The sequence below is a fragment of the Pithys albifrons genome, chromosome 5 (genome assembly GCF_047495875.1).
Source record: "Pithys albifrons albifrons isolate INPA30051 chromosome 5, PitAlb_v1, whole genome shotgun sequence".
Taxonomy (NCBI): domain Eukaryota; kingdom Metazoa; phylum Chordata; class Aves; order Passeriformes; family Thamnophilidae; genus Pithys; species Pithys albifrons.
The window spans coordinates 61,346,133-61,490,311 of NC_092462.1; the positions used below are offsets into that span (position 1 = coordinate 61,346,133).

General features: G+C 39.7%; 2 protein-coding genes across 3 annotated transcripts; both read left to right on the top strand.

The window, feature by feature from the left end:
• Window positions 1-17,642: 17,642 nt before the first annotated feature.
• Window positions 17,643-19,253, top strand: NKX3-2 (NK3 homeobox 2). Its single transcript, XM_071555224.1, has 2 exons — window positions 17,643-18,251; window positions 18,685-19,253. Exons 1-2 carry the CDS (start codon window positions 17,858-17,860, stop codon window positions 19,158-19,160), a joined length of 870 nt encoding a protein of 289 aa, XP_071411325.1. The 5' UTR covers window positions 17,643-17,857; the 3' UTR covers window positions 19,161-19,253.
• A 24,533-nt stretch (window positions 19,254-43,786) lies between these two features.
• Window positions 43,787-105,993, top strand: RAB28 (RAB28, member RAS oncogene family). Of its 2 annotated transcripts, XM_071556788.1 has the most exons (8): window positions 43,787-44,122; window positions 51,186-51,282; window positions 56,440-56,528; window positions 64,072-64,201; window positions 95,431-95,534; window positions 98,319-98,396; window positions 104,630-104,730; window positions 105,645-105,724. In XM_071556788.1, exons 1-7 carry the CDS (start codon window positions 44,042-44,044, stop codon window positions 104,723-104,725), a joined length of 675 nt encoding a protein of 224 aa, XP_071412889.1. In that variant the 5' UTR covers window positions 43,787-44,041; the 3' UTR covers window positions 104,726-104,730; window positions 105,645-105,724. The 2 variants fall into 2 exon arrangements, with proteins under 2 accessions (XP_071412889.1, XP_071412890.1); XM_071556789.1 differs by lacking the exon at window positions 104,630-104,730 and having other exon boundaries at window positions 43,793-44,122; window positions 105,645-105,993.
• Window positions 105,994-144,179: the final 38,186 nt, after the last annotated feature.

Below are 144,179 nucleotides of genomic sequence, written 5' to 3' on the forward strand. Positions count from 1 at the left end.
TGGGGTCCTTCCCTGCATCTGTTCCATTTGTTTCCTTGTATCTGCATTCAGTAGTGAGATTGCTCAGGAGGTTCCTAAGGAAGCCCCCCATTGCACTGTAAGTTATCATCATTTATTCTTCTCTCTGCTGGTAATAACTATCCTGCCTTGGTGCAGTGTATGTTCGCCTGTTTCACAGACACAGCTCTTCTGATGGATTATAATGATTGACAAAGCTTCAGTTTGTCACAAGTTTTTTTGACTGGGTGTTGTCTAATGGTTTCAGTAGAGAAATACAGCTCTGAAGATCAGTATCAGTCTCTTGAAGCTAAGCTCCTAAAAGGTCCTCTACTCTCCTTCTCCTTAGTGATGGATAACATTTCGGACCATCTTGTCTAAGGAATGCATCTTTGATCATTCATTAAATTATTCCGCAATATGAAGGCATTAAGGGAATTATCTTTCAGCAGGACAGCCACTTTTCCTTAAAGGGAGGGTAAAAACTGCCAATTCCATAAAGTTTCAGCTTATGTACATTTCACTTACTGCCAGCTGTTTCTCCCTTCTTATGAGACCCCACTGTCTTTCCCCACAATCACACACATCCATCTTGTTCAGAAGTTGGGCTCCGACTCCACCTTGAATCTTGATACACGTATAAAGCAATGATACTTTCCTAGCCCACGCAAATTTAGAGAGGTGTGGGGAAAATAATACAATCCTGCACTGTGAAGAAACAGAATGTCCTGAAAGTGTTTCATGGAGAGAGATGAAGTTCCCCTGCTGTTTTACAGAACACAAACTTGAGTCTTGTTTAACTGTACGTCAGCCACCCATGTTACCAGCTGACTGTTGGCTGCCTCTCAGTATCTTCATATTCCTGGTGCATCTACTTAAAGGCTATTTACACATCCTAATTGTTGTCAACCTGAAATACTCTGGAATTATGTACTATATAGATTTTAAATCACACAAATGGATTTTGTTTGGTGTTCTTTTAAACCAGCTAAAGAGTCACTGGTAAAAGTTCATTTGCAGTTTTTATTTTTTGATGGAGTCTGGCAAGCTTGAAGCTCTTGCAACTGATGAAATTTCCCTCTAGAACCTGATCCAAAGTAAGTAGGTGCACTCAGGAGCTGGGGCAAGGTTTTTGCTGATGCTGGCAGATCTCCGAATGCCTCACTTTTCTATTCCAACAGCTTCTCTAGTAACACATCTAGTTCTCAGTTGGGGGAGACAGGAGTTAATCTGTGACATCGCACCCAAACACATCTACTGTTTCTTCTCTCTCAACCTGTGTTCCAAGACCATCCTGTACAGAACAACTTCTGGCTCTGATCCCTCAGAGTCTGCTCACTGTTGTGAGCTGCCTTCATCTGTCCAGAAGCTCAGTAAAAGTTTATACCATACCACTTGGCAACTAAGAACAGCAAGTGCTCCTGGTCATAGTGACAATCAGCAGATGTCCACTGTCATGCAAGTCCAACAGCATCTTACATGTCTACACTAAAAGTGGCCAAAGTCTGATGTTGGTATCAAATTCTGCATTAGTAAAAGATTATCTGCCACCACAGACTTGTGACTCTTTCGGTTTTGGAAGAGGTCATGGTACCTCTGTGATGCTGGGTGTCACTGGTCTGAAGAGATTTGCTGCCCTGAAGCTGCATCTGATTTCTTTGAAAAGTGAATGTAACTGGTATATTTTTGTTCTCTTTCCATTAAAATTTTCAGTTGTAAAATTTGATGTGAACATCTTACAAAAATGATTGCACATTCAGATAACATACACCTACTCCAAACTCTTCATAATTCTGGTATTGTCAACTTTGCTTACTCATTCATTTCATATACAGCTCAGAAGACTCACACCTTCACTTTTAACATCTGTTTCAGTTGCTTGTGGCTTCACTCAGAGGAAATTGCCCATGTCAGCCTTCTACAGGTTTTGGCAGCTTCTTAAAGATGCTGTGCTCACTTCTTCCAGGGTATTCCTTGTCCTAGCTATGTATGTCACACTCCATTACTTCCATCAGCTTCTCAAAATTCTGGGGCCTGTTTCAAACAGGGTGGGTTTTTTTCTACTAAAACATGAAAGGTTAAACACCATGGAAATTCTATCTGCATTCTAGTCTTTGTTTCAATATTATGATGTTCACCAAAATTCCTTGAAAGGGTATTTCTGATTTAAACCCCTTCTTCTTTCAAGTCTCAGCTTTTTAGTTCTTATCCTTACTGGCTTTGTGCATAAAGTCCAAAAGGAAAACATAATAAATGTCTCTCTGGGAGTCCCTAGATAGCTGTATTTAAAGCTAGGAACATAACACTCTTGCCAGACAACCAGGGAAGAAAAATACAATTTGAAATGGCCGTAATTTAGTAGGGCAGCAGTAGATTTTTGGCACTGACTGTGCAATTAATTAGCCCAGGGTGGGGTTTCATGGTCAAGATGTGACTGTAAGGCACTTTTCACCTTCCCTCTTCTGCCCCTGGGCCAGTGCCTTCCTCCATGCCAGTGCTGACTTGTACAGTCACAGACTGCTGCACCAGAAAGCTTGACATTTTCTCTACAAAACTGATTGGTTTTTAATGTGGTCAGTTTACTAAACCAGCTGCTGATAAGAGCTGTGCACATACTGCTGCCTGCACAATGAAGATGACCATGTGGCAGAGAGGGGCTGTGAAATCACCCTCCCACTCTACATGGATTTGAGTGCCCTTATGTAGATCATCCAGGTGCACCTTTAGCTCTTCTGTGCATTTATGATACCTCTGTATCAAGTAATTGGTGTATGAATGGACAGTGACATGATTTGTGGGGTTTATCTTTTCTAGTGACAGAACAGGGAGGGTTCTTGTGAGGATGGATTATCCAGCTGTTCAGGAATCCTTGCCATCTACCATGTACCAAGAAGAGATCATGTAGTTTTTGAAAGCTGAAGCCAGACAAATTTAAACTAATTATAATGTGCTGTGTCACTTCTCAGCAGTTCAGGTAGTTTAAGAGTACAGTGACTTGAAGGGATGTGACAGCTTCTCCTCTAGAGGGATGCTTTTGATTTCTGACATGGGACAAGATTTTTCAAGGTTCTTTGGGAAGCAGAGCCTCATTTCTCAAACTGATGTAAATGTTGACACTGTGCTTAAAGTTTAAACTGGATCTAATGTTGAAACATCTGAATTTAAGCCAGCTGGCATCCTGAAGAAGTTAGGAATCCAAATGAAGCATCAAAGCTTAGCTCCTCAGATGAAATCCACAAACCTGTCCTGGAAGCTGACCGGACTGGCCTGTAGGAAACATGTGGGATTTGCTCCTCAAGGACAAGCATGTGGGGCTGGAAGATGACGTCTACCCTCTGCTTAGGTTTCACCAAGTATGGAGCCTTGTTGGCTCTTTTTCCAAAGACAGAAAGAAAGAAGGCTTATTTTATGCTGTTGTTAAAGCATGAGGGGACTTAAAACCCACACATCTGGTGGTGAGGCTGTGGGATACCCAAAGGTGGGTACTACCTTCTCTTCTGTTACAATATTTCATATCCCATGGCATGCCCTCCTTGCTGAAGCAGGAGCAAAGGTCAGTGTCACTGTCCATGGTGCAGATGACTCTTCCACTCCATAGCATATTCAGGAAATGTATGTTAGGAGCATACATTTACCACCACTTCATTCAATATTTGTCAAAAAGAAATGTTTAGGCTTTTAATTTCAAGGTAAAACTTCATGTCTGTGGCTCCTGAACAGAAGAGGGCGTCCCCTTCCACCTCAAGCTAAGTGTTAAATAGACTTTGAAAGCTTGTTTGTCCAGCTCAGACATCTCACCAGTCACCTGGTTTGCCTGGCTGCTTCCCAGGCACCATGGATTCCTGCTGAGGTGGTGTGACACCCAATGCATATCTACCTCCAAGGAAGATACCACAACATTAATTAACATAAATCCTTTTATTATCACAGGTCTGTTGTTTCTCTGTGGCTTTGGTATCATGGAAATTCTTCCTTTGCTGCTTTCTAGAGATTCTATCTAGGCTAGGGAAGCTCAGTTTTCATAGAATTACAGAACCATAGAATTACAGTTTGGGTTGAAAGGGTTCTTTAAAGATCACCTAGTACAACTCCCTGCTGCAAGGAACAGGGACATCTTCCACTGGGTCAGGTGGGAAACAGCTTAAGTGAAGGTTACTAAAAAGAAAATGTTTATAGAAAAACAAAAGCATCACCAACAATGAGGTTTTATTTTTTATTTCATGTATCTGTTTAGCATTGGCAAGATATACTGCCACTTAAAAGGCAAAGGGAGAGCCACGGGAGGAGACATTTCTGGCTTTTGATGTAGTATTTTTTTCAACATCTCTCAGACATCGCTCATGAAATTTGCAATTTCAGTGTGGATGTGATGTAGAAATTACAGAAAAGGCAACCAATGTCCTAGACTGTGCAGGAGGACAGACTGGGCCACTTTACTAGTCTCTGCTAGCATTGAGATAGATCTTTATTAGTACAACATAAAAAACTTGTGTCTACAGGATGGTATGGGTATAGCAGACACAGACTAGAAAGCAGAGGTGAAAAGCAAGTACTGAAAAATTACTAGAAGTACTTTGCTGGGACTGGTGGCTGTAATGTCACCTCTGTGCTTTCTGTTAGCTTTGCTCAGCTTTTATTTATTGAGTGTTCACAGGCACTAGCATAACTGCTCAGAGTTAACAGTGAATGTAAGATGTAGGTGTACTGTGGGTGTGCATCTCTGCCCTCACCATCAACATCTCATATCAGCAACTAAGGCACCCTGTAGTTTAGAAAAGCTGTCTCAGAGCTCTGATTCCTCATGTCACCAAATACACTGAAAATAACTCTGATTTCCACAGGGAAATTATAAGCTTTTCTGTCAGTCAGGAGTTCAGTCTGGAGATCATGTACCTGCTGCAGTCCTGGTGAGCCCAGTTCAGGGATTTTCCTTATGACAGGACAATGTTTGTATGTGGCTCCAGCTAAGCCATACACAAAGGACAGCTCTTACCTGGCTTAGCAAGCTGGTGGGAATACAGCTAAAGTAGAAGAAGCTCTGCTATGTGTTTCAGAATAATTTGAACTCGCCCTCACTAGCGAACCACAGGAATAGACCAAAATGGAGCCATATTTTTAAACATCCTTTGCTGATCACACAGCCAGACAGCACAGGCACTGGCTATGCCTCTGTGCATGTGCTGAGGATGTAACTGAGAATAACAAAGGAGTGTCAATGCTGTCATTCCTACTGTTGGCTGGACAACTCATCCCTCTAATGATGTCCTTTCCTTTTCTAGATTTTATTGTTACATGTCACACATGCTATGCAATGATTTATATGAGCAAGCATCACATATCAAGATGAATGAATAAAGAGGATTGCATAAAAGAAGAATGCTCTGTGATCACATTCATGATACTCCAGCATCAGTTCCAGTATATAAACTAAAAAATGTTAAAATTAAATAGTCATTCCCTCTTTGGTGCCCAAAGCAAGCAGAGATCTGGAATGTGACTTTTCTTTCAGACAATGATAGGTTCACTCTGCTCGTTTTATATAAACAAGAGCTAAGAATTGCTCAGTAACATAGTGCTTATTTAACTCTATTTATCCAGGATTTTTCAGGCTAAGTAAATAGACAATATAAGGCCACTTTAAAAAATTAAACTGATGATAAAACTACTTTCAACTAAGTTTGAACTTAGAACTCTGTGCAGCCCTCAAGCACAAGAAATATCCTCTTGGGGAAGCTTTAATTAAAGTAAAATCGGACTTGTCCACTCCCAGTGAAATGCCAGCTCCTTTTCTGGATCAGAGGAGGGCTGAGGGACAAAGACTAGCATGAGAGCAGAAAAGAGGAACCCCCAGATGTACATATGAAGGTCTGCTGAGCCCAGGGAGGCACTGGAGGTTGAGATCCTCCCATACGCTGTTGCCTATGGCGATAGGTGGAACGGCACTGTTAGAGAAGGGGGTGGAGGCCGTAATAAGTTGGTTCTTTTCTTTATGAAGGTCTGACACCAGCACCTCTGATGCATGATATCCACTCTCATGGGAGGAGGTAAAGACTGACTGATCCACTGGGCAAGTTGCTCCAAGTTGTTCCAAATATGTGACATTTAACCAGATCCTACATATCTCCAGTGATGGCAACATGCACACAAAAACACACACCACTCCCATTTCACCTAACTTGCTGCTGATTAAACAATTTTTTCCTAACCTGAAATTTTCTGTTGCAGTTTCTGCCTTTTATTTCCTGTATCTCTTTACAGCAGTGTCCTACCTCCTTAAGACTTGCATTTTCCTTGATCTAGTTTTGTTACTTTTCTGTTTTCAAAAATCAAGTCCATTTTCATTCTTCAGCTTTCAGTGCCTCATATGTTTTCCTTTCCTTTTTCTCCACTGGAAAAAAAAAAAACAGCATGCCGCATGAAAGCCTCAACTTAAAAAAAAGGCATAAAGCAAAGTTCTGTTTTGAAATAAACGTATAAAACAAGAAGAGAATTCTGCATTAAAAAAAGAGGGGTTTTTTCCATTGTTAAAACATCTACGATTTTTTTTCGTAGAAGGGCTTCAGAATTTTGTCCCACAGTTAGGCTTTGCAGGTATACATTAGTTTGCCTTAGCCTGGAACTAAGCAGACACAAGGAGCCTCTTCAAGTGTATCCAAGAAAGGAGAAAGGCAGCTGTGCCATATAAAACATGCACAAAACTTTGCTGTAACAGACTTATAGAGACCTTCATTTTTCTTGCATGAACAAAACACTGTCCAGTTACCATTACAACCTCATAATAGATGGTCACACAATTTTGTTGTATTTTCAGAACCGGGCAAGCTTTTATTCTGAAAACAGCAATAGGCTCAGGGTGTAAGTGCTAAGTACTTAAAGTACAAATGGATAATATTTGCTACTACAATTATATACCACAGTGGCAATAGTCCAAAATGGAATAATCCATCATGAGTGAACAAAAAGACAAGTAAATGCTACCATAGTAATGTAGTGAGGATGTTCTGCATTGAAGCACTCCGAGTCAGAGAAGGAAAATTCTTCCATTCCTTCATAGTGGTCTCCCTTTAAAGAAAATAATGTAACAGGGGGACAGTATTTCAGTTTCACAAGTAAATTCACCTAATTCTTCTCTTAAAATTTGTCCATTTGATTTCTTGAGATTGTGGTATTCTTCAAAGACACCAGTGAATACAGGGCATGCTTGACAGACCCCATTCCTTTGCTCCTCTCCCTCTTTTCAAATCTTTCTCAAATCTTCTCATGTTTTATCATCTCTTTTCTTCCAGAAAAAAAGAATGGGAAAGTGACTGGAAGCTCTAAAAGGGGAAACAAGTCCAGTTACTTTTGGTTTCACTTAAAGACATCAGTCTTAAACTGTCCATCTGCACCATCTCTTCAATTCTCATGGACTAGGGGAGAAGGATGATCTGAAGCCAGTGCAACATATCCATTGGACTGATATTTGCTCTATGCTTGCATACTAAAATATGATGAGGGAAAAGCTTTCAGCATATTACAATAATCTGGACAGAATAATTAAAAGTGAGAGTTGAAGACCTTGGTGCTGCTCCTGTTTGCCAGTAAGGGAGCCAGCCTGGCAGAGCTGAGGTCTCACTAATTTTGAGACTTTTCCAGCCTTGTCCTTGTGTAAAATCTACACATAGAAGGCAGTTGAGTAACTTGCCTGATTGCAAAGCAAGGCCAAACTCTGCGCTACAGAAAGATACACCCACTCTCTGCTCCGAGCATCAAACCCTGCGCTTCTAGGTAAGTCACTTGGGAGGCCTTGGGGGCAAATCTGCGAATCTTCTTTAGAAAATCAGTTGTTGGGTTGGAATTTGGTTGGGTAAAAACTGTTTTCCAGGCACAGATAGTCCTACAATAGCCACTAGATGGCAACGGGTGTCTGCCAGGTAGCACAGCGGGCACGGTGCAACACGGGCAGGCACAGGCAGGATCCCTCTACTGCCGCTGGAGCGCCCAGAGCCTGGGGGAGGTTAGACAAGACGCCCAAAGGCGACAGAGAGGCGCAAGGTGTGGCTCGTGTGCGATGGTCTGCTTCTGGGCATCTGGAGCTACCCATCCACCAGCTACTCCTGAGCAGCAACACTGCACAGCAGAGGCAGGATTCACCGCTATCAGCAGGAACACTTTTTTCAGCTCTGTATTCATGAGTATGCTGTGTAGCATAACATTCATAGTCTAAATCCACCTAGTGTTATGTTTTCAGATGCAATATTAAATTTCATATAACATTAGTCTATGTTTATTGGCACTTCAAAGTTCTTGAGGAACAGTGCATTTAACTTCTTTTATCAAGTGTAACAAATTAGATTTTGTGGTTTAATAGAGGCCAACTATTCCATTCCATTCAGTTTCCTTGCTCAGACCCTTCTCATTTCTCTCACTTTCCAGCCCCCTGTTCCTAGCACTTTTCCGGTCTAATTCTCTCCATCCTCACTTCTCATCTCACCTATCCTTCTCTGCTCAGTGTCCATCCCATGCACTTCAGTTCTCTCACAAGGTCCCTCTCAGATCTCATTTCCTTCCCTCTCCCCTTTTCCTTTCCCTTTCCCTTTCCCTCCTCAGTTTGTTGCATATTCTAGGATCAAACACATATGACCACTTCTTCAGCCTTTTTTCGCCTTTTATTTCTTCAAAAGTCTTTCCTTCAGTTCCATTCTTCTCTCCTTTCATTCTTCTTGCCATAACCAAGAACTTTTTTGGATGGCAAAAGTACATGGATGTACTGACATCAAACCAGATTGGAATCTGCCTAGGGAGCCTTTACTGTATTTGTACGACCCTCTGAGCCAAAAGATGAAGATAGAAGTTGTGACAATACCAAGTAAAGCAATCATAATCTCCTTTCCATCAGCTATCCTTATTCCTCATTTCTTGCAGTTAACTCTGATGTGACTGGAATCACTTTCTAGGCTTCCAGGACCCAACAAATGAGAACTGGGATAGAGTCAACATCAAATACCTGTTTGATGGGGAAAATTTCCCAGCAGGTTGGAAAATAAAGTGTGTTCTTAAAGGAAATCATTGAACACTCTCTGCCTTTTGGAAGAAATGCACAGAGCATTTCTCCATGTTGGTTGGGGCCCAGATGCTAAGGCACATGATAAAGGATAGGTATTTAAGCAAGGTGCAGCCAAAAGCATCCCAATATATTCATAAGTTGGTCTTTTCATGAGTCTCAGAATCAACACTTTTTAAAAAGGCATTCATGAAATGCAAGAGTATGGGACTGTGATGTTCACAAGAAATACCACTACCACATACCACATCCAAAGGGCTAGGGCTACTGGAGCAAAACAATACAGAGATCCCTGTCATGACAGTGATTTGTAGATAAAAAAATACTTTTCCGTTCCACAGCTGCTAGTCTTGTTTTCTCCTCACTGAAAGGATCTCATTCTCTCATTATGCAGGTGTTCTGACATTTAATATACTCTCTGTAAAAGCAGCTGCTACCTTATACTAAAGCAGTTACATGAGCTGTCCAGGCCTGCTTCTGAAGTCACCATGTATTAGAAATTAGCCCTAAGAGCTGTAGTAGTGCACCTGGCCATATGCAGACCAAGGAGCAAGGCATCTGGGATTGAAGGTGAAAGTTCTTCCATAGCCTCCACAGACTGCAGGGTGTCAACTCTTCTCTCCCGTATGCTGCTGCTCTTCCAGAGCCTGCCAAGAGTTCACAGAGCTTCAGGGTCAACATAACTTAGGGCAGCAGAGATTTCTTACAGTTAGCTGTTGAGGACACATTAAAATAGCTAAATTAAACCCTGTGAATGCAATATTATTGCATGTGAAGGCCCTTTGCCTTTGGGAGGTTTTGGTCCTCTGCACAACAGCTGTGGGCAAAGTCAGAGATATGAGTATGAATGTGGGCACAACTGATCCAAAGGCATATACACCATCCGTATTTGGGACGTTCAGTCAACCAGACAATCACCACAACAGTGCAAGGATGTGTAACTACAAGAGCTTTGTTGCTTATTTGGCAGAAGAACATACTGCAGATATCTTTTTTTGAGCTATGAAATATGACACTTTATTTTGTTTTGTATTTCGCATGAGGGAGAGTATCTGATGCAAAACAGCCTTTGACAGAGAGGCGTTGCACAAAGTGTACATTGTGTGAAAGAAATATAGCCACACCAGAAGTGTGAAAGGACAGTCAATAACATATGAAAGGACAGTCAATAACAACACTTTCGACTGAAGACGATGTTTTGATGCTTCCTGAAGGCAGCAGTTTGCCATGGTCCTGTAGAGGGTTGGAAGGCTAGAAGTACATGGAGAAAAGCATGGGATTGTTAGTCAGCTCTCATAAAATACAGACAATACTGTAAAGCGCCGGAAGGCTACACCACACACTACCCACTTTCCAAAGCAAGGAGAGCAGAAAGTTTTCATTTGTCCTGCCAAAAATAACCTCATCCATAGTGCAGGACATCACAACTTGCCATCTTGGAACTATTGCCAAAATGTCCTTTCAGACAGCACTCCTCTATTTCCCCATTTCACTTGCAGGCAGATTTCTGAATTCTTTTGTTGCCAAAAGCCTGGAGAAATAAAAGTATTTTCTTCATTTTTCAAGGGATCCATAAGTGCATTTCTGGTATATCCCATATGACCAGAATTTTCAGCTAAGTCATAGGAATCCTTTCATACTGGAGACTCAACCATCTCATTTACATCCATTCATATAATGAGTAAGGCGCAAAATGCTTTCTTCTTGTTACACATTTTTGTTTGTCATTTGTCACCTGCCTTAGTAATTTTTTCTTCTGTTTAGTAAATCTCAAAATGTGTCTAGAAACAGATACTTCTGTGTTAGGAATACCTTGAGAATCTACTCAGGAAACAACCTCTAATTCAGAATATCTCAATTTAGGCAAACACAACACTAATGAACACAGGAATTCTGAGAGGAGAGAACTGAAGATCATAAGGACAAGACAGGGTGCTTATTTGCAGTCATCCACAACTGACATGCTCAAAGTCTCTTTTCTCTAAGAAATGCACAGAAAATATGAAAAATACCTGTATTGCCTGCAGACAACTTGCATCATATTTGCTTATTTTCAGGCAGTCAATTAAATCTGCAGGTGTACTGAACAAAACAGTATTTTGTGAAGTTTATGTAAGTATTTGTATTCTCACCGAGTAAGCCAAAAGAATTAGTGCTTTGTTGTAAAAGCTGTGTTCAGATGAAAAGTACAGTCACTGTACATACAAAATCACTGCCAGTGGAAACAACTCACACAGTGAACCTGCTAATTGCCTTAACTTTATAAACTCAATGCTGGATCCAAGGTCTTCATGCTCAAACTGCTTGGCTTGGCTGCTCCACCACAGGTTATCAGGCATGGATCATAGGAAGCCAACACAGTGAGCCTGCAAGGCAACTGCAGGCATGGACCCATCATCACATAGCACGTAGAGCTGGGGCCCTCATTGGCCAAAAGAGGTGTCCAAAAGCTCTCAGAGAGGCTGGGGTCCCTTCCAAGAACAGAGCATCCACAAAATGGGATGGTTGGTCTAAACTGCCTGACCTCTTTCTCTGCTCCCAGGGACCAGACCCACTGCCCTGTATAACTGCCTGGTGCCCTGACACCTCTGATGTCCCTTCAGTCACGTGCTCTCAATCACCTAGGCCTGGACCTAAAACAGGACGAATGCTCCACAGTTCTCATCTCTGCAACACACCATGTTTGAGACACCTGGGTCAGTAGTGGAGCTCCTGAGTCAGATCTGCTTCCCTGAGGAGCTCCTCAGCAGCCAGCACTGCATGCAGGAGACTGCCCAAGGCACGCACAGAAGTGCCACATCCTATCTCCACAGTTTAGGCTTCCTATTCAGTGTGAAGATGATGTGAAAGAAACGAGTTCATGATTTCAAATTCTTTTTGTTGAGTAATTGGTGATCTGTGTAAATTTATAACTGATAAGTCCCAAATGCTCCTATATTTTACCTTTGATGGATGTCTACTCCTTGATATGAATAACAAAAATATAGAAAAATTAATATAAAATTATATTGACTTACTGTCAATAAAGAGGTTACTCTTAGAAAAAGATGTGAAATCATTTTAGAAATGTAAACTGTTCCAGTATCCTGAGATGCTGTCAGGCTTTCCTGATTTATCTAAGCATCAGAAACAATAAAAATATTTAAATGTTAAGCCAGTGTACCCATTGATTTAATTACCTAGTCCATCATACATGAAAAGTGAGCTCAACTATTTAAAACAAAAAGTAGGAAAGGTCATTACTTATATATAGGCTGAGGAGCAACGGTAAAGCAAACCTGGACTTCATAGGATGTTGCACCAAATAAACATTAGATGATTGATCTGTGCTAGGAGTGTTCTTAAAAGCCTAGAGACTTGCACACAACAAATGCATCTACTGTAATCTTGTGAATAGTCATTAAAATGTTCTAGTAAATAATAAAATAAAAATCATATACTGCATCAGATACTGTATGGAAGATTCACACATGACTTTGACATAAGTAATTTGATCTGTTTCTACTTCAATTTTTCTGTCAGGGACTGCAAATAAATAGACTACCCATCTTTTTAAAATTGCATGAAACAGACAAAATCTAAATACAGGAGCTACAAAAAGCCTTAATCAACAACTAGAACAAGCACCTGGCCATTTGGATACACTGGTTTGCTTTTTGATAGTAAAACAAGCTAATCTTGTCCAGGTTGTATGGCTGTCCTATAGATAACTACATCAGAAAATGAGGATTATAAGCCATTTACTGAGGTAGTAGGAAACTTAGCATAAAATTAAGGAGAGAGTCAAAGAGAATTATTTCAAAAGTGCTCTCAGTGTGTGCAGAGTTTGTTTCCTCCTGGCACTAAGCATCAGGCACAACGGTACAGCTTCACTTCTTCCTGGGAGACAGTCTGTATGTCTTTTCCTTTTCAGGGTCTTGCAAGGAGGATTAATTCAAAAGAAACTGCCATGCAGTGAGATGAAATATTGGTAGATTTATTTTCATGTTTGGTACTCTGCATGCCAAGTCTTCACTTTTTGGTGTAAAGATGAAGTAACAAGATGGAGATTTGCATTGGTTTTCCCAGAAACAACATCTCTGAGCAATAAAATTGGAAGAGATTGTGTCACTGTGTATGTGCAACCAGAGAGATTCAAGTGTTCCTTTCAGTTTGGTTGTAAACTCCTATAGGAGTGCTTGTGTTTGAGCCTCCCAGCCTTAAAGGACATGAGCTTTTCCCCATATAAGGAATATAAGAAGAAAAGGGGATTGTAAAGCAGCTATTAAAAGCTACTGAGCTAATTTGCTAAAAGGCTGTCAAGCTAGTGAGATTAAATTTCTCATTGTCAGCATTATATTTGCACATATTCAATTGGAGTCTAAAAATCATTCCTAATTTTTTTTTTCTGATAGAAGGTATATTCTTGCCACACTGGAGTCCAGAAGCACCTTACAGCTGACATCTCAGCAACAACACAGAATCCTGATGTCAGCTGCAAAAAGTGGTTTGAAGACTGAGTGTTACATCAGTTACTTACATGAGGTACCTCATGAAATACACAGAGAAATCTTGGTAGGAATGTGGTTTAGAGATGTACAGCTGTCACCTATTGTGTAGGTATAGCTACACTTGGTTGGAAATAAATAGTTGTTATTTAAGAAACAGAGTAAAACCGGTTCAAAAGCAGATTACCTGATATTTTCCTGCAAAACCAGCAAGCTGTCCAGGACACATTAAGGTGCCTTTGCTGCACATCCAGAAAGCAGCACAGCCGAGGTAAAAGCCATGAATGAGATCTTCCCCATCACCAACAGAGTCATAGGGGATTAAAATGCCTTGTGGAAGGAAGTGCTGTTTGTTCCACTGCCATCTTCCACCTAAGACCCCAGAAGACCCAGCAGGACACAGCAAGAATTGGAATTGCCCTGAGTATATCAGTATGTAACCCCGGAACAACAAGTCTGGCGAGACAGCTTCTGTGTAGGAAAAAAAGATCACCTCTTAGGAGGAATGGCAAAAATATTACCTACCACTATGCAGGCTTTGGGAAGTGCTGCCAAGAGGGCTACAGTGTGTGCTAGCCCCTGGCCATGAAACTCCTTGGCTTGCCTCAGAGCTGAGAAGAGCTTAGAGGGCAGAGCTAGCCTAGCTCTGCCAGAGAGCTGGCACGTGGAGTATGCACCACTAATTAATTTCCCATACCAGGCAAATCCTACTCTGAAGAAAAGTTTAACATTTCCTTTTCCCAATGCAATCTATTCCCACCCAGGGGACCATCTGGAGCTTTTTAAACAATGCTACATATTGTGTAAAAAGTCTGCACTCTTCAGAATGGCTTTTTTTAGGGTTTTGCAGGCAGCTTCGTTTGTGCTTTTACGTGTGATAAACAGTCTTTCATAAGGTGCCCGGGACCAGCGCAGATCCTTCCCCATTTCATCACCCTATATGCCATATGCAGGGCTTCTGTGAGTGAGCTCTCGCATCCGGCAAGCAAAATGGCTCAGGTGGCTGCGAGAAGCCACCTCACACTGTAGCCAGGCGGGTTCTGCTCCCGCTGGCCAGCTCACACCGTTCTTCGTCGCTAGATACTGGGACAGTGCGCCGGGGGGCTGTGCCTCTGCACCTGTGTCCCTAGCAGGGGCAGCCACCCCAGCCCCGATGTCACCGCGGACCCGACGGACACCCCGGGCAGTGCGGGGCCGAGCGCCAGCCCCGAGGGCAGCCCCGGTCCGGGCAGTGCTGCGGGGCCGCCTCTAGGTGGGGTAGCCCGGCCGCCGGTGGGAAGCGGGAGGGCGAGGGGAGGCCAGCCGGAATCCTCGGATGACGGGCCGCGGGTGGCCGGTGGTCGCGGGGAGAGGCTGTTACGGGCCTCGGCGGGGTTTGGGCTTCCCCCGCTGCAATATAATACACTGTGATTGTGTAACCCGTCTGTGAAACGGCGGATCTCCCACAGTATATTATAGCTTTCGGCTGCTTCCAGATGGCGAGGAACGGGAGATGCAGAGCCCTTGTCAGGAATCGTGCCCCCGCAGACATTCTCGCTGCCCTGCCTCGTGACTGTCCACACCGGTGTCTCCTCGCGTCCACTCCGAGCCTTTCTCAGAGAGGGAGGTTTGCGCCCGGTTTCTCCCGCACAGGCTCGGAGGGGATTCTGTGCCCTCCGCAGGCCGTGTCCGGGCAGCCCCTGCCCTCTGGTTCCTGCCCCCTCGGAGGGCGGCCCGGAAACGACTGACAGCCCTTCTCCACCCGGGCGGTCAGCGCGGAGCAGCGCCGGGCCACCGCTGTCCCCCCACCTATCTCTCAATCCCTCCCTCCTGCTGCCCGTCTCCTCGGGGGCTGGGGGCCCGGCGAGGAGGGACCACCCAGCTGGGCCCCGGCCACCGCGGCCCCGGCCCGCCGGCCGTGCCCAGCCTCCCTCCGTCGCTCCCCTGCGCCTTACCCCCAACTGCCGCTCGCTCTCCTCTCGGCCTCTTCCGCAGGCATTTCCTCCCCCAAACAGAGGTTTTCTGATAGGAAAGAGGGCGCAGAGATCGCCCAGGAGTCGGGGGAGGGAAAAAAATTAAGAAAGAAAAAAAGAAAATGAGAGGGTGGGAGGAGAACTGAAAAAATTAGCAAAGAATTTCGGACATTGTAAACTAACTGCAGGTATTTTCAACAGCTTGGGCACGAAGCGTTGTAAATCAGGGTCTTCGTAGGCTGGAAAATGCCTGTGCCGGAGCTCGAAGCTCAGAGCTCGGCTGCACCGGGAGAGAGCCTGGTCCTGCTCCCCGCCGCTCCCCGCCCCAGCAGCCGCCCTCTCTGCCTCCGTCTCGGCGCTCCACCGCACCTGAGCACAGCCCGAAAAAAGAGACGCACGCCGGGACGCTGGCCGGGCCAGCCCTGTCAGGAGCATGGAGGCTCTGCCGTGCCCCAGATTCTCTCCAGCCGTCAATCCAAACCGCGGCTCCGGCGACCGCCACTTCCAGCCTCTCCCCTTTGAAGCCCTTCCTCTGTCCTGAAGCCTGCGGCCACGCAACTCTTCTGACACCCCAAATCTCATCTCTTGGCTGTTAAACACCCTTAAAATGTCCGTACAGGGCACCCTTGCCATCCCACTTCACATCCTCTAGTAACTCGATTTCTCGCAGCTTCCCTAGATGCCTCTTGTTTTTCTCCAAATCTTAAAAAAAATCCTCTTTGGATACTTTGTAATTGTATCGTGATGCCGAAGTCTTGGGTGGCAAAGCGATGGCTCTCCTGGGAAATACGTTGGTAAAAAGGGGTCGTGAGTCCAAGCAACGTTATTAAAACGGTCTGAATTTGTTCAGAAGGATAAAGCCTGTTCTCGCTCTGTCCCTCAAAGGGGCTCTCCGGCTTCGTGCTGTGTATGAAAGACGGATTATTTATTTTATTATTTTTTGGGGATGTAGGAATTATGATTAAAAACATTTAATTCGCGCCAGAGTCGTTGATAATCAATTACCGTCGCTTCGCAGTCTACTGCAAACAGACGCTCATCTTTGCTGCATTAAGTAGCGAGGTGTTGGCGGTGGCCGCGCACGCCTGTAAAGAAGCTTGGTGACTTCCTGGGAATTTGGCTTATGAAGCAGATCAGAATTTGCGGGTATCTTTTTTTTATGGTCTAGCTCTTTACCTTGCCACGTTCTCCCAGCACCAGAACCCCATGTTTGTGAAGCACAGGAGTTTAATTTCTCGTGTACCTGCTTGATACCTTTGCCGGTAATTTTCTGTTAGCTCCGAGAATGTCAATAATATCTGAAATAAAGAAAAGCGTGATGCTTGGGGGCACATTGTTGTTTTGGCAACGAGTCATATATGTCCAATTCACAATCTTGTCATAGTTACCAAAAGATCCTTGTCTAGGGCCGTTTTATGTCAGGGAAACCATCGTTTCAGGGAAAGGATTTTTTAATCTGCGAGAAATTGCCTTCCTAATATGGGCTTTAAAAGCCCCATGGACTGAAGACCGGTCCTAACATAACCCTGACCCTATTTTTAAACAAATGCAATGGTGAAAAGCCCGTTTTCCAAAACCGGCCGAGGCTGTATTGCGTTTACCCGGACAAGGCGAGCGGCCGCGAGCTTGGGCGCTGTGCCCGCAGCGCGCAGTGCCTCGCACCGCACCGGCCCGGCGCCGTGGTCCCTGATAGACCCCAAATAAGCGAGTTTCCCGGGACTCTTCCCCAGCAACACACAACAGCGCCCGCCAGCCCGCGGCGTTGCTCCCAGCCGTGACCGGACCCTTCCTCGCCGCCGGACTCGGCGGAGGCGCGGCTCGAAGGGAAGCACGCCGGAGCTCTGCTCCCACACTCTCCAGGTGGAAGCCGCCGCTTTCCGCCGGGCAGAGGGTCAGTCCCCGCCCGGGCCAGGGCGCCCCGCGGGCCGCAAGGGGTTAAGAGGCGGTGCGCCCCGGCGCGCGCCCCGCGGAGCCGCATCGGCCCGCGGCGGGGAGCCAATGGGCGGGCGGGCCGCGCGGGGGCTGCCCAATGGGAAGGCGCGGGGCCGGCGCTGTCAGGCGGCCGTGAGGGATGGCGGCGCCGCCGGCAGAAAAAGCGGAGGGCGGGCGGGGGCGGGACAGAGCGGGGCGGAGGCAGCGCCCGCGCCGTCAGGGATCCGCGGCGGCGCCCGGCGCAGCGCGGCGGCCCCGGCGGCCCCGGCCCTATGGGCGGGCGGGCCGGCAGTGGCGCAGAGAGGCTGCCCCCGCTGGCGCCCGCCCTCCCGGCGGCAGAACAGGGCCCGGCACCGGCGCGGCGGCGGCGGCCGGCGATGCACTCGCCCAGCTGAAGGCGCGGCGCGGTCCGCTGCTCGCCCGCGGGGCACGCCCGCCGCCGGGCCATGGCCGTTCGCGGCGGCAACGCCCTGACGCCTTTCTCCATCCAGGCCATCCTCAACAAGAAGGAGGAGCGCGCCCGCCACGCGGCGGGGCGGCCGCCACCCCCGGGGGCTGCCGGCGGCTGGCGGCTGTGCGGCGCCGCCGAGGATCCGCCGCTCCCCGCGCCCGCCGCCCGCGCCCCTGCTCCGCGGACGCCGGCGAGCTGGGACTCGGACTCTGCGCTCAGCGAGGACCCCGAGGGCGAGCGGCGCTCCGAGGAGGAGGGCGCCTGTGTCAGCGCCCGCCCCGCGGAAGGCACGGGCCGGGGGCGGCCGGCGGAGGAGGCGCAGCCCGCGGAGGCGGCGGAGCGGGACGCCGCCGGCCTCAGCGACAGCGAGATGTCGGCCGCCGTCTCAGGTAGGGGCGGCCCCGATGGCGGCCCCTCCGCACCGGCGCGGGGAGGGCCGGAGGGTCCCGAAGGGTTGGGAGCAGGAGGTAGTCGCGGCTTTCCCCCGGCCCCGAGGGGTTGTGCCGACGGGCTCGGGCTGTGCCAGCGGGGAATAAGCCCCGAAACGCGTCCCTCGGGGCGACGGAGGGCGGATCGGGGAGGGCCCTTGGCCAGGTTGAGCCCGCAGCCAGCCAGGGCGCCTGGCGCTTCAGGCAGAGCTACAAACCCCGGCTGTCGGCGGCGGCTGTCCGGGCGCCGGGGCGGGCAGGGCTTGGCGGGGTCCCCGCTCTCCTCGGCGCTGCGGACTGGCCGCCTGCGCGGGTGCGGGACCCGAGAGGAGCGGGGATGCGGCTCTGCCGGTGCCTGCTTGCTCTGACCGCCGTGCTCTCGCCCTGCCCGCAGATCGCAGCCCCCCGGAGGAGGAGGACGGAGCGGTCAAGTGCGGGAATCTGATGCCGGGGGAGGAGGAGGCGGCGGCGCCGAAACCGCGGAAGAAACGCTCCCGCGCAGCCTTTTCCCACGCGCAGGTCTTCGAGCTGGAGCGGCGCTTCAACCACCAGCGGTACTTGTCGGGGCCCGAGCGCGCCGACCTGGCCGCCTCGCTGAAGCTCACGGAGACGCAGGTGAAGATCTGGTTTCAGAACCGGCGCTACAAGACCAAGAGGCGGCAGATGGCCGCCGACCTCCTGGCCGCCGCCCCCGCTGCCAAGAAGGTGGCCGTCAAGGTGCTAGTGCGCGACGACCAGAGACAGTACCACCCCGGGGAGGTGCTGCGGCCGCCCTCGCTGCTCTCCCTCCAGCCATCCTACTACTACCCCTACTACTGCCTGCCCGGGTGGGCTCTGTCCACCTGCGCTGCAGCCGCCGGCACCCAGTGAGGGGCACACATACCTACCCTCCTGCCCCCGACCCCACCCTGTACACACTGGCAGCCAGGAACCCCAACTCCCGTTTGCCACCTCCCCATTCATCAATCCATCCATTCAGCTTCTCAAATCCAGAGCCCCACCTGCAGTTCTTAGTGCCTCGGACAATATTTATTATTATTTTATTGTTATTTTTATTATTAATATTTTTGGATGGTTCCTCACCCTCTCCTCTTTCAACGTAGAACTTCTTGGCCAACCCCACCCTGACCCTCACCCCATCCCCACCCCACCAGCTGAGGACTCTCTTGATTCGGCACAACATGTTCATGGTATCCATGTTGTCAGTGTATTTGGTGTAGACTTTTTGTTTGTTTTATTTTGCTTCGGATTCATAGAGACTCGATCTTGTGTGGAGAGAGAGAGAAAAAAAGAAGAGGAAAAAAAGTACAACCTGCAAAACCAATTGCAGCTCAAATGTGGAGATCAAGGACTCCCTCAGTGGATTGTAAGGAAGATTATTTTTGTCGTCTGAGTCCTTGGTCTTCCAGCTTGTTGCAAACTGAGTGTGCCTTGTATGGTGCTGAATGTAAGGAAGCCTCTTTCAGATCCCCCCTGCTCTTGTTGCCCATGTTATTCCCGTACTCCATGATCCCTGGCAAAGGATAAATATGTCACAAAAGGGTGAGACTTATATTGAAACTCCTAACTTCTTCTTTTCCTTTTTTTTCCTGAGATCTTTCCGTATTCGGGGAGGGAGGAGCTATGGATTTTTCGCACTTTCCGGATGTATTAAAGTTGTTATTTTTATATTCAATGTGAATATTTCTAGTCAGGCTTTTTAAGAAATCGATATAATGGGAAACTTTAATACCATCAGTGCCTTTTACAGTTCTTCTGCAGACCTCTCCTCCAGGGGCGGGGATTTCTGATCTGCTTAGCAATGTAATTACAGTCTCTTTTTTTCAAGGTAACTTGTTGCTTTTTTTCCTCCTTCTTTTTTTCCCCTTTCCAATTCTCTTTCGATGGCACTGTGCACTCAACTAGATTATTTACTTCAAATGAATTGTGAATGTTTGTAAGCTACCCGCTGTACTTGTTTTTTTTTAATTTATAAACTTTAGTTTAACACTTAGCTCTGCCGCTTGTGTCATTTCTGAGAGCAGACCCATATTTTCCCAGCGGTTTTTTTCCCCACAGCAGACTTCAGGCTGTAGCTCAGACCACATCGCTCCTTTTCGCACTCTGACGGAGGCAGGCAGTGGCTTTGGTGAGAACTTACAGCTCCGGCGGTCTGGGATCGTGGGGCCTGGCAGAGTTCTCTCCTGGCGCGCCCCTTGGCTATGCCTGGCTGCACCGTGTGGTGCTGGTGTCAATTCCCTTTGTGGCAGGCGGAGGTGGCGCAGGGGCTCTGGTTGGACGCCCTAAGCCCTTCTCTGGTGACGCCTGTCCTGAATGAAGAGATCACCCTTCTGCCGGAGAATTTATGGCTGCCGGTCGCGGTGAGGATGCAGTGAGGCCCGAGGAGCCACAGGATACCGAACCGGTTTTCGTGGTCGACGGTGGCCTCACTGTGCGGGCTGCGGCCCCGCTTCCATGGTTTAAAACCTTGGTGGCTCCCGAGAAAAGTGCGTGTGTCGTCGGATTGTTTTCTGTCTGTTGGAGCCTGGTGGGGAGGTCGGGACTGCGGGCGATCGGGCTGAGGTTCAGCCTGGGGCTGCAGGAGGGGACTTCGTAGTCCTTGACTAAACTGCCGAGGCCATCTCTACCCCGATACAACAGCGATAGCCGCTTGGGGCAGCCTCCAGCCTTGGACTGAATCCCCTCCAAGCCTCCGCTGGGAGCCCAGGCCTTCGGTGCGGTGCTAGCAGCCCATCCCCGCCACCGGCTGCCGTTCTCGGGCGTCCACCGGCAGGGCCAGCGCTGCCCGAAGGGGAGGGCAGCCTCCGGTGGGGTTGGGCAGCTCCACCCGGTGGGCAGGGGCTGGGCAGTGGTGGTCGGAGGGACCGACCCCGGTGGTGGCTGCAGTAATTTCTCAGCACCGACGGAGCCCTGTTCGGACTTCGCTCTCAGGCAGCCGCGCTGCCTGCGGGCCGCCGATTCTTCATCACTGCCGACTTCTTTCTTACCTTCCCCGCTGGGTCGCACGGGCTTCACTCCGGCTCCTGAGCTCGGAATGGCTCGCAGGAAGCCCCTGCTGCCCCACTGCTCCCCGGGCGCCGTCCTTGCAAGTCGCCCCAACAGACCCGACGGTTGCAAGTCGCCTCCACCCTTCGCTGTTGTCATTTCGCCCAGGCTCAGACACCCCGGAGGCAGTCGGGACGGCGGCGGCTCCCTGTGGGCTGCCCCACTTCAGCAGAGGCTTGGGGCGAGTTCTCTGCTCGCAAAGCCGACAGTCGTCGTAGCGCAGAGAGGAATGATTTGGGTTTGGTTTTGCTACACCGGGCGTGTCGGCAGTCCTGCTGGGGAAAGGAGCGCTCCAAATGTAGCGGTTCTGTGCTCTATAGCGAAGACCTTGGTGGATGTGGGAGGACTGACATTTATTTGGCCTGATTCTTTTTTGTTTGTTTATTTGTTTGTTTGGGACTTTTTTGTTTTGTTTTTTTGTAATCATTTCCTTCTGTCGGTCCCACCACTTTCCTTCCTGGGAAAATAAAACTTTTGGATAGCAGAATCAGGGCCCCCGTGCACTTTGGTAGGTGAAGAGGAGCCCCTGCTGCTCCCTAATTTGCTTTTTCTCCTGCCCCCTGAGGACGTTTCTCTGCCTTCAGCCCCGTACAAGACATCGAACTGCCTCCCATTCCAGGTTCGATGGGACAGCAGCGGAGGTTTTAACTCAGGGCGGGAGTGGCTTTTGGAGAAGCTGATTACGGTTCCTATCGTGCTCCCTGTTCGAATGAGAGGACTATTTCTAGGTCTTTTATTTTTTTACCCCCCGTAGATCACCGTGTTGTATTATTTTGATTCGTGCTTGCTGACGGGTGTAGCTCTGTAGGGAACCGCCTGACGTGAAAGGGAAGCGTTGCTTATTTGAGCTTCCTGGGGTTGTAACAATGGGTGACAGAACAAAGCATCAAACTATTTTTCTTTAAATCGCGTAAAACTAAGATGCATTTTCCTCAAGACAGTAGTTGGTGGCAAAGATGATCCTTGAATTTTAGGATTGTGTTTAATATCAGATATTTACACATCGACAGTGTCTTAATTTGACATTGACAAAATCCATTATTTGAGAAACGTCAGTTTTTTACACTGGAAAAATTTAATCAATAATTTAATGGAATTTCACTGGTATTTGAAGGCATTTCTATTCCTGGTTTTCTTTATAATTTTGAGTTTTGAAATATAAAGCAAATGCTCTGCGTCCTTTTATCTCTTCTTAATGACAAAATCCCCCCATAACATCTGTAACTGTACCAAGGCCAAAGGAATTACTCTGGATTTTCGGCTTTTAAGTTATCTGCAAAACCTTTCTCGCTTTCTCCACATACCCCTTAAACACACATTCATCTCATCAGCACATCCACTGCTGCAAGGTGAAATAATCTCCCTGACGATATGTCCCAGTTTCGGCCTCTCTCCCAGATCCTGAATCTGTACAGCAGCCGTGGGAATAATTTTCCATTCGACCATGAACAAGCTCTAGTCTTAAAGAAAACACTCACAATGGCAAGAGGGAGAGAGGGAAAATACCGCAGCTACAAGAAATTCGATTGTTGAAATGTAATGTAAATTGTGTATGTCTTTGCATATGTCTCCATTGGAGCTTGTGTTTGTGTATTAAACACTCTCACAGGCGCAGAGTCCAGCTCTGCAACCGGGAGGCTGCCTGTATTTAGATACCTCCCGCTCGCTCTCAAGGGTAATAAAACAGGAAACCATGTAAATTTGCCCCCTATTCCCCCAGCACACACACACACACACACACACACACACACACACACACACACACGTACGTAGAAATCACCGACACTTCACTGGGAGGAGGAGAAGCGGCAGAAGATGCCGGGGCACAGGCAGCCCCCCCTGGCAGCGCAGCACCTGCCCAGCCTCCCAGGGACTCCCGGGAGCAGGGGCCAAAGGTGGCCCGAGGTTAAGGGCCTCTCCCCGGCAGTGTTTGGCAGGCTTTTTTTCCGCTCTCTTTCTCCTGTCAGAGGGACGGCGACTCGCCCTGAGCGCAGCCCCGGGCCGGGGGCAGGGGGAATCCCCGCCGCCCTCGGGGCGGCTCTCCCGGGTCTGCAGCACCAAACCGCCGGCGCAAGCCGCTCCGCTGGATGGACTTCGGCGCCCAAGGACAGGGATGCTCCTGTCCGCAGACGGTCGGGAGCGCTAAGAGCCCTGCTGGAGCGGGGCTAACCCAGAAGGCCGGAAAGCCGGACTCCCGTGGCCTGGGGAGATCCAGAGCGCTGCCAGTGGTGGCTCCATCGAACAGCCGGTTTTTTCCCGCGGTGATGGGAAAAATAAAGGGCAGGTCTTTCTGCCCCGGCCACATAATTGGGGACGTTACCGCTCACAACCTGTCGCAAAGCCGCACGAAAGTGGACTCCTCCTTCACGTTGTCCGCTGATGCGGGGAACAACATGATTAACCGGGAAGCAAAGGTGAACCGGGGAGCAAATGAAATTTTCCCCAGCCGAGTCATCGCCGGGCCGGTTCCTCTCCGGGTGCTAACAGAGGCGCCGGTGGGCTAAGCAGGCTCTGCCTGGAGGCCTTCGGCCCCCCTGCGAGACCCCCGCACCACTCTGCGCCCGGGCAGCTGCACTAAACCCGCACCCGGGCGGCTCCGCCCGGCGGCTGGCCGGTGCCTTACCGACGGACCGCCGGAGCGGGTGGACTCTCACCCGCAGGTGGGGCTGGTCGTTTTCCTAAAACATGTTTAATATTTGCGGTGTGGGTTTTTTGTTTTGTTTGGGACTTTTGTTGGGGTTTCTTGGTGCTTTGTGGGGTTTTTTTGTGGTTGTGAGGGTTTTTGTATGGTTGCGGGTTTTTTGTTTTTTGAGTTCTTTTTAAGGGAGGGAGAGCATTTCGATAATCCGCACGCAGTCAGGCGGGAAGGAGAGGAGCGAGTGGGCGAGTTCACGCCGTGACGACCCGGGAGGAGGGAGGGTGTCGCGGTACCAGGGACAGGCCAGAACCGTAGGCTGCCTTCCTGCCTCCGTGGCAACTAGCACCTTCCCGCTCCTGGACAGGCTCGACAGCTCCCAGAGGAAAGCCCCGGCAGTGGAAAACCCTGGTTTGACTCCTCTGCTCGAGGCCCTTGGAGTGGCTGAAGACTCAACTTCAGCTCTTTTCCCGCTGTTTCCCAAGCCCCAAACCGGAGCTCGGAGTGGTGTTAACCACTGGGCTGGTCCGAAGTGATGCTGGAGATAGTCGGGGTGATACTTGAAAAAAACTATATCAGAGAGTGGTGGTTGTGGAGCCGCAGATTAAGCCGTTTGGGGGCTCTCAGGTGGCCCAGTGGCTTCTTGCCTAAAATCTGACTCGGCAGTAAAGAGGCCAGCACTTCAGCTCCCGACGGACACTGCTGGCACCCAGCAACACGTCCGACGGTGAAACAGAAACATGTATGAATAAGGAAAGCCTCTCGTCTCCCACGGCAGTGGGTCGGCGCTGGGAGAGGAGCCCAGAGGGATTCCCCCGCTACTGCCCACGGGCAAAAGGCGACCCGCAGAGACTACTTGCTGCTTCTAAAGAGGTGCAAGTTGCCACCAGGACTGGTGACCGATGTCCTTTCCACCAGAGCAGGGATACAGCTAATAAAAAAAATAATAATTAAAAGTGCTCCCAAGTATTTCAAACATTTTTTTCTTGAAACAAAAAAAAAGAAGGGAGAAAAAAACCCCATGGAAGTTGGAAAGGCCACACACAGTCTTCATGCACGGCCGATTGACAACCAAAACAGTGCTTCTACAGCGAGAAAAATGGCCAGAAAACCATAAAAAGACGGGATAGGGAAAGAAGGGTCTGATTTTCAGCTTTCCTGGTCTACAGGGTATCAGCGTGCCAGCAGGGGCGTCGGCGACCGGGCAGAGGGGCGGCCGAGGGGCTTGGGGGTGGCCGCCGGGCCGGGGCCGGCGCTGGGGAAGCACCCAAGGGGCAGGAGCCGCTGCTCGGGGAGGCGCGCCTTACGGCGTTTTCCTAAATTGCTCTGTGGGGAAAGCAAATACTGCAGGCGGTGATGGCTCTGAAAAACATCGTCTCCTCTGCTCTCTGCTTCAGAGCCTCACCCTGCCTGTTGTCTCCGGTGGTCCGAGGACTCCGCTCGGCACCGGTGATCTGCTCCCGGTTCGAGACGTCCGACGGCGAGACCCCCACTGCTTGTCTCCCGGGCAGGGATAAAGCACTCTGTCCACGGATCTGCGCTGTGCTTAAAACTGGCCGGGCAAAGTCTTTGTGTCGCAAAGGACTCGAGTGATAATTAGGGATGAAATGCGCGTGGAGAGGACTAATATTATTTTTGGCTTGTGAGGGAATAATACAGACTTGCAAACTGCACGAATAAATCTGGATAGGCTGGGAGAGGAGAGAGGGGAGGCGGTTCTGCCGACTGTCAGCAGTGGTTGTACTCCGTGGCGAGGTTTGCGCCAGGCTTTCCTGCTCGTGTCGGCGAAAATGAGGAACGGGTCGTGTCCGGAACTTGCCTTTTGGCATTCGCCTGCGGTACCGGGCGGCGGGAGGGAGGGTGTCGGGGTACGCATCCCCAAAGCCACTCCCGAGAAGCCGCGGGGACGTGTCAGAGCGGATTTACCGAGCTGGCGGCGTCGCCACTCTGTTCTGCATGGTGACCCAGTACTTTAAAATGAACACATAAGACAAATAGTCTTTACTTGGCTAATAACAATAATAAGAATAATAATTATAATAGTCCATTCGCCGTTCTCCTTATTTAGTTAAGAATAAAAAGTGGTCACAAACGAGGAACTTCTACGGGCATGCTACATTTTCCCAGCGATCACAAGAGAAAAAGCACATGCGATCATTATAAACTCCACTCTGCAGGGGTGCAGACTGTGATTTTTTCAAGTGACTGTGAAGGTTCCTTCAATTTGTCTGAAATTTTACTAATTTTTCGTATTGAAAAAAAATATGTAGAAGAAACGGACGGGTTTTCTCTCTCTAGGGGCAAAGCTTTTGGGGTTTTTTTTTCTGTGCTGTGGATTCACAGCCACTGGGAAGTTGTGCTTAGATGTCCGTGTCAGGCCACGGCCCGTGGGATCACAATGATGCAGTTTTATCCAAAATACCCCCAGAACATACTGAAATAACCACTTCGTTTTTGCGAACGAAGAAAAAACAGAAGCCAAGGTGCAAGAAAAAAAATCTGTCACAAGCCCTCGCCGTACGGGGCGAACTTTAAAATGCAAAAGCCCAACATTTTTATCTTAGAAAAAAATTTGCAAGATTTGCAACGTGGAAATTACTTGTAAAGTGATCTCGCCTCGGGGAAATGTAGTTTTCAGAGGGGTGGCAAAGCCCTCGGTCAGGCAGGCGCGGTCGGGGCGAGCGGGGGGCGGGGGCTGCGGACTGAGGAGCGCAGCGGGGCTGGGCGCGCTGTACCTCCGCGGAAGCCGGGGAGCGGGTCCCTGGACATCCTGTCATGCCATGGACAGGAGCAGCTAGAGAGGATGCAGACGTGTTCCTTGCAGAGGACATCTTCCAGAAACTCTCCCCATCTTTTCTCTCCTGCCCTCTGTCCCCCGGGAGGTGCCTGCTGGCTGCTCGAGACAACAGCCCATCGCCGCCGCATCCCGCCCGGCTCCCTGCTTCGCTCCTACCACTCCCTGCAAAACGTTCTCTGGTCGACCGAGCGCCTGTCCCCTGCCCCCTCGCCGTGAGCAGGGCCACGTAAGCTCGGGGCAGAGCCTTCGTCCCCGGCTGCAGCGGGCAGTGGGGCGGGAGTGCCCGGCGACCCGGCACCGGCAGCGCGGCCGCCCCGGCGCCTCTCCCCGGCCCTGTCAGCGCCCCGTCGGGCTGCTCCCGGCCTCCCTTGGCCCGGTAGGGAGGGTCTTCTCAATGCCAGGCCTGTGTATTTGTAGTTTGATTTCGCACGTCAAGGATAATTTCTTCATACAATTTAATGGACGCGGCTTGACATCCATAATGATCGCTAATCATTCAAATTATTTTTGCTAGCGCCTAGACATGTTCCAGTTGTTGTGATAGATCGCATTTCACCCATAATGACGGACAATTACCATTTCTAATTCGCCGGCTTTTGACACCTAAATCCACCCACCATATGTGGCTGAAACGCGCCGGGCTCGGCGGCGAGGCCCTGATGACATTTGCAGCGAGCCCTTCTCCTCTGAGTAGGGCACCTGGGATGCCACCCATCCCCTGGGCAGCCCCGGCCCTTCCCCAGGCCGCCGGAGCTCGGCTGTTTGCCATCGCAAGCTCCCGGACGGCAGCTCCGCGGCCGTAGACGTGCGTGAGATCAGCCGGGGGGACAGAAGCGAGATCCAGGGACAGCGGCCGGTCCCGCCACTCCCTAACCCGCCGCCCTCCTAGGGCAGCCGGGCCGTGCTCATCCCTTCCAGGTCCTTATGACGCCTCACCTATATCGCGGATGGGAAAGCGGCTTGATCCGGTAGCCAGGGGCGTACCTGCGGGATGTTCCCTTCCCGCTGACCCTGTCATCACTGAGGCCAGGGAAATCCGTGTGTGTATTTGTGGTCTGATTCTCCTTCACGTGGGGACCCACGGCCTTGAACTGTCCTCTGTGGGAGAGACAGAAAGGCGTGGAGGTTCAGCTGCGAACAGGGCGCGTAGTGCCTTTTCATCGCATCCATCACGTTTCCTGGGGTATTTACCCCTGCAATTCTCTTTCAAAGCCGATGCGCCCCATATAAGGTCTCCCTGCGGGACCGATGCAATCAACGGAAGCAGAACCGACAGCTCTGAGCCTACGCCCCAACCACAACCTCCGTCGCCCGGCTTGGCCCGGCCGTCGGGACATCCACCCACTTCGCGGACAGATGAGCCGCGGCGCTGGGTCGCGTTTCGCAAAAAGCAAATGGTGAGGATTCACCTCGGGTGATTTCTTTAGGGGTTTGTTTATTTTTTTTTGTTTGTTTGTTTTTAGTTTTTTAATGAACGAATGAATGCATGAAGCGGCATCGTTTTACTTTAATCGCCGCACGACGGAAGCACCGCCGCAAGATCCACGGTACAGCATCCCTGCCAAGTGCTGCAAGGCGGAAACTCGGCGTTTCTATAGAGCAGCAGGCACCGCTTGCTTTTTGATCCCTAAGTATTTCTGCTGCATTAACGTCTAAAGAACAACGAGACATTTCCTTCGGCAGGAATAACTGTCTGTGGATACCCCAGTCACAGTTAGGGCAGAGAGGGATCAAACAAGGTCAGATCTGGAGGTCGTGCTTCTCTCCCCGCCATTGCAACGCTCACCGTCGCAGCCCAATGAGTATTCAGGGTGACAAAAAGCCAAGAAAGGGTCACGCGTGTTTCCAGTGGGACAGACAGATTTGTAAAAGAGAGCTGGTGAGATTGCCAAGGTGAGGGTCATACGTCTGGGCATGTAGGAGCATTACCCGGGCCTTCTCAGTGCCTTCAGTGAGATAAGTTCGTAAGTTGCTCCCCGTGAGTGCCTTCACAAAAACCGCTCGTGAACTCGTTTTTACGCTGGGCACTCGCATAGCGACTGCCGGTGGCGGTGGGGCGAGGGGACCTCCGCGTCAGGGAGACAGGGATGCGGGCATGGGGACCGCCGGGCCACTGCCACCGGATCCCGGCTCGGGGCGGCAAGAGGGAACTATCACTGGCAGGCAAGTGCTAAATCCACCCTGACCCCCGCACCGCCCCGGCCCCGCCGCGGCTTCTGCCGCAGCGGAACGGCCCCGCAAAGGGCAAACACACCGACCTCCGCTTTGGACAGCTGGGGCTCAGGAAATGAGTTCTCACAGACTTTTTAACGGAGCAAGTGGAAAGATTAAGCCATCAATGTGCTTTAAAATAAGGACTAGAGGGATTGCCTGTCTGAGGTTTCTCGGCTCCCGGCGAGGTATTTTGATGAGGAGGTTTATTTCTAGTTAAACTTCCAAGACATGTCTGAGGTGTTATTGCACTTTCTCCAAGAATTAAACAAAATACTTTCTCAGCCCTCGATTTCGAGGTGAAGATGATGGAAAAAAACACCCGCCCAATATATATTAAAAATGAGAGCATTGCGCGTCAGCAGGTACCGACTGACTGCGGGAGCGGGACAAGGCAGGCTGGGCTTAAACTGCCTGTCCTCAAGTGGGGCCTAACACACTGCAGAGGGAGGCGATAGTTCCAGATTTGAGGTGGTCCGAACTGCAACATGCAAAGGAACAGACCTACGTCCTTCAGTGGGAGTGGGACTGGGGTTCAGGCGCTCGCTAGCACTGGGAAAGTCACGGACTCCCCAGGAAGAATCTCCCAAATTCAGCAGGACAATAATTGCTAATGACTTTCACTCGGTTTGGACATACAGGTGTGAATAAAGGGTCCTTAAAGTTTATTTTTTCCACAGAGCTTCTGCCAGGTGTTTGAATTTAGCTCGATTTCAGACACATTCGGTCTAGGGCTTTTCCCACGTTTTAGGTCACGTTTGCACCTTCTCCACTCTGCCTTTCACATGCTCCATCCTCATTGATTATAGTGAGCTTCCTAAACCAGAAAAAAGCCTCATGGCATTCAAGAACTAATAAAGTTTCCTGCATGTCTTTAACAAAGATTAGTTTCTTACTATATGTGTCGATCTAGCCAGCTACAGAGACTGGTGATAAATTAATTCGTGCGGGGAAAAAGAGAGAAAAAAGGGATGTATATGTTCATTATCTGTTAGGCTAGAGAAAGAAAAGCAATGTTCCAGAGACAGAAGTTCTCTTGATTTCCTTGAAAACTTTATAAGATACGTTATTCTATGTCTTAATACACTACCTTAAACCTAGTGATCACAGAGAACTGAGTGGAGCAAGACCTGTTCCACAGAGCACCTGAAAGAAAAAAAAGACCTCTTTGCTTCTTAGCAAGTGTTCCACAGGGGTATCAAGGAGATCACGAAGACCTCAGTGCTGCTTGCTTCTGTCACCTCTGCCAAGAGATCCCGCTGGACCACCCCACAGTCCCCTGCTGGGACGTGGTGCCTGACACTGCCATCTTGTGTTCTACAGTTTCAGTTATTGTTTATGACACCAGTTTCAACAAAAAGGTGTAGCTGAGACAGTTTAACACATGATCTCAACGGGAGGTGCCAAGTACCCGATGTAATTAAAAGGTCAATTTCAACATTTAACTTCTAGCTAAAGAAAAATGTTGAAGCATATTTGAGCCTGTCGGATCTTCTTAAAGATGAGCAGGTTTTTCTGTGCCTCTCATGGTACAGCTCAGGGTTTGCTGATCTCTCAAGTGCCTCCAGTGGCACTTTTCTTCTAGTCATGTTTACCTTTCTTTAGGAAGAAACTAGCAGAGTTTATTTATTCCGTGTAGACACAAACATGAAGGTCATGTCAATAGTTTCCTGTGTATTTTGTGCCTTTGCTACCATCATTATGACCTCTTAAAAATCTCTGCAGACTCACCATCCAGTTTTGGCTTCAATAGCTAAAACGGCAAGAAAGAGAAAAGCTAAGGAAAATCATTCAAATGAGGCAAGACAAAGAAATTTCACCCTTCCTTAATCATTTGAACTGACAGCCACAGACACGTTGCTAGTGAGGACAGATGGAGGTGAACTGAGGGTAATATACCTGTTTTATATGCAATAATAAACATAAAACCATTTTGAGGATAGAGAAGAATACAGTGGTGACAAGAGGGGAATCTCTGTAAATACAGAAGGACCGTCAAACTGTGCCTTCACTTTTTTTTTCATCCCCTTACAGAGAAGGCCTAATGACATGTGAAAGAAAATGACTCAAAGTTTATTTTATGTTTCCTGGTTGTCCTTTTTTTTAATGTTATGACCTTGAAAACATTGTTTTCTTTCTTAATTAAAATAAGTATAGATTGAAAATCACTGTATCCGTTTCAAAGTATTAAAGTCATGTAAGAATGGTGTAATTAGAGTAAGTGCTGAAAACTTTCTGGTCAGGACTACAAAACATGTCAAATTAATAATGAACCACTTGAGTAAGGTGTTGCAAATAATGTTAATTAAAAATATCCCTGTGCGGTCCCTTTGAGGGCATGTGAATAAATACCTAACAGTTTCTACTGGGGTCTCAGTTTATACTGGAAATGAGGAAGTCTTTATAATTCATAACCATTACAGGGTCTTTATGAATGCTCTTTCTCATATTTCCCACTAGACACCATTAGATAATCTGTTTTTATTATACAGAGCCAAACATTTGGCTCAATATTTTTGTTTTAGAACAGACCATGGAATCATAGGGATATTAGCCATCCCATAATTTTTAGGGGTGCCTTAAACCCATGTACTTTATTCCTGTCTTGAGAGTTTCTTTAAGTTACAATCTTTGATCCTTGTCCTCCTCAAAGTGTTACCCAAGATACATATAAAAAAAGGAATTAAATGTTTCTCTCCCTGTTTCTCCGTTAACCATCTACCTTACCACCCACCAATGCTATGAATTTAAGAGTCCACATAACTGAGTCTGTAAATTAACAAAAAAATCCAGACAGCTGTAGCAACCAAGCCATACAGGATACATTGGCCTTAATGTTCCCATATTAGCACATCAAACAGGCAGAAAGGGAGCTCTGAATTATGCCTAGGTACTTTATGGCAACATGATACATTTCTTTCCCTGACCTTCATGCAAGGGCAATATATTTTGGGGGCCAAAGTTGAAATAAGGGAGATACCAAAAGTACATGACAGAAGGATTATTCTGGGTATCTCAGAAAGATTGTAAGGAGGAAGCAATGAACTGCAACCATAACTCAATTTGGTGTTCAATGTTCTAAACTATGAGCTATTTAGCATTTCAAACTGACAGCTTGTAAATGTAAATTTTATTAAATGCAGAGTAATAAAATTTTGTAAGTTTCTGTCATTTTGAATTTTAGTGACTCAGATTGAGGCCTTCAGCATTTTAAATCACAGCTTGTAGGAGCACAACTCCAAAGCATCCATCACTCTTAAATGTGTGCTTTTCGAAACCTCATTATTGCCTTTGCTTACCAAATATCCTTGTCAGGATCCAGCTATGCATGTCTTATGTCAACGATAGGCTGCCAGGCTCACACACTCTGTTATGTTTACCTTGTATATTGCATAAAGTTTTCTACTCTTCATTCTCACTAAGCAGAAAATAAAACAGGATTAGCAGTGATATCACTCCTCAGACCAGCCAGATTTTCTCCTTTGATCTCCAAACCCAAATTTTTACATGTGCAGGGCAAGAGTTTGGCTCAAGGATCCTTCTTTTGCTCTTGAGACAGACATTGGCTGATTCAGGCCAAATGAGAACATACTAATGCCTATTAGTTAAAGCTGAAATCTAGCAGGAAGTATTTGAAAAGTTTGTGCATGGTAAAGGAGATCAGTAGAGATCTTTGGTAACATTTTACTGGATAACAGCTTGACTAGAAGGCAGTTTTGTGTAGGCAAAGGATTCCAGGAACTTGGCCAAACAGCTCAGATTTTTATGAGCCCAATTATTTTCTTAGAAGATTATAGCTGCCACTGAAGAACTAAAGTGAAGTGACAGAATTACACAGCATCCAACAGGTTTGTTTTTGCCAACGGGGATCTAAAATCCAGCCACTTTACTTGATGTGCTCCATACTGCCTGACTCTGTGTCTGTGTCTGTGGGTGTGTATTTGTCCATTTAAAAGTAACACTAGCAACTCAAATACCATATTTTCTTCTAAAAACATGTACTCTAATTACAACTAACCATAGAAAATAATTCTGTACATTTCATATTGTGTTGACTGGTGAGAAAGATTAAAGAGACAGAACATCCAATTGTAAGTCTGAATCTCAGTTCTCATAATAGTCTAGATTTACTTTTTTAAAAATTATTTCATCAGGTCTATGCAGTAAGCTGTGCAAGCTCTCAATTAATTGAATACATTGTCAAATTGAATAAGAATTTTAGTGTTTTAGTAACCAGCAAGAATTTTTCCAGAGTAAAGTGAGGTAAAATCAACAGAAACTGATCCACTATTAGATGCTAAAAGGATACATGGTGGAATTCTCAGGAAACTGAAAATAATACCTAATCTCTCACTAGTAAAAACTGTATGTTCTCAAAATCTTAACTGCAAAGTTTCATCTTGGTCTGATTGAGTACAAAATACTGTCACTGTTGTTGCTTTCAATATTTCCTGGTGTGCTTCTCCAAACTCTCTCTTCCTTTCTATGTTTATCATGTTGCTAATACATTTCTATAGTTTGGCTCAACATAGATCTGAGAAAAGCATGCCATAAAGCTATTCCATCTCCATCAAGAACACCTACAGTTTTGGCAGCAATAAAAGAACTGCAGGAACTGCTGTCAAACAAGTAAAGTTTCCTGGGAAGAAATTAGTTTGGAAGTGCACAGGCTAGTTATTGAGCAAAAACATTTTGAATGAGTCATATCTTCTGATACCATGTCAGAATAAAATCAATACAAAGTAGAGTTTTGAAAATCAGTTATTCCAGAGATGTAATTCTGCTAGTCATACTCACGGATTATTGAGAGATAGTTCTGATTTTAGTTTGTCATGTGCAACAAGAAAGATGGACAGAAAAACTATCAGAAATATTAACTCTGTCATTCCAGCTGAGACATCTTGACACTGAGCTGTGAACTTTACTGTTCTAGGCAATATAAACAGTATCTAAGAGAGCATGTTTATTAGAGCTATGATAGGGTAGCTAATGAATCAGACTTCGGTGCCCAGATCCCAGCCAGGACATCGCCTCTCCAGCTTGATGGATGTCACAGAAGCTGGAGTGTCTGGAGGGACTTGTGTCCAGCCTCACTGCTCATGTCATGGCTTAAGTCACTCATGAAAACGAGCTCAGGCCAGGCCGAGGTGTGGATGAGGTGTGGGCACATGGTCACCGCTGCCAAATCTCTTGCTCTGGCAGCAGCCACAGGCAGATGGTGGCAGCAAATCACGGAGGAGGTGTGGATGGTGACATCCTGAACTCCTGCAGCTGTTGGCTCCCTGAATACGAGTCAAAGCCTCTGGCACACTGGGTAGTGACATGAGTGCCTGTTGGGCACAACAGACATTTCAAAGCTAATTCAGACTTTGTATTTAGCTATTCAAATGGGGATAATTTTCTGGCAAAGCACATCGGGGTAGTTAGTGCTTTGCCTTATTTTGCTGACATGTGGCACTGAAAAGGCACAGCTGATGAATGGTTGGATGGTTTTTGGAGGTAATGCTAGGCTCCATCCTCTCTAGTAGTGTATCTTACATAGACTAACAGCAGTACATAGCTGAGTTGGAGACTCCTAAATGACATTTTACAGGTATTTCAAATTAATTTTTGACTGGAATAGTTTTCTGCTCAAGAAAATCAGGCTTGGATGTCTGCAGCCTGTGCAAACCTACCTTTCCCATTAAGTTGCACAGGAAAGTGTGCATCCAATAACTCTAGACTAAGCTGTACACCTGACTGGACTGTTTGAATATTGACAGCAGTTAAAATCTGTAGTCAGACATGAGGATCTCAATTCATCACGTGACATATACAGGTATAGCTAATAGATCGTATTTGTTACTTAAAAATTACAAATTGCAGTCTAGGGAAAAAGACAGAAACAGAAATTTGCCACAGTCATGGTGGACAATCATAGAACAGAGACAATTTTATACAATATGACAGACAACTGTACTTATCATCACTACCTTCCAGCTGCCAAGGTACTTACAGATGTAGTTGAGCAGAGGAGGAGCAGAGGCGTAGGCTCTTGCCTCTTCCCATGTGAGTTCTTGCATAACCAGACTGATAATACTTTTCCCCATACAGTATGGGAACTTTTTCAAGAGCTATGCAGATCCACACCCAAGTCCAGGGAGATCACTTTCTGGGAAAAAACCTCCTGAAACAGGGATTCAAGTTTTGTGAAGTGGACCACAAAATATTTTTCTGTGCTATACAGAGACTAGTAAAATAAAGTCTAGGATGCTGGGGAACTAATTACATTTGAGCACACTGAAAGCATGGTTAGTATGTGCTGCAGTGAACACAGAATTGCAGCTCATGACTATAACCTCTGCCATTTAGTGTTGGAGAAAAATGCATATTTGGAGAGGTTGAAGTAGGAAACCCTGAGCTCTATTCTTGCCTTTGAGGCTGACAACGTACATGACTTTGAGCAGGTCAGTTAGACTTGTCAGAAAGGGGATTGCAGTGGATTTCCCATGTCAAAATTCATTCAACTCATGTGTGTGCAGTTCCTTGGACAAAAATCAATAGTGGAGGTTGATCATAAAATTACTGAAAGGGATATATTCACTGTCATGGGAATCTTAAGAAAACAATTGCAATTAATAATTTATTCAGAAAATTGAGTTTATCTTCTTGTGAATTGTTCATGAGTAGATAATTTCTTCACAGACTGGTAGACTATATAAAGACTTTAACTGATGTAGTTCCACGGGATTTCTCCTGACATATAGTTCAGTGTGAAAAAAAATGTCAATAAGGACCTCTACACAAGTGAAAAGTAGGATGTGTTGCAACACAAGTTTACTTCATGTACCAGATTAATGTGACAGTTGATTTGCTGAAAGATTTATTAGTCAAGGGTGATATGGTAGTGCGTTGGGTTTGCGTGTCCAGGTTTTGGTAGCAGGGGAACCTACTGGGGTGGCCTCTGTGAGGAGCTGCCAGAAGCTTCCCCATGCCCAACAGGAGGGACCTGCCACTATTCAAGGTCAAGCCCAACAACAACAGTGGTTAACCCTCTGGGAAAACAGAATTAAGAAGAGGGGGAGAAAAACCTGCACAGCTGCACCTGAAAAGCAGAATGAGAGGAAGAGCCCTGCAGACACCGAAGTTAGTGAGGAAAGAGGGAAGGAGGTGCTCCAGGCAGCAGAGCAGACATGCCCCTGCAGCCTGTGGTGAGGCATCTGTGCCCCTGCCATGGAGGACCCCATACTGGAGCAGGTGGACCCCTGAAGGAAGCTTTGATCCTGTGGGAAGCCCATGCTGAAGCTGGGGAAAAGTGTGAGGAGTCCTCCCTTGGAGAGGAAGGAGTGGCAGAGACAACACGGGATGAACCGACTGTAGCCCCTATTCCCCATCTCCTGCATCGTTGTGGGGAAGGAGGCAGCAAATTCAGGAGGGAAGATTAACCTGGGAAGAAGGGGGGGGGAGAAGGTGTTTTAAGTTTTGGGTTTATTTCTCATTTTCTTACTCTGATTTGATTGGCAATAATTAAAACTCATTTCCCCAAGTTGAGTCAGTTTTGTCTGTGACAATAACCAGTAAGTGATTTCTCCCTGCCCTTATCTCAACCCATGAGCCTCCCATTGTATTGTCTCTCCACTGTTCAGCTGAGGAAGGGAGTGATAAAGTGACTTGGGTGGGCAGCTGGTGCCAGTCAGAGTTAATCCACCTCAGGTGGATATCATCTATGTGGACTTTCACAGAGAGCAGCTACACATTAAGTCAGAAAGGTGGAAATCAGTAGGTGAGGTGAAGATGAGAGAAATGGCTAAAGAGAAAACGATGGTGGATGTTAATTACAGAAGTATCAGGTTGCAGGGGATGGGCTACTTTAGCAATAAACTTTAGATGCAATACTGTGTAATGCATTTCTTAATGAGCTGTCCACAGAAAGCAGGATGAGTCTGATTAACTGGTAAGAGGATTTTTGGAAGCTATAGCAGAGGCTCAAGATACTGGGTCAAAAGAACTATATATCTGTGGCCTGAAAATCATGATGTGGAGTAAGATTCAACCATATAAATTGCAAAGTCCTAAGCCTGAAAACTAGTAACTAAATCTTTAGAAGAAGATAAGATATTATAGCTAACAATTTAAGAGGAAAAAGATGGCTACTAGATCTATTGGAAATGTGATTTATTTGGGGGGAAAAAAAGCAAATACAGTTGTTTTGCTCAGTTATAAAAGCTGGGTGAAAGGAGGAGCAAGGGGGACATTTGAGGTTATTGCATTTGTCTTCCCAAGTAGGCATGTTGGGGCTCTTCCTACCAGGAAGTGTCTAAACATCTACCTGCTGATGGGAGGTAGCAAATGATTTCTTTTTTTTGTTTGCTTTGCTTGTGTGTGTAGCTTTGTTTCACTTATTAAACTGTCATTATCTCAACCCTTATTTCTTGCTTTTGCCCTTCTGATTCTTTCCCTGATCCTGCTGAGGAACAGTAAGCAAGTGACTGGGTGGGATGTTATCAGTCAGGTGGAGTGTCATAGTTGCACCCCAGCCAGCAACCAAGACCCACGCAGACACTCACTCACTCACTGCCTCACCAGCAGCACTGGGGAGAGAACTGGAAGAGTAAAAGCTGGAAAACTCATGCAGCGAGATACAGTTGAAGAGGGAAAGCAAAAGCCACACACCCAAGCAAAGCAAAATAAAGGAATTAATTTATTGCTTCCATGGGCAGGCAGGTGTTCAGCTCTCTCCTGGAAAGTAGGGCCCCATAACGTGTAATGGTTAATTACTTGAGAAGACAAACAACATCACTCCAAATGTCCCCTCTTTTTTTCCTTCTCCCCCCACTTTACACACTGAGCATGATGTTATATGGTATGGATTATCCCTTTGTTGGTTGGAGCCACCTGTCCTAGCTGTGTCTCCTCCCAGATTCCCATGCACCCCCAAATTCCCTGCTGGCATGGCAGTATGAAAAGCAGAAAAGGCCCTGGCTCAGTAACGGCAAAAATATCTCTATTATCATCACTGTGTTCAGCACAAATCCAAAACACAGCCACTGTGAAGAGAATTACCTCTACCTCAGAGAAACCAGCACATGGGTTCAACCCACCACAAGGATTTAAACAACTATCCTCTAGAATAATAGGGCTGCCCAGAGAGGTGGTGGATTCACCATCCCTAGAGATTTTTAAACGCACATTGGATGTGGCGCTGAGTGCCATGATCTAGTAAATGGACTAGAGTTGGACCAAGGGTTGGACTCGATGGTCTCTGAGGTCTTTTCCAACCCAATTGATTCTATGATTCTATTCTATGATTCTATAAGCTTCTAGGAGTTATGAGGGCAAATGACTTTCCTGCTTTTGTACAGGAACTTGGTGGTATTCTTCATGTTTCAACAACAGGACACCAGTTTCCAAACCTTCAGTACTACATGCTAAAAAATAATTTCAGAACTATTTTCCATGTTGTTATAAAAGGAAAAAAAATTGCTTTGTATTGAACTGATAACAGGTCAAGACTGGGAAAGACAGCTTTCTCCATTACCCTAACAAGCATTATGGTTTGGAGACAAGAAACAGTTGCCAGTGATCCTCTGTGTTCAGGTGGAAAATGTCAAATTTTCATGACCCTCTTGTTAGAATTTAGATGTATTTCTTTTATAAATTAGTTCTTGTTCTGAGGGTCTTTTTGACACCTTCTCTTTCTCTAACTCTTGTTGATGTTAGGCTGGCCATTGCTGGACTTTCTACTCTGAGATGGATAGTATGCTTTAGTGAGAAAAAGTGTTTACCACACTGAAAATGTGGTGTGGCTTTATTAGTAGATTTAGCTAGTGGAAAGACCAGAGAACTTGTTTGTCCATTCACATAACTATAGAGCAAGTTTCCAATGTGTTTTTTCATATTAGCTGTGGGCAGAATTACTGTTCATGTCTCAAATACTACTAGCCAGGTGTCAGTTAGCCATTTCCCTTTTCACAATAGAGGGAAAAAGGTAGCACCTTATGCAAATTAAAAAGCTACTACTTCTGTCACTCTTCTCTCCTCTCCCCAGCGCAGACAGTATAGGAGGAGCTAGTTTCTTTGGGACCACATAGGTTGGTCACTTTTTCTGGAGGGAGGATGTGGTTACCTTTCTCTTAAACACTTAGCTTGGCCTCCATACTCTTGTGCTTGGTGAGCCTCACTGGTCCTGTTTTACTGGGTAGTTTGTGGGGAACAGCTGGCTAGCGGTTCTTCCCTGTTTTATTAGGCAATGTAGTTCATAAAAGTTGTGGCCTTCAGCTTAACCATATTCCTGTGTGGAAAGTCTTGTTCACTGCAGTGTCTGGGCCAGAGACATTTGCATCACTGTAATCAAGAAGCATTTAAAACCGTTGCTCCTCAAGTGACCTTAGCTTAGCAGGAAGCAAGATGGAAGAACATCCTTCCAAAAGCAAGGATTTCCAACTTGAGTAGGAACTTTTTTTTACATGTATAAAAACAAGTGATTATTTACCATTTCCACTCACTTGTCTGTCTAGTCAGCCTCATTAATCACTGAGTTTCACTCAAGGCATAGTTATCAAGCAGTGCAGAAGAAAACACTGTCTGGTAAAGACATTAGAGATGATACTGCTGAAGAGGAAACAGTTTGGGTTTTATTTGAAAATCTGTAATGCAATTAAAAATAACAGCTGCTTTCTACTTTGCTCCAGAGCTGATGGCAAGATCAACATAATAATGCAAATAAGTATTTTTTTTGTAATGCATATTTCACTTTTCTCTTTTGCTTTTCTTTTCAAGCAAGACACTTCCCTCATTCAAGTGTGTAATAGCAATTTCCACCTTGAAGAGGAGGAGCGTCTATGGATCCCAGTGACAGAGACTTGAAATAGAAATAGAAAAATTGGTATGAAACACAAAAGGGAATGCATATTGTTATATAATCACAGGAAGAAAAAGCAGAATAAAAGTTAAAAGAATGGCTTGAGTTGGTAACAGAGGACACAGCTCCTGTCAATGGCTCCGAGAAATGTGTTGTTTCCATCAAGCACTGAAGGCGACAGCACAGATGACTTGGTACCTAATGACCCTGCATTCCTGACAAGGGTGGCAAAAAGGTTGAAGGCTCTCACACATGCTATTTCCTTTTTCTGTCAGTCCAGAATTCCACCTCATTCCATCTGATTTCCACCTTTTCTGAGCTTGGGAGAAGCACATGTCTATTTTTTATGTAGGCAGCGATTTTTGGTGCTTTTGTAGATACTTGGGTGTAGGGAATGCAACCTTAAACTATATACAAAAAGACCCCTCCCACACTCATAAAGGTCTAATTTGAATTTGTATAGTTTGCATTTGCAAACACAGTTGTCTGTGTATCCCACAATTACTTAGTGAGGGCAAAGGAACCAAAATTGGAACTGTGTTATATCTCCTTCAAACTGAAACTGATCACTGAAAATAGTTATCTAGTTAAACTGGAACAAAATGACATGAAAAAAAGAGACTATTTCTGACTGCCAGCTCAAAAAATGCCATATAGCTCTCCCCTCCCTTTTTCTCAAGTATAGACATAGAAAATTGTCTACACCATTTGGTTTCACATATTAAAAAGTTGATTTAATTCAGTAGAAAATAATCAAGTAAAGTAACAGGCCAAAACCTGACAGAGAATGAGGACGCAATTACTTTGTAGCCTAAATGAAATAAGGGAATTTTTTAATTGTTGTCATCTCAGTTACCAGTGGGTTAGCAGTGAATTTTCAATATAAAGAAATACTATAAAGTATATAGAAAGCATAACACCCCTCCCCCAAAAGCAAGTATCAAAATACAGACTGTCAAATAAACAATATGTATTTACTTAACAATATATATTTATTTTCTGTGTCATTGGGTGACTTAAGTATTTTTTAGTGAAAGCTCTGTTCAAAGTCACTGCTCAAGATTTTTTTCCCAGAATTCTAAAATTGCAGAAGGGTTTAAAATTATTTGTAAACTGCCACTGAATTTTTTTTACTGTGGAGTTCTCTTTGTTAATTCCAGTGCTTTTCCCCATGCTTCAGGGAAAAAGGAATACTTCACTTTACCTGTGAAGTATCAAGAAGTTCACAGCTAGCTTCCTTTCATCTGTAAAATGCTATTCATATTTAGCAAGCAACAACCACTGCAATGACAAAAACATTTTGATTTGAAAACCTCCTTAGAGGGGATGTGCTGGTAGCAACAATCTGTACCAGTCCACATAAAATTACCACATCACACTGTTAATGTGCTTGCTGAACATTGCAAGCAAGACATATAAAGATTTGTAGTCAGACTGCCCTGTTTTGCTAGTAAAGTGAAATAATGGTAAAGAGCAGTCTTTGATAGTTTTGCTGTTAATTGAAGCCTTAATTCCACCAGGCAGATTTAATTTTGTACATTGATTTTTTTATATAATGAAAAAGGATTTTAGTACATCCCTGTCATCCATAAACTCAAGAAGGGAGGTTTTTGGAGGCTGAGTTGTCTGATTACATGACTATGCTGTCTCCTGGAGTAGATTCCATTAATCTTTCCTGGTTTTAATAAGCTTGGGTGATTTGAGGAGGAAAAATTTAAATAATTTAAGAAGAAAATTAAATTGGGGAATTTGTGTTATAACACACATTTCTTTATTGTATTTCAAGTGACAATATATGTAGCCTGGACACATGGACCTTTCTGGTCATCCTGATTTTGCACACTCAGCTTCTCATCCTGAGGGTTAAATAGAACCCTATTTCTCCCTAAAAGCATCAGGAAACTTTGAATTAGTATTTTATGGTTTTTTTCTCTTGATATGACTGAGGCAAACGTCATAGGAATATGAGCAATTCCACCAACAGCGGTTTACCATGTGTCTGCCCTGGGGTGAGATGTGGAGCTTTTAAATGTCCAGTGATAATTGCCCATCTGTTCATTACATCACAAATCATAAAGAAAAATTTCATGTTTATCCCTGGTGCTCTTCCTTAAAAAAATGCAGTTCAGCTGAGCCCTGATTCTGATCTTGCTGAAGTTCCTAGTTGAGAGAACTTGCAGTACAATTAGGCTAAAAGATGATTTGAAGTGGAAAATAGTTGATGAGTAACATGTTTAATTTGATTTTAAGTATGAATTGACAAACATGCATGTCTGGTTTTCCATTAGAAATTTAAGTCTTTTCTGGGGGGAACATAAAAGACCCTTGCACCTCCCTCTCCCCCTCCCCCCCCAACGTCACTGGGAAAGCATTTGGACACTATTGTGCAAACACTTGAATATATGAGTAATAATGAACCTTCTTGATCCTGCTGAGAGTTGAGTAAAATAGTGTACTTGTAATACTGGAAATTTCAGACATACATAAGAAAATCTGAAAGAAATTGAAAGAAGTACAGGCATTACACAAAGTTGTTTTAAATATTCTTAGCTTGTTATTGAATTCATTAAAGTACATCTCTTCTTTAAAGAGTTCTAGCTCTCTCTATTATTCAAATTGTCATGTAAACACTGCCCAAAGAATTGTTGTTACTTGTGGCACTGGAAAAATATGTCAAATAATGGCTAGCAGAGATTTAGTGCTGTTGAATATCATTATTAATGACTTTGGGATAGAGAACATGGTTTTTGAAAGTTGCAGATATAACCAATTTGGAAGGGATGTCATGCATTTTGGAGGATGAGATTATAAATAAAATTATATCAACAAATGGTGCAGCTAACCTGAAACATAGAATGACATCAATGGGTAAAGGCAGAAAGCACTACAGTTAAACAGGAATAGAGCCTCAATGTGTATGAAATTCCAATAACAGGAGAGGATTCAGACCTATTTTAGTAAATCAGGATCAGTATGAGTCAGCAATGTCATACTGTCAAGAAAACAAACATCATACTGGGATACATAAACAGGAGTCTCATGTTGTAAGACACATGAAGTAATACTTCACTCTACTCAGTATTCCCAAGGCCTCAACAGGAGTCCTGTATCCAGTTTTTGGCACACCACTGCAAGAAAGCGGAGAGAGGCCAAAGGAAAGCGAAAGAAATAATCAGAAGTCTAGAAAAGCCAACCCAGGGAAAAACTGACCAAAGAGAAGTTGTTTATTCTGTGGGGAAGATGACAGGTCGAAGGCACTGGCAAGTTTCACATATGGGGCAGGCAGTGGAGCAGGTTCTCTGTGGACATAGTGCCTGATAAAGTAAATGGTCTAAAATTTGGCTAGGACTGTGTCAACAAGTTTTCTTACTGGTTGCCTGTTTGGATAGAAAAGTTCTTCAATTGTGTGAAAAAGAGGTGGCACCCCTAGAACTGGGATTGTTCCATCTGCAGAAAAGGCGGCTCCAGAGTGACCTTAGTGAGGCCTTTCAGTACCTAAAGGGGGCTACAAGAAGGCTGGAGATGGACTTTATACAAGGGGATGTAGTGACAGAACAAGCGGGAATGGCCATAAGCTAAGTAAGAATAGCTTGAAATTCGGTAATTAGAAGAAATCTGAGTGTGGCAAGGCCCGGGAACAGGTTGCCACTGACGCCGTGGCTGCCCCATCCCTGGAGGTGTTCAAGGCCAGGTTGGACGGGGCGACCCTGACCAAGGCAGTAGGGGCTGGAACTTGGTGATCTTTAAGAAAACCCAAATCCTTCAGTGGCTGAGCTGTCATGTCTATTTATTGAGTTTCCACAACAACCCGCAGCTGTGGCCGCGGCCCCGCCCCCGTTCCTTGGTTACCGCGCGGGGCGTCACTGCGGGGCCGACCCAGCGCGGCGGCCCGGACTGAGCCATTCGCCCCGCAGCCGGGGGGGGGGGGGGGGGGGGGTGTTGTACTGAGGGCGTCCCGCAGCGGCCGCCGCACTTGTTGCTGTAGCTGCCGCCCGGGATCTACGCCTCCCCCCTTTTCCTCGGCGCTCGCGTTGGTTTCGCCCCGCGCGGGCCATAGCGACGGCGGGCGCGCTGGGCGAAGATGGCGGCGCGGGGCCCTGAGCCGCTGCCGGCCCCGTGAGCGCCGCGCTCGCCCTCCCACCCCGTCCCCTCCGCGCTCCTGCGCTCGGCTCCTCCCGGCCGCCCTCCGCCTCTTCTCCTTCCCCGCCGGGGCCGTAAGGACCATGTCGGACTCGGACTCGGAGGAGAAGAGTCCGGACCGCCAGCTCAAGCTGGTGGTGCTGGGGGACGGCACCACTGGCAAGGTCAGTGCCGGCTCTGCCGGCAGCTCCTTTCCTTCGCCGCGGTGCCCCGAGCCCCTTCCTGGCCTTCCCCCTCAGCACTCTCCCCGGCTCTGCTGCCGAGGAGGGAGCAGGGCGCGCCGGATCCCCTTGTGTCGCGCTGTCGCGATACCGGGCTGGCTGCTCCCCCTCGGCTCCCGGCCCGTTGTGGGAGGCACCGACTCTCCCCTCCGGTGTCCGCGCCGCGCTCGGCAGCCGAACCCTCTGACGGGGCTCCCCAGCCGAAGAGGCATCGCCAGCGAATAGGCGTACGCGACTTAAATCCGATTTTCTTGAGTAAGGAATGGAGCGGCGAATCACGTAATTCCTGTGGTGCTGACGGAGTTTCCCGCTGATCCCCCTGCGCTGCTGGTCGCGCGCCGGCGGCAGGAATCGCTCGGCTGGAGTCGCTGGAATAGCCCAAAGTCGCGCTCTGTGGCCGCAGAGCACCGGGCGGGGGGGCCGGGATGGGGCCGAGCCCGTGAATTCGCGGTTCCCCTGGAAAGGACGAGCAGGGAAGGTTCCCTTCGTTTCGGCTGCAGAGCCACGAACCTCCTGAGGTGGACAGAACCCTCTGCAGCTATTGGAGTTACTGTTTCAGAGTTTGTAAAGACGCAGCTGGGTCCATTTAGTTTTTGTTGTCACTTTCATGTTTCTGTTTCTCCCTCCTGCCTATCTAATAATCAACACATGAAGTACTGTTTATGAACGTTTATTTATCAACAAGTATTACTTGTCTTTTTAGAAGAGAAATTTTGACAAGGAGAGACCAAAGAAGGCAAAAGAGGGGCTGCTTTCTTACCATTAAAGTAGTTCAGTGATCTTTACCATACTATTGAATGTATTTGTTGCCATATGTAGCTGGAATCATTTTGTGAGATACATCTGAAAATAGTAAATTTATTGTATACTTGAAGTATGTAGTTTTTTTCTCTGTCACTAACTTTTGAAACCATGGGGAGCAGAAAGTCTGCCTGCCTCACAGTTCATATGAAAAGAGAAAATATCCTTAGAGCTGATTTAAATGAACTGCTTGACATTTATTAGTGAAAATACATGTGTGGTTTTGCTCACTTACTTATTCAGAGCTCTATGAAGAAACAAAACATTTTTTTGTCTCCAGTGATTCTAAACCCAGACTGAAGTGGTATTGTGTTCATCTGAGTCAGTAGATGGGCAATTCCAAGTGACTGTGTGATGAGAGTGTAATAAATACACAGGACTGACAGCTGAAGTGCTGTTTCACTGGTAGCATTCCCCAGGAGTTTTCCATTCAAACTGAGGAATCCTTTCACTACTGCTGTTCAGCAGCTTGTGGCAAGACCTCTCACAAAACATGGATTTTCAAGCGTTCTTGAGTTTTGATGTATATTCCTGCTGGTTCCTACTTCTCTCACAGGAGCTGCCACTCACTGAATCTCCTGGTGGCTCTAGGAATTCCATGCTTCCAGTGTAGGTTACTGGGCATGAGCAGCAGCAGTGCTCTACTGTGCTGCTTTTCCTCCCGTCCCCCCTAGATGATGCTGTAATAGAGGCTCTTTCCCGCCATCCCGATGGACTGGCAGCACATGTGAAATAACAGATTTATTGTAAGGTCTTGTAAAAATAAAGAAGCGATTGGGTCATGGAATGGAAGGGTAAAATGTGCTATTTCAAGCACCTCAGAAGACTAAATTGTTGAGGTTCCTCTCCCTTGTTGGCTACTCGTTCTGCTTACTTGTTGAAATGTGTGTGTCTATGTGTTTTCAGCTCTAGATAGCCTGCCTCTCACATCTGGTTCACAGCTGCCTTTTACACACATGCATACTTAGTCTCTCTTTTACTGTGCAAGGTGTTGGTTTTTCTCTACCTCTGTTGCTGAGATCATCAGACAGGAGGAACGAAGACAATAATGGCATATATCTGAAATACTGTATCTTGTATTTAGTGTGAGATGTTCATATTTGACTTCTGTCCTTTTCTTCCTTTCCTGCAAAAAAATAAAAAAGGAGGGGGAGAGAGGAAGAAAAGATTTTATTTCCTTCTGCTTGGCCCTCTGCGGTTGTTTGGTCTTCTGTTCTCTAGGGGAAAAAAAAATCATTGTTGTGAGTCAGGTGTAAATTTGCTTTCTGCTTTCCTCACCCAATGTTTAGAAGCTGTGTGACTCACGTTCTGTGCAAGGATTTAAAGTAGCTTAAAAAAAAATCAGTGACAGTTCAAGCTAAGGGTGATGCACTTCCACTAGCTGGGAATTTCCCTATCCATGAGGCAAGGGAGGGATGTTGTGTTTCTATGTATTTGTTTGAGGTGGTTAAGTGAATAGTTGGATACTTAAAATTTTAAGGGTAGGAATAAGCACTACTGGAGCAAACTCTTAAGTAGAGAAGAGTAAAAATGGAAGAAGGAAGGGGAGTGAGACAGAGTAGAATCTGTAAGAGTATTAGTGTAAAATAGAGATGGTAAGGAAGTGGTGAATTGTTGCAAAGAAAAATTGAGGGATGCAAGACTGATTAGTAAGAAGATAATAGAGAATGATTTTGACAAACTGGACAAACTAGGAAAGCAATCTAAAAAGCAATCAAGAGTCAGGGATAATGTGAAATGAAAATAAACAGCAATTAATATCAGTTGGCTCTTTGATTTTGAGTACAGGAGGGAACATGTATACACACAGCAGCCTTATGTGTCTCAGTTTGAAATCAACCCATCTTCGTGAGCCAAAATGATTTTCCATTAAAGTAAACCTGCTTTACTAGTACAGGTTGAAAGAAATCATGTTATGAGCCAGATATTTCTATTCTTTTTGTGCGCAAATTGGCTTAGTATTGAATTATATATTGATACTGATTTAAGGTAGACTGCTGTGATTTGCTACTGTTGAAAAATGTTTTGGGCCTCTGGTAGCAAATCTTGGAGCTATTCATGGGAAGGGTGGTCCTGAAAAATAGGTGTGTATGGATTCTGTCTATTTGCTGTCTGTTGTAGCTGGAACTAAAGTGTGGTATCAGAAACATCCTACCTTTTCCTATTAACAATGGATGATGAGAAGCAAAGAAAGAATGCTCGAGGTGGTGGGGGAATTTGCAGGAGCTAAAACATAGACTGGCATAAAGACTGGTGTCCTGCTTACTTAAGGATTTTTTAGGATAACAGATTTTTAAGTATTGTGCCAGTTCTGGATTTTTTTACACTTAGGCTCAAAAACTTTGTCAGTGTTGACAAAAATATTGTTGTCACTGTTGAGTTTTGCAAGTGGAAAATTGAATGAAGTGTCCTGTGCAGATTGGCTCGACAACGTCATAGATCAATGTCAACTATCAAAAAGTCCTGATAATTTTTAAGTGAATAAAGTTGCATCAGTAGTTAGGAGTAGGATGGAGAGACATCAGCTTGGGCAGTTCTGTTTTCATGGTAGTTAAAACTTTTCATTATTTAGGCTAGTGTTTCTTTTCATTTTATCTGCCCTAACGTTTTCCCAGTAGGACAGGACATGACTGAGGGGTGAGTGTTGCTGTGCTTGGATAATGGCGTTGATGTTCTGGAAGGGAATGAGGGTGAATAGATACATGTTGCTTTTTGTAAAGTGGGTTGTCAATTAGCTGATAAAATTGGTATGTGAATGGAAATTTGTGACTTCAGAACTATGTGCTTCCATAACATTGAATTTTGAGTTCAGCTTTCTTTCTTACAACTGATATTACACTTTGGCATTGCTTTCTCAAAGGTTTCTTTCTGTAGGATTTTACTCAAAGACTTGTCATAGGTGGGGTTTTCTCTGCAAATTTCCGTGATGTCCTGATGAGTAGTGAGTGTCAGACCTGGCTATCATTATTTGTTCTGTTTGACTTTCAATTCACTTCAATTAATTTACTTTTCAATGTATTTAATAGACACTGTTTGCTTTTTTTCCTATTTGCTACTTATGTAAGTGCTTAAAAACAGCATGTCAGAAGTTTATACTGAGTTGTTGGCATTGAAAATTAGAAGCAAGAAACTGTCATGGCTTGCATATGAGGTTAGATTCCACCTTTGCTTTTTTCAAAAAAACCTTTCCAAATATCCCATTGTATTTTGCACTTAGAATACTGTAAATTTTATGTACTAATTTAAACTGCTGTCTTGACTGCTGTCTATTAGAGCTCAAAGACATTTTCCTGTCTGAAAGGAGGGAGTTTGTAAAGCCAGCCGTCAGTAGTGTATTGGTATTTAGAATAGCATGTCAACATTCACTTTGAAGTATCTAAGACAAATGTGTGAACCTGCCAAAGTGATGGAATTTCTGATGGAAATTTTGCTCTGCAGGTTTGTGGCCTGGGTGTCTTATTAGAGATGTGAATCATCTGTACCGTCATACTGGTCTCTGATTTTTTCACTAAGGGATGGAATTGTATGGAAGACAATCTTTCTAGAATGTGGTCACCGATCACTTATTTATTTTTACAACTGCAGTTCTGCTGAAGCATTATTTAACTGTAGTTAGTTTTCACATAGATTGTACTTAACATACCCCTCAGGCAAAACTGTTGTGCAAAATCTTTTATAGCAAGCATGGCAGAAAACACTTTTGGGATTTGAAGGAGGGAGTATTTGCATTGTAGAAGTACTTGAATATGCATTGACAAAACTTCTTTGTTTATTGTTGTAGAGAAGTTTGAACTGTAGCTCTTAGTATTTTGTGGATAAATGCTTGTTCTGTGAATAAATAGAGGACTCCAGTCTGGTAATCCAACACCTTCTTGAGCTCTAAATTTATTAGAAAAAAATTTAAAAAGGAGTTAGTCAGTGATTTTCTGCTATAAATTCCTTTGCATTCAAGACCACAGGATAGAAAAACAGTTTAAGAGAACTTCGCCATGCTGTTGATTACTTGCTGCTCATATAGGTTGGCTGTTACTTGAATGGATGTTGTTTATTTTCACTAACACCCCTAGAAGCTCTTGGGGAATATTGAGTGTCACAGAGTGATAAGCTAATATTTACTGAGCCTTTAAAACTAGAAGGGTTAATTATTTAATGAGGATATAAATTAGTGTTTTGGAGAATATGGAAGACTATGATATAGTCAGATGATGCCTTAATCTGTACTCCAGGCACTAATGACTTTTCCAAAAGAGTAAGATTTTAAGGAGAGGGCTGAATGGTGTATTTCTGCAATCTTCTATTCTCATCTGCATCCTTAAGGTCATGACAGATTAAACATAACATCTCTGTAATCTTGCCATACTAGCTATTGTGATTAAAGGAATCAGCTTTACTGACTTTTTCAATACTCAGACTGAACCTATATTGAATTTAGTTTTGTGTGTATTGTTAGTATTACTGTCACACAGCTGAAGGCAGAAGAATCTCACAATTCATTCTCTATGATCTTCCCCCTTTCCACAATGATATAAATATATGAGCATACTCTTGTTATTTCTAGTTTACTTGGTTATTTCCGTCCTTCCTTCTGTATTAATAATCAATAAATCAATTGATATTTATTATTTATTGATAGATAAATAATCCTCTCAGAGCTTGTTTGAATTACTTCCTAAACTTACCTTCTGATATAATATCATTCAGTGATAGGAATATAAATATGATATAGAAACACAAAACCAGTACATCTTGTTTTATTTACTTCATAGAAAATTTAATAGTTGAATAAATGTTTGTCTGTGGATACTAGAGCTTTAATACTGGAGCTCTGGTGATCATCTTTCAATGCAAAACCAGAAAGTTATCTTTTGTTTCTGTGTACATTTGACATCATTAGCCTAATTTACATCTTTGTTGTAACTATTCATAGACCTTGCCCATTCTCATTTTTCAGAATTATTGGCATTATTTTGCTGTTGAATTTTTTGACTAAATGTGCTCTAGCAGCAACTTCTAATAACGGTGTGACTCATCTCTTCAGGTCTCGATGAACAGAAAACTGGAAAAAAAGAAAAACCTTCTTGCCTGTTTTGAGTTTTCTCAGACAGTGTAAGAGTTTTGAGAGGCTCTTGGTGTTTTTCCCTCCTTATATATGTAAATGCATATTTAGATTGTTTTTCTGTAGTTAATTTATATTTAAAAATGTCAACAAGAGATGTGTGAGTGTACACCACTAATTTGATGTAGGATTTATTTTATTATTTTTAATACAGTATTTAATCTTTTTCACAATACAAATTTTGTATTCTTTATGGTTGTACCGCTCTTTTTGCCTTTACTTTTTGTGAGGCTTTCTTTTTTCTTTCTTTCCTTTTCTCTTCCCCTGCTCCCCTTTTGGTTTTTTTTTTGCCTTGCATGGATATCTTAAATTCCTCAAATTGCTATTAATTTACTACTGACACACTATAAATGCCTTGCTTTGTTAGGTAAGTTGTGTATTCTTCTACCAGTATGAAGTGAAAGCTGATTATCCGATCACCAGTGTATTGATGTGCTTTCATAAATGCACAGAATACCAGTTGAAGAATAAGTTTCTAAAGTTCTGCTGAAAGAAATGATCCTGCAAATGTGCATTCTTAACATGAGTTTAGTTTGGTTTTTTTTTCTGTATGCAAGAAAGTGCTCTGCCCATTTTAGACTTCCTGTAGTCCCTGATCCTAAATCTGATGTGCAGGAATCTTGCCACACTTGGGAGCCCCTGTGGGACTGTGCTGATCTCTGCTCCCTCCCAGAAGGTTGGTTTAGGATCATGGTGTTCTGTACCAGGGAAGGACCCTGGTTTTGGAAATGAACAGTTTTTAAAAGTATTAAGGTTTTCAGGTACAGATGGTGTCACAGGTTTGTGTCAGTTTGAGCATACTAATAATACCTTATCCCAATCTGTGTGTTATTTTGTAATATGGCTATTACAGTATTTTTGAAATCAAAGAGGAAACATGCACCTTGCTTCTTTTTGCATTAATTAGTAGCCTTTGCCACCTCCTGTTATTATGTTGAAGCTGACTGGAGTGCTTGTCAATCCAAATCTATGAACACTGTTTGCATTCATTGATTTAAAATGTACTTAACTGTATTTTATACTTCTGGTTTAATGTGAAGTTTTTTGCTGTTTAAAACAACAACTTAATTTGATGCTCTTCTGTTTTAGACATCCTTAGCTACACGTTTTGTCCAAGAAACATTTGGAAAACAGTACAAACAAACCATAGGACTGGACTTCTTCTTGAAAAGGATATTATTGCCAGGTAAGAGAATAAAAACTAACACTGAGAGGTTGGGTGGCAGCAAGACTTGCAGAAAGATTCTTCAAAGTGATGTGTACCTAATAAGCTTAGTACAGTCATTTTTATGGCAAAGTAAATTAAGTTGTTCAGAAAAAATTTTGTTAGTATGTTCTTGCCAGGTGACAGAGTTATGTGTTTGCAACTTAGATCTCTTCGTAAAACTGTGAAATCAAATAAAAGGAATGCTGTCTATATTGATGAATTTTATTATCCCTGCTTGAGTGCACTCGCTGTCCAAGTGGATGGTGTAACACACAACAATGAAATGGAACTTCGAATATATCAATTGAAAAAGTGGATGTGTTTTGAAAGAAATACATGTATTTTTTAATGAAATACACAACTTGTATTTGAGTTGTATGAGAGAAGCATAATGCAGCTATGGATTTGCCGTGCTCTAATATGTGAATGCTGTTTTATGCAAGGCAGCATGAAATTGCTGGCATTTAATAGACCACTAAAATTTAGAGTCCCTTGGCACTCGTAAAAATACAGTTTGAGCATTCAAGATGTTTCACTTCATGATGGCAAAGAAACTATTTAGATGCCAGTTGCAGCACAGCACGAAAAATGCAAAGAAATAAAGAAAAAAGAATAGTTGCTGGTAAAAGTTTGTCTCTGAACAACTGGGGATTTGAAATAAGTCTTTTCACTGATCTGTGTTTGCTCATATTCTAAGTATGCAAGTATTTAATTAAATACATTTTCTTCTGGATTCAGAAGTTGGAAGAAGTTAGAAAAAATATGTGTAATTATTAAAAGTTGTAGTGACATTTGATAAAGTTTATGCAAGTCCTGTAGTTATGTCTTTTGTGAAGGACGGAAGGGAAGCAAACACAGGAATTAAGCATTTTATCTATAACCTGAAGTTATAAGAAAACATATGCAGTTCTTGAACTTATCTTTTAAAAATTATATTGGCAATAATTTCTTGATTATGTTCATATATTTTCGTAAGTGAAACAGAATAATCTTTTCAGACTATTCCTGCATTTACTGTTTTGGTTTGGTCATTTTGCTGTAGTTTTTTAGTATCTGGTGAGTGATAAAGTACCAAATTCCGGTGCTTATTTCTTCATAAAATCAACAGAATAATTTTTTTATTGTCCTGCTCATGCCTCTAAAAATACCAGTGTGCATAATACTTAACAGCAGTACTTGCAAGTGGAACGTGTACACAAATCATGCAGTGTGCATGCTGAGAACTTTTATTTTGCAAGTTTTTTTCCTGCTGTTAAGCATACAGAAGCTATTAGTACATTACTGGGATTCCAAATATTCTTGTTGAGTAGAAAATTTGGAAAATTATCAACTATTGCTTCATTCATTTTTGTTCATGGCTTGTTTTGGATGTGAATTTCATTCATTCATAGTTTTATTTTATAATAAAATCAGAATGTAGGTGAAAATAGCACCAAAAAGTCTGTACATCTATTTTCCTCATTATTAACAAAACAGTAGTGTTAGTATTCATATTCAGGAAGATGTATTTTTCTGTAGATTTCCTTCTGGTTTTGCTTATCCTTATATATGTGTTTGGGTACATGTGGCTCTCTGTGTTTTATAGGTGAGCTGAACTGGTTGTGGGGAGTGAGAGGGAGGGTGGTAATATTTCTAAATACTGGAATGGGAAGCATTACTTTAGGAAGTGGATTTTTCTACTTTCTTGATTAGTTCTGGGTTTGCAGAGCTGCTGTGTTTACTTGAAAGGTTAGTTCATACCACCACACAGAAATGGTGTGTTTATCAGTGGGAAAAAACCCTCAATTTCTCTTATCTAGTAGGAGAATTGATGAATAACTGTGATTCAGTAGTTGCTTTTTTTCTTCTCCACTGTAAGCAAAGATTTCAGAAGTTAAAACTAGTGATTTCTGTAATTGTCCAGAAGTGTACTTTGGGCCACATTAGAAATGCATTTTAGCTAGTAAAATAAAATACTGTTTTTCTGAGGTTTTTTGTGCTTTTTTGAGATAAAAGTGGCATTTTTCTCCAGTTGTTTTGGCAACTAATGCAATTTTGCAGTGAAAATAGTAAATATTTTACATGGTAAAACAATATAGTTTTAGTTGATTTTGAACAATCACTTCCAGTGTTCAACTTGACAAATTCACTTCATGCAGTTTAATCAAAATATTTTTCTTCAAATGCAAATGAGGTTCATTATATTTATTGGTGCAGAATATTGTATAGTCTGGATGCAGCTGTGGTGTAGGTTTTGGAGCTTAAATAGTGTATCTGTTAGTCAGAGGGTCAGCTGATAGAGACTCTTAAGAGCCATAGTCGGATACTCTTAGGAAGGTTGTGAGTGCAGTTCAGTAAACAGGATTCTTCTGTTAAAAGGATTTTTTAAAAGTCGTTGGTGCAAAGAGTAGGCAGATTTGTGTTTGTAGTTCCATCCTGACTGTGCAGCACTGTAAGAAAGGGTGACCAGCACACCAGGTGTACTGCAGGATCACTGCTGCATCAGCCCAGTAGCTTCAGTGCATGCCAGAAACAGTCTAGATACCTACACTGTCTTGCCTCAGTCATTTTAATTTGCACTTGTGTGTATTTTCTAGAGTAAAGAAGTGTTGGGGTTTTCTTGTTCCTTATCAGGAGTGTTATTGTGTTGGCATTCTTCAGTTATTTTTATTGGTATGTTGAGACTGTTTCTAAGAACTGCCTTATGTTGCATGGTTTCTTTTTGGTTTGTAGTAAGTCTCCAGTTTGAATGTTCCTCTTAAGTCTATGAAAAATTAGATTTCAAACTTTTTGCAGAACACTTTGTGTGCTGCTGTCATAGTTGTTAATTAAATACTTGCTGGAGAAATTGCCTGGAGTTTTTCCTTGTGTGAGAATAATCTTAACATCTTTCTTTCTTCCCCAGAATCAATCTGAGCACAAAGCAAACAGTAAAGAATCTAATTGAAAAAAAGGGGAAAATGAGGCATTTTGCACAGGAGAGGGTCAGCATGAATTTCAGTAGTTAGTGAGATCCTAATTAAGAATCACTTCACCCTAAATGAACATACCAATCTTCTTTTTTTCCCCCTGCCCTATTTCTTTTTTCTGTTGCTAGTGAAGGTAAGTAAATAATTCATATTAGTAGATTTTTTTTGTTAAACAGTCGTTGTTAAGCCATTTAATTTCACTTCACTGCATTAAAATTTCTCAGGTCATTCCCTGCAGTTATCCAGGTACCAAGCCCAGTATGCTGTGCATAATTATTACTCACAGGAGGAAAGATAACGTGAGAAACTTTTTCAAGCACTTGAACACAAAATGAGGCATCTGAAAGTTGTTGAGTTTGACAGTGATAGTATTTATAAAACTGTTTTTTCTGAATAGCTCGCATGAATGTCATGGTGACTTTCCAGTAGAATACCCAGAGGTAGAATCCTACAGCATTGTGAGCCTTTGAGTGTGCGTAGTTTGTTTACCCACTGAGAATGTGTAGTCTTTTCAGACTGCACTTCCACCAGTTTATCTATGCCAGATGTTTTATGGAAGACTTTCCTGCATTGTTTCCAGTCATTTATGTTCTAAGCCTTAAAACAAATTAATACATAGTATCTACACTATCAAAACAAATAAGCTTTTTATTGATTATAAAAGTTTTCCTTTATTGAACTGGAGTGTTTATGATGTATTTTCTAAGTTCCATTTAGAAATTCTCTTAGTATTGGATAAAACTCAGTGTAGCTTAAAAGTGCTCTCATTCATCTCAATATTTTTGAAACCGAAGTAGTAGTTTTGAGAATAGGCTCTTTTACCAGATTAGAGCCAAGCACATTGTAAAAATACAATGCGATGTATTTAATATTCCAAGTAGCGTCTATTCAGCTCTATAGTTCTGATTCGCTGGTTATTTCACTTAGTTCTGTGATATATTTCCATGAAGCACATTCTGTTGTGTAACCAGTGTGAATGTGTTAGTTATAAATTAACATCTAAATAGATCATGTTGTGTCAATTAGTATTGTTAACTACGTTAAACAGTTGACTTAAGACTATGTCTTTCTTAACAGTCCAAAGTAATTTGTTCATTTTCACTCAGCTCTCAGTTTTTCTGATGTGGCGTTTGTTGCATTTTTTTTTAAATCTAGGAATAAAATTAATAAGCAGCTATGTTTATTTGTATGTAAGTAGAATTGGTATTAACATGTAATTCATATGAGTTTTATGTAGATTAGACAAGTTTTCATCAGTCCTTACTCCTGAGTAATCAATACAGTTTTTAAAACAGTTCTTATCATGCAAGATGAGACAAATTAATACGTTTGTATGTATAAGGTGACAGAGCTTTCTGTGTGTATTTTTGATCTGTGAGTTTGAGTTGTTAGAATATATATGACTTGTAGGATATTAAATATTGTGTGTTTACACTGATTTTTTGTTAGTTTGTTTTTAAAAACCTATTCACAGTTTAACATAGCTTAAAAACTGTTTATAGTAGAAAGGAAGGTCTATTCTTGGTATAGATTTTTCAAAGATGAAATTATGTAAATCATGTGCAATTTAGCTTCCTGCTTTAGGGTGGTGGGCGGAGGAGGTAATCATAGTTTTTATCCTTCACTTAGATGTGTGTTGGTATTTTCAGTTTTTTAATCTGTCAACTATATAACTGACTGTATACTACTATCAGCATCACTTCCAGAATGAAGTCATCATGTAGATTTTCCTCTCTTCTCAATTTGTAAAGATAATTTGAGGGGGGGTGGGAAAGGGACACACTGTATGAAATAATGTGGTTAAGTTGGCATTAATTATGTTACATTTCACGACCAAGTACTGTGCTAGAGAATGTGCTCTGTAAAGTTTTACATGTTTCTTCAGTGAAGTATGTTATATAATTTCTAGTCAGAAGTGTTTTACTTTATGCAATTCCAATTATTTTCTGTTAATATTAAATATGTTATTATCTAACTGTAGTTTATCTTAATGACTTAGCTGGACACAAATGGGGTTTTTCCAAATTATGCAGTCATATTTGTGTTGAAATTTAATTCCTACTTATTGTATGCTTGGAAAAAGCTATTGCTGTAGGTATGCTAGAGCTGTATTGCCTGCTGTGAGAATATATCTTTATTATCTAAATTTTCCGGGTTACACAATGTCTGTGTAATTTTTTTTTCCCAGGAAATTTGAATGTTACTCTGCAGGTGTGGGATGTAGGGGGACAAACGATAGGAGGCAGAATGCTGGATAAATACATTTATGGAGCTCAGGTACAGTATAAATACAGATAATTGCATTTATAGTAATGATATAAAATTAATTGAAACTTTGTTCTTAGAATTATACATGCATGCATACATACATTATGCATAATTTTCAGTTTGCTTTGTAGATCCCAAATTTTATGGTGTTCAGGTACAGTATAAATTCTGATAACTGAATCCATGATAATGATACAAAGTTATTTGAAACTTTGTTCTTAAAATTATACATACATACATACATTATACATTGCTTTTAGTTTGCTGTTTTGTAAGTCTCAAAAATGTTAAATCTCTGTTCAACCTAATTTAATTCATTAGTACACTAATTTAATTTTCATGTGTAGCTAATTTTTTAGAGCTGACATAAAGCAATTGTGTGCATTTGTAGGTCTGAATAACTCTCCAGAACAGATGTTTGTTTCCAGGCTTGAATTAAGAAAACCAATCATAGTAAATACTAAAGGCTGTTTGGATATCCACATGGTAGATAGGAGTGGCTGCTTTTAGAACAGCTGCCTCCTGGGGGGAAAAAGTAGAAGGAGGAAATTGAGGGCAATCCTACTCCATTAAACTCGAACATGCAACTGTGGTTGTAAGAAGGCAAACAAAAGGAGGCAACCAGGTAGTGAAATATTTTTGCCAGAACTCCTATCCAATAAAAAATAATTTTATCTTGAGATTAACTAAGAAACTTAAAGTGAATGATAGGATTAAGAAAGAGCTGAATATTATAACATTATAATGTTGAGATATATATATTACTAATATATACAATATTATATTGAGTCATGAGATGATTTAGAAGGATGTATTATATGCCAAACTTCTTAACATGAGCGATCCTAAAATATGCTCTGCTCCTTAATTTGGATTTTTTAATGAGAATAATAGATGTAACTTGTTTTATTAGATAATGTGATACCTATTTCTTTTGTCCAAATACTTTAGGCAGTAGGAATATGGAATCCTAAAACTTTTGTTGGACACAAACCTTGCATTAAGAAGTATCAACACAGGAATGGCTAAAAAAAAAGATTAAGATCTATTAGTTAATGGGATAAAGTCAAACTTGTAAATGTAACACTTTGTCACTTTCAAAAAAAGTCTGAATATTTTTAGCTGTTGCATCTATTTTAGAGCATTTTCTTTCTTTTGTTTTTAATAAAAAACAATTTGCCGCCCTGTTACAGATCTACCAAGCAATAGGAGAAAGTGGCTTCTATGACAGAGGGAATTTGATTGATCACAAATTGTTGCCATATGCCCAGCGTAAACTCAATGGAGGAAATAAAAGGCTATTAACTTTGTCAGTATTGAATTTGGTGATAAACTTAGGAGTTTCTTATCAGAAATAACAGGTCAAAAAGTTAATACCAGTGCCCAAAGGTAGGGAAAAAGTTGTTATCAGTCAGACTAAAGTTTGATTTTTCTAGTCATTTGGAACACATTAACCAAAAAAATCCTATGTCCAATCTCTTGGCTTTAATCCACCCCCAGCCCTCACTGTAACCCTAATTTTTTAATGGACCAGTGACTCCCAATGTTGGCATATATTGCCAATGTCTGTAACAGGCTTCTTACCAGCAAAGCTGACTTCTAACATATTTTTCTATTACCTTTATAGCAGTGCCTGTTAAAGATGCATAAGACTATCCCTATTTTTGTCTACTCATGAAATGCCATGAATATTTCAGAAAAGCACTGCTTTCAGCTTATTTCTAGGCAGAAGCTTATTTTGTGTTGAGCATCTGTAGCTTTTTATAAGAAAAAGAGGAAAGCTAAAGTAGAATAAGTAGGAGTATTTGTGAAGGAAAATCCTTTTAAATATGGATAAAAATTCCTGTGAATGGACAGCAAAACAGCAAGAAAGTAATGAGGAAGAGATATTATGAAATTAGGAAACGCAAACTGCCTAGGCAACATGATTACCTTCCATGGTTAAAAGGTTAGAGCTCTGTGGAGAGGAGAGCAGTGGATGTCATTTATCTTGCCTTCAGCAAGGCCTTTGACATGATCTCCCATAACATTATTACAATATGTAGAGATACAGGTGGGATGGTTTGGCTGAAAATCTGAACAGACAGCTGGACTTAAAGGGAGACACAACTCAGTGTCTTACTGGTGCCTGATTGTAAGTTGTATTCCTGAGGGCTTGATGTTGGAGTTCTGTCTTTTATGAATTCTTTGAACAATGGAACAATGGAACAAAACATTGTAAGTTTGTGAATAGCACCAAGTTGGAGAGGAGTGGTCATTGTGCCGTGGGTAGGGCTGCTGTTGAGAGAGACCGTACTGATGGAAAGAGTGGACCAACAGAAACCTTTTGAGGTTCAGCTGATGACAAATGTGAAGTCCTGCACCTGGTACAGAATAATCTTACTCAGGCTGAGAGTCAATGTCAAGGAATCAGCTGAAGAGTGTGCTGTGAAGAGCTGATCAATGGACTGGAGCAGCTCTCCTATGAGGAGAGGCTGAGAGAGCTGTGACACTTCAACCTGGGGTTCCTTCTGAACTTCAGGAAACACTATTTTCACCCTGAGGATAACTGAGCTCTGGCACAGGTTGATGAGAGAGGTTGTAGAGTCTCTATCCTCAGAGATATTCAGAAGTCGTGGACATTTCTGGAACAGGAGGATTGAACCAAATGACTTCTAGAGGTCCCTTCCTCAGTCATTCTGTGGAATGGCTTTGGAGAAAAAAATAGGTGTCCTGTTGGGAAAAAAAAAACCCCAGCTGGATCAGAGTTTGCAATGCGCCTTTGCAATAGTAGAAGCTAACTGAATACTGAGCTATGTTAGTCAGAATGAAGTAGTTAAATCAAGGAAAGTGATTATCATGCTGTCTGCCTTTTCTGAGGCTGTATTTGGAATACTGTGTTCGATCTGAGGTTCTCCAGTACAAGAAAGCCTTTAAAATACTGTGGATAAGTATATGTGGACTCTAAACTGTTTTCACTTGCAAAAATAGCTTTTCTGAAAATGTGCATGTTATCATAATAAAGTTGCTTTTTACGAAATGAATATTCTGTGACTAGAAAAAATACTTCAGAATTTTGGTCTGACTGATTTAATGAAACTTCAAAAGTTAATTTAGTACATTCATACTAAAGTCAGTCACAAGGATGAGGTTAGCTGAGGATGAATCTGAAGAAAACACATGGCTTTAATTACTGTTTGCTGTAGCTGCCTTTGATTGTGGCAAATCTTGACATAAACCTGATACCTTTTAAATAGTGATTGTCTAATGCAAATATATTGCTGGTTACACTTCCATAATAGCAATTCTGCTGTAAAATAACTGCTGCTGTTTGTGTGGTAAATCTTTCAGAACCACTCCCATCTCTTACCGGTAATTGCTGCCCCTACCCACATTTCTAGTTTAAATTATCTTTAAGATCTGGCATATGCTCCCTCATAAACTGGCTTGTTAATAGAATGAGAGTACTGCGGACTCTACCTTCTCCAGGGACTAGCAAATAATTTCTGCAGTATTCTCAGTTTCCAGTGACCTATTTTTGAAAATGCTGTATAATTCCAAAACAAAAAGCACTCACATATGCACTAATGTAGGCAAAATGTCTCTCTTACTGGAGTGCAATTATGCAAGCAGGGAGTGTTTGCCATGTTGCTGGAGACTAGAGAATTAACGTGCTGTTCTTGGCATGTTGTCCACCATGTGTTTCAAACCTTTTTCACTGCAGGGAAATACACAACTTTTGTGTAAAAAAGGCCAGAGTTAATTTTCCACCTTAATGCCTCATACATAATAGGGAAACAACTGCTTTTATACTGTCTACTTGTTCTATACTCCATATACTGTAAGTTTGTGGAAAATGTAACTTATTTTTGAAAGCAATGATGGGATTTCTCTGTTAAATAACTAGTTATGACTAGTCCTTCATTAATTATCTGTGTCATACTAAATTTCTTGTAGAGTGCTGTTGTGGTAAAAATCTAAGCAGAAAGTATTCTCTATGACCTGGATGCAATGCTGCCCTTTTTATCTGTCTCTAAGATGTCATACCTGTCATCTTTGTTTCTTAAGTATAACAAATACTGACAAGATTAAAAAAAATTAAGAAAATAATGTGCTTCATAGGCAGTATTTTAGATCACAGAGAAAGGGACCAGAAGGAACTTATGTGAGCTGTCATTGCAAACTCTGTTAAATGATCTCTTTTGTGATGAATCCACTGTTAATACCTTTTCTTCCAGAGGGGTGGGTAGGCTGCAGTTGTCTAGAGGACATGTAGCAGAGTAGAATTTTGTTGAAGTGTTGGTTAGAAAGAGTTGGCTCAGACTCCCTTAACTTTTTCTTTCATCTAACTCTGATGGTTTAAATTGTCTGCTCTTATGCAAGCTGGTGAGAGAACTTGACTGCTAGTGAAAGAAGCATTGCTGTGTGCTCATTCTCATTTACAGTCTTCATCCTTATGGCTGGTATTTTTTTTTTTAGCTTTACCATACCTGTCCTTTAGCTTGAGTTTTTTCCACTGAACACTTAATAACACAACTATGTCCTTCCTAGAGCAAGACTTAGATTGTGAAAGACAATTATGTATGTGCACAGGTGTTTGGATAAAGGCAGTCAGGAGAAGTTAACTCAGGTGCAAGATTTCAAGGAATAAATTGTACCAGAGTTGGAAGGGGGAAGTGAATGTTTAAAATTAGATTTTATTGGTAAAGTAGGAAAGATAGCAAGGGTAAAGTTTGGTGTCATAATTCTTAATTTCCTTGAAGGAACTCCTGAAAGCTATTCCTCAGAAAATAGCAGGTATAGAAATGTAATGAATAAGAACTTATTTTGCCAAGGAATTGATGACATAGGAGGAAAATAGATAGATTGGTATTGCTGTCATGAGAAAGTAGGAGTGGAAGGGATCTCAAAAGGGTCTGTTGCTTTCCTTTAAAGTTGTACATGTATAATGTCTATTTAATTTTTAGCAACCTTCATAAATTTTCCTGTGTTGAAGACTGTGTTATAGGTGCTGTATTTCAGAGTTCTCCGTATAAGATGTTTTTTGTTGTTTGTTTTTTTATGTTTGTTTTTAGTATGTACCCTTGCTATAATCCTGTTGGTGTGAGTTGAACCTATTGCTATGTGTTGTATTGGTCACAGATTGTCAAGAAAGTTCAGAGTGAAAGGGATCTCGAGAGCTCTGTGGTCAAACCTCTTGCTCTAAGTATTGTCAACTCTGCAATGGAACCAGGCTGCTCATGGGTTTATCCTGTTCCTTTCTATAAACCTCAAAGGAGTAGCCTTTGGGTCAACACACTTATCATCATAGTAAAAAAGCTTTTTATATATGTACCTTGAATTCTCTTATTTCAGCTTATTTCCATTGTGTTTCATCCCCATCGTGCCCTGTTGTGAAGAGCCTGGCTCCATTTTCTTCATGGCTTCCCCGTGGGTATAGGAAGGCTGTTTTTGGGTGCTCCCAGGGCCACCTCCTCTCCATGCTGATGAATTCGGGTTCACTCATCTTTTTTCTCATAGGACAAGTGCTCCAGCCTCTGATGATCTTGATGGCCTTCTGCTGAACTTACTCCACTTTAACAATGCCTTGAGGGGCCTAAGGATGTATTCTGACTAGATGCATTCTTTTCTGCATTCTAACAAGTACTGAGCAGAGCAGTTCCTTGATCTAGTGGCTGTGCTTCTGCTAATACATCCCAGGATCACATTGACCATCCTTGCTGCCAAGGAACGTTGCTGGCTCATATTTAACTTGCTGTCTAACAAGACCTGCAGGTCATTTTCAGTTGCTCCCCAGCCAGTCAGTCTCCCCAGCCTGTATTGTTTATTCCTCTGCAGCTGCAGGGCTTTGCATTTGTTCTTGTTGAATGTTGAAAGATTTCTGTTCGTTCCTTGAGCATGTCTGCGTACCCTGTATGGTAGCCCTGCTCTCAGACATACTGGCTGGTCCTCACAATTGTCATCTGCAAACTCTGTGTGAGATCATATACAGAGAGAACAGTTACCTTGTCTTGAAACTTGTACCAGCATCATCATGCCTGCCATCAGTCTTATATTTGTTGAAATTGTCCATTTTTTTTCCTCATTTTTCCCTCATCAGTCATGATTTCTAAACCTCTGATATTGTTACTGGTCTCTAGGAATTCTAGTCTACCCTTTTTTTGCTACTGAGTGTCCAAAGCTGGATGCATTATTTCACCTGGAATGTTTCATGCCAGTGTTATATTTGCAAAATAAGCCTGACATATTCAACTGTGATCTATAACTCCTTGATCCCATTGTATGGAACCTGCTACAAAGCCAGGTGCTTCCTATTGTGCACTTGCTTATAGGTTCCTTTGAACTTGTGGTGGTATTTATTGAATTGCATCCTATTATTTTTGAATTGGTTCTAAATCTAATCTAAACTGTACTCAAATAATCTTACAGTCTATACCAGTTTGTTGTCGTATGTGAAATTAATTAAATGTGTGCGCTCTTTTTGTGATCTAAGACACTGCTTGTGAAACTATCAATTAAAGCTGGGCCCAGACAAATGCCTGAAAAAACCTGACTTGAAAAATCTTTTCTATTGGTAGTGAGCCATTGAACCAGCTAATTTTGTGTGCATTATCTTATTTACTCTGAGTATTTGTGAAAATTTCGTGTAAGAAGCTGTGCAGCTGCAGGTTGCTTTCGTTTTGCAGGTGTGAACTCCATGAGAACAACTGCAACTGAAATTCTGACTTTATTCCTCATTTACAAGATACTGACTTTATTAGGCTGTAGTGGAAAGCAGGGGCAGAAGACTCAATAATTGAGAGCTGATCTTTAGAATTGTGGAGGGGACAAGGATGACATTGGGACTGTTAATAGGCTGTGCTTTGTAATATTGGCTATTAGTGCTGAGTAATCATCAGTAATGTCTGCTTTGAGTATTTTGTTACCTGTACCTTGTCCCAAAGCCTCTGAAATATATGGGACTCCTTTTTTTTTTTGAGTTCTGACCGTATCTTTAGTTTCTCTTTTGAAGGTTTAAATCTCGCCAGTATTTCTTGCTTGTCCTCTGTAGCACTGAAAGAAGGGAATCTGACCTTTTCTCCTGACAGACAGCAGAAACATGACAGTCAGAGAATGCACAAATTGTAACACTGAACTGCTTTTTTTAATTTTTTTTTCTCATAAAGGGAACAGTGAAACTACAACTGGTATTGGCTAAAATGAAAGTCCTTCTCCAGTGCTATTTTTATCTTCCTATTAGGTTGAAATACTTTTTCTGATTTCTCTTAAAGCATATGGGGTTTGTAATATTTCTGTTATAACTAATTATGCTCTGTACTCTGTTGTCATTTTTTTATTTGCCATTGTAGTTCAGTTAATGTGAATTTGGAACGCATGGAATGCAGGAGAAATGCTCTAATAACATGTGTATATTACAGAAGTTTATGATTCCTTTAACTAATCCTGGAAAGATATGTCATTGTTTCTTAATACTCTACCTTATGATAATAATAATAGTTTAGACTGATGCAAATTTTACCATGTTAAAATATTTTTACAACCTGTAACATTTTAAATGTATCTTTTTATTTAGGGTATTCTCTTGGTTTACGATATTACCAATGGCCAGAGTTTTGAAAATTTAGAAGACTGGTATAATGTGGTTAAAAAAGTGAATGAAGAATCAGAAACACAGCCACTTGTGGCCTTGGTTGGAAATAAAAGTAAGTTACTTATTTTCATATGAATTGAAATACTCTGCATGTGGTTTGCTATTAAAGAAATGACATGGAGGATATGGAATTAGTAAAACTAAATACTGGCTTGTGTGTTGTTGCTGTGCACAGATAATACACTTGTCTACACCTCAGGATTGTGGCTCTGGGCAGGCAGGTTACAGGACTGGCTGCATCGTCTTGTGCCCAGCCTTCAGCCTCTCTGCCTGTGTTCTCTTTGCTTGGAGAGCAGCACACAGGAGTAGAGAGATCACTTGCTCCTGTTGGAATGTGATAGGGCCCCAGGATATAACCATGGCATATGGCTGGAGTGGAGTTCTGGAAGTCATTCCTTTTTGTTGATACAGGTATATTTCATGATTCTGTATGCCAAGAGACTGCTAAATTAAGTACTGGTATATGTTTAGAATATATACTATCTACTAGGCATAATATTTGAAAGTTGTTTATTTGAATTTTTTTTGTGCTATCTGTAGTTTTGCATGATGTGACTTTGTGTTGTTTTGGGATTTTTTTAACCTGTCCTCTTTTTGATCAAATTAGGTATCATATAATGGTTTTCTTCTAACCATCAAAATACGCCACTTTAAATAATTATCACGTAGTTAGTTTCCTAATTAGATTGGTTTTAAATTCCCCCATTTCCAACTAAGAAATCTTACAGAAGCATCCTTACTAACATGTCTGAGGTCTTGGTTCTGGTTCGCCTCCCCTTTTTCTATGGGCGATAATATAAATGCAACATACAGCAATTTTAGAAACAAAATGGTAGAAGCAGATACATAAATTTAAACATTATAAATTTATTTATTGGAACAGCAGAAAAATATTTGATTTTTTTCACTTTCCAAGTAATTTGTTTCAATGTTACAGTGGCCATGCCATGAACAAACCTGAAAAAAAGACCTTATCCAGCAAGTTAGAATTGTTTAAAAGCATTTCAAAACAACGTAGAGACAAAAAACTTTTATTCAGAACCATTAACTGTAGTGTTGCTATAGTGATGCCATAACATTTTATGATATTAATTATGAAAGACTAATTTCCTGTGAAGAAAACAAAGAAGCTCTTAGAGTTGCAATATATAAATAGCACTTCTGAAAGTGTAACATAGACAGTGTTGTACTCTAACAGTCAATAATACAGATGCTGTGGAAATTCAAATTAAAAATATTTTTCACCAATTTATACTTTGCCCCTAAATTTGACTTCCTCGCTGGAGTTCTGCAAATCTTATGAAGTATTTACTGTAAGAGACACTGTAACATAGGTTTAAAAATGTTCTTTTGCTGAAGTGACACCATAGAGGTAGAAAATCAGACACCAGTTTCCATTTGGAGGAATTCTATTTCTGTTACTTTTCATATATGCATGCCTGCAGATACTTATAATATTCAAGCGTTTCCTTGGAAGCATCTGGAAATAGAATCTGGTTTCCTAGGTAGGTTTTCAGATAAACACTTACAGTGGCTTGTGAAAGGGCTTTCATTTTATGAAAATAGCAATTGGAAGAACAATGTACTTCTACCTTGTTTTCCTTCAGAAGCTGTGTATAAAGAAGGGAAACAGTGCTTTCATTTGATGCTGAGGATATTTGTTGCTGTTGCACATGTTGAGCATGCAGGGGATACTCTACAGGGGTATTTATTTTGCTTTAGTTTTATTTCAGTGTGATCGAAATTAGACTTCAGCAATATATTGCTTTTCTGAATTCTATAGTAAGAGAAGAGTATCTAGGAGGGCTTCCATCCCAAAACTAAAAAATTAATGGTGTGGGAGAGGAAACTGTAGCCAGGCTCCTCTTGTTACATAAAGAGTAAACAAGATGTTTATATGGAAGCGAAGCATGGTGTTGACTGTTGCATATTATGAAAAGATAAAACTACCAGTACTAACAAATTATTAAAGAGAAATCACTCTGTTCAACTTCTTTACTTAGTAGGTCGTGAGACACTCACATGCAATGCAAGAACAGTAATAGATTTAAAGCCAGGAAAAGCTATTTGATGAAGCGACGAACTCACTTGGCCTCATGCATCCTAGAGGAGAAGTACTTTCAGTCAGTAGTTTCTGTCTCAGGTTTGTACTTGGTTTTTGAGCTATACATTTCTTTTCGGAAAACATCCAGGTATGCTAACTTAGACTAGAAATGTCAATAGCCACAGGCAAGTTTTCTAACACAACTTGCTTTCTGATAAAAAAATTTAAAAATTGCCAAGAATGCAGGTATTTTCATTCACAGCCACTGGAAAAGTTTGGGCCAGTATTTAGATACCTAGATAAGAATTTGGGAGCTCAGCTGTAACCTTCTATTTTGAAGTCTTGGCCTAAAGTTAGTTACTTAATTTGGGCTTAGTCTGTCCTTTGTTTTCACTTACTAATACTTTCTGAAAGATATGTTTTTCCATTTTGTGGTAGGTACACCTGAAATCTTTGCTCTAGTGCTTCAGAAATAGCAATAAAGCTGTAGTTAATAAAAACAATCTTGGAAGAAAACAAAAATATTTTTCTTCACAATAATATAGAAAACTGTAAACTTGAATTCTATTAGAGAAAAATAATTTCCTTGAGTAATTTTTTAATTGAAAATAAGTTATTTGAATTGTAGGAGTATATGGTGCATAACATATGGTGTACTAGCTGTTAAATCAGGCAGTTTTACAGATAATTTATTAGTGGTTTCTAGTATTAATTTATAGTCATTCTGGTAAAGGTTAAGTTTGCAGTGATTTCTCTAGTATTCCACAAAACTTGAAGAAATTGTTCAGTGCTAGTTTTGTTTGTTGCTGTTTTATTGTACATTGCAGTAGATTGGAATTGTGAAAACAGTAAGCTTCTGTGTCTGTTTAAAGCATGATAATTAATTTCAGAGTGCTGTCAATGTATTGAAATCTCTTGTTGTGATTGTAAGAGATTAAGATTTACTCATGAAACACTGGAAAGGTAATTTCTACTTTAAAAGCTCCAATCAATCTCCAGTCTCTTCTCCATCAGAAATTTATTTGAAAATAGTTGAGCAGTATGAATTGACATATGAATTCTGGACCTTTCCACCTCTTTCACTTCTTTGTTTCTTCACACCCCCGCCCCCCCGCCTTGTTTTGTTTTGTTTGTTTTATTTTTGTTGTTTGTTTTGTTATTCAGTACTAGCTAAAATGAAGGACTATCAATGCCCATTAATTTATTAAAAGTAATTGGTAAAACAAGAACTTCAGAGATGCAGACCTTTGTTGTAAAAGCAGTCCTTCATTTAAGGTGACTGGCTTCTTCCCGGGTTCTTAATTTCAGTGGAGTTCTTTCTTCCTTCCTGTACATTTTTTCTTTTTTTTCTGTAGCTTGACCTCCACGTTTGGTCAGAGAGTGTAGAAAATGGATTTGAAGGAACATCTTTCCCTGACCATAACCTGCTATGTTATCAGTTAGTTCTGTCTTTCCATAGATTTCTGTCAGTATTTGGTGAATAACAGAAGAAATTGTAAAATTTAATTTTTTCCCCTATTAATTGTAAATCATAAGATTTTAATAATCCTGAACTTCATAACTGGTATTGAATCTTAAATTTGACTTCCCTAGTTTCTTTGTGTTATTTAAGTCTTATTTAATACAAAGTATATTCAAAGTGTTCTTATTTCAGTGTTGCTAATACCACTTCCTTTGCACTGGAAATTGGGGAGTAAACCTTACTGTTAATTTTAACAAATGCTTTTGATTTTCAATGCAGTAATTTAAAACTACTGTGGATATGTTGCTGTCAAATACTTTGACTTGTATAGTATAAATGAAACTATAGTTACTTTTATAGAAACTATAGAAACTTGATAGTGATTGAATTTTGTTTTTAGAATCTTTGCTTAAATTTGGTATTGATACAGTTCAGTAATCACAATGGATCTTCTAGTCATTAAATATGAATTAGAGAGGGTTTACTGTGTTTTGCATGACTCATGAGTTTCCTTCCTTTCTGCCTTGACTACTTTGTATGTTTTCTTTTGCACTAATATATAAGCAGTCTCCTCAAGTGGCGTACCAACATTTTCAGTTGTATATTGTAAACAAAAATTAACCCAGGTTGCTTGGGAGCTACACTTATTTTGATTTATAGCTGCCAAGATGGTCTAAGGGTGGTGGTTATCTGTAGCTTATATAAGGGGTAGGAATTATCAGGTACCAGTGTATAGTGGCTACATGAATGATTTCTATTCTTAGAGATATTAACCAGATCCACTCCTCAATAAAGACTAATAACTCAGATTTTTAAACAGTCCTCATGACAGATGAGGGCACAGAGGAGAATGCATCAACACTAATTAAGAATGTTGACCATTTGTTCGTCTTAGCCATGATTAATTGATCTTGGAGTGCTATCTCTGAACAGGAAGTGGTGTGCTGTTACATTGTGAAGTTTAAAGGTTACTTTTTAGTGTACCCTTTAACTTGTCTTTACATACAACACAAAATGTTTTTGCCTGTCTTATCTGAGTGCAGAAAGAAACATTTTCCAGCCCAGATAAGAATTAATATTTGGTGTAGCATGTACTAACGTGAATCTGGCTGGTAATGGGACATGCCCAGTCTGCTCTTGGACTCAGTTGCTACCTTATATACTTAGTCTCCAGAGTTGTACTCAGAAAATGTCTTCATTAATACTCATTTTGAGATTCTGGCTGATTAAAATTCAGAGCTATGTATTCATTCTCTTGTTCCTCCCAGTCTCCTCCAGCTGTTTTCTGTTCTTGCTTCCCATGGGCTTTCACTTTTTAGGTCCTTCACCTGTAATTAAGACAAGCATTGAGCAGGTAATGCAAAGACCCCTGTTCTTTTGAGTTTTATGCCTGATTAAAGTAAAGTTCCTGTATGCCTGACAGCAGGTCACCTGAGCCTCACACATGCTCTTGGGTTTGGAGGTAAACTACTTACATGTAGAGACTCCCTTAGAAAGAAAACCTTGTCCTATGCTACAGTCAATTTACCAACTCATTTGAATAAATGTAGAATGATACCCTGTTTTAAAATATGTATAGAATGTTTGTCTCAACAAATTGTAAGATTAATAGAAAGTTGCAGTCTTAGGGATTTGTTTGTTTCAATAGTCGAGTAACTTCATTAAAACATATTTTTAACAAGAAACTTGAATTAATGAAAGGGAAATTCACTGGTGAAAATGATCTTTTATTCACTCTAACAGTATATTTCCAACCCAGTGTCTGAATGTGCTCTGTATTACTTTAGCGGTGGGAGCAACCTAGAAACATACACATTTTTTGAGTGAGAAAATCACTTTTCTTGTCTCTTGCAAGATTTTGGTCCTAAATCATGCTTGGTTTAATATTAATGGTACTAGAGAAGAGATCTGTGCTGAAGAGATCTATTTTATTGTGTCTATTAAATTGTGATGTGGACAAATCTGCTAAACTGTGATTAGTAGGCAGAGCCGGAGCCTCAAGTGCTCTTCTTTAGAAAGGATCTGAGCTCACAGAAAATTATACAGAATAAAAGAAGGAAGGTTTATTGCTGTTGCATGGTATTCAGCTTTGCCATATTACATTGGCTGAGAAGGGGAAACACCTGGAAAGATCACAAGGATCTGTACATATGTGTTCCATTCTGGCTCCAGTCTTCATGTGATCTGCTGTGATAAATGTATCTGTTGCATCTGGCTGCAAATCAGCCCATGTTTTACTCAGACCTTTCTTTCAGAATCCTTCATAAAATGGTCTCTTAGATGGTAAGGCACAGTGGACACAGAAGCTGCAAAGTAACCTGGTTAAAGGCAAATTTTTAGACTTCTGGACTTTCTTCCAGTGCTGCAGCCATTACTGAAGCAGATGTACAGGTTAGGTTTGACAGTGGCTCTCCAAAAGCTAAGTGGCCTCTGTCATAGTACTGGGGAAAAAAAAAGGAATAGAAAGGGGAAATCTTTTCTCTCATGCTGCTCAAAAGAGAATTAATAATCTTTATTGTAATTTTTTGCCCTGCCTTTATTAAGCCTTGATAGCATTAGTTAGTAGTGATCTTGCTTTTTCATTTGCGTTCACCTGCAGCTTGGGGTTCAGTACAGGGTTGAAGCTGAACAATGCGCACAACTTGCACACAGAAGATATATTACCATCATACCTTTTGTCTGAGTTTGAGAGTTATACAGCTAGACAGAGCCCTGATATAAACAGGTGTATTTCTGTCAAAGTCATTTGTACCAGGACAGTTAGGTATGTGCTAACAGTGCGCTGAAATCAATATTTTCTCATTTGGATCAAATGGTGCTTTAAAAAGAAAGTGAGGATAGTCATGAGCTATTCCAACTGATAGACAGTTCTTATGTTCTTTTTTATTTTAGTGACTAAATAAACTGTTTTCTTCTTCCTACACTTAAAATCTTGGGGCTGCACTTCAGGTTTTTGTTTTGTGCGTGTAAAGTTTTGCCTGCTAAGACCAACCAAGAACGACAGCCAAGTTCAGAGACTTGGTAGACTGTTGTTAGTGTAACTGGAACTCAAATGCCAGTGTGACAGAAGTGCCAGTAAATAATATATTCTCATTCCCTAACAGTTGTGCTTAAATTCAGAAAAATCTTTAAAAATGTCATTTAAAAATGGAAACAGAAGTAAACTGTTTAAATACAAAGGTTAGAACAGTGTATGTATCATATTTTTATAATAATACGCAAATGAAATGCTGAGAGATCTCTTACTGTTTCCATGGATTTTGTCTGTAGTTTATTTAGCAATGTAGACATATGTCCAATAAAAAAGATGCTGCATAAACTATAGTCCAGGCTGAATGTGCTTCTGTTTTTGGTTTAGGTAGAAATGTTTTTTCTGGCTGCGTCCTTCATACTTAGGTCTTCTTACAACAAATGGAAAGCCCTTAATTGTACCTAAGGGAATAGTTAATCTATGGTGGACATATGGTGGACAAAAGCTGAGTCTAGTAAATGAAAAAAATTATAAACAGAAAACGTGTGAATGTCTGCACAGTCTGAGAGTCATGGGAGATATTGTGCTTTTGGATTGTAGCTGATTTTAGGTTAATTTGCTATTCTTTTCTGTTAGTATATTAATGGAAGTTAGTGCAGCATGAAATACATAATCTTAAGCCCCAGTCAGATTCATGTGTTTTTTTTATTGGATTAAAAAACCCCCTGTGTTTTAAACAGGACAGAATTTCTTTTCTTTGCAAGTTGTCCTACCATATGATATAAATGCAATTTGATTTCATTAGTGAAGGGAAGCTCTCTGAAATTTTTAAAAGTTATAACATTTGATTGGGGGCAGTTAATCAGTGTTAACCCTGAACAGCTCTTGGTCTTTATGGATTCAAGCATTATATGTGGTTGCACTGCTCCAGCAAAAGGTTAAGTATTAATGGAAAATGTTCACAGCTCTTTTACTCAAAGAAAACATGTTACTTGTGAGTTTTCTTTTGATTTTACTTTTACAGTTACATTGAATGTCTTCATTCATTTAGCCATCCATAAAGCAAATATTGTTGCACATGCAGTGGATAATAAGTCTTTTTAGGACTACTTGTGTGGTATGTCACAGATCATTAACTGCAAGTAACCACCTGACTTGAGGGAAGTCTGGAAGCATCATTACAGTGAAATAAGCTTTTATTTCTGTATCACTGCAGCACATTGATTTGTAGGAATGTCTCCATTAGCTACTGTGGAAATATATTCTCATATATTATTACTGAAGAACGTTGGTGAGAGAGGATAGCCAAATTTCGAGTGTGAATAGGGCATTAGTATTGGGATTTTGGACAAAGTGAGGAAAAAGACAAGTGCTATTGTAGCACTATTTCCCATTTAAAAGCTAGAGAAATCAGTAAACTAATTTTTTTGGTAAAGCTTCATGATTTCTCAGTCAGACTGATGAATATAGTAACAGTTGTGTAGTATTTATGTGTACTCTGCAACTTCAATTGAAATGCCTATAGTAATTGAATATATTTACTATGTATGGACAGAAAGTGTGGAAGAGAAATTTCTTCCTAATCAGTAGGAAAAACGTAAGATTTTTCTGTTTATTTCAATGAACCATAAAAATTTAAGACGTTTATTGGAAGTAAGCAGTAATTATTCCAACTCAATTTGGAGGATGAAGGGTAGTCTATGCTAGCATGAGGAATAATCATGGATAACTTTCACTCTCTAAGTGGTGTAGCATGAATTTATGTGCATGTAGATTTAAGAACAAAGAAGAAAAGTTATGGGCAATGAATTATATGTTTATTTTAAAACACTGTAATTTTCAGGACATCATCATGTTTATTGGGGGTTTGCAAGAGAAGGGGAATAGTACTATTTAAAGTTTAGTCTACAGTTACAGCTCCATACATGAGACATTCTGAGTTTGTGATGCACATTTCAGTATAGGAACATGTATACCCTGCTAAATATGTGACTTTTTTGATAGAGCTTTGAGCATATTAAAGTGTTCAAGACATGGCACTTATGGCTATGAGTTCTTCATTGTTCCAGTAATCGAGATGGTACATCTTGGCAAGGTACTAATTGTGCTGCCATTTCTTTCTGCTCTCTACTTTGGTGTATTTTAGAGGTCATGTTTTTTTGAGGGGGTAAAATGGTATTTGGAATAAAAGAAATGATATTTCATTACTTGTGTGTGTGTTATGAGACTGTGAAGGTGTTACCATGGAAGTAATTACTAAGTTAGTATCAAACTTTGATCTTAAGAGATCACTGAGATAATGCAGGTAGTTAAATGCAGACAACATTGTTGTTGTTATTTACACTCTGCTTCCAATCCTCATGATTTAGAGGGTAACCTCAAAATATCTTTGTTTTTGAAGGACAGATCTAAGATTCCGTAGCATTAAATTCAGTTAAAATCAGTTAAAAACCAAGTAAGATTTATTGAAATGTGATATTTAAGGAGGTGGAGGACAGTGATGATGAATGTTAAATTAGTAATCTAATTTATTTATTTATTTAAGGAAAGGTCTTAAAAGGGGAGGGCCTTATATATGTTGCACATAGTTTCTATTTAAAAAATACTGAGTCCCCATGAAATTTTCATGATATATTTTTGATTTTTTTAACTGTCTTCTTTTTTTTTTCCAGAATTAGTGCTTAGAAATTTTTATTACTTACATGAGTGTAAATTTAGAGCATGTTTAGTGAGCTCCTCCAAGTTTACTCTGATGTTTTCATGACTAGCCTCTAGATCATAATATTCTTTAGGATTACATTTTTTAATCTGTATACTATTAATACTAGTACGTGATGGTAGAATACATTAAATTTTTGAAATATATATACAGAAAGAGAAATAACATTACCTTTTCCTGCCTTTGACTAGAGAACTCAATCATTCCTATGTAATAGCATTTGAAAACTGGCATCAGGACCATTGCACTTTTGTTTCAAATGGTAAAGAAACACCAGTTCAAAAAGGAGTTGAACTAAAGAGTTGAATGGAACACACAGAATAATAAAATGTCTTGCTTTGGAAAAATACAGGGATATAGTCTTATGTATGTTGAGGGCAACATTAAATTGCTGGATTTTGCAAGCGAGCATTTTTTAGTAGATAATGTAAAATGAAGGCTGGAAAAACCAAGATTTGTACAGATAGATTTGTACACCTTTGATACTGTGGGCAGAGAGACCCTCAGCTGCTAAAAACTTACTTTATACGTTTACTGGAGACTTTGAAAAGTAATTTGCTGTAGGCACGCAATTAGAAAGCAGTGTCTGGGAGTTGTTGATCAGGCTGTTAAGTTGAACTGTTTCAAAAGTATTTTTATGTTCTACTCATGACATAGAAAATGGTGGAATTTTGGAGCCAACTTCTCAGTACCCGTTTGAAAGCAGTATAGAAAAACTTGAAGTATTTTGGTTTGGAGGTGCCACTGCTATGTCTCATGGGATGTGCAGTGCTGATGCTTCTCTTCATTCATTCTCCTGCAGGCAGTGCTCCTGATGCTGTGGGTAGAAAGCCTGGTACTGCTTTTGTTTTATTTTTCCCATTATATCTTCCATGATGTAGGTCTGTCTTCCCCCTAGGTATGATAGGACTTCATGAGAGTAATGCATCATGGATATTGTCCAACTGGCAAATCCAAACTTAGGAAAAAATAATAGTGTAAGACAAACAAAAACCGTCTCATCCGCCACCATACTCATCTTTCTGAATCAAACTGTTTTTTTCTCTTGGTTGGAATTTTTTTAGACAGTTTTATGTGGAAAAAGAAATCTTTTTGTCAGAAAAAGTAATTTTCAGCATAATAAAACCTAGTCAGAACTACTATGTCCACATGATTCTGGACTGTTTCAGCTGTGGAGAGTATGCAGAGTTTTTGAGTTTGATTCATTGTTTAAGAGTACTGTTATGGTAGTTTATTTTAATAACATTACCCTGTACTTGCAGATAGTGTAGGAAAAGAGCCTAGTCTGGTTGTATTGGAGTTCTGTGACTTTAAAAATGGTTGTCTATGAACAGTTCTTTCACAGAAATATGCAGTAACCAACGCTTTAAAGAAAATTTCTAGAAAACACTGTATAAAGCAGTTCTTAAATTATTTACTTGTTGTTCCAAGCTCTACAGTAGAAGTATGGGAAACAATGTAATGAAAGAATGAAGAACAGTCATTGCAGAGATCTCTGTTGCCAGTTAATACACTGCCTAATTAATAATTTAGCAATTTTCTTGATCTGGCTTTTTAAAATACATGTGGTAAGATGACCTCTTACACTGTAAGTTTTGCAATTTTATTTTAGAAATGGTGTGTACAAAACTTTATTGGAGAATAGTTACCTGTGTAGTTGCATGTTTCAGTGGTTGATCACTAGGGCAATAATGCTGGTTCTGAGCACAGCCAGTACTTTTTCCAGCTGCTTTATAGTGATATCTTGAAGCTTAAAATGTAATCTATATGGGTAAGTCACAAAAGCCACTATATATTAAAGCAGACTCTGACAGTAAATCAAAATTGAACAGCTGGCAACACTACTAAAGTCATAAACTTATTTATTAAAAAAACTAAACAGAAGAATTATATTAAAAAGGGAGGAATATGTTCTACAGACCAGTGGATACAGCTTAAAACCTGGAAAGTGCTGCAGATTAAGGGCCCAATTTATGAACATCTGTTCTGGCAGTTGCTGTGAGATTCTCATGTTCTTTACAATAAAAGTGTGAAACATGGTTTTCTCCCCATACTAATCATGCTTTTCTGCAGTTCATAAAACCTGCATTGAGCCTTATGCAACTGGGCCTGTGCTTTACACACTTGCAGAGTAATTACTATTCATGAAAGAGCACTATAGCCATGTCGCAATCCCACCATACACACTTGTCCTCACTTGTTCCAAGTGGTCTCACTGGCTTCAAAAGCAGTGAAAGAACACTGAAGTTTCCTTCATATTTTTAAGCTTAGAGCATGGAGTAATAATAATGGAAGCAGGACACTAGAGAGCAAAATGGACAAAAAAATATCTTGGGCATGATTTCTCTAAATTTGAAGCATACTTACAAAATCCACCAAAGCAACTGTTAACTCCCTTTATCTCTTAATTTTGAAATAAGTGATCATTGAAAGATTATTTTAATTGCAGTGCTTACGCTGAGTAGTACCCTACACTTGACATATTGACAGGTATGTGAGGATAAGCTTTAGGATTTCATCACTTTGGGGGGGAACTGAAAAATCATAAATTTAAAACTGAGTTTCTAGTTCTATTGTCAGCAGTACTGTTTTACCTTTGACATCAGTGTGACCAAGATTTCTTTTGGAGATTTTAGCCACAAGCTTCATTTTATAGTCATCTGCCTGGCACAGGTTGTAATATTTTGTTCTTGAACTCTTGCTTCATGTAGAGTAATTGAGACTGAACTAGAACAGAACATTTTGAAATCCCATCAGGTTTTCTCTTAAGTGGTACAGACTCTACTAACATTCTGAGTCCTGCTGCTGTTAGGAAACAAAGTCCTTTTGTAAGCAAAGTCATGTTCTAAACAAAATTAGTGATTAGGAAACTCAGGTGCAAAGGGAACACTGAGCAAACATGCCACTTTCCTTGTCCTGAGCAGATTATATTGCTTTATTGGTGAAAATGGTTATACTTTCTTTCCATTCAAATTTGATTACTTTCATGGTGTTATGCCTTATTTATTAGTTTGCAGAAACACATGCTTTTGTAATTGTTTAACCTGTGGAGAACGCTTCCAGCTAAGAATTCTCAGTACAGGGAAATCTTTGTGTGCTTTTTGGGAGCTAACTTCTCATATGTTTAGGCTCAGACTGACTGACAGCTGGGAAAAGAAAGGATTTTTGGTATCCTCTAGGCAAAGAAATCCCTCATAGTAGCAAGGCATTTTCTGTTTCCATGCTATCCATTTTTGAACGTTTTATAGTGTGAGTGCATCTCTATCCTCTTTGTAGTGTGTAGCCATTTCTCAAGTTGCTTGGCCATTTTTTTTCCCAGCTCACTTGTGATACTTCTGTAATTGATTTGTGTATATTTGTAGTGCTGAGAATAGTACTATTAGGAACTAAACAAAAGGTGACTTATAACCACTTTGCAGTTATGGAAATTGAGTTTCCTTCTGCTCTGTCTAATGTGAAACATGTGAATTGGTGCACTTTGAATCATTTTGCCAGTGTTGTACAGTGTACCCATCTCGGTTCGCAAAGAATGGTAGGGGTTTTTTGTAGAAGATTCAGAAACATTAATGCTGTATTTGCTGGATCAGTGTGTTTACCTGTGGTGAACTTTTGTTTGCTACCTTTGATGTGTTAAAGTGCAACAATGGAATTTATATGCACCTGCATAAAATGTTTTATTTGTGACTTGTGTTTCATTTGTTTGATTATACCTTGGATCAAGCAAGGAACTGATGCAACAGAAACCAAGGCTTCATATCATCAAAGATAGTATCAAGTTATGTCCCAGAGGAACCCTAGGGCAGGGATCCAGGTGGTATTGTTTTCTATTGGACCTAATTAGAATATTTTGGATTCCTGGTTTTAATTAGCTAGATTTTCATATTTATTCTGGGAAGTTTATTTCTCAGCCTTGAGTCTCTTGTATGTGGGTGGACAAGGAAGGCAAACAAATGATTGCATCACTATAATTTTCCACCTGCCTGCTGGGTAGGCTGGATTACATGTCTCTCTTCTTCCACTTTTTCATCTTCTCTATTCTCTTTACACCTAGTTCTTTGTGCTTGCTGCAAAGGGAATGCTCTTGATGTATTGGTTTTCTTTTTCGTATGTGATCTGGGAGTGTCGCTTCATCAGCATGATAGAGACACCAGGTTTTTGTTGATTTTTTTTTAATAGTTACGTTTTGAGAAGTGTGCCTTACTTTGCATACTTTTGTACTCTCTTAGACATAGAAGTTCTAGCAGCTTCTTTGAGTAAGCTTGATGGATGAACTACTAAAGTCTTTTGGCTTAAATAGTAGCTCTACTAATGCCCTGGAAAAGATTTCTTTTGGAGCTGTTACAGTCTACAAGGTACATAATCCACATGAGTTAATGTGGCATTTCCTTCATAATCCTATGAATTTTCTTAGAAATGCTTTTATGTTTTTCATAATAGTTTTAGCAGAAAATACCCTTTAAATATGCAATATCTAGAATTGTTATAGTCATCTTGTGCTTTGGTACTTAATGTGTACCAGTAAAAAGAAACCATGACATTTTTATTCTTTCTGTGGGTTTGTTTGAATTTATTATCTAGTGCTATGTATTAAGTAATTAGGCCAAGAGGAAAGAATTTTTGTGAGTATGCTGGAACTTAAAAATGTAGGCTGCTGTCTGGTGGGGCTTTCAAATGTGCTAAAACCATTGCCTGGTTGCCCAGTATTTACTTTGGTTCTTTTAAAAAGTGCCCCTAGGAATGCCTGCTTGCATCTTTCAGTCTCTCAGTACCATGGCAAATCTGACTAAACATTCAGTTATTCCAAGAAGATGTTTAAATGGAGGAGAAGTTAAATTCTATTCAGAGCCAAACCAGTAAATATATGGCAATATTAGTGATTAGTTCTGAGTTTGTGTGTCTGAGTTTTCTGAGTTTCTAAAGGAATTTGGAAATAATTGGAACCTGTGAAGCCACTTCATTCTGGAATTAATTTAGGACTGCTCTGGGGGAAAAGCATGGTGGATATCCAAATTCTATTATATTTGCAAAATACAATTTAGTTTAATTTTGGAAAACATTTCTGAAGAAACATGGAGTTAACTTCCCATTAGCTAAAAAATCGCTTAATGTAGTGTGTACTTAGTGTTGTGAAACTTACTTTGTGTTTACTCTACCTCACTTCTTGTTCTGGAATTCTTTTCCCTAGCATCAGCACAGCTGCATCATCCATTTCCATGGTCCTTTTAACCTCCACTTTTAATTAAAAAAAAATTAAATCAGATGCTGTTTAAAGCTTCCCGTTTAGTTTTGGGAAAATAAAAATTCACATCTAGCTTAGGCGTGTGTGAACAGCTGTTAAAAGCCACAAGCAAAACGATACTTATAAAAGTGGTGGGGGGAATTTTAAGAGCAAGCTGCCAGTTTGACTGTACTTTTCAATAGCTCTTCACTTTCAGCCAAATGGTTTTAACAATAATTTTCTTTGAAAAAACCCTGTTTTATAGAACCAGCAGCCCAAGCAGTTAGGCTATTGGTAATAGGCGGCAACTTGCCATTTCTCTTTAACTTTTAATGAAATTTTTCTTTAAATCTGAGGAAATTGCTCATTATAGGAGTTGGAGGGGCTAATGTCCACCCATGCCCACCCACCATGTGAGTACATCTGTCCCCATTTGATTCTAATGCGGGATCTTGTTCATTGAAATTCGCAAGTTCCAAGACTAAGCATAGGAGGATAAAACTTCCCTTGTGCCATATTTTGCAGGCATTATAGTTCTGCTCATGATTTAAGCTTTTTGAGGTAATCATAGGATTTCTTTTTTTTCAGTCCAGGTTACCAAATCTGACAAATCAGTTGGAAGAAACAGGCAGAGAATTTATCAGATGTTGAATATTTAAAAGAAAGAGGAAAGATTTAGACTGTTCCTTGTTCAATCCACCTTCTATGTGGAGCTTTCAGAGAAAAACAAATAGTTCCTTCAAGAATATTTTGTCTTTTACCAGTGGTGGGGGGGGATTGGGCTAGAGTATAAAATGCTCTGTGACTTAATAACCATGTATGTGTATCTCTGGCAATTGTTTGGGATGTTTTCTTTGAGCCTGTCCTAGCTGGTCTGTTCCATAAGTGAGACATCATCGCTGCAAGGCCTTCCCAGATGTATGGTGGCCATCTGAGCAGGTGTGGCCATCCCAGCAGGTTACGCTGTGGTAGGGGGACACTGAGTTCACTTAGCTCAAGCTTACTGTGTCAATGTGCACTAATGCTTCTTCCAAGCCCACGTCTGGATGGGGAATTGTCTTTGGGCAGTTTGGTAGCCTGGCAGATACAGGGCTGTAGTCTTTGACTGCTTTGTGTGGCAGCATAATAATAATACTAATAATATTAATAATAATATTATTATTGTTATTATTATTAACAACAACAACAACAATAATAATAACAATGACAATAATAATAATAGATGCTTTTGAAATTTCTTCAGAGCTGCAATTTTTTTTGTTGCTTGTTTTTAACTGAGTTGTTGAGGTGTTTGTTAGCTTTTAATCTTAGCCAATTACAGTCTGTCCTAACTGGTGCTGTCACTATCTTGGTCTTGGTATTTCTTGCTTTGTTACACTTCCACCTGCTGCATTGCAGTTTTCACACTTGTGGAAACACCTTTGGTATCATTTTTGCCCCCAACTGTTGCCTGTGGTGTGTAGGTTTGAAGGTTTGATACGGTTTCCATTTGATACATCTGTCTTTGCAATATGCCCATGTTTTCTTTGCGTGGGCAGCTGGTGCAGATGAGCTGAGTTGCAATGTAAATTCTTTTAAAGTTGTTTTGTCATTGTTTTCTGCTTTTATGTGTATGTTATGATTTTATATTATTAGCAAGCAAGAACCCAAAAAATTGGTTTATTGCTTGATTTCCCACTATTATTTCTGAAATGAAAAGAGGAAACAAGTAGGACAAACAAAATGCCAAGTGAGTAGTTTCCTTGTGGCACAGTGTGTATCCCTGGTGCCAAACTGTAAAGTGCTCAAGCAACTGGGATTAGAATTTTGGGTTTGAATCACAGAACTATCCCCAAGAACTGGGAGAAGTTTAGGTGATCCCAGTCTACACAGTGTATAAAGGGCAATAATGACTAGAGGAGTGAAAAAGCTTTTTTATGAGGAGGGACAAATAGACTGAGTTCCTTAGCAGCAGGAAAAAGACAATCCGGTGTCTAAAACCATGGGAAGAGGGTCAAGAAATATTGTATAGCATCTTTTCAGTACAAACCCAAAGAAATCTTATGCCTTTTTATTAAGCAGCAATCTTAAAATAAACAGATAAAATTACTTTTTCCACATTGTGGATTTGTGGAAGTCCTATTCATTGTAGAAGCCAAAAATATACACGAGTTCAGAACGGAACAGCAGATACTTGTGAAGGGCTGGTGCACCACTGGCAATAAAACATTTCAGTTGTATTCCTGACAATCTGGAAATGTGGTGTCAGGCTGAGGAATGCAGGCTGCCCCAAAGTTGGGTGTGTATCAAGGAATGATCACTGTAATTGTAATGTTTCTTATTTTCCTGCCTCAATACCTGCTGTTGAATGAATTCTCCTTTAGGCAGGTTACTGGCGTGGGTTGTACCAGGTCTTCAAGTACCAGATTTAAAAAAAAAATCAAATTCCTGATCTCGAGCTGTTACAACTCCTTCTCCCCCACTCCAGCCTCCAAAAAACCCTTTAGAACAGTGAATAAAACACTCCCCCAACACACACCTTGCCAGTTTGACTTCAGAGCCTAAGATTGTGTTGCTGTATTTATGTGTATTACTTTGGTAGTTGGCAACAGTGCAGGTGAGAGAATGTGAAGCTGAATTCTGGTGATTGCTCCACAGTCTCATTAATTTTTAAATACAAGTCTTTGGATTAAGTAATTTAGAAGAAAAAGTTGGTGGAACATAGGGAAGTACTGAGTATCTGAGTAATCCCTGGTGATTAATTTTAGATCCTCAAGGTCTTTCTTTACAGTATCTGCTCTTAACAATTTCATCTGTGTGAATCTCACAGACTCCTCTTGGCCTATGTTAAATAAATTTGTGTGAATGAAAAGTTCTAAAAATCTAACGTTGTTGAATATAATTTTAGAAATGTTTTAAATGGAATTATGATGTTAACATAAATTTGTAAGAGTGCTCAATGATGGCCTAAACAAGTGTTTGACCATCACCTAAAGTCTCCTTACTATCCTAATTCAGAAAACTTCACCCAGAGAAATTGTGCCTACAGGAACTCCATACTGCCCTCTTAATATGTATTAGAAGAGGAGGAGTGTACTAAGTCACAAAGAAAATAGATCATCATCAGGGCTGTGCTAAAATTTTAATAGATAATATCTTGGGGCTATTTACAAGGGCCTTGTTAACTTCTTGACACATATTCTCCCTTTCTTTTTCAAACATAGCAGAAAGTGCTGCTGATCCTTGAGGACTCTGAACTATAAAAAGTAGAGTGGGTTTATTTAACTGTTTGAGATCATGACCAACCAAATGATCTGGGAAAATACACTTTCACCATCTAAGTTCTGCTTTAAATCAGATATAGCTGATTTCTCTTTAACTTCAACAAAAATGGGATGAAGCAGAAACTCTTAAAATTGCCTCTGTTTTTAGGAAGTTTTAGAAAAAAAGTGTTAAAAAGTTTACAAAAAAGCAGTTCCAGCTGAACTATAATGTACTTGTTTAATATTTTCAAATATAAGTGCATCTTAACAAAAAATGTATGAGAATTCCCTGTCTAAGATGGTGTTTTCATAATTGACTTAGCCCAGTTTCACTTTTGTCATCTGGAGTCATGACAGCACTGCTCAGAGTTGGTTCAGTTCACTGATGGTGTCTGAATGAACTCGTGGATGGCTTTGTTCTGTAGTGGTACTAACACATGGGAAGGTTTGGAAGTGCTCAGCCAGCAGCACAGGGAAAGCCAGGACCATCCATTTGATTTCCAGTTACGGTGGCCTAAGCTGCTAAAGAAACAATCACTTTTTCTAGCCCTAATTTCAGGCCTGCCTCTTCCACTGAACCATCTCCTTTCTTGATGAAAGTCTTTGTGGTGTGAGGTTGGTTTGGTCCATTTTTCCTGTCTGTGTGTGAGAGAGATGAGGGAGCTGGATTGCTCTGCACAGCCAGACTTACAGGTTAGCTCCTGGTTTGTAACAAATTGTGTACAAAGTACTCTTCTTATTCCCTTAGTTCCTTTATGCATTAAATTGCTTTTTAAGCTTTGTCAAGGCTGTTAATGTTTGTTCAGCCCCTTGTAGCTGGCCGCATGATTTGGTTCCTTTTGCTCCTCTGAGACTGGTTAATATGTAAAGTTGCAATATTAATATATTCTGTCTTAGAGTGTCCACTATTTGATGTTTTTAGTTTCTTTGGGAAAAAGCTTTTGTAGCATTTCCTCAGTATCTGAGTGAATGAGCCTTCTATTAAGCTAGTGAAGTTTGGACCACATGTTCACATTGTGATAGAAATCCATGTCAAGAGAGAAATGAGCTATATGCTCATTCTACTTGGAAGCAAGAACAGTTCTTCAAGACAATGATGCACCAACTGGTTGGTATATTGATTAAAATTCAAGTGTTGTTTTTTTCTGGTTTTGCCTGGATGACTAGTTAGTGATAATGAAATATGTGAGCTGGCAAATATGGAAGAGGCTTGTACAGCTCCATTTCTACTGTCTGCTCTGAAATCATCATATTGGTGAAATATAAATAGTTTGAATTCAGTTCTTTGTAATCTTTGGAATGCTGTGGCTCAATTTAAGAATTAGCTGATAAATTTACTATCATTGATCTGAATATGCTTGAGTTTAATTTCTCCTTTTATACTTAATTGAAGTATGTTTTATTTCTTTACTATCAGTCTTAATTTTTTCATATAAAAAGTAATTTAATATAAAGTTGAGTTGTCCTATTAATTTTTAACTGCCAGTTGAAATCAGTTTGGCTTAGTAATAATTAGTCACAAAAGCTTCCAAATGGAAGAAAAATCGGGCTTCTGTTAGACAGGATTTGATACACATGGAACAGTTAAGCAGCAATAAATTGCCTAGTAACTGAGTAATTTCACTCAGATATGTGCCAATCTTGCCTCCACATTGAAAAATGTTTGGAAGAACTGATGTTTGAAATTGCTTAATGTTGGAGGTTTATTGTAATAACAGTAATACTGACTTGGCCTGCACTTTCAATGTTTAGAGCTTGCTTTTATATCCCAGTGAATGACTTCATGTTCATTTATAATTTTTGTTGTGGAAGAGTTCCCAAAGGGATATGTAGGAGAGGCACTAAGTGTCTCCAACTCCGTATTACATGTGCTGGAAGCACAATGAAATCAGACAAGAAAGGGTCCTGGAGCTGACCTGGGTTGGCTTTGTTAGGAGCAAGTAATTCAGAGTATTGGATAAAAGCATCACACTTGAGAGAATAGCCATTTTTTTTAACACAGCTGTTTGGCGTGAAGTCCACAGAAGCATACCTGTGGAAACAGTCTGTGTGGATGGATGCAGCAGTAGCCAGCAAGAATGCTGCCATGGGTCCTCTGAGCAATTGTTATTTACTAGGTAAATGCTTTTTATAGGAGTAAGTTTGGTATGAATAGTTTGTTTCCATGGCTTCATGAAATTAATTTCTCTAGATATGTTCCTATGCATTGTTTGGAAAACACTGTTTCAGGAACTGCTAGGTGAGGATGAGGCTTTTTGCTTGATGTGTAAGTATGTCTGGATTTACTATTTTTGTAAGAAATTACTTGTACAAATGTACCTAGTCTAGAAGGGACTGTAGAATGTTTGAATTATAGGCAGAACTACAAATGTGTTCAAGATTTTGTAGGGGCTCGGTGGGGGCAAGGTAGGTGGAGTTAGTTTTGATTTCTGTCTATAGCTACAGACTGCATCTAATATCTTAATAAGTAGATATCTGCCTTTAATAATATGAAAAAAATAGTTTTTCATATGCCACAATGAGACTGACTTTGTTAAGTTGCCAGTCCCTTTCAATGCTGAGAAGGAATTCAGCCCTTCCAAGCTCATGGAGGCTGCAGATCCACAATCAGCAGGTTTTGCGCTGAAGCCAGTTTTTAGCTTGAAGTTGGCAGCACTGCTCCATGGCAAATTGGATCTGTGACTTGATCTGGATTAAGCAGAACAGTGCAAAAAGAAATGGCTATTTTTAGCATGGATCAGCTCATTGAGCTTCATAAGCTCATACGAGTTGCGCGGCCTCCTAAGCAGGTGACGAGAGAACAGTGCACGGTGGCATGAAGGTGGGAATGAAGAGCCAGCAGTGGGACAGGTGAGATTTTCCAACCTTTGGTGCTGGCATCAGTAAGTCTTGAAACTGAGACCAGAAACTCTTGCCTTTGACTGCAAAAGGAGACAGATGTGAGTGACTGAAGACAGGGTGCAAGTAACGTTGTATGAGTTTTAAGATCCCAAGACCTTGAATTTATGAAATTATAGTGAAATTTATATTTTATGCTCATCAGTCCACTAAATCTTTGTGAATTTTAGAATTATACATCATGTAGTAGTGTTCTTAATATTGAATGAAGATGACTCTACCTTGTCCTGGTATTGATAAGTTCGGTGATGATGTAGTATATACATCAAAATTAGCGAAAATATTTGAAAGAGATGAAGAAAAGCTGATCTTCCCCATGGCTTGTGGATATATTGGACTAGCACCATCTTCTGAATGTTTAGTTTATTGCAAGTTTACGTCTTCACTAATGTACTAAAGAACGTTTTAAAAAATATTCACTTAATTTTGACTTTCAGTAGTTGCACTACTATAGTATCTTTTTTACACTTTGTTGAGCTTATGAAATTGTTAAATTCAATCAAAACAAAGGATATCTATTGTTGGATTAGAAGGAAATTAAGATTTTTGTGGGTTTTTTTCACTTTTTTAACCTCTGTCTTAAAACATACATTTAATATTATAGAGGGAATTTATTTTGTAAGAAAAAACCCTGTTGAGTCCAGCAATTTGTCACTAGCAGCTCAGCCAAATCAATTTAAGCAAATTTTTTAAAAGTTTCAGTAATCCTGATAGACATAATTTTATGTTGAATTGAAGAAGAGTCTGTCATTATTTTTCTGTCGTGTTTCAGAGTGATGAGGCAGTCATTGAAGTTCACTACAGGGAAGTTTGGGAACTCTTATCAAAACCAGCAATCTCTAATCTAAAGAGAAATGTGCTTTTTGAAGTTAGGCTCGTAGAAATTAATTTGTCCATAGGAATTCATACGAACATTAAAAAATGTATTGCAGTCATTGCAGTGTTAAAAATATTCTTACAAGATTATGAATCAGATAATTTTGTGTTTCTCATATGTTACTCTATGAAGGGTAGTCTTACATTGGTGAGAGGAAATTTAGATTCTAAATGGTAAATGGTGTCTCACTTGAAACTTGTTTTTTTCCTATGTGTATGCGTAATTAATGTGTTTATGAAGGATGCTGGATCCAAGAAGCAAAATGTCATGTTTCTTACTTCTAGAAAACTTTATGAGAAAAAATACCGCAGCAGGAGTTTCAGAGACAAAAAATAATTATTATGTATTTTTATGTTCTACTGTGTTCAAGTTATGATTCTTCATTAACAGAATTTCTGTTTCTCAGAGGTGGTCATGCTAATGCTATTGCTGTGTCCGGTTTAATTTCCTTAGGCAGATCCTTGTCTAATGCCAGTTTGTTAGTGTGCCTGTGGGGACTGGAATTACCTAGATGTTACTGGGCATTGTGCACTATGGTTTGTAAGAGCACAGGTTTGTTTTGTTTTGCTTTCTGAACATCATTCAATAAACATGTTCAACTGTAGTCCTGTCCTGTGCTGGTCACTGTGGCTGTCCAGTGATTTTTATAATTGAATTAATACAGCAAGAAAAATCCAGCTGGGGTGTGTTCTGTCACACCCATTTTCTTATTCCTCCTTGTCCTTAGGAAATAGCTTGTCATAAAGATGTTTGAGTCTAAATTAAACAGCTTTAACTTAATTTAGGAACTTCATTTCTCATTGGCACAAAGATTAGGAAGCCTGAACACAAATGTGAAAGAAGATGGTTCTTGTGATCTTAGCAAGGCATTAAATTTATCTTTTCATACATGTTTCATTTTCTGTTTTTAAAAATAAGAATGGTATTTGCCTAATTTACTGGGAACCAAACTAGTCAGCAAATGATCTCTTACTAATTGCGAAGGGGTTATAAACTGGCACTGGAGCCATGTAAGAAAATGATTGACTGGATAAAAAGCAGCAGTGAATGAACTCTTCTTTTCCAGGAGAAGCTTGTAATCTTAGAGGTGTGTTTCTCTATGGAAAGTAAAAACTAATTAACCAAAGATGTGAAATTAGAGAACATGAAAGTCCTGTGAGATGATGCTTTTGAGAAAGTGGCATTAATTTGCTGAAGCCGGACTGTTCATTCTTTGTACCAGAATGCACAGAAGTGTTTCGTGTTCTTTCATTCACAATCCCACTTGATTTGTTAAACTTAGCCTAAGGGCATATTTGTTTAGCTCTGTATGCTGCAGACAGTAAACAGAGATATGTGGTAGAATCATCTGCACAGAGGTCTGTGTGCCACATCTAAACTCCTTGTGCCCAAATTATTGCACTTGGAGTTGGCCATATGTCTGCTGTGCCACTCTCTGCTGCCTTGATAGATCTTCAGCCTACTTAGTTACTTGAGTTGCAGGGCGGGGAGAAGACAGTCAACACATGCTTTTCATCCACCTCTCTTGCTTTCTGTGGCCTTATGATACCCTTTTAAAAAGAAAAAAAAGTTACTTCAATTATATTTTAATATTAAAACAATATCTGAAGTGACTCAATTTTGTATCGGTTTAATAATATAATCTCTTCTGAATAAATGTTTCCAAAAACATCAGCATTAGGGTTAGAGATAAGGGGTATAGGTACCTATCAGAAGGATCAGATTCCAGCTGTCAAGATAGTCTTATTCTGTTCAGTCAAACGAAAAATGGTTGCAAGAATTTCTGCCAAGGATTTTTTAAGAAATGAAAATGAGAAATGTCCAGCTTTGAAAAAATTATTCTTATTTTCTCTTTAACTGTCTCTTCAAGCTGTGTAAGCCAGTCATCTATCACCCTAGTCTTGAAAAGAAACTTATGTGTAAAGGTTTTTTTCTTCATAAGAAATTTTACTCTTGTATGAAAAGATGCTTGCTGTTTGTATTTACAAAGGTCAACATCATCTTAAAAATGACCTGCCATCCACCAGACATTAAATGTGCTTGTTATCAGGTAAGAATCCTGTCACAGTGTCCTCTTTAGTCAGCTGCACTTGGTGTGCTGAGATGGAGGTATTTGCTTCTGGCTGCTTTTCTTGGTTTCTGTTGAAATCTATTTTAAATCTTGGAAGTGTGAACTTCATTAACCTGAGATGTACAAGAGCTACTGTGTTTTATACCTTTATCAAAAATTCTGTAATTGTTTATGGTTTAAAATTATTTGAAAGTCTCATTTTATATGGGGTATTTTTATAAATAAGGTATAAAGTAAAAAACTTGATATAACAACTACAGCTACTTTCATAAATCAGAGATCATGCAAATCAGAGAACTTGTCATTCTTTCTTATTATTTCCTGTGTTAGAACAAACTGTCAGTGTCATCAATGTGATTTTATTGTGTGAAATATCCTAATTCCAGGAAGCTCATGGCAGATGTGTATTTGTATGTCAATTTTTTGAGAAGAGACTTCCATATAAGATTTGTAGAAATAAATGAAGGCCTGTAAGAGAGATGTGCAAAAAACCAGGCAAACCTCATTCACAGGCAAGATGTCTTTCTGTTTTTAAACAGAGACTTAGAAATTGTTCACCTTTCCTTTCCCTTATTAAGCATACATTTTCATGTTTTGAATCTGTAGGAATTTGTCTTTTAGAAGTAGCTCAGATCATAGATTTGGCATTTAGAAAGCTGTATTTTTCTTTAGTAATTGAGAAGCATATTTGCTGATAATTCTTAATTTTTTTTAGAGGAGGAAGTGTTACAATGTTTTGTGTAAATGCCTTGAGTTTTTAAGCTATCATTTTTTTTTCTTTCTGAAACCAGTAATTTCCTGTTGTAGCTGGAAATGTTAAGTGTAGTTTTTTAAGTATTAAAGTGCAGCACCAGCTATTATTCTGCCTTAGCAAGTCTTCTAATACAACATTTGATTTGTTACTATGTCCTCATAGCATCAGCACTAGAGTGTACATGACAGTGAGAAAGTAAACACATGCTTGCAATCAAATTAATGTATTTCATCTGTCTTCAATTAATAACACTCTGTCATGCTATCTATCTGAGAAGCGGCATAAACAGTTTATTTTGTGTTTGGAATAACTTCCTGGAGGTAGTTAATGTGACATGTAGTTTGTCTGACATGAGTCTAACCAGATCAACACTCTAGATGTTTTCTTGATAACCTAAAAAAATTACTAAGAAAATCTGTACTGGAACTATATTTATATTTCAGTTTGAGCTTCCTTAAGTCAGAGTAGTACCATAGTTTTCAGGACTTCCATGAAAGAGTTTTCTTTTCTGGGCAGTTATACAATTTCAGTATGAGAAAAAGATTGAAAATATTAACAAAAAATTAACTACGAAAAGCTGCAGTTTGCACTCAGACTGGGGATTGAACATTCGAGAATGTGTGCTGTAGTAATTTGAAGTACCAAATCAAAATAGATTTTCCCAAAGCAGCTAATTCACAAAGTCTGATAGTGCTGCAGACCCAGTTCAATTAATTGGCAAATTAATTTATTGTTATTAATGTATAAATCTGGTTACTCTTATTATATTGGATAATAATAATTAATACCACCAGAGATTACATATTATTTTTTATTTACACAGAAAGGACCTCTGTGTCTAAATAGGAACTGAAAGTGCACTTGCTTGAAGTTCTAAGTAACCTATTGAAATACTCTTTAAAAACTAAGACATAATGAAATAACTCCATCTTTTCATGGGAAAGTAATAGGTTACTACTAAACTAGGGAATGGAAAAACTAGAAAGATTTTTTTTCTTGCCTTTTTTTTTCTTTTTTTAAAATTTTTTTCTTTGGATTGATGGTAAAACTAGGTTTAAAACTGGGTAATACTGCTTATGGTAGAAGAGGCCTGAGAGGGGAAGGAACTGGCCAGAGCAGTGGGACCTGCTAAGCTATTCTCTGCTGACATGCTATGGCACAGAAGTCTGATAAGCTGGGGAGTAAATCCTGTTGGCTAGAGTGCTGCTCTGTGTTCAGCTGGATTTCTGATTTATTCTTTAGAATAGCAGGGATTTGGCACTTCTTGAAGAAATCCCTTTTGTTCCCTTTTTCATGGACTTTGGCATATGCATGGGAGAAGCAGAACCTTCACACTCTGGAGTTTGACTGCACTTGTTTAGCAGCATATACTACATGAGGATAATGCTGTAAAACAGTATTGTCTTCAGTCAGTTAGGTCTTCCAGTGCTCAAGCTAGGTTTGTTCTTAAGAAATCAGTCTGAAATTATACCAAAAAATAGGATGAAAAAGGCATTTTCATATACATATACAGCCCTCTTTTTTATGACCCTGGAGTATTTTCAGAAGAGAAAATGTGTACATAATTTTAAGCACATGTAAATCAAATTAATAAATTATTAGAGCATTTTACTTGTCATGTCTGTGTGGGCTAATCGTGATAGCTCATTATTTAAACATTATGTAATTGTATACCTTGTGTGCACAGCTGCAAATACTTTGCAGAAAGATTTATATTTCATTTTTCACAGCATACTATAAAAGAATATATTTTTGTGTGGTACCATAGGTGAATAAAGATGTTTACTTGTAAATTTAAAACTACTCTTAATTATATTGAAATACAAAATAGCTATATTATGTAAGATAACTAAAAAAACTAGAGTTTTTGTACGTATTCATTTGTTATGTATTAATACCAGTTTTAATGGAAAATACTGTTATCAATAAAAAAAGTCCATCTTAAACAGAACTGCCCTTTGCAACAGAATCCTTTGCAGTTATTACAATTCAAGGTCTGGAACTGAAAGATGATCAGATTTGGGTACTGAAACTCTGATCTGCTTCTTTTGTGCTTCTTTTCATACACATGGTTTAGAAAGTGGTTAGTTTGGTTATCACTGGAATAACCACTGGAAACAGATTGCAGTTTGCAAGTGCAGTCTCACTACCCAGGAGAAATGCCAAGAAACTGTTAAACAGTCCGACTTGCTTCACAGGCATTATGTGTGGCACTCAGCTGTTCGTGCCATTCTCAACAAGCACTGGCACTGTTTTCTCAGCTGCTTGGGAGTACCTGTACATGTTACCTATTTCTGTTTCTTCTAGAATTACCTGAAAGGAAGATTCATGCAAAATGGATGTTTTTCCACTTAAAAAACACCCCGTAGTTTTACATGGAGTTTTTCTCAAGTGATGTTATGAAAGAAGAGACTGGCAGTCCTGTGGGAAAGGGAGATAAATAGAATGAGTAGCAGCTTTTACATTCTTCAAAAATGATGCTCTGTTGTCTTTTTAGAGTGTATGCAGTTATTTGCTTATATAATTTTGAAAGATTATGAAACCAGAACATTGATCATTCTTCTAACTGAAGATGCATATTTCAAAATGCTTACTGGCTGGGTGTTTGTATGAGTTGTTACAAGTATCTTGTTATTGCCTTAATGTTAAGACAATACAGTTCTGGAATTTGATATCACATTTTATTCCTTGAAGCAAACTCTGGTGAGCTAATTATATTTGTTCTAACTCATTTCAGTAAAGCAGGTGAGTTAAAGTAGTATTTTAGCTGCTTGACTAATGATTTTCCACATAGATATGGTGTAGTGGAATGGGAATGATGGTTCCTACACATGGTGCTATGTGACTCATTGCAGGCCATTTTTTATCTTACGGAATGATGCATATATCTAAATAGCATAAGGGAAAAAATTTGACATCAATTTATTTACTGTTAGTGGTTTCAGACTCTTAAGTCAAAAGCGGCAGAACTATCCAATCAAGACTGAATTGCTGCTGAATGGCTGGGTGTGGGCAGATTGTAAAGCACCCACTGTGTTTTATCTAGCACTTTTATTTATTCCCTTGCTACTGCCCAATAAACTAAAATTTCAGTGACTTACTCTTAATTCCTCAAGTAAATTCATATGGAGTTTTGTCTTTGAAGAACAATTTATGCTGTCTCAAATGTTTGCTCTGGTGTATGGTAGCGATTTGAAGGGTAGTGAAAATGTTTGTATAAATTACCTGAAGATGTAACCTAATCAAGTCTCTCTGGTTCTAACTTTAAATGACTGTTTTGTCTTTGAAATGTCACTTGCTCTCCACAAAGGTGGCCATGACGGTGTTTACATCTTTTTCCTTACCTAAATTCTGCAATGTTGTTCTTACCTGCTGTTTTGTTTGTTTGTTTTTTTCACTGTGCTGGTTTTGGCTGGGATAGAGTTGGTTTTCTTCACAGAAATCTTCAGGACATCTTCGGGAATGCCTTAAAGGGGGAATTCTTGGGATTTCTGTGAGAGTTCCATACTTCTCTCCTAGATTGTGTTTCCTTTTTTCACCTCACTAGATCTCTGTTTAATCTCACCTATAAATCAAAAATTGAACTCTGGAATTCTTGAGAAGCAAGTATTTTAGTAAGCCTTATGCTTTTTCTACAGCAGACACTGATCTATGCTGGCTTAATCTTCGAGGGGTGATTTTCACTTGGATCTTTTTGGCTTAGTGAAAGTTGTGTCTGAGTTCCTGAATTTTCTAATCTATTTTTGTTGTGCTGGTATCTTTATGGGATACCTGTACATACAGATGTGTGTAGATCTGTTAGTTATGGAACAGCAATTTATCTTGCTAGCTTTAGTCTCCTTTATACATCCCATTGTGAATCTCTAGCTATCAGTTTATATTCTACTTGGTAAAAATGAAGCTATTAATTTTGCCCTGCTGTTGTCTTCTTTCTCATTCCCTTCAGATGAGGAGGATGACTGTACCATCTGGCACGTAAACTTCTCTTGGGGCCTTTCTCTAAATGTTTGTGTTTGATGTGTGGCCAAATCTTGCAGATTCTTTCTTTGAGACCTTTGTTAAAAATGGCCTATCATAGCCATTGCCACAGTTAAAATGTTCTCATTTTGTATCATAATTTCAGTAAATTCCTTTTTCTTGGCCAATGATATGTTATCTAGTCATTTAGCATATTCTGCAAGATCATTTTCTGGTTTGTAAAATCAAACTGTATTTATGTATCTTACTCACTTTCTTTCTACCCAAAATTTAATTGTCTTTGCCTTTCAACTTTTCATGGTTTAAGTGTATTCTTTTATCATCCTTCATCCCAAGATACCTATTCCTGCTGTTAATTGGCTCATCATATGAGTCCACATTGGCCAGCTCTTAGTTCTCTTTCTATAAAATTCCTTCATTCCTTATAAACATCTCTTTTAGAAAATAATTTTTCTCCTCCAAAGCTCTCCTGAAAGTCTTTTTGCTGGGATGTATAACTAAGAGCAGACTTATCTCCCAGTGTGCTAAGAATTCTGCTTGTTGAGTTGACCAATGTCAGATATGCATTAAAAAAGGACTGGAGGGTAATAACTATTCACTGTCTTTTAGCTGGCCTTCAGTAACTCTGCGACTGTGCTCTTGGCCTGTGGGCAGTGCAAAGGAATTGGGGTTGGGATCATTGTCTTTCACTGACTGCAAACTGCAGTTTTGTAGAGTTTTTATTAACAACTGAAACTCTTACACTAAAACGGTGCCATTTTTCAGCAAGAGTTAAGGTGACTTGAATTACCTTGCGTTTCTGTGGGCTGGGAATGGGCAATGGACAGTCACCTGACATAACAGTGACTGCACAGGTCACAGCCTGAAGTTCAGGAGGCATAAGGTGAAATACTTGTAAGTGAGGAGAAGGACTGAGAAGTACACAGAATTCAGAAATGCTGATTTTTCACTTTTAGTCTGTTAGTTTCTACAATTTTGTGCTTTAATTTCTCTGCTGTGGTAAAGTATATGCTTCACTAACCATACATTATTCTTGATATTTCTTCATAGAAGATAAGAAGCATTTGAGGATACAATTTGCAATATGACAGTGGCATTTTCTTCCCGAAAATTTGTCAACCTTGTAGCCCGCTGTTTTGTTTTTCCACTCTCTATTCATTCTTTTCTGGGAAAGAGAGTTTGAGAGAGATTGTACATTGTGAGCTTGTCTTTATGGAGCTATGTAAGCATGTCAGGGTGTTTTAGAGGAATGTAATGTAAATGCTATCTATTTATTTATTTTTATGTTAATTGTGTGTAGGTGTTTTGAGTTCAAGTATAGTCAAAGAAATACAGTGAGTGAAATCTAGAGATTGTGTTTAAGTTCTTTTAAAAGCTCATGAAATAAAAATAAAGAAAACATATATTTATTTTCCCCAAAAGAGTAATCTCACTTGTGTTTTCGAAGCTGCAATTAAAGCTAATATGTGAAGCATAAAAATAATAGGTAATAATGAAATGTATTAAGCAGTATGCTCTATTTTATTCTTGAAAGCATTTCAGAAGAGTCTCTGTGGTGGTAGTTATTTTTTGGAGAAAAAAGTGACTGCACAAGTTTTTAACAAAATTGTTATTGACTTTTTGTTTTATTTTAGTAAATGTATTTGTTCTTCCTCTTTTTTAAATGAAAACATATTATATAGTTGACATTTAGTATTATGGAAAAACTATACTACAAGCATTAGTGTTAATAGCTTAGTATTTTAGTCCTTTTCAAATTAATACCTGTGGTAACTGGATGATTTTAGGCCTGTTCTAATGAACAAGGCCTTACTGATGTGCAAGGAACAGTAATATGTGGCAAAAACTCCACATTAACCAAGGTAAGCAGTATAAATGGGGTGCAGGAATTCCCTGTTAGATGAAAAATCTCTGAGAGAAAATCTCCAGAGCCTACTAATTAAAGACCTTCAATATCATTTAAAAATAAAGCCTTTTATGTAGTAGGAGAGCATTCTTTTCAGCTGATAATCAAATGACACTATTATACAGGCTTACTAGATTTGCAAATTTACAAGTTTTTACAAGTCAGTTGGGTCCCTTCCTCAGGAAATCAGTTGAAGTTTTTTTTCCTGTATTGACTCAAAGAGCCTGGTTGTCCTTAAATCCTTCTGAATATATTTGCCTTATAATTTGACTGCATTGGGTCAACACTCTTACAGAAACTGTAATGCAATAAAAAGAGAGAAACTGTTCAATATAGTTTCCAATTACCTTAGGATCAGATTTGGAGAAGCTGGAATTTACACAATAAATTCTGTGCAAGGCTTGAGTTCCATGAGGTTTTAGAAGTATCCGGTGCTTTTCAACATAAAATACTGTTTGGAAGCTTTTCTCTGTTTCCAGTGATTGTAAAATGATAAAAATGAAAATACATGTGCATCTTGAAATGTGCATTTTACTTTTTATAATTTTCTGAACCATACCTTTGTGCAATTGAAATCTTCATATATAAGTAACTAAGCATCACTGTTTCTACTTAGTTAATTTTTTCATGATAGTGATTTTTTTTTGCTTTGCCATGTTCTGCAATAAAATTCTTTATAACTAATTTACATTTTTTCCTTAAGAAAAATATGTTGATTCAGATGTGCTCTGTGAGCTTTATTTTGTAAAAGTCTTTAGGTTACACTGGAATCCTCAATATGCTTTGTGCTTGCAAATGGAATATACAATATTTAGTTCTGTCTCGTTTTTGTATGTAGTTAGCAGTAAAGTTATTATAAATTGTCTTAGTGTATCCTGAAATAAATTTGTCCTTTTTTTGAGATGCGAATTTGTTGCATTTGACCATGCAATTTTAATTGTGGTTTAATTTTAGTTTTGCAAATAAAATTAATGTCATTCATTACTTTTATTTTGGCAAATTATTATAAAAAGAAACTTGAATTTGCATAAACCTGTAAAGAAAAGTACTACATCTGATGTGTTTCCATTAATAATTTCTAAGACAGGTGACTGAATGGGCTCCAGTGTAATAATTTCTCCTTTCTTCAACTTATTTTTAGTTGACTTGGAGCATATGCGCACAGTGAAAGCTGACAAGCACCAGCGATTTTGTCAGGAAAACAGTTTCAGTAGCCATTTTGTGTCAGCCAAGACAGGAGATTCTGTAAGTAAGAAAAACAAACTTGTAGATGTCTGTATTTTTTTCTGAGATGCAGCAGTTTTATTATACTTCACAAACAAACCTTTGAGAAATTGAGCTGCTCCAAGTCCTTTTTTGCTTCCCTAGTTGAATAAAAAATAGATATTTTATGAGTGTATGTTATTGTTATTAAAGTACAGTGGCTTCCTTTCTGATTTTCAGTTTGAGGTACAGATTGTAATGGAAGTGGTCTAGCTTATACCTCAGCGTGAGAACCAAGGCCAGCAAAATCTCTGTTTTCTATCAGCCTGTGGTTGAATATATGCCTTCATTCCAGGTAGAGTCCCACCTATAGACCATCAATACAGAAACTTCCAGCAATTGCTAAATAATGTGACAAGACCCTATTGCAGTCAAAGTTTTTAATATGAGTCCTGAGCCATGAGAAGCACTCCCTCTGCAGGTCCATTGAAATTTGAACATTCTGGCACTTGTACCAGATGCTTTGCAGAGTGCATTTTTGAACAGTCTTTTGACTCTGAGCTAACTGGGTTATTTGTTTTAGTTGGACACTTATGAAAGAAAATGCTCCTTTTCAGCTGACACTATCAGTCAAATCATATTGTATTGTTTTGCTTGATTTCTGTCACTTGCCTAATGTGTTTGTCATTTCCATTAAACAGTCCTGTATCTGTCTCCATAATATTACTGTTGACAACAAAATTTACTTTATGTTATTGAACAGTAAGACTGTATTCGATTACATGGAAGTATAGTTCTATAACACAAATGTAATCACTTGTTGTTTTAAGGTCTTTGATTAAACTTCTGCAGTGGAGTGCCTAATTTTATAAGATAATAGTTTTTCTGTAAAGTCTAACAATACTGCTGTTATAAATGCAGTGAGTTCTTCTTCTCTTTATAGTTTGTGTTAAATCTTTGGCATAAGTTTTTGTTTAAAATATGGAAACATAGGCTTTTAGTGCTAGAAATGAAAGAAGAAGTTTGTAATACTTCACTCAATGAAATGTGCATCTGATAAAATGTGTTCTTCTCTCAAGGAGACATTTATGTGAGATTTGTTAACAAGAAGAAAAATCAGTTAATTTTAAAATGTTGGCATATCATTACAAATTATGAAGGAATCTTTATTACATCCTTCTGATTCATGAATTACAGCAGCATTCCACTATATATGCTTAATATACTTTTCATAACTTACTGTTTAAAAACAAAAGTAAATCAACATACCTAGAAAGCATTAATCAGAAATCTCTGCCTAAATATCTACTAACAAAAGAAGTAGTTTACAGTAGCTCATTTTTAGTTTCAATGTAAATGTAGTTTCAATATAAATTTGAATTTATCCTAGACAGTGATTTACGAAGTGGCTGTCCCTTGCTAATGTTAATATAAACTAGAGGAGTCTTCCTCAGTTAAAAGATAAATTATTTGTCTTGTTTACCTCAGATCTTTCCAACAGACTTGTTTGCAAACAATGATTTTATGTACATATAAAAATCTGAAAGTCTCCTCTGGGTAGAAAATTTTTCATGAAAGATTTAGTATAGCTAACTGTCTTACTGGCTGTCAAATGGTGTAACTAAAGCACTGAACTTGAGTCTGATTATTTGTGGACAAAGTGCTTTCAGGGCAGGTAATGTAGCTCAACACCTGAGACCTTGGTGTAGGTTAAAGTAGGTCTCTGGACCCCAGAGTGTCTGTTCAGTATTTCCCTTGTTGTGTGGATATTTGTAGAACAGACCAGGACTTGACCATGTAGTTCAGAGAAGGAGCAATACTTTTGGAAGCTACCACAGTTTGTTGGTTGTACCATTCATTTCTTACTTCTTTCCATCTCAGGTATAAGGAGAGATTGTGTGCATGGTATTTTTCTGAATTTTCTCTAAAAATTTGGAAATTACTGATAGCACGTACACAGGCCTTACCTTTTGGGGGTGGCATGATGAAAACCAATGTAGTTATGTTAGTAATTTAGATCGTGAGCTCAGGCAAACAGCCCTAGAGATAAAATACAACATGTAGCTTGACAATAAGTGTTCAGCAGCAGTGCAAGCTTAAGATGCACTTCTTGAACATCTGTTGTGTTCTTTAATCTCATTTAAAATGCAGTTGCCTAAACAGTAAGATAGGTGGACTGGACTGAGATGAATTAAAGGAGTTATTTAGGGATAGCATTGCCACCCAGTATTATGTGCTAAACCATGTCCAGAGTCTAACTCTGTCAGGCTGCTGCTGCAGGCTGTCTGACATCTTGTTTGTTCTAGATCCTTCTGTCCAGAATATAATGCTTTGTAAGGCTCTTCAGAATTCTTTCATATTGCTGTTTTTTTCAAATGTGCATAGTAGAGATTTTGGTGATGTTGATGCACAGTTTTGTTGTTCTCAATTTCAGAAACCTACTTCTCTCTTGCACAACACACTAGTAATAATATTTTTGTGCTACACATTAGTGAATACCCTTATTCATATTTTATAGCACTGAGAGTAGTATTTGAGAGTTGGGTTGTGTAAAAGCTTGTTTAAACTTAGGTCTCTGGAGGCAGAGTAGAAGTGTTGCTTAACAATCCAGCATACTGTTCATTCCTTGTACCATTGTTGAGTTATTTTCTCAAATTTTTAAACAAAATTGAAAGTACCAGATGAGGTTATTTTCAGATCTGCTTTGCACAAGTCATAATTTTGTATATCTCATTGTTTACAGTTCAAGAATAGTTTGATATATGTGAAAGAGCCTCAAGGATGTCTGTTTCTAATCATTTAAATGCAATTTATTTTTTTCCATAGGTCTTCCTGTGTTTTCAGAGAATTGCTGCTGACATACTCGGCATCAAATTAAACAAAGCAGAATTGGAACAATCACAGGTGATTTTCCACAAATACTTGGTTTTTCTCAGTATTTTATTTACTATTAAAGATAAACTCATTGCAGATTAATAACTGTCCTTGAAATCAATCATGTGTTGTTCTGAAGATACTTACCTAATTTCGCAACAACTTTTTAAAAGTAAGTCCTTTCTTATCCATCATGATAAACTTGCTGAAATAAGAAAAAAGGTGTTCAAAAAATTAAGAAAAAACTTGATTTTTAGGAATGTTTCTTTAAAAATAGAACTTGAGTTTCTATATGTACGCATATACAGGTCACATCAAAGATATTCTTATATATATATATTAAAGTCTGTACATTCATGTTGGATGCAGTTTTAATGACAATTGTTCTTCTTTAATTCTATACATATTTAAAAACAGATTTCATTTTAGAACACTACAAATTTAAGTATCAGAAGGCATAAGCTTCTGTGAGTGGAAATGTTCTAAAGCAATATTCATTGCAGTCATATAGCAAAATTTTTTATTTGTCAGTCAGGAATTAACTATGTTAAATCCTTTCTTTGGTTAATCTTAGTCTTCACTGTGTGCCTGTGTAATACAGGACTTCAGTAGTGACTGTCTGCCATGGGGAAGGACTACTGGCTTTTTCAGGTCACTGTTTCCCTTTTTATTTGGATGTGTGAATGAAGAAAGAATCTAATTCTGATTCAGTATACCCATTCTCAACAGCAGGCAGACCTTGGAGTCATACTTTTGGGGAGCTGTTATGGCTCCCTGACATCTGCAATGATGTTTCTCACTGTACACTCCCAAATAATCTCCCCTTAAAGGAGTTGCACAAGTTCTGCTCTTGTGTTTTGTTCTTTGCATTATGAGTGTTATCTTAGGGGGTTTCTGCCATTGCCTCTGTGGAAAAGGACTGAGAAAGGGGAGAATGTTTCCCAGCGATACACGGGAAGGTCATCAGGAAGGTTGTCCCCCATTTTTTACATTGGTTAGTGTTAGACAGGCATGTGAAGGGAGGGATTCCACTGTAAACACATGGAAAACGTGCTGCATGTCCTGCTCCAAACTGTAGCAGAGCTTTGTTGCAGTTCGTGCTGTTCAGTAGTTGCTATATGCAAAATGGCCCTAATGAGAGCATTGGTTTAGCACCATATAAATTAACTGGGAAAAGATGTTTTTGCTATTTAAAAAAATTTGAATTGTAGCCATATCAATTAAAATGTGAACACTTGCTTAACTGTCTACCAGTTGGAAGTCACTTTGTTTTTGTCAGTGAAATTTAGGAGATAAAAATGTGTTGATTGTTCAAATGAGAAACAAGGAAGAGGTTTTCTTATATAATCCCTTTTCCTTTGCCACTTTCTTCTTCCTAGATCTTTCTTCTAAAAATATCTTTTCTGCCAGTAAGACTGTGTGCATAGGTTTAAACCAAAAAGTTTTTCTACGAACTCACTTTCAGAAACCTCAAAAAAAGATTATATTACAGAGGCAACCCTGCATAGTGATATTTGAGATTAAAATTATTTAAATTTACTTATTGAACCAAGAGGTTGCTGTTTTAATGGTGTAATATCCTGGAACTGCTAGTTACTACCAGTATTAAACAAGTACCACAAAATTAAGTCAACAAGTTTATTTAAAATAAAAGGCAAGGCATTTCTTATATGCAGCTTGGTATCCTGCTTTTTGAAATATACAATAAATATGTAATTTCTGAAAGTGTTTTGCCACAGCACTGTTTACAATCTGTGTGGAAGTGGTTGACTAGAGAACTGTATTGCAAACAGTAAAATTGTAAAATATACTTACAGAGCATACTCAACAAGCAAAATAGATTCAAAAAGCTGTAATTTATAGGTTGAGAAATATTGAGTGTGTCCTTTCAATGATCTGGTATTGCTAAGGTACCATCCATCTGTTGTTCTGAGTTCTGTGATTATTTGCATACAAATAACTGAAAACTTAAAGTTCTTTAATTTTTCTTTTGTCATTTAGTTAACACTGGAAGGTCAACCTTAGACCTGTATGCTGTGTGTGCTGTGTTCCATAACTCGGGTGTAAGATTGTATAGAAAGGTATGCAAATACCTTAAATATAAAGGAGGATATGATAAAAGGGGTTATAGAGAAAGTTGTAGTTTTCTAAAGAACGTGTCTATTTTTAGGTTATTTTTAAAGTAAGAACTCCATATTGCCCTGACTGAAGAGTACATAACTTTCTATGTCAAATTGATACCAGCTTTAAGTAGGCTTCCTTGTACCTTACTATTGTAATTAATTTTTAACTTTGTTGAGCAGATCAATGGCATATGCAATATGTGGATCAAAGTTAACTTTACACAAGTTGCATTAGCAATAACCTATAAATAGTTAATATGCAGAAATTAAATACTCACTGTGGCTCACATTACTTTTAATGTGAATCCAGGCTCTAATAATAAAAAAAATGTAAAAATATCCCTGAAAACCTAAGAACAACAACAATTAAAAACAAAAAAAATCACCCCAAACCTCTCCCTCCAACAAACAACAAAGATGCAAAGCCAGTAAATAGATTTGGACAGAAAAGGAATGTCGCTGTTCCCTTTCAGATGCAGCAGAAGTCCCCATGTGATGAAACATTGTGCATGTAGCTAAAGACTGAGAGCTGGAAAGCAGCTGCCTGACTTGCAAAGTTCTGTTAATTGAGCATAATTTCAATGTGCTCCAAACAAGCAATAGCTCTTTGTTACCATTAAAATGTTTGCTTTCTTTGAGAGTGTTATTTTGAGGGGCTGGTAAAGATTTCCCCCATTTAAGTTAGAAACCAATGGGAATGGTATTGCAGTGTCTGTTAGCTCTGTTTTAAGGCTCATTGTTATATGGAACCAACTACCCACATCACTTCTTAAGATAGAAAAGGGAAAATCTCTACATAGAACTGGCAAAGGAAAACTTTAACCTTCATATCCTGGAAATGACTAGAAAGACATTTCTTGAGAGAAAGTCATTAGTCTGCATTAGAAAAGCCTAATTGAAGTAATGTGCAGATGCTGTTTCCCAACAGCATGGAGCTGGTCTCTTGGCTGGAAGGAGGTGGTGTTAGGATGCTGCCATTATAGATTTTTGGTTTACCACAGACTCATATATGACAGTTACAGGTCCCTTAGTGTAGTGGTGGTGGGTTTTTTCCCTATTCCATCTATACAATGGGCACAGGACTTCCTTAAATTGTGGAACAGTTACATAGCAGTATTCCTTAAAATTTTTAGGCACTGAATACTCTAGCTACCGGACTATAAAAGTAGATAGGTAGATAGATGGATGTTAAATAAATGTGATAAATATCAATTACGAATACCTAGTCTGACAAATCCTTAAAGTATGCAATTGTTTATTTGGATTTAATCTTTAAGTAAAGAGCAAAAGACATTGTAGCTTTTACAAATGTGCCTACTTACATGCTGGATTATATATTTGAATTTTCCATATTTTTTGTAATGTGAGATTTCCTCATTTTGTAAACTGAGAAGGTTGCTGCTTGAATGTGTTCGTCAGAGGACGTGGGCATATGTTCATTCAAACTAGGTGGTAACAAAGTATAAGATGGAATACTGAATTTATATAAAATGCCAACAGTCAAATGCTTTATGTGAATTACGTTTTTTTTATTGTCTAGTATTGAGGATATGCTTTATAAATTTTTTCTAGCACTCTTGATTTTCTGCCTGAAGATCATTATTATTATATTTAGAATCAATTATAATTGTCACAGTCACTAGGGAGGTCTGAGACGTGACTCATAGGTGGATAGAAATAACAAATAGGAATCCCAAGCACATTATTTTAACTTGTATGAATTTGTGGAGTTTAGCTTATGACTTTTGAACTTCGATGACTGGCAGAACTGCAGAAGCTCTTGTGGAAAGCGGATGGGGTTCTTGGTCCCTCTCAAATTAGCATCATAACATCTGTTAATTATCTGCAAGAACAAGCCTTAGAACTGCTGCATTGTTTTAGAAAGCAGCTGCAGCAGTTTAAGATATTAATGCAACCCAAGCTATTTGCTGCTGCCCTTTTGCTGGAATGTATTGCTCCCCCAGCAGAATCAGAAAATGGAAGGTGATCGTGTGCTTTGGCCACATCAGGGTGAAGTTGAGCAGCTTAGTTTAGTTTAGCTTAAACTGCTGCTGAAAGTTGTTTTAAAGTGAAGCTGCCAGACTTTGTGCTGAAGCGGATGAAGTGCAAGTACATGTTACATTCCACCAGCTCTCCTTTGGCAGCAATGATCTCCAGCACAGCAATAGGACAGACATTTGGGGGTGGTAAGTTTTTAAACTATCTCAGCTAGAGCTACTAAACCTTGTCTGTTAACATGCTGAGATGACTGTTAATCAAACCTTTATTTGGACAAAACTGTGGTGAAACAAAGAACTACATTACTCTTTATGCGTGACTGGAAAGCAGAGCATGTTTTTTGAAATGGAAAAGTTCCAAAGTAAGAAAATTGCAGATTCTGACTTATTTTCAGTCTCCAAAATACTCTCTTAAATTGCAAGGGTCTGATGAAATTTGAGGAAATAGCTCCTTTACTAATCAAATGTTTTTCTTTCTGTATTTTTTACTTTCAACCATAGTGTAAAAGCTGCATGGGGTACAGCTTTGTTCCTTGGTATTGGCAAGAGCTAGCATTTTTGTAAGTGATGTGTAGTTTTCTGTCTAGCTAAATGCCAGTTCAGCAAAGTAGTGTGTGTGCGCCAGCTTTGTACAATAAAACCTTTGGCAGATAAGTCAGACCTGACGTACAGAGCACCTGCACCAAGAAGGGTTATTTCTCATTATTGACAGTGATTTGAACCATGGCAATGATATGCCTGACATAGAAACTGATGCAAAGAGGCCCAAGTTTTTAATTACCATGAAGTTAATAAGAGATGTTGTAGTGGTATTTTTTTAGCCTTATTTGGATGAAATTCCTTTGGGAAATCCAAGTCATTTATGATAGTCAGTTTCTTGCTACAGTGTGTCTAAGCATGGGTCACTAACCTGCCTGTGTTTACAGGATGGGATTTAGACCAGTGATTTGAGGAACAATTAATTGCCTACTGATTGCAAGACTTTTTTTTTCTTTTTTTTTCCCCCCTGAGCTCTAGTCAAAAGATTGGTATGAGGAAAACAGGTCGTGTGAGGTCAGATAATGCTGTTTAATGCTAAAACTCCTACTTACTGCCTTACATGGGATTTGGCAACCTTTCCCTTGATAACATCAGGACAGGAGTCCAGTAAATCATGAATGTTGTCCACAAGATAAGATAATATGAATGTGATCAATTAAATTCAAGAAGAGTACTTCAGCAGCTAATAAATCCAGGTCCCTTACCAGCCAATTCAATTACTGTTGCTTGTTTGACATAAAGATTTTATTTACAGAGATAATCTTTCATATATACTGTTTATATATTCATATAATCTAGTTTATCCGTTGTTTCCTTTAAAATAATAGTATCTATTCATTTATTCATTCATTTTAACCTTGAAGATACATTCCATGAAAGTTGAATAAGTTAGGAAAAAAACATTAAACTGTTTTACTGTATCTTTCATAGCAGGCGTACCTCCTCTGCTTCTTTGCTGAAATTGTTCCATGAATTTTGCTTTTCTTTGCATGAACACTCTGTTAATAATGAAAAAGCTGTTAACAGATTTGTTTCTCTTTAAGGGGAAAAATGAGAACCTTTTCTTTTTATATCAAGGAAAGAAAAAATAAAAGCTTCCAGCATTTCGATGTGAAGTTGTTAATTTATGCCTCTGGTTTGGATTATATGTTTTAAGTATAATGTGATAGCTAAATTACTTCAAAAGGTGCTTGCATATGGCTACTACACTTGTTACAAGCTGATAATGTAACATTTAAGTATCTTAGACTTAAAGCAGGAATAGGCCATTGTCATCTTTCCTCCCACTGAATTTGCCTGTCTTTTCATTCTGTCCCTTCTCCTTTGATACACTTTTGTTGATTGCATGAACCTTTCACTTTGGTGCGTTGAAAGGGCATGTCCTCAGAGAAGCTCAAGAAGCAGCCCTGGAGCTGCTTTCAGCCAGACGTTGCTCTTATATCAGCCTAAGGCCAGAAAATACATTTATTTTGCATCTGCGTAATCTTATGTTATTAATTCATTCTTTTCAGCTTCTGATTAATCTCTCCATTGTTTTCCTTCTCTTTTCTTTCTACATTCTTCTCCTTGCCCTCTATCCATCATGTTGATACATGGTTAACAGCATGTTGTCAGGGCAGAACTAGTGAAATATCCTGAAGAAGATAACCAACATCACAACACTTCCAACTGCCAGAGCAAAGTCTGCTCAATGCAGTAGTTCAGGTATTGGTGGAAAACTTGGGTGGCCTTTTTTTTATAAACTGAGTTGTTGTTATATAAAGTAACAAGTGTTACAGTAAGTTCTATTGGAAAATTACATTTTGTATAAGTAAGCGCCTGTACTACTCAATATATTAATTGGGAACTCTGCGTACAATTAATTACATAGTGTTTCTAATAACCAGATGGTTTGTAGAAACTTTGAAATACTTCATATTACTGTATTCAGTGCTGTACCTTCAAAGTATTACATAGCTGTCTCATATGGAGATGGACAGAAATTGCAATGTCATTTCTTTCTCCTCAGATGGGAGAGACCATCAGTCTTATCAACTGCTTTGTAAATAGAATGGGTAATATCCATTGGATCTGTATTGGAAAATAAATATTTGTGGCTTGCAGAACTTCTTTTTATGTTAATTTAGTCTTTAGCTCATATGCTTATCGAAGGTTTTAGTGAAATAGGGCTGTATTTGAAATTTTCTTTGAATTCTGTCTCCATTTTTTTTTTGGTGAAGTGCTTGGAGTAAAGATGAAAAGAAAAACTTAAGTACAATTTTCAATTACAATTTTGGCAGTTATTCTTAAAGAATGAATGGCAAAATCTTGCAAACAAATACTGTTTTATTATCTTTATACAAAACAATTTTCCTGGAAGTAGAACTGTATTTACTCATTTAGCAAAAAAGTCGTGTTACATTTGTAGTGTTCTGAAAACTTACCAAGGCACTTGATTTTGCATAGTATGGATAAACTGATAATTAGAATTGGCACCTGATAAGACTTTTGTAAGGTTAGCACAAACCTGTTTTGTCTGTTACTTTTCTCATCATGTTTTGTAGAAAAACATCTGTTAAATGCTTTTCCAGCAGACAGATTGTATTTTCTGATTGTTACTGTGTTTTCTTTTGTGACAGAGAGTGGTGAAGGCAGATATTGTCAACTACAGTCAGGAGCCGGTGACAAGGACCGTTAATCCTCCTAGAAGCTCCATGTGTGCAGTTCAGTGACCATCTTCTCTGGTTTGATACCTTTGCAGTCCTCCTGCCTTGACACAGGCTCTGGGATTACCAGGAACTTTAACTCTGACCAGTGCAACAATGCAATTAGAGGTTTCAAAAATGTGTTGCACGATTGTCCATTAAGAAGCATCGGGCAGTTTTTTCACGGTCTGAAACCCAAATGTGAGACCACACATTTTGAAAAATTAAGGTATATAATATTTTAAATTATATTTAAATAAAACTGTATAGTGGTATAACTGTTTATATGTTTCCTCCTCTCTATTTGACTGATACCAGAATAAAAATGGATGAAGCCCTGCATTCAAAATGCTTTTAAAGTCATCACGATGGAAGGGTATTTTGCCAAAGCATTTTTAAAAATGTTTTCTTTGTTGATCTAAAGCAACACTCAGCAAAATGTAACTTGGCAAAACTATTGCTGGAATAATTTTAATCATGTAATATATTTTATCCAGAGATAATTTCTAAAGTGTTCTGTTAATATATATCCTTAGCACAAAATGTATAAATTGTATCCAGTGAGAAACACTGCTTGAAATAAAACTGTTATTATAAAAATAGTTACTTTTATAAAATCCTGTAGTTGTATCCATGGATGCTCTAAAAAATGCTAGTGGTTTTGTGTCTTTTTATTACTACATCAGCATTACTTCTTGCAGTAATAGATGGGCTTATATGTCTTTATGAATATGGATGAATCTCAGTCAACAGTTTGGTCGTTAAATGTTGAGTGATATATTCAACATGCATTAGAAACTGTTGATAGATCGATTAGGATTGGTCACTTTAACTAACTAATGGAATGACTTTGCCTGGTACTCTTTTCTTTCTAATTCAGAGTAAATGACAAAAAAAAAGCTGTCTGCTCTGTGATCTTCACACTTCTCTGTCACTTTTCTGGCAGTCTCTTAGGCATGCAGTTCTCTGCTGGCACATCTGAACAGAAAGCTAAGGAGTGAAAGAAAAAAATTAAGCCATCTCAATTCCAAACTGGAAATATTTTCCTCTTTAAACTCTAGAATGTGCTTTCTCATAACTACAAAAAAACATTTTGAGATTCAGAAAATTAATGCAACTGTGAAGGAAGGTTGTGTATCACAAGTGAAAATGATGAGATTCTTCAAATGAATGTTCCTATTAAACTGTTCAAGTAAGTGCTTAATAGTTGGAACAATGAAACAATTAGTAGTTTAATAAAATAGTTGACTTATTTTAACTCTGTTAAAAAAGATTGCAGATGGCAAAAGAGTGCTATTTGTTAGCTTGCCCCACATAGTTTTATAGTGCCATGATGCGACTTAGTGTGTAATATTTTATTATTCAGATGTGAGGAATACTAAGAAAGAAGCTAAGATATTGAGAAATTATTCTACACTAAGGTAGGTGTAAATTTGCAGTAAATTAATTATTCTGGGGTTATAGTCTGTTCTTGCTCCTGTCCCATGGAGTTTGTGTCCCACTGCATAGCTTTACCATATAGTTAAATGCAACTGTAAAGTGAAGTCCCTTCCACTACCACCAGATGAGAACTTCTCTTCAAAGAGATTTTGTAAAGTAGTTGGTAAGTTTACAAGTTTATGACCTCCAAAGCAAGTGGAAAGTTTTTTTGAGCCCTCAGATTTCCTAGTGTGTTTGTGCCCTGAATTCTGCCTGTATGTTCAGATATTGGCAGGAACTGCCCCTTCTCTGAGGAGGTGAGGACAACTTGACTCAGGCAGATGGCTGGAGCTATCTTTGTCTAGTCCAGTGAGTGTCATCTTCATAGTCTTGCTGCTCAAGTAACATGTAGCATGGTCTCAAAGACACAACAGTGCTTTGCTCTTAAAAACTTCTGTAATCTTACTTTTCAAAAGAAAATGCTTTTTCGTAACTTGATATGCAGAGTCCATTATTACCTTGACTAATAAAAAACTTTGTATTTGGGGTGATCCCGCAATATGAAAGATGTTAAACTTGTCCCACTCCAATCTGATTTATGATTTTATGGATTTTATGTCTTGGTCTCATCACAATTTTTTATTCTCAGTGCCTGTTTTTCTAGCTGTCTTTGACTCGTACATCCTTTTGTGCTTTATTCCCATTGATCTTTTCACCAACTGCTATGTTAAAGGCCTACTTTCTCCAAAGGTATTTTTGTTTACATTTCTGAACTACCTTCATTCTTCCTCCCTAACATACATGTGTATTATTTATCCTAACCAGGAACTCTCTTCTTCTGTGCCCCCAGCCCCTCCTTTTGCTACCCCTCTTAACCTCCTCAGATTTTTTGTATTGTATACTGACTTCCACCCTCTCTGCTTTTCCCTACCCTTCCTGCCCCATTGAGATCCATTACCTGTCCACATTTTAATCCTTACAAATGAGCTTTGCTCTTTTCGCTCAGCCCTGGAGACCCCACCTTGAGCCTCCGGATTCCAGCTGCAGCCTAAATCCTTAGCTGTGGTAGCTCTCTTTGAAGTGCTGCAGCAGCTGGGGTTGAAGATTCAGCGGTGCCTTTGCCAGCACTATGACCCAAGTTCCTCCAGGCTATGCAGAAAGGTCAGAGATAATTCTGGAGGATTAAGCAATATGGAGAGAGGTGGTAGGCACTGTTCTGCAGGGAAGGCAAAGGCTCTCTGGTGACCAGAGGGATGGAAATAAATTTATTTAGAAAAGTGTGTAGGGGAAGGCAAGCAAGCCAGTGACCAGGGTCTGGTTGCCTTCTGTAAGTAACATCCCACTACTGACTCACACAGTCACATATGGTGGAGTTGAATCATGTACCATATTAATGTGCTTAGAAGTTTTTTCCAAGGTAAGAACTGGTTGAAAGCAATGCTACAAACAGTAATGAAGTTAAATAATGCAATGTTCTCCAAACATGAGGCAACATATGCTTAATGTCCAGTGACATGGGGAGTGGGATGGGGTGAGGGAAGCATGTTTTTTCCTGAAGCTGGGGCCAGATGAAGGGAATAAACGTGTTCAGGCCCTGATTTTACACACATCCACACTGGTGAAGTGATCTGCCTTCTCAGAGCTATTGTAACCATTTCAGTTACAGCTCCACTGTTAAAGATTGTTGCTACGTTCAGCATCTTGCCAGGATCAGTCTTGTGTGATGTGGTGGCTAGGAGTATAGGTACATCATGTCTGGCTGGACCTTAGAATACCAGTGTTTTTAAAATTTGGACCTGAAGTGTTACTAGACTCATCCCACTTACTGTCTTTTGTGGTTCTAAAGTTTTGGTGGAGTCTTAGGTGAATCTCTTTCACAAACAATAATGTAAAGGTATTTTCCCTTGTGACCAGGTGCTGCGAGTGCCAGAACCTGTGATGAGTTCATGATCTCTTTGAATACATCATTCTTTTAACAGTTCATAAAGGTCAGAAAACCACATGAGGCTGCTTTGTAACCAGAATAACTTTTGGGGTTTTTTTGTTGTTTTTTTTTTTTTTTTGAAACATATATGAGGTCACTAGGAGCATTATGCGAAGTGTGGTCTTTTGAGGAACTTGAAAATTGTTAGTACTATTTGCATTATTAGACATAAACCCCCCCTTGTTTGCTAAATCACTAGTTGAGTTTCACTGGAAGTAAAGGGGTTTTGCATCGAGCAGCTTCTTTTAAATACAGATATCATTTGCTTATCAGCAGGTGAACCTGATAATGAATCTGATAGCTTGGAAAATATGAAAAATATCCTAGTAATATTTGAAGTTTGTTATTCTGCTTCTTGGTGATGATAGCAATTGTAGGTAAATTGCAATTGTGTTTTTCCTTTTTACATTTATTTTATGTTAGTAATATGATTGCTTTTTACATTTATTTTATGTTAGTAATATGATTGCTTTTTCACAGAAGGTTTGAAATATTTGTTTCGTAATGTTTGCGACGTTTTTACAAAGTCATACGAGAGAACACTGTTTAGAAGGTAAATGTTGGTATATGTCATTTAGAACTTTACTGTCCTGTTTACATTTTGTCATTGACAGGAGATTAAAGTGCTGTTCCTTAACATCATTAACAATTTTGAAATAATGGGAAATTTTCTGCAGGGAAATTTTTCCTATTTAGAATATTTGCATTCATTTCTGATGTAGCCTAACAGTTTATATGAGGGCCTGACAGATGTATTTGAAGCAGCATTGACTTTTATAGAAATTATACATACAAAGCTACATTATTAACTGCTTTTCTTTCTGGATTTGCACATTAGTTTTCAAGGAAAGAGGTTATTCTACAGTGCTGTATTGTTTTCTTTCTTAGTTCAAGTACTACTCTTTAACATATAATCTGATTTCTTTATGCTGTCTTTTTTTTAAACCAACTCATAACCACTTAAAATGTCAAAATAGCTGAACGATGCTGAAAAGAAAAAGCCAAAATTTATACATGTTTGCATAGAGGTAATGGCATACGGATGAGATTAAAACTCCAGTCCAGATAATTATCCATAGGAAGCAAATTTATACTCTGATTTCAGATGCTATGAATAGAATGTGATTAGAATTTAATGTGCTAGAGTTTTATTTGCAAAATACATAGGTCCTGTATAAAACCTCTTTTTATAAAGGACTCTAGAAGCCTTGGGGATCCCTGTTTAACTTGCAAATGCCGAAGTTTGATCTTCCCCAAATAGAAGATAGTGAAGCTCCTGAGTTCCATGAACTGATTTCTATTTTCAGCTTCCCATAGAGAGCTGACTGTTCAGCCAATTTAAACTTTTTTTTTCCTACTCCACTTCATTCATGTTGGCACCATTTTGAACTGGAAAACTTCCAGTTAACTAATTGGCCATTTGCCTTGTTTTATGTGGGGGTGATGTCAAGTGCTGAAATAACCGATTGACTGAAAGCAATCTTGTTTCAAAGGCTGGTCAGAACCAAACCTCAGAAGGTACCAATTTTCCGGTTTGTTTTGTATTTAACCGCTACACAGCAGTCCTTATCCGAGGGGATGAATCTCGGAGAAGAATATAGATTTGAGGTCAAGAGCTTGTGTTTCCTCAGATACCACATTTAGAGCACTGAATTCTGGAGGAAATAGGAATCCTGATCTTTCTTTAATATCACCTTCAAGACTTCTTCTACTTCTGCTCTCCAATGTCATATTAGCAATCAATGTTTTAAAAAAAATGTTAATTCAAGTACCCATTTAAAAATCAAAACATGGTAAGTAAATTTTGGTTCAGGAAAGTTTTTCTTTTGAGGATGAGTGGAAAAAGACTGCTTATGTTATATGAAATATCACTGGCATAGTTGAAGAAATTTACTACATATTAATAATAATTTCTTTGTTATGATCTGCTAAGTATCCTATATCCTGCTTTCTACTTTTCTTATTTAAAATGTTCTTTAGAATGATAATGTTTATAAATACAAAGTGAAATACCAAACTGGTTTTAATTAATTCATGCCTCAGAAAGTGTCCTGCAAACTGCTTCAGGCAAACATTTTTTTCTTTGCTAGCTAAACTCCATTTCTGTCCTTTCCTGGGCTGATCCATACCAGGTAGCTTGGAGGATCATGACCTACTAATCCTTTTTGATTTCTGGTGAGCTTTTAAAAACAAAGTAGACCAAGAAACATGAAAGGAGGATTTAAAAGACACACACTGTGCCCTGAAAAGTAAATGTTGCTTTGGAAAGCATTCTCTCCTTTAAAAAAAGAGGTGAATGCTGTGGTGCAATACTATTCACCAAAAGCACTTAAGCATATGCTCAAAATTAAGCGTGTATTTAAGTTCCCTTGAAATCTTTTCTATTTAAGTACACACTTGAAGCTAAATACATTCTGTCATACTTTGCTGACACAGATATTCTGGCTGCATTGAAATAAATGCCTTTGAAGCTAAAGTTCTTTCAGGAATTTCAGTGTTGTTTCTTAAATTTCTACCCATTGTAAAGGGTATAAACTAAAGCCTCTCACAAGTTAAACGAAGAAAACAAATGAAAAAAGGTGTTTCTCATATATTCAATTGCATTTCTGATATTTTCTCTAGCATGAATGATATGGAAATTGAAAAAAATAGTTGAAATGTGGCTCAGCTTTGCAATCAGAACATGTACTTGACACTGGGCAAGTTGCTGTTTTTGGAACAAATTCCCTTCCGATCCATAGTGAATCAGAAACAAAAGAATCTGGAGGTGCTTTGCAAGTCTCATTGCAAACTGAATTTCAACTGATAGTGCAGGAAAAGATCTCAAGTTCCCATTTGTAGTGTCTGAATTGTGGTTCTGACATGGAGGGTAAACAAGACCTGGTACTTCTTGCTCAATTTGAAGAGGTATTTGATCTCCATCTTATACAAAATGAAGTGTGATTTCTGGATATATTCCAGTATTTGTCAAAGAATGGTGAGGCAATGTTTAACTGCATAATGGAAACTGGAGAGAAATTCTGACATCCCACTCATCAATCCAATTGCTATTTTATCTCCCCACTGTCTTGGAAAGAGAGCAAAGTGTAAACCAACATTTGGCACAAATGGGCTGTCTGTGCCATTTAGGAGCAATTTGCATGTAATTGGTAACAATTATACAGACAACCCATTTATAACAGGGAATGAGCTCACAACCTAGCATAAACTACAAGAAAACGAATCATATCCCCCAGGAATCACATACTGATGTAAGAAAGGAAATGGAAGTCTTTTACTTTAACCTCTTTCCTGGTTTTATCACCCAGAAATTCAGGAAGGCAAATGAGCCTGTACTCACCAGGTTACCCATTCTCAAATTAATTCTCAAATTATTTTTTTCCTGTGATTCTGCTAATCTTCCTGACTAAATGGCCAACCTTTGAAAGTTAAGAGTTTAACTTTGTCTGCTTATGGTCAGCAGCTGAGCTGATGAGATGGCTTCCCAATCTCCTATGTCAAGGGCTCATAGTGCCAGGCATGACCCCAGCAGCAGAGGCTGAGGTGACAGGTGGGACATTATATTGCTCACGCACATGTATGTCTGTGTGTATATAAACATAAATAAACCTCCATACACTTATGCACATATGCATGTCTTGGTAGTTGGTATTAGCAAGGTTTTAGATAGATGCTGGGTTCTCTCCTCAGCTGTCTCTACTTTTTTAAGCCAAATGTTTCAATACTGCTAGAAACAGATTACCTTGCTAAAGCTTGGAAATACCTGCAATTAATGGTAGATATTAAATATATCTGTCTCTAAACTATGTTGATACACACTATATTGATACAGTAAATTAAGCAGGTCCAAGGAGCCCTGCAGAGTGCTGGAACATTGTTGCTTGCAGTGCTGTGGTGCAAATGTGACATTCCTGACCAGAGCTCACCTTCCATGTTTAATTACGTGGTGCAATAAGAGCTGCAGTGGGAAGCATAGCAATGGGAAGATGGCTGGAGAATCGGAATGCAAACCAGCTCTTGTCATGATTTCACCAAAGCACTTGAATGTTCTCAGTAGTATCAGCCTACAGTAGTTCAAATCCTCCCTCCACTTGACTGTCACTAGGGCAGCGCAATTATTTATATCTTATAATCTAGATTGGGAAAATGATTCAGCTTTAAAAACATGGAAAGGAGCCTAAGAGAATGAATTTTTATTAGAAGGCAGAATGGATGTGGCCTGCCACATATTCTTTAAGCATGGCTGAGGTGACAGGGACAGAAGAACCCCTGGTCAGTGATTAGGTGAAGACGACTTCTCATGGAATCACAGACCTGGGAAAATGTGAAGCGTTTCTGTGACCTGCGATCCTCAGGCCATCCAAAAGTTGTAAAGAAAAGTGCCTTTTTTCTCATGCTGCTCACCACTGTCTGACCTCTTGACATCAGTTCAACCGGCAGAAAGTTAGTCTGCAAACACATCTTTTCCTGGGCTCCCAGATTCCTGGGCTTTCGATTCACCTTTTTTTCCCCCTTACATGCTACTGTTAAGGATGGAAACACAGCAAATAATAATAATAATAATAATAATAATAATAATAATAATAATAATAATGATAGTAATTGACAAGGGTTCCCCTTCTTTTTTTTTTTTTTTTTTTGTTTTTGTTTTTGTTTTTGTGAAATCAGCTGCCATATCAAAGAACATCTGGCACCCAAAGACAGATCTGACTGTTCCATACAGGGAATATTTCAGAAATGCCTAAAATAAGACATTAAATACCTGAGCATCTGATTGCAGGCCTAGGGTTATCCCAAGTTTTGAAATTTGATCTCTTTAACTTCTTTCTATATAAAATCATTTGTATTTTTTCTTTTTCTAATATAAAATTCAGTGAAGGTAGATGACTACCTTGAGCATAAAATGACTTGCCCCTTTTCTGTACCTCTAAAGTGGTTTCCAGAAACAGCAAAGAAGAGAGACGAAATGCAGAGTGCACTTTCAGTCTATCTGAAATCTGTTCCAAAGAAATACTTTACTTTCCTCCCTGGGTTTTCTGGCAATTTTTTCCACAAAAGAAAGCAGTTGCTGGTTTCAGTGTACCTTTCTTTGATCTTCTTGTTCTTGCGTCTGAAGGTAAGTGGCTTGAGGAAGCAAGTGTAACTTAATGGCATAGATGACTCCATACTGGTTAGGCGCTTTCTTGTGTAGTTTTTTTCCTGGATCAAGAGCAACTGTGGGCAAAATCGTGTGTTTAGCATATGGCTGCTACTGAGGCTAATGTCACTGTGCCCACATGCAAAGCTGAGGTTGCCCCCCTTGTATGGAAACTAGAATCCCTAGGCAAAGCCTGTTAACTTATATTTGCAGTATGAATATGTCATGTATGTAAATGCTTATGCCATACAAGTGATAATGCCATGTAAATGATACACACTTGGTCAAATCACTCAAATCTAGGCATTCCTCTGCCCTTTGTGGTTTGGAGGTTTTTGTTTGTTTTCTAGGAAAAATAAAGGAATACCTGTTATCTTTATCAAGAAATGCTAAAACCCTAACTGTGTTCTAGAATTATCCAAACCTGATGCTGTTCAAATGCAGAAACAGATGATGGCCTTGTTGCAAAGAGGTGACATTATACTAAGTAGGATTCAGGAGCCAAAGGTGGATGCAGAATGATAAGGGTAAAGAGAGATTCAGGTCCACCTTTAGAGGTGGAAACGAGAAGCTTTCTAGGTTGGATTTTGATGAAAGCAACAGCCCACTCTTCTGTGATCTGTGATGCTTGTGTGGTCTGTGATGCTTGATGACACTGATTTTCCTCACTAAAATTACTCATCCAGATGGTAAAGGCTAAGTAGCCTTTCTGTTTCCAGTTCTCAAGGTGGAGGCCAAACGAGGCCTCATGGATTCCCAGAGAGTCCAATGGGAGTCTGTGTTTAAATTTCTACAGTTCACATGGTACATTCATGTGTAGTGTGAATAGTAATACCCACAATGTATGTTCGACATGAAGTTGTATGGTGGCACTGCAACACCTGCTGAGTAGGCAGCATGAGGTGGAAACACACTTTCATGTTTGATGATGTTGCCTGAGCTCCTAGGATCAGTGAGTGTTTTAACTGTACAGGAACTTCTGTGTTATTGACTAAAAAATTCCCACTTCAGTGCTAAATGGTAATGTCTAAGCAGTTTCCCTATCAGAAAGGAATTCTTGTTAAATGCTGTTGATCAGGCATTTAAAAAGAGAGCCAGCTTCTGTGGATGGAGCCCTCAGATCATGACCAGGAGGTCTGGACTTCTCTCTGTTAGACATGCAGTACAATCTCAGGAAATCTGTACCTGTTGTTCGTTGAGATTACAAGGTTCCTACTCCTTCAACTCAATACATCACAACCCATGAAGGTGGCTGGCACCATCCCAAACATTTATGTCCGTTTATGTCCCTCACATGCAGAGTTCCTCTCTTAGTGTTAAAACTACAAGCAGTGCAAGCAATTACGGCCAAAAAGCAAAGGCTTCTTTTTTCAAGGTTGTTTTTACACTAAGTTGTTGTGGCCTTCAGAACATTTGTTAAATTTTGATACATAATAGATGCATAAAGGACTAAGGGTTTATCCATGAAGCTACACAGTACTTAATCTCCTACAAATAGAGTCAGGAGATGGATTTCATGATAGTTGGACTCATGCCTTTGATTACTAATTGGTTACCGTTTACACTCACAGAGTCATTGACCTTTCAATTTGTGATTTATGAGAGAGTCTTACATCTGATAATACTTCAAAATACTTAAGATCTTACTTTTTATCCAGACCAGCTGAACAAATGTTCCCAAAATTTACTGGGATTTGATAAAACTGAAATAAACCTTGGTCCATTTTTCTTTTTTTTTACCTCATCACGCTGCTATTTTTTTTTTACTTAAGATATTGTACTTGTTCTCAATGTTGCCAGTAGAAAAGACTTATCTGCCTTGTTTTATGATGTTTGAAGGTGGGGAGGCTTCCTGTGGAGCTGAATGCTCATGGTTGCTGCACAATATTTAGAAGCTGATGGTTCTTGTATAAGTTATTTGGTAAAAATGAGTTTACTCAAACCTCTAACAGAGGTTTGCTATCAGAGCTGATACTACACAGTGGAAGGCCAGTACTTCTATGCTGCCATGGTGTTTTTCAGTCTACATAAATGAAAATGTTTTGCTGTTGACCATGGGAGTGCTTGCAAAGAGCTCAGCTGCCCTGCTGCCCTGAGAGGGGGAGCTGCAAAGAGACAGTGGTGACCGATGGAGTACAGACCTGCCTCCAGCCTCGGGTTCTTGGATCAAGGGCTGCCAGTCTTGGCTCCAAGCATCCACACTCAGATTGTGAACTCTGAGATGCAGAGAGAGTGACAGGGTCATCCTCTGAGTCAGTGTTTGGGAGGCATTTGTTCAGAGGCCAGCAGAGAACAGACTGGTAGGTTTTTGGGCAGCAAAGATTTAAATAGCGTGGTATTCCCCATGGGTATCTATGGTTTCCTTTTAGGAGCTGTTGCTCGGAGATCATAGAATCATAAGGTTGGAAAAGACTTACAAGATCACAAAGTTCAACCCTGGAATACTACAAAAGAGACATATTTGATCCCAGGTGTGCATCTGCAGCTGGTTTGTCTGGGTTATCCAGAACAGTAATGCAGCTGTGTTTGTTGGGTCCAGGAGAACCTTACAGACAAGGATGCAGAGGAACACAGCCTTAATAAAGAGAACCTGGATTTGTATTTGTGAGTGACCAGGTCATTGGCACAGATTGTTCTTCAACATGCAGGAGTATGTTGTTTTGACCTGCAAAATATGTGTTAATGGGAGAAAGTTTCCAAGAATATTTTTCCCAGTTACTGTAGAGACAAGAAACTTTAACATTGTATTTAAGTTTAACCACCCCCTCACCCCCCCAAACCCCACAGTATTTAAGTGTAATTTCTTATTACTGTTATATTAAATAAAACCTCAAATCTGAAAAGATAGCAAGAGTTAGTTCAGAATATATAATATATTTTGCTTTTTGAGTTAGAAAATACACATAAACAGCACTTTTCACTACAACTGTTAACATTGCCTGCTTTCTGTAAAATTACCTTTCTTTCCTTGTCACATTTCACTGAGAACTGGCCCATAAAGCAGTGCAGAATGAAGCTCACCTAACTTTGAAAGTGGCTTTTGCAAGTGAGTGCTTCTCTCTACTCCAGGGAGTGTGTTTAACCCCATGTGCCTTTATTTTTCTCAGTTCACATTCCTTTTCCCTAGAAACTGGTATCTTCTTTTATAAAAATTAGAGCTGCTGCAAATTCTGCACAGATTTATGTTATCAATTCCAATTCCCTGCACACAGTTTACAAAAATTTTGCTAAGCTTTGGCGGTTGGAGTTGATGTTTCTCCTCTTGAGTGGGTCTGCAGGAATTGGAGAGGAGCTTCGTCAGAAGGAATTCAAGGAGGTCAGGGTTAAACATGACCTTTTCCAATTTTTTTGCTGGAGTTACGACTTGGATGGAAACTTCATTCTCTAGGTGTGGCTGAGATCAAGATTGCATGAGGAATTGGGTGACTGGGGTGTGAAACTGTGGAAGGTAACAGCTTGCCAAAGGGTTTGGGACCAAGTGGAGAGATGGAGGATGGAGACAGGAGTGTTGTGAAAATATGTGCGTGGTTGAAACAGTCAGTTACTATGGGGATGTGCAACACCACATTCACCACTGAGGAAATGAATCCTGCCTTCACAGCAAGGCTTTCAGGCAGTAAATAACAGAATGTGCCACATTTCTGGGTGAGGGAGGGAGAAAATATGCAATATCTCAATGAGAGTCTCTTTAGGGAAAAGAGTAAGCAGTTGTGTAATGGGAGATGGTGTCAAAATGTATAGACAGGAGCAGACAGCACTATGGTGGGACAGGAAACTTCAACTCTGGCTTTTTTGCTGACTTTTCTGTGTTTGGCTTTGGCATCAATATTTTTCCATATGGCTTTTTTAATCTTATATAATATAATATAGTATAATATAATATATATGTTGAATATAACATAAATACATAAATAAATAAGCTATAGTGAAGCCAAGGCTGCCAAGAGAACTTTAGTAGACTTTAAACCAAATTATCTAATATTTTTGTTGGGTTTTCAGTTAGATTGAACAAGCAACATTGTAAAAAGGGACCTTTTCATCTTCTTTAAATATATCCCTCAAGATTATTCCAAGTTACCACAAACAGGTTGTGTTGGGAATGAGTTCATGTTCTTAGAGTTCCATCAGTAATCCATGTAAATTAATTTTAGTCTGTGGCTTTTTTTCTTATGCTGGTTACTGCAAGTTTTTCATGCCAGAGAATCATTTGTTGGTTTTGCACATTATTCTTTTTGTTTCCTTATGGAAAGCATAAGACTGAAAAATGTGCTATCTTGTTCTCTGTTTCCAAGTTGAATTTGTAATAGCTATTTCTATACTGTGAAGTAAGAGCTATTTTCCCCCTTCATGTGTCCATGGTTTGCATGAGAGAGCTTCCGATCCATGCATAGTACCATTGGCTGGCTCCATGTGAGCAGTAAGTTCTGGACATAAGCTCTAGCAGGATCCAGGGCCTAAGTAAACAAGCAGGTTGCAAAGACCAGTGGAATGAAAAAACAGAAGGCATGATCTACAAGGGAATAGTATTTGCAAGTAAATTTTTATGTATTTGTCTAGCACTATTAAAAAAAATCTGGAAATATTAACTGCTGTGATTATCTGACAAGCGAGCAAAATTGCCAATAGTCACTACCAGTTAAACTCGGAATTAGTTAGTCATAGCAGACTGAAGGGTAAAGAAATTAAAGTACCAATATGAAGTGCCAAAAATAACTGCAGATAAAACAGAAAGCTAATATTTTTTTCACTTTCTCTGGCCTTGTTGTCCCTCCCCATCTGGTATTAATTTTGATTTGATTTGAAATAATCTTTAAGACATCAAGGGTGTTAGGGCTTTGTAGCTTTAGAGCACTAGGTCTGCTTTTCACATTGAAGTGAAAATAGCATACCTTTGAAGAACACTCATGGTTCAGAAAGGAATACCCCCACCCTCTCTTTTAGAGCAGAGTGAACCTCAGATGGTTTTAAATTTTGGTTTGATGGGTTAATTCAAAACTGTTTTAGTTTCCTCTTGAGCTTTGTGTCACTCTTAAGGTGGACGTTGCTGACTGAGAGACAGATGGAAAGATGTATTTAACAAGTGGAAGATTTAAATCAAATTTTTGCTCCCACCCAATCCTACATTGCACTGTCTAGGTTGTACTGCATGTTGCTGGCTCCTTAATTGCTGTCAAAGCTGCTGTTACCTCTCAGAGTGCAGAAGGCTGAAGGTCCCAACTGAGAGACTACATTTTTATACCAGGCAAACTTTCTTCCTATGGCTTCTCACTTTTGCTTAAAACAATAAAAAATTATTACTTATCACTCAGAGGTACCTGATCTTAAAGCATACTCTGACAGCAGCTGGGGAACAAGGCTTCATTTTAAAGGTTGCCTAAATAGTGAATGGACTAGGCATCCCACTTAGATGTGGTGCTCATTCTCATAACAGTGGAGAGATGCCAGTTTTATTCTCTGTCTGAAGCTGGTCTGTAGGGAGGTGCCATCACTCAGCTGACCAGCAACTACTTCGTACAGGGCAGCAGCAGCCCTGATCACCTCTATAAGGCTTGCAGGCACTCAGCTGGGACAAGACCTCTTCCTTGGTGAGACCTGCCATTTGTCTGGTGTCTAGCAACTCTGGAGGAGGATGGCAGGGTGCTCCTGTGGGTGCTGCAGCTCTGAATGTCACTTTATCTTGGCCCTGTGGGCATATGGTGATGCTGAGAGTAAGACGGTGGTAACATGATGACCTGCTGCAGGCTGTTGCACTTGAGCTGCTGTGTGTTTTGATTAGTGGGGGGGTGAAGCAGTGAGTTTACTTTTCCTTCTGAGGGCATCTTGGGAGGTCCAGGCTGATCTAAACTGAGAGGCTTTCAGCCTGTGCACCCAGAGCTGTTCTCAGATAGCTGACTGCAGGTGTGCTGAGCCCTAGGACTGTGGTACCAACATTCTATGGAGTGGTAGATACTGCCTTCTGGGGCTCTGCCTCCATGGGCAGGCAGTATTGTGAGCCATCTGTGACAGGAGGGGTCAGCAGTGACACAGTTCTCTTCTGTACAGCACAAATCATCTCTTGGAACCTTTCCTAGAATATCAGCAACTCCCTGGGTCAGATTTTTTTTTCATATCACAATTGTTTGAATTTTTGAGAATGGTAATGGAAAGTATGAAATCAGAGTATTGTCTGTCTCTGTGCTGTGAGATTAGATGGGTAACTGTGAGGTCTGCCTTTTGGTGAATTTCACTGTTGGCTCATCAATGTTATTGTGAACTAATTTGCAGTAGTGTAAGGCTATGAAGTTCTTTAAATGAATAGAAGAAAATAATTTAACAAGAATAACATATATTAAACTTACCCTTTCTTTGCCATGGTTTAGAATACTGTATCATTAATATTCCCCATGTAGTAGATAGTTTTATGAGAAAGGGCGCTATTGTAAGGTTTACAATTCCTTTGTCTAACTTTGTGAAAAAATATTTTTTCTCAAGCTACTGCCTGAAAGAGACCATGTCACCGTTGATTTATAGCCTTTGGTCAAATACTAGCATAAAGTTTGATCCATCTGTTAGATTGTATAAATTTTTAGAAAGATTAATTGAAGCATGTAAATAACATCTTGTTGAGGTTTCTCCTTGTCTAACCATGTCTCTGTCAAATAGATAATTACACTGATTAAATTTGTTGAAGACAAGGAATTCTAACCAGATGTGTGAATAAATGTTTTGTGCTATTATAGCAATTAAAATCTTCAGTTGAGGCAGTGGCTTTCGGAAGAATTGAATTTATTAACCTTAATAAAAAGTGGGTATTTCCATGAAACCACCCGTGAGATTTTACAGCAATGAAAATATTTAAGATATTTGTTACATTTCATTACGATCGTTTCACTTTTTTATGACTGTTTCTTTCAGTGCATATAGAAACAGTGCTTTGAAAAATTGTTCACCTGTTTTTGGTAATCACATGTTCAGATGGGTAATGTCGGGCCTGTCGTACCAAATGTTACACAGTGGTGAGTTTATGGATTGAATTGCTGTATTTATTTAGGAAGCAATAAAGTCCTTAACTAATAGCAGAATATGAAACTATAGGAATCTCATGGGTTCTCATACCCTATGGAAAGTAGATGGACCTCATAGACTCTTTGCATTAAGTCTCCATAAATGCTGATTTAAACTTCTCAGCAGATGTTCAATACATCCTGAATTTTCTACTATGACGTAATTTGCTTGGTAGACAAATATTAAAGAAAATTTGTTCCAAGTGAGGACAGAGTAAGTCCTTTTAAGTAAGATTCACAAAATCTAAAAACATAGGTGTGTAGTTTTGCCATTTACAGAGTTTTCCTGGGGAAATTCAGCATGGATGTGCACGTGGAGCCTGAGAAGAAGGATCTTAATGCAATGTGTGGACTCTTGGAGCCAAATCTTTCATGAGCTAGGAGCATGTGAATTTTACTTTTGTCTTTAGTAAGAGAAAATATCCTAGATATGCTATCATGTCATAAGTAGTATGATTATCAATTAGGATTGCTTGTGTTCAAACTTTTCTTCTTTGTGTTAATCAGAAGTTCATCTTTATCTTGACTTACTATGGGCAATAATATCTTGCCAAAAGGACTTTTATTTTATATATTAATGTAATAAAAAAAATAAAAAAGTGATTCTGTTGAATAGTGAGAAGATGAGCAAATAAAATAACAATGATAATTGTGCTGACTTCTTAATAAATGGGTGTGAATAGTCCCAGTAATTGGAGTCAGATTTCTTATGGTAGTTAAGTATTTGCCCGTACATTGTTGCTGTGTTCATTTATATTGTTGCCATGTTTTTACAGATATACTAGATGTAGAAAACTGATATTAGACACAAGAAATGTAAAGCTATTCATTGTATGTTCTCAATCTTCTTACTTGGTTGCTTGTGTTTTGGTTTTCTTCCCCCAATAAATTTATATTGGAAGTAATGCCTTTAAGATTTTTAGCTGTAAAATTCTAGACTCACCATGAGCACTGGTTGGCTAATTCAAAATCTCTGTGTTTCTGTTGGAAGTCTTTAGAAAGTGAGGAAAAAAATTGTCTTGAGCAGATGTGAGAAGTAAGGAAGAACCTACTGTTTTCTGAGGATCTAGAGGTATTTAATCTCCAAATTTTAGTGGGATTTGGCATAGAAATTTTGATGTGAACAGGTAAACATGCTTTTGGAATTGGGTTCAGCTGAATTTTAGAGAAAGAACTGAAGCCAACATGTGTAAACACAAGAGATTTTTAGGTGTCTTCTGCAGGATACATACATAACATAAGAGCTCAACAAAAATAGACTTAAAAATAGATTTTTCAGTTGGTTATTGTGATTTAAAAATAGCATGTTTATGTTTGTGACTGTGTACACTAGCAGAATTTTAGACAACTCATCCAAACGCCCTAACTCCTGAATCCTTCTAGAAGAATACATGATCTTGCTGTTTGAATGCCCAGAAAACTGAGGAAAATATTTATTGCTTTTACTGTAATTCAGCACTGGGAATGGAATAATGTACTTAATCTTAACAACTGTTTTTCATCAAAATGACTTTTAATCCTGTAGCTGTATCCTTTTAAGGAAAGGGCTGTTTTGGGGACTACTTTTGCCAGACTTTCTTTCAGTGATAGGGTAACTTCAGCTTTAATAGTTTAACTATTTGTTGTTATCTGTTTTCATTTTTTGAACAAAATTAATCTTTACCAAAGCTCCATATCAGGGTTATGTCTTACCCAATATTTATCTTTTGATTGTGTACAGGATAATCATAATTCCTAGCTATTATTTTATTATTATATAGAATTCAGGGTTTGGCAGTCCATTTACTTGTAATTGACAGCACAGTGATATTTAGTCTTGCTGAATAACTTCTCTCTGAACTGCTCAATGATATTGCTGGATAGAAGAATTGCTGTTAGTTGAGTTTTAAAGTACACTTGAGAAACATACAACTGCTAATAGAAAGAGTAACTATAACTAGATTATTTCAGTGTGCGTAACAGTACATTTAAGACAAATTAGTTATTTTTAGTCCTGTCTATCATAAGGAATTTTGCATGACAGCTGGCTGATGAGGCATAAATTGCCATTCTTCAGTGTAACTGAGATGGCCCATCCTTGCTTCCAGTCGTTGCAATGTCTCTGTTAATCTGACAGCTCAACAAAAGTGACTGGTGTCTTTGGCTTTTAAATAAGTTCAGGTGATCTAAGCCCAACAGCTGTGTGTTTTCTCCCATGAACATCTGGCACTCATCGTGATATGCATTGTTGTATGTTTTGTTTTACATGTGCAAATACTGCCTTTAAGCTACTAGAAGGCTAAAGTTTATTTTGGCTGAGTAGTCAACTATTTAGAATACACAATAAAATAAAACTGCTCATTTCCCTCCAAACCCCTACAGCTGTTTTGTTAAGTTATAGAGAAATGAGGAAAAACTAGACATGACTGTAACTAGAAGATGGATTCTTTGGTGCATCTGCAGCGGGCTTACAGCTTGGGTGGTTGCAGGTCATATACATAAAGGAGGAGATCATTTCAAACTGGTATCCATCATTAGTAGTAACTTAGGACAAATATTAATACTAGTGAAATCAAAGCTCCTTGAATTTTGAATGGGCTAGTTACATGTAATAAACTACTTCAAACATGATGAATAGCTTTAAAATGGTAGGTAGCCTCTTCAGCAATTAAATGTCCATTAAATAAATTTCTTGATCTTTTTAATAACCAGAATAAATAATTTAAAGTTCAATATACTAAAACGAAACTACTGATGTTAATATGGATAAACCTGCTGCTGCTTAAAATGTGAAAGGTTTTTCTGAGCAATGCACATGAGACAGAAAGATGATTCTGAGGTATTCATTATAATGCCTTCTAAATAATTTGTGATTGTCATAGCTTCCCTAAAAGGAGAAAAAAAGGATGCATTTCTAAAACAAGTGAGAATCTCCATCAAGATCATAAATTTATTAAACTTCAATTAATTAGTTAAATCTTCAGTCTAAATACAACTCCTGAAAGAAAAATCACAAGAGGTTTGTTAGTGGATCTCAAAGCAGGAACTATTCCAGTCTGTTCTGGAAATTAATATTTAATGTCTGGGTATAGTTTACTCAGTTGTCTGCATTGGAAACTTCAGGTGGTACATTCCCTTTTATTCTTCACAAAGTACAGAACTGCTCATTTCTGAGTGAGATACAAAATGGAAACTAGTCCCTTGCTCACTGAGTTTAGTACTTAAAAGTGGAAAGAGAATATGCACTGGGAAACCCACTGGAAGGATTAATTTTCAAGTTAAATTTTTGGGCAGAAGAAAATGGAATTAATTCAGAAGTGAACATGGCATCATATTTATCATAAACTCCAGTTTTGTTTTTCTTTTACAACTTGTGTCAAGCTGTCCATTGGACCAGCCACTTCAGAGTTATAGGCCCTGCGGGAACTGCCATCTTTGGGTATAATCTAAGACCAAAAAAGGCAATTTAGCCTAGTACACAAAACTACTGGCAATTCTATGTAACAAAAAGAAATTAGTTTGTAACAGAAATATTTTTAAAGGGTTTCTGCCCTGTATTGGAAGTTCTGTTAATTTATGATAGCGTGGGAAAAAAACACAGTCAGAAATGTGGGAAGAAGAAAATACTTCTATCTGGGCAAAAGAATGAGACAATTTTCAAGAGGTGCCTTGAAGGTAAAGGCAAACTCCCATTTTTTTTGTTGGAAATGCTTAACATAAAGAAGTTAGGAGAAAACAATAGTGTTTGTGTTACATGGATTGCAATAGAGAGGCATGGGAGAGTTGTGTCTATTTTAAGTGATTCTGCATTGTACTTATGCTTTCAAAGCCGCTCTCCTGCCTCTTGGGTAAATAATATTTAGAAAATATTTGTAATGTATACAGTCAACTTGATGTTTAGTTCTTTCAGAGCCTAGGAAAAAAAAAGGAAGTAGTAATAGTGTTAACATAGTTCAACCCTTGTGTATTTATATTATAAACTCATGAAGGAAGAATTGTACAGGGATATGTTTGCACAGTGCTCGATACAGTGGTTTCCTGGCTTCTGTATCTTATTATACTACAAAGAGCAAACAAGAAATGTAACTTCATTACAGTCACTGTATTTTAGAATTATAGTTCAGACAGTAGTGATCAAACCAGTGGTAAAACGGGATTTCAGTCTGGTTTTGCACATGTATAATTTGAAATTAAATCCTCAAATAAGCCAGGAGAACTATAGCTGTAGGGGGAGCAGATGATCAGAGTTCAGAGGCCAGATAGTTAGTGGAAGGAAAAATGGGCTCTGGAGTTTCTTTTGTTTTACCCATATATATATTCATAACGAATATAGATGCAAAATTGCCTCAGTCCAACTACTGCCTCCCTCTTCTCTCTTGGCACATGGCTTCTTTCTGCTCCTACAAACTACAGCTGTAGATCAAGTAGCATACAACACTAACACTTGTGCTGAACTAGCCTTTTCTTTCCTGTGGTTATTCAATTCAGTACCTGCTTGTAGCCTTCGTCACTGGCAGTGAAGGTTTTTCCTGAAGCCCTATCCATTATTAAGTGCTTTTAGGTGCTGTTCTTAATAGATACCCGAGATACTATACTTGGGTATATGTTAAGGTACAGGACAGTATCTTTTGTTATCCAGCAGAAATGTGTTTTTTAATGATAAAATAAGCTGGTAAAATCTTGGTGAGGTAGCAGAATGAAGCCAAGAAATTTGTTCACAATCTTCCTGTTCTTCCACATGTATGACTGGAATGGAGTATATGCATTTTTGATGCTGGAAGGAGCTGAATATTTCAATTATAGTATCCATTATAATATCCTTCCTGAGCAGCCTTGTAAAACTACAACTTCTTTCCCCAAGGAATCAGGAGAAGATCTTGGCTGTGCTAGTCTGCCTTCTCTGCTCACATGGGAATCCCACCAATTCTGCCCACAGGAGGGCAAGCAGCAAAAGACATGAAACCCAGTGTGCATGGAGAATTTTGCTTAAGGCATCTGAAGTATCATGAGAGGCTTACGATAAAAGTTCTTTTAGTGTTTGGAGCGCAGCTGTGGAATATGTGACCTGAGGCTCAATGGCTACCAGGGACTTTTAGCTTCATCATTTGATGGTATAAAGTTTCAAGGACCTTGATTTTGCAGTGCTAACATTAGATGCACTAGATGCTCCCTCTTGTTCTTTAGCTGAATTTGCTAGAGGGCATGAACTCAAGAATTTTTCTCCTTGTTTTTTGGGTAGGAGAGGCTGACACTAGCTTTACATGCAGTTGAATTTTAAGTATCACTTCTTAAAATTCTGGGTTTTTTTTCCAAAAAGCCTACAAAAATACTAGCACCTGGCAGTTGAGAGTGCTGCCCTTCAAGATAACTTGTTTATTTTTCTTCATGCTTTCCTTACTCATCTGCATTTTTCTGTACTTTCTTGTCTAATACTGGAATATCAAGATTTCTGTCAAGGAGGTTGTTTTTCTGGTCAGGGTCAGGCTACTCTTAACACTCCAATGTCCATGTCCAGCACTTTATTCCCTGCAGCAAACTCAAATACAAAGATAAATGTATTTTGCAACACTTCAGGAACTGCACTCAGCAGTTGCCCCTGACATAATTGGAAAGAAAAATTTTGAAGACTTTGATCCCTCTTACTACTGGTGTTGACTGGGAAGATTTTTCACAAACTTTTCAGCTTGGAAAGCTTTTCCACCTCTCATAAATTTATTTCTTTGGTGTTCCAATTGAACAGCTGGTGCATGTTCAAGTCTGGCTGATTAAGGTGGGATAGTACTGGCTTTCAGCATTTTCTTTAGCGTCTCTCTCTTCTGCCTATTTCTCACCTCTTCTTGCTGCATAATATGATATATGGCAACTCTAGTGCTAATGTTTATATTTCCTTGGAAAAAAAAATAATTTGCAAGTATGTTTTGCTTGTTTTCTTGCAATGTTGTTGGTATTCCTTACTTGCAAAAAGTGTGTTATATATTTTTGCTTAAGCTGTCTGCAGTGTAGTTGAATCCAAAGGACAGGCTGAGAACAGCAGATAACTGGAAAATTTGTTCTGTTTTCAGCTGAGCATGTGTCCGCACTTTGCCTTACACTGTGGGATCCCTTTTCTGTTCAGGTGCACAGCCAGGGAGATGTGGAGTGTGGAAACTCTTGCAAAGAATATTAGAAAATGCAGGGATCAATGCTTAAACAAATGCACTCAGTTCCCCTCTCAAAAAAATTTATACTTTCTGGACCTTAGTAATTTCTCCATTTTGTAGATCAAACTAGTTGGGCAGAATTGTCACTTTGTGTCTGCACCTACTGATTCTGTGCCTGTGTCAGCCTGTCAGGAGGGTTGACAGTAACCATGTTTTTTGACTCCCAGTGTCAAAATCTTGTAAGGTTCATTAACCTTTTTATCCTGAATCCCTAGATTTTACTTTCTTGATGTATTTTAACTGGCTTATAATGTAATAGCACCTTCTCTGTCCATGGATCCTGATACTATAATCCTGTAACAGTATTTAGGGGCAATGGTGTTCTGATTAGTTTCCAGTGGTGATTAATCCTTTTTTCCCCCAAATGACAGTTGTTTATATCATTGGTAGTGCTCTCAATTCTGACCAGCCTTTTCTTATCAGTCAAGTCCTTTTTCAACACCTGGACCTGGCAAAGGATTTCATGCATCAATGCCTAAGAGCTATTTTAGAGCCATTAGCCACACCAGTGCTTACAAAGGTAAATGTTACATTCTCCAAGCAGCACTCCACTTCTCAGCCCCTATGTTCTTCTTCCTTCCCCTCCTTTCCCTATCCCTATCCCTTCAATTTATTTTAAAATAAACCTGTGATTCAGGCTAGCCTGGGATTTTCAGCAGCCAATCCTGCCTTTCCTGTTTCCAGTCATACACTGACTTCCAGTAGAAAAAACCCCAACCAATCAACCAACCAACCAACCAACCAACCAACCAAAAACAAGGGAAAGAAAAATGGTTTTTACTTTACTGGGTCTAGCTTAAACATCTGCCTATTCGGCACTGTCTCAACCTGGGAATTTGTGAATTTAATAATTTAACAATGCTGTACATGGAGTTGTCCAGTAGGTGTCAAAATAGCCTGTCATTTGTACAACTGCAGTGTGTTACCAATGGGTGACTGATCATCTTTTCTCTTGGGTAGGGCTTATGAGGAGCTGGGCTCAGTGAGAATCTTGTGTACATACCCTAGAGGAGAGCTTTATGAAGAGTCTGGCAATGCTGTACGTAGTACTATTGCAGATGCTGTGTCAAATCTAGTGAAACTGGTAGATACTGGACATTCACCCAGGCTAGTAATGCTGCAGAAAGCCATACACTTCTCTGACTGCCTTTTGCCTCCCCCAGTAATACTTAGCAACATGGACATAGGCTGCATGGAGTTCTGCCATAAATTGAGATGAAAACTTCCGTCCTTTTGTCCCACCACATTTGACCTTAAATCTGATTTTTTGGAATGTCTTGACCTGAGAGCAGATCTGATGAGTTTTGCCCTCAGGGATGCACGGTGGCTCCTGCTGACTTTAGTGCTTAATGCCACCCTATGAAGTGAAATAGTTCACCATTGCCTTTGGTGTCTCACTGAGAAGTTAGGGAGGCCCTGTACGTACTCAGGGCATTCGGATTATGAACAATTCTCGTGTTCTTCAAACACTTAATTTTAAAATACAGAAAAAGAATTTATTGTTTTGTACTGTCTTCAAAATCAAGAGCTCACATAACATTCATATTTGTGTTTATTCTTTTCAGCCTGAAGTGTTCCTGCTTGTTAAATCATGTGGGTGTGTTCTGTGGTCTCAGTTTATTGGGATGAATGTAGGCACAGGTTTGCTGCCCTAAACGTTCATGTGCTTGTACAGTTCTAGTTTAGTGTTGTTAAGGAAAACATTTACCTGTGTCTATAATTTTAGAATTTATAAACCAATTTTTTTGTGTTTCAGTTTGCTGCTGAAACAGAGTAAAAACTTAAGCAATGAACAGAGATTTAACCCATCTCATTTGGGAATGCAGATTTTCTGACTTTCTAGTTTCCTCAGAATGTTGTATGTCAGTCTGTACAAGGATGACATGATCTTTGTGAAGGGTGCTGCTACTGTTAGTTTCAGTTTATTTCAAGTTTCATTACTCATATGTGGCAAAACAGGCAACCTTTGTGCTCAATGGGGACTCCAGGCACAAGGTCTGGCTCACTCTCCTGAAAGTCAGTGTCTGCCTCTGATCGTGATGTTGATGCACTAAAGTAGCTAGAGTATGTGAGAAGATTAAGGTCTTAGCAGAGGTTTCTTTGAGAAAAAAACCCTAAAATCTGATTTTATTTGGGTTATTTGGTGAAAGAGAAATTAGAAGCTGAGAACTGCAGTGACGGGAACAACAGACAGATATAGATTGGTCATAAAAATACACTCAGGTGGGAAAGGAGCAGGTTTCGACCACTGAGCAGTAAATTCCTGAAACAATCTTCTAACAAAATGTATAGTAGAAACAAAACCAATGGAAACAAGGCAAGCCACAGATTATTGGAGGAAAATTATGTAAAAAACCAGTTATCTGTGTTGTTGGTTCTGAGACTCAGGGCTGTATCTGATGACCTGGGTGGTCCTTCCAAGCCTGTTTCCCTTGAAAACCATACCTGAAGCCATATGTTCCCTCTCTGATACTAGAACAGAGCCTGCATTTCTGTCACAGGACTACCTGGTGCTTGGTACCACCATGCAGACTTATAAGGGTTGGTTTCTTGTAGCCTCGTTATGCTGTGTGCTGAAGGCATCTGCAACACTATGGAACTTCTCCTGGTCCTTGATTATCAGTCCATTAATCTAGGAGAAGTGTGTGCTCTCTGCTTACCCTGACCATGTGGTCTCTGGGAGTCCCCAGAAAGGACACACAGGGTCCATCGGCGAAGGCAGGAACAAAGAGGAAGTTTAATCAGGGGTACGGGTTTATATGGACTTTGGAGGGATACAAATTCACCAATAAGGGACAAGAGGGGAGTCTGGATTTGTGCCAATAGGAGTAAGGGGATTTACATTCAATGGGAGAGGGTTTCAGGTAACATGAGGTCACTGTCCTTCTCCCAGCCCCCTGGCCTGGCAGGGGGTTATGGGAAGAAGAAGCAATGACAATGCAGTTTTTACATTCAGTACATTCAAACCACAATAAAAACATCAGTTGTTAAAGCATTCTCAGTGGCTGGTGTATTTTCTTCATCAACCCATTTCTGACATGACATTCTCCAAGCCATGTATTGAGAATGCATTGCTACACATACTGAGATAAGCAATTGATTGAAATCTATTGTTCCTCTGCCTGTCAGAGTGTGCCAGGCTGGCAGAAATGTGACACTGAAACATCTCACCTGACAGTGGACATCTTGTCAAGAATAGGGCTGTGTAGTTTTGATTTAACCTATCAGTAGATGGCTCATCACGCTGTGGGTTCCTCCTTATTTCTTTATGTTTACAGGTGATTGTGGTGGAAATTTTGCTTTCAGTTAGTATGAGATCAAAACCAGTAGAAAATATTAAAGTATTGGGAAAAAAGTCCAGAAAGTGCCTAGGAAGTGAACTGAAGCACAAAGGCCAGTCAAAGGGAGCCTCTTCAATTGAGGAGAATAATCAGGCGGTATTTGGTTTGAAACAGAGAGCTTTAATTGGTGAGACCTTAGAAGATGTCACACATCCAGGGGATCTGTTGGTTCCTTGACCTGTTGGGTAAGTATAGTATATTTTAGTAGGATTTTAAAATGTGATACAATGTAAATTGACTCCTGCCCTTTCAGCTTTCACTTATTTCAGATGAGTTTCTGATCCTTAATGCCACACTATAGTAACAATAAAAAATGTTTTTTTAATACCTTATAGTAGCTGCCAATAATAGCACTGGTCTATAATGAAGCCAACAAATACTGAAATTTGAACAATTTGTGAAGTCAGTAGAAAATGTCTAACCACATACTCAGACAAATAGGATTTTCTTACATAATAATGTTATAAAAAACAGATGCAATTTCAAAGCAATAGAAAATGTGTTGCATATTGGAATAGGCTTGTTTAGGAAATCATCTCTTACAAAGTCCATGAATGGCTTCACGTGTACCGTCGCTGTCTCCTCCTTTTTCTGAGTGAGACTGTTTTCTGGCTTGCCCCTCGCCCACCACTGAAGGTGCACACACACCACCCACCACGATCGTGCTCCATTAAGCTCTTGTGCTAAACAAAAAAGTTCTGTGGAGCTTTCATTTATCAACTTTCCCCTAAAGTACTTTATGCATTTCATCAGGGATTTGCAAAGCTATTCACAGAATCAGAAGCCCAGCACTGGAGCGCCATGATCGATGGGAGAGGAATTCAATAACCACCCAATGCTGTTGGGCATTCCTGAGTAGCAGACTGGGACAGGGAGTGAATGAGTAGTAGATGGTGAGCTGAGATAGTTGATTAGGTCCTCGTTTAGAATGGATCAGGCTTTTAAAGTGCTCTTGTCAGTTAGAGCCCCACTTTTTAAGTCTCATTCAGAATAAATTATTTTTGAGAAACACATACTATAACATGCTGGTGGGTATTGGTTCAGGCTTGTCCCAAGTATGTACTTTACCTTGCAAAGATAGATGAAGAGCAAAAATATTTAATTAACATGAAACATCTCATTTATTTATATACATTGATTTTATAAAGATGATTTTCCACTTCTGAATGGTTTTAAATAGACATGTAAAATTGTGCACAAGACAGATAGTTCTCCTTCAACACAGAATGGTCCCCTGAAAGTACAATATGTTGTTGTCTGGATTTACTTTAGTGCTCTGTGTCTGAATGCATCTGCATCTTAGCACTGCTTATCTTAGCTATCCTATAAATTAGAACAGAAATGACTTCATAGGCACCATTTGCCCTTCTCTCCTTCAGAGCCAGGGCTGGTATAGCGAGATATGATCTTTCAATCGTGGTATTAAGGGGGTTTGCTTTTGCAAGCAGCTTTGGAGTGCATCACTCTAAGCTTCTTTATTCTGCACTGTAGATGTCTGGAAAATTGCTGTGTCTCCTCAGCTGGGTATTCTCATTGCTTAGCACATTCCCTGCAGCCCCTGACAAGAATGTTACTGTGGGAACAGGGGAATGTCCAAAGCACACGATGTTCTGGCAAATCCCAGCTGGCAGACAGCCCTCTGGGGTCACAGCTAGCCAGATGTGGTGTGGGCTGCTCTAAATCAGACCATTGGCAAGCTTGAAGGACCAAGAAATTTTTTGCTACATCCACTTACCCCCAGCAGATACTGGGGCAGCCGAGGTTAGAGGCTAACACAGTGCTTTTAGCAATTTTGAGGTGGAACATCGATCACTGGTTTCCATGAAGAATTAAATGGTACATTCAGTTTACTGACAGGAGAAACTGTATAAAAACATGTTCTCATGTACACAGGAGGGAAAATTATGATGCTTAAAGCATTCATTTATTCCAATTTCTATTGCAAAACCAAGGGTCTGACAGCAATATTGTTTACAGACCTATTTAACTCTAGTTAAATAGGACTGTTCTTGTGGCTGGCCATAAATAATTATGAAGTCACTATAACTAGAAGTTGAATTATTTCTGAATCGCATAACTAGGATTGAGGTCCTGTTGTGCTGGGTTATTTATAAACAAGGAAGAGAAAATTCCATTTCTGAGCATTTAATGGCAAAACCAAACAAGATATGACATGAAAATATAACCAAACAAAAAAGTGGAATAACTAAGTGAACATAATTAAACAAAGGAGATGATCCTCACCTATGTTAATACGCCTTATCATGAAGATAGGTGAAATTGAGCAATCCACAACTGTTTTTTAAAGTGGTTGTATGTTTTATTTGAACAAAATCCTGCTGGAATGAATACTCTGCAGAATTTTATTACATTTTTCTTCATTACAATTTATTAATTCTTATGCAGACTGTGTTTTTCTTATGTTATAAACAGTTACTTGCATATATTATTTAATTAAAACAGCCATGATTTTTTATGTTTTTTAACTTTCTTTGAATTGTTTAGTTTAGTTGGGTTTTAATCACAACCCTACTAAAGTGGCGAAGAATAAATAGAAGATAACAGTGATAAATGAAGCTGAATATCACAGAAAATAGGTGTCAGATCCAGCTTCTGCTGAAATCCAAGAATAGATTCCTATTGAGCATAGCAAAAACAAAAAGAGAAATGATCTTTTAATTCCAGTTGCAGGCTTTATGAAAAATTAGTCTACGTGGTTAAACCTCCATGAGCCCCCAGCCATGAGGCAAAATAGTACTATAATTTTTGCACCAGAAAGGGGTGATTAATTGAAAAGCAGTTTTATTTGTCTGAGAATAGAAGAGTTGCCCTTTCATATTATTGATTATGGCTAATTTAGTAAGTTCTGGGTGGTCTAATGAAGGAAAAAATAAATTATGACACTGTATGTGTAGATGAGGTAGAACTGTATTGCATATCATAAAACAGTGCCATATGACAGTGAATTATATATATTTTTTTTACTTATTGACTAAAAATACCATAACGGTTCTCAGACAATAATTTTATATGATAAGAGGAAAATAAATATAAATGGTTCTGTATCATCTGCAGTCCAGGAGCATAGCTGTTTTACAGAATGATAGAAAGCAGTACTAATTATTTTGAATGCAATGATTTTGCCTCTTTCATAGCCAGCTGATAAAATTATTCTGCTCAAGAAATTTGTGTGGATTACAATTATAACTTTAGTTGCATTCTTTTGCTTTCTAAAAGAGATGTAATTTCTTACTAGTTGGGGTTTTTTTTCTGACCAATCTCTCTGAAACATATTTACTTCTAGCTGAGAGAGTATTTCCCTGCATATATTTATTTGCTATAAAAAGCTTTTGAAATTCAGATTGGCAGAAAGCAGAATTTCTATGTAACTGACACGTTTCTATAACAAAGACTATACCAGCTCTAGGAGAGATGTTAAATGTTGACCAAAGGCTCTTTGACAAGGGACAGAAAATTAGTGGAAACAGCAAAGACATGAAATGATGGACATTTAAAGAAAGCTCTTTTTGATTTAAAAGCAAATAATACTTTGATAAGAATAAATCAAGAGGAATACTTTAGATACACATTAGATACATAACCTGGCAACAGTGAAAGTTACTCATGTGAACAAATAGAGGATGTGGAAACTTAATAGAGAGAACATTATGCTAAACTTATGGTGCCCCATAGAGAAAGGCCATGCAGTAAGTGTTTTTGGACAGCTAAAGGCAACTCTCTAATGGGCCTGTGGACTAGAGAGAGAGTGTGGAGGTAAAAATGAGAGATGAAAATAGGTATGGAAGCTGAAGAAGAAAAGACATAGGCAGGAGATGAAGTGTTTGGATCCTTTGTTGAAATTGGGAAAGAAAAAGGAGACAGCTGAATGCCTAATCAAAACACAAAAAGCGAAGGAAGTCTGGATGTAAAGAGAAGCATGATAAAGTGATGAAAGTTGAGGGACAGTGAAGGTGCAATTAAAACATCTGGATTCAGGTAGGAGGTGTGCTTCATGTATTGGGACAGATGTAATTTCAGGGGGGAAGTCAGACTGGACTGAGTAAAGAATGAGGTCAGTGGGGAAGAATTCAGTATGACTGTTCATGGCAACTGTTGAAAAGTCAGGATAAAAGGATAGAAGCCAGAGTGGGGTTTGTGCATTTCTTCTACAAACAGCATAGGAGAGAGAGTAAGGCACATATCTGTCAAAACTGTGAAGAAACTAATGAGAGTGAGAGGTTAAAGAAAGGCAAAGAGAGTAACAGGGCAGTAGGAAGGATGTACTGGGTCACTATTTCATGGTGGGTGTTAGAGGCATAGTAACAAGTTCCTCAGTTACTATGGTAGAGTGAGGGAGGAATAAACTTAATATTGATAGCCTTCCCTTCAAATGTGCTCTTATTTCTCTAATGGCTCTGCTTTGTAACACTGCTGATAGCCTTGTGACTCCCTGATATCAGACAAAGGAATACACAGGCCATAGGCTCCTCCCCTGTTATGCATGCAGTGCAGACTGTGTTCCATTGCTGTATCCAGCACCGATGTTAAAGGAAGGCTCTGCTTTTTATTTTCAAGGACTTAGGCTTTCACAGCTTTGGATTGAGTGCCAAGAACAATTCATCAGGAATGCTTTACAACTCAGCGATACAAAACATGTTAAGAGACAGATCACCCACAAGACAGAGTTTGGGGAGGAAACACGTAAAGCACTGGTTGACCTCAGCATGATTAATGGTTTTTTAGCACATTGAACTCTGTTGCTTACCATGTGAATTTTACACTGGCTCACCTGTAGTTGTTTATTTTTATTTTTTGAAGGAGGGGAAACCTTAGGTTGTGAAATTTTCATTCATATAGGAGTTAATGACAGTCCAGATATAACAAAAAATATTTATATTGAGACACAATTGTTCTGGCTGATTCTAAATTTCTGCAGTTTTTTCCTTTCAAAAGCAGCCTTTAAAAATTGCAGACCTTGCAGATCTTGTATCAATCATCTCTGTCATGAAAGTATTGTTTACAGGATATAAAGGTAATTTACTGCACTAGAGCACTGATTGAGATCTGTTCCATCACTGTGAAGCCACCAAGTCCCAGCTCCTTGAGTTAATAATATCCTGAGTTGGAAGGGACCCCTCAGAATCATCAAGTCCAAATTTCTCGTCACGCAGGGTAAACGAAAGAATAAACCATGTGTCTAAGAACATCATCCAAATGCTTCATGGACATCAACAGCAGAAAGTGCTCCAAGGTGAAGACTTGTCATCTCACCTAGTTCAATTCCTTATACTCAGTGTCGCTGAGTTGTGACACAAGGGACATCATTTCCAGTTACAGACAGGGCACCACCTTCTTGTTGTGGCAGGTTCTGCTTTCAGAGGCACTTGTCCGCCTGCACACAGCGTGTGGAATTTGCAATTACGTGCTGTAGCTGAAATGGACAAGGCTGAGCTGTGCCTGCTGACTGTGGCTGGGATCCTGCTTTTCCCATGTCCTTCTGGGCTGAGGCTGTGCAGCAGCTGGCAGAACAACTGCCAGTCTGCAAGCCCAGCACTCCAAGGCTGTCCTGGACCATGGGCTGGGATGTGGTCAGGTATCTTAGGGCCAGGCACCCCAGTCCTGGACACACTACACAGCAGACGGAGCGGCACTGCTTATGCCTCCTGAGCTGATGCATCATCGTTGTGACAGAACTCACAAACTCTCAAAGCCAAAGGGCTCCTTGCCCTGTCCTGGTTTCAAGGAGGCCAAAGAGACCATAATTCTTTTGGAGCTTAGCTAAAAGGGAATGTGCTTTCTTTCTGAGCAGTGTTGAGAAGAAACCAAGGGACTATTGTTAACTGTGAATCACATATACAGTCAGCTGGAGTGCTAATTCTCTTCTAGAGGTTTCTGCATCAGATTAAAGAACTAGGGTTCCATCCTTCTTCAAATCACTTTGGTACACACCAGTGAAAACCAGCAGCAGACAACCCCCCGCTGTGTTTGGAATGCTCTGGTACCAGGTGGAAAGGAGGAAGGTGTCACCTGTTCCATAAATATGTAGCTTTAACCAAGAGATAGAGCTTTGGTCCGGCTGATCCCTTACATAAACAAGAAGTCCAGACCTGTTTTTGTAAGCTCGTACTACACATTCATCTCCCAATAAGACACTCTCCATATTTCACCCTGGTTCTGACTACTGTTACTTGTTAATCCTGAGCTAAGTTTAGAAGAGTGTATTACACCAGTCTTATAGTAGCTAGTTCAAATGTTGGACTCCAACCTTTACTTTTCTTCATAGTTGCGCTATAACATTTTTAATAATTGCTTAAGTGCATATTCAAAAGATACATTTGTAAGCTCCTTAAAAATGAATATGTTTTTAGAAATATTGACTATCATTTTGGAAGGTTTGCTGCCTGTTCTTTCTTATGGAGATCATGCAGTTGAAATGTGGAAAGGTGTTATCCACAGGAGTATCCACTTGCTATTTTGAAGAGGTAAGTCATTATGACACAGTATTGAAAGATATTAAAATTATTGTAGAAAAAATTACTGATAGTTTTCCAAGTAATAATACTGCCATCATAATTGCAGTATTTTGTATCTGTTCTGTATACAAACCAACCTAACCATGTGATTTACATTTAGATTCTGAGCACAATCTAGAAAGAAATGTATTATACAGAAATATTTATATGCTCATAGCTAGTCAAGACCAACAGCAAATTGTTTTCCCTAGCAGTAAGACAAAGCAGGCAAGAGCCCCCACTGAGTTTTACCATATCTTCTGCCTTTCTTTCTGAAAACTTCTCAGAACTGCACGTTTATGAGGAAACATGAACTTAATGTGTAAAGAAAGCATGGTACATGACCATGGACACAAGGGGAATTGGTGAGAAATAGAAATTTTGGGAAGCAAAAAACATAATGAAGGTGCTGAAATGAAAGGTCATGTTTCAGATGAGGTAATTAATGGTGAGACAACTGTGTAATGGGATGATTTTGAGGAGAGTAGAGCAGAAGGGAGCATAGTGCAGGAGTGATGTCTTGTGGCTTATTTCAGGATACAGCAGTTGGTTAAGGCAAGTCACTGCTCTTTTGAACTCTGACACCAATCAAATATCTAGGTTCTGGAAATGACAATTACAACTTCTTAGATATAGTCTGATTACACATTTATTTTTGGAAAACCATAGCATAGAAGGGAAAACAAATGAGCCTATTAAAGAATAAGTTTACATTGAGTAACACAATTTTTAAAAATATTTTTTTGTTCCTGTTTAACCATTTTCCACATGAAAAGGTTTGGTCCTTTTTTTCCCCTCATGTTTCCAAGGGAAAGTAGGTTTACTTCAAAACTTTAGCTGAGTTGTAAGGTGAGAAAAATCCTGATATTTAACAAGTCAAAGAGCAAACAGTATGAACCATTTAATTGACCTGTTATTGGTTTATTAATATTTTCAATATCATGGCTTTTCATCCTGTTTGGGACTGGGTAGCTATTTTGTCATCTATGTGGAGAAGTTTTAGGAGATCATTCCGTTTGTGCTCAGAGCTCCTGACTTTGTACTTTGCTGCTTTCTGAAGAAAAGTAAATGAAAAAGTTAAACTTTTTCTTTGAATTACCTGTGGTAGGTGGGATAAAGATGCAATAGGTATTGTACATAAGTAGACACTGAATTCCGGAATGTCCTTTAGCTTTTGTTACAGCCATCAGAGTACATAAAATCATAGTTTGGTTTCTGCAGGGGTTATCTTTAGAGTTAACAGAATGCCATGGTGACACTTGATAAAAATCCTGCCTACTTCTGATTCAAATGTGACACTGAAGCAAGAGTAAAAGTGATGCTGTGAATGTGTTCCTGTGCTTCTTCCATGTTTCATAGTCTGAAGTTACCCACATTCAGGGTCTAGGTACTGCTGAACCCTTGCAATCTGGTTACTACCAGATTCATCAGCATTAAGCAAAAGGTGTTTCTCCCAAGAGTCTGACTGTGTACCATGAAAATTCACAAAAGCAGATTTCAGCCATGGTTTACAGCAGTAATATTTCCAAATTACTGGGCTTGCTTTCCTTGTAAGTCTTCCATCTTAAGGATGATCACTTTAACTATTAATTCAAAATGAAACTCTAGCCCAGTACATCTGCTTCTGAAAAACAGAAAGAAACAGAAAAATAGCTGAAACCTCAAATGAAGGATTCACTTCCATTACTGAATTTTATAAGGTGATATGTGGCATATAAAAGTCTGTAATGGTAGCTTGGGATCACATGGTTGTGTTTCTGCTCTCTCTCATCTGGAATGAGCTTGGACTATCTGTGTTATGGTTTGGACTGGAGATGGTTTTTCCCTTTCTCTTAAATTGGTGACTACAGGATGTGGCAGTTCTGATTATACTGAAAATTGCTGTAATTGTTATCAGGCAATAAACATTCAATATATTTCTGTAAGAAGTAGAGCTCAATGGAAGTTTTCCAGTATTTGAGAAAATAACTGGAAGCAAAATGTAAGGACAGAAATTGAATTTGGACTTTAAATACTGAGAAAGTTGGCCTGGCTTATTCTCTTAAGAAACTGAGGATTACTCTAACACTCACAGCAACACAAGACATATTCTCAGCTAAGAATGGATATGAATGTCTTTTTCATACAAAAACATATTGTAAGTGCTGCAGGAATGCATACCTGTCATAAGCATAACGGCTGTACAGAAAACAGAACAGGAATGTGAATGAAATGTTCTTACAAAGAACATAATTTCCTCTGGTTCTCTCAGCAGCCATATATGGATAACTTCTATGAAATGAGTCTACAATAAAAACTCTCTATTGTGCATTCACCTTTAAAGCAATCAAAAGATAATGTTCATATAATTTAGGTGAGAGCTCTTATTTATTACTCTGAAATTATAGTACTTTTTAAAGTAGTCCATATGTGTAGACGTGAGTGAAGATTCTTAAGTTGTTGACATTTGATCTCCTGTTATAATTAATCAGATTCAGAATGTAGCTTAAATAACGTGTTTATATAGAGTTGTCTAAGAGTTTTGCTTACAGTACTCCTTTGAAACTGTCTGTATTGAATTGGAATAAATATAGGGGCACTCTTTTTCCTTTTGATAAAACACATTTGCACCGGATATTCCTCTTACTTTATTTTAAGAATTGATGATTTTAGAAAAGGTAAAACTAATTCTGAAATCCTGTAAGTATTTTATCGGCCTAGTAATACCCATAACTCACTCACTTGAAACATTGCAGGATGGGAATTAGGTTCTTGGATTATAAAGCTCCCTTTTAAAATAAACAGGAGGAAACATAGGGGAGAGACAGAAGTGTGTAGCTTGTTTAACATTTAACAAGCCTCTTGATCCGTTTTCTGGACGCATTGCCATGCTTTTGAAGATAAAAGCAATTACATGAGGTATGGGGGTGGTTTTCATTCCCTGGGGGTTGAGAAAATTTTGCTTCATTACAGGAGCAGGAATGTGAATGCTTGTCTGTTTTAAAATGATTTTTTGACCATTTTTTTGAGTGCATCTGGGAGGAATCCAGATCTTGCTGAAATCAGTGAGAATTTGCTCATTGCCTTTAACAGGGCCAAGATTTTGTCTGTGAATGTTCAGGTTTTCAGTCACTGGCAAGCTCCAGTGGAGCTACATTTAAGCTTTTCTTTTTTACTACTGCAAGTTGCCTCATCCTGGCCCCAGACTGCAAAATGACTCCCAAGGAATTTTCTATCTGGAAAGTACAATGTTGATGATCTTAGCATGGACTCTAGTTAGTTGAAGCACACCAATATTTTGATGAAATACTGTGGGCCCAGTAATAAAGTCTGAACATTTGCTAGGCAGTAGATTATATCAGACTGACTTGGGCCAAAGGGCTGTCTTGTAAATTTTGGCCAAGAAGTGGGAAGCTCATGTGTGTGACCCTAATGTTAAACAAAGGGCCTTGATCAATATTGGGATACCTGTCAATGCTGTAACGAAACTAGCAGTGATAATGGATCATGCAGGAGAGGAGATTTGAAATCTGTGAATCTCTAACAGAATAAAGGCTTGCTTTATAGTGCCTCTGTAGAGAGAGACACACAGAACTGATGCAAAATTGTTCAGCTTGGTCCTTTGGCATGTGCCTGTCTTCAAAATGGTTTGAAGGAAACAATTTATAAAAGTCAACTCAGAGATAAGGAATTTAACACATTTTTCAGAGTCTCAGTGGTGTTTAGACCTAACTTTATTGCAGACCAGCAGATCTTGAGGTCCTTGCTGCCTAATTTGTGTCCGAAATGGAGCTGGACACCAAGGTCATCAATCTACTTATAAACAAAGGCAAAAAGGTTCGGTGTTCCTGTGCATTATGTGTGCCTGACTCATGGGCTATGGTCTTTGGAAGAGAAATTTTCCAATTCAAGGGAGGTGTCAAAAGCCATCCCAGACACTGAATTAAGCTGCCAAAGAATGGGTTTGCAGAAGGTGACTGAGAAATGAGTTTTTCCATTTGCTTACCAGGCTGTCATTTGGTCCTGTCTGAGAGCTGGACGTGGGATTCCTAGTTTCGCAGTCTCTAATGAGGTTATGTGTAGGAGACTGGCTTTAGAGGTACTCATGAGGCCAAGGTGACCTGTGAGCAGGTGGGTCAAACAGTGCCCTGCCCATGCAAACTGCTCACAACACTCATGCCAGGATGTTCTCTGTTCAGTTTGCATTCCCACTGGTCACCACTGGGCTGCAATCTTTTCAGGTCTGACCTGGAGTTTGTGTATTACTTTCTCTGGATTGTTTTAAGAAAAACTGGGGTTGAATGAAAAGTGCATTCCATAAATTCTTCACCTGTGATGTATCTTCAGTGGAAGAGGAAGCTCTTCTGAGACAACTCGAATATCATCATCCATCACAATGGTTATATTCAGATTTTGAGTTACCCTACTAATACAGTTATAAATCTGTTGTGCAGTCATCTAGTGGTTGCATATTAGAGTAATATTTCCCAGAAGTTTCCACTAGTCACAGTATGTTCCATAATTTTTTGGGGGATTATGTAAAGGTCTTTGATTTGTTGCAAAGTCATTTTGTTAGTTAATGAGAGCATAACAAAATAGATGGTGTTATGCAGTCTTTCTGAGAATATGGGGCAGTTGAAAATGTAATTTTAAGTTGTACTTAGTGCTGAAGAAGGTAAAATACATTGGAACTTTTATTTTTTTTTATTTTTTTTGAAGCACGAACACTAGCTAACACATGGTTTTCAAAGCAAAGATGAAGAGCTCTCAATATTCTGTGTGTATGAAATTGTATATTTAAAATGTAAGCCTTCAAGAAGATGCATATTTTGCCCTTATTAGTTTCCTCTCAGAATTGGAAATGTGTTTTGGATTAAACATATTCAAGCAATTTGTGTCTGCAGAAACTAAACTAGTCTCCACTATGTGTTCGCAGTTTGCCACTCTACCATTCTCATCTCAAATGCGATGCAGCAAACAGAAAGGTCGTTTTTACCTTAGTCCCTGTGCAGTTTACCAGCCTCATGTTTGTTAGTCATGTGAGTAACTCTGTGGCAGGTCAAAAAGGAAGTTGTCAACTTTACGGCTACAACACCTCTCTGCAAGTAATGTAGGTTATTCCCACCTCTTTCCTGGATGTTACTGGAATTTCTGGGTCTTAGTGACTCCTGTGGCTATTTTCCTTCTCTACTGAGTCTCTGCCTGTGCCTTGGACTTCTTGGTTCCTCTGTTCCTTTACCTGCAAGAAGCAGCTAGGGACAGGTCTACAAGGAAAGGCAAAATGCTGCTTGCAAGTGAACAGTTTGTTTCAGATAAAAGAGCAAAGAGCGTGAGGTGTTTCAATATATTACTCCACGAGGGGTTCACTGGAGCCAGGAAAATCCAGCTTCTGCAGACTGGCTCCACTTTCCTTTCACCCCCTCCTGTGAGTAATGTGAGTTGTTTATTTCTTCATCCCTGCCTTTGCAGAGAACAACTAGTCGTTCATTTCTCTTCCCACCTCCTCCTTTCCTCCTCCTTTCTGTTCCTTGAAGAAGTGGGAAGGGATAGGGAAAAACTGCAAGGAGAAACAGTTTCACTCCTTTTCCTTGCTGGATCACAAACCACAGCAGGGAGAACCAGCTGAACTGCCTGACTAGAAGGGAAGAAGTGGATATTGTGACATAGAGAGCAAATGTCTCCCTGCCTGGGGCTTGCAGCCACCTCAGGATCTCCTTACAAACCTGAGCAGTGGGTTATGTTCCTTTGCTGTTGATGCTGTGCTTCCCTACATTACCCTACTGGAGATTTCAGCTAGGACTAATTTTAAAATGAATTAGAATGTGAACTTCCTTTAGTAGTTTTCTCTGTTCATCCTTCTGTTTTTAAATTTCTAAGTAATTACTGAAATAGATGTTTATTTGATAATTTACAGTTTAAAAAGCATTTTGAAAAGAAATTAATCTCTTTAGATGAGAAGACACTATGTAATCTTCTCAGACATTCCAAGTTTGCTCTTAATATTTTACAGTCGTTTTACTATTTATTTTGTATCTCTTTTCTTGAAAGTGTTTATTTTGGGAAGGTCAAAACAAAATTCTCCCTATGTCTCTCATCAGCTGTAAGATGAATGCACACAGTTGGAACAAGTTCCATTGAAGCTCTCATGCAGAATAAACAAAGTCCTGACCAAAGGCTTTACTCATGATAGGTCTTTAATGACTATTGTCATGAAAAAGTATTTAACGTATTCTCCACCAAAAGAAGGGTGTAGCTTTGCTGCAGAGTCAGCAACACATCAAAATAGGGGTGACCGAGGGAGAGGTTCAAAGGGCAAGGCTGATATGGAGCCAATGGGCATGTAAAGAACTTGAGCAGCTCTTTGCTCATTAAAGAGGGCGATGTAAGTGTGTTGGGGAGGTCGAGTATGTCACAGGGAATTTCTGGTGTTATGGGTCAGGCTCTTCACATGGAATCAGCCTACAGAAACGACTATTACCATAGGGTGTTGCAAGAGTGTAGTCACCACTTCAGCTTTTGTAGGCTGTGTCATAGGACCCTGTGGTAAAGCAATTTTGCCTCAAATGTTCACATACTCCGTGGGGAATCTTGGGGATTGTTTTGGGAAGAGAGGTTTGGTATTTCTACAGATGAAGCTAGAGAGCAGGGAGATGCCTATGAAATCTCTGCACTTCCTTAAACAAAGCAGATCTGTTTCCACTGCCTTTTCTACTTGTGTGACAGCGCAACACTTGGCAGTCAACAAATGCTGCATGCTGCTCTTGTCATCATGTGGTGGGGCAGGAAAACTGCTGACATGGAAAAGTGCAGACAAAATCAAGTAAAGTGATTCATGGCTTGGAAGGCTCTGTGTCCTGGGGAAAGATTAATCAAAA

Coding starts and splice junctions, on each gene's coding strand:
- RAB28 (XM_071556788.1), top strand. CDS start 44,042: ATGTCGGACTCGGACTCGGAGGAGAAGAGTCCGGACCGCCAGCTCAAG. Junction 56,529..64,071: donor AATACATTTATGGAGCTCAG/GTACAGTATAAA, acceptor CTTTTTATTTAG/GGTATTCTCTTGGTTTACGA. Junction 64,202..95,430: donor GGCCTTGGTTGGAAATAAAA/GTAAGTTACTTA, acceptor ACTTATTTTTAG/TTGACTTGGAGCATATGCGC.
- NKX3-2 (XM_071555224.1), top strand. CDS start 17,858: ATGGCCGTTCGCGGCGGCAACGCCCTGACGCCTTTCTCCATCCAGGCC. Junction 18,252..18,684: donor GATGTCGGCCGCCGTCTCAG/GTAGGGGCGGCC, acceptor CCCTGCCCGCAG/ATCGCAGCCCCCCGGAGGAG.